The 113,498-nt window shown below is 45.2% G+C and overlaps 8 protein-coding genes, 1 long non-coding RNA gene and 1 pseudogene across 13 annotated transcripts; 6 read left to right on the top strand and 4 right to left on the bottom strand.

Annotated features, from left to right (window-relative positions):
• Positions 1-25,904: 25,904 nt before the first annotated feature.
• Positions 25,905-27,105, top strand: LOC120650906. Its single transcript, XR_005665853.1, has 2 exons — positions 25,905-26,606; positions 26,761-27,105. It is a non-coding gene; the product is annotated as an uncharacterized LOC120650906 (long non-coding RNA).
• A 279-nt stretch (positions 27,106-27,384) lies between these two features.
• On the top strand, positions 27,385-36,792 carry LOC120705785 (2-5A-dependent ribonuclease-like). The gene is made up of 12 exons (XM_039990332.1): positions 27,385-27,563; positions 29,173-29,442; positions 29,537-29,671; positions 31,169-31,247; positions 32,175-32,235; positions 32,308-32,397; positions 32,479-32,604; positions 32,905-33,063; positions 35,247-35,345; positions 36,028-36,183; positions 36,266-36,342; positions 36,432-36,792. Exons 2-12 carry the CDS (start codon positions 29,175-29,177, stop codon positions 36,472-36,474), a joined length of 1,293 nt encoding a protein of 430 aa, XP_039846266.1. The 5' UTR covers positions 27,385-27,563; positions 29,173-29,174; the 3' UTR covers positions 36,475-36,792.
• A 531-nt stretch (positions 36,793-37,323) lies between these two features.
• On the bottom strand, positions 37,324-40,182 carry LOC120705701. The gene is made up of 4 exons (XM_039990220.1): positions 39,856-40,182; positions 38,927-39,088; positions 38,660-38,793; positions 37,324-37,620 (listed from the first exon to the last, which is right to left on the bottom strand). Exons 1-3 carry the CDS (start codon positions 40,045-40,047, stop codon positions 38,707-38,709), a joined length of 441 nt encoding a protein of 146 aa, XP_039846154.1. The 5' UTR covers positions 40,048-40,182; the 3' UTR covers positions 37,324-37,620; positions 38,660-38,706.
• A 1,157-nt stretch (positions 40,183-41,339) lies between these two features.
• On the top strand, positions 41,340-48,403 carry LOC120705528 (protein ACCUMULATION AND REPLICATION OF CHLOROPLASTS 6, chloroplastic-like). 3 transcript variants are annotated; one of them, XM_039989956.1, is made up of 7 exons: positions 41,340-41,726; positions 42,450-42,680; positions 42,790-43,014; positions 45,091-45,351; positions 45,457-46,321; positions 46,682-46,815; positions 47,640-48,403. In XM_039989956.1, exons 1-7 carry the CDS (start codon positions 41,451-41,453, stop codon positions 47,931-47,933), a joined length of 2,286 nt encoding a protein of 761 aa, XP_039845890.1. In that variant the 5' UTR covers positions 41,340-41,450; the 3' UTR covers positions 47,934-48,403. The 3 variants fall into 3 exon arrangements, with proteins under 3 accessions (XP_039845890.1, XP_039846037.1, XP_039845970.1); XM_039990103.1 differs by having other exon boundaries at positions 41,379-41,726; positions 45,133-45,351; XM_039990036.1 differs by having other exon boundaries at positions 41,379-41,726; positions 45,094-45,351.
• Positions 48,404-48,887: 484 nt separating this feature from the next.
• Positions 48,888-52,031, top strand: LOC120705464 (eukaryotic translation initiation factor 3 subunit J-A-like). The gene is made up of 6 exons (XM_039989833.1): positions 48,888-49,188; positions 50,061-50,182; positions 50,803-50,951; positions 51,088-51,238; positions 51,329-51,488; positions 51,605-52,031. The coding sequence occupies exons 1-6, from the start codon at positions 49,176-49,178 to the stop codon at positions 51,703-51,705; spliced, it is 696 nt and encodes a 231-aa protein (XP_039845767.1). The 5' UTR covers positions 48,888-49,175; the 3' UTR covers positions 51,706-52,031.
• A 464-nt stretch (positions 52,032-52,495) lies between these two features.
• LOC120705250 (protein DETOXIFICATION 46, chloroplastic-like) lies at positions 52,496-61,784 on the top strand. 2 transcript variants are annotated; one of them, XM_039989723.1, is made up of 14 exons: positions 52,496-53,007; positions 53,334-53,428; positions 56,107-56,215; positions 56,651-56,706; positions 57,407-57,462; positions 58,031-58,169; positions 58,973-59,110; positions 59,192-59,260; positions 59,349-59,459; positions 59,845-59,973; positions 60,085-60,162; positions 60,722-60,793; positions 61,047-61,109; positions 61,214-61,784. In XM_039989723.1, the coding sequence occupies exons 1-14, from the start codon at positions 52,629-52,631 to the stop codon at positions 61,313-61,315; spliced, it is 1,596 nt and encodes a 531-aa protein (XP_039845657.1). In that variant the 5' UTR covers positions 52,496-52,628; the 3' UTR covers positions 61,316-61,784. The 2 variants fall into 2 exon arrangements, with proteins under 2 accessions (XP_039845657.1, XP_039845663.1); XM_039989729.1 differs by lacking the exon at positions 59,349-59,459 and having other exon boundaries at positions 52,516-53,007.
• Positions 61,785-62,004: 220 nt separating this feature from the next.
• LOC120705062 (UTP:RNA uridylyltransferase 1-like) lies at positions 62,005-65,054 on the bottom strand. 2 transcript variants are annotated; one of them, XM_039989619.1, is made up of 6 exons: positions 64,265-65,054; positions 63,781-64,143; positions 63,348-63,571; positions 63,214-63,277; positions 62,532-62,728; positions 62,005-62,410 (listed from the first exon to the last, which is right to left on the bottom strand). In XM_039989619.1, the coding sequence occupies exons 1-6, from the start codon at positions 65,015-65,017 to the stop codon at positions 62,173-62,175; spliced, it is 1,839 nt and encodes a 612-aa protein (XP_039845553.1). In that variant the 5' UTR covers positions 65,018-65,054; the 3' UTR covers positions 62,005-62,172. The 2 variants fall into 2 exon arrangements, with proteins under 2 accessions (XP_039845553.1, XP_039845596.1); XM_039989662.1 differs by having other exon boundaries at positions 63,781-64,140.
• Positions 65,055-71,457: 6,403 nt separating this feature from the next.
• On the top strand, positions 71,458-75,160 carry LOC120704958 (histone deacetylase complex subunit SAP18-like). Its single transcript, XM_039989538.1, has 6 exons — positions 71,458-71,687; positions 71,873-71,905; positions 73,599-73,709; positions 73,900-73,995; positions 74,708-74,779; positions 74,868-75,160. The coding sequence occupies exons 1-6, from the start codon at positions 71,574-71,576 to the stop codon at positions 74,898-74,900; spliced, it is 459 nt and encodes a 152-aa protein (XP_039845472.1). The 5' UTR covers positions 71,458-71,573; the 3' UTR covers positions 74,901-75,160.
• A 346-nt stretch (positions 75,161-75,506) lies between these two features.
• Positions 75,507-80,378, bottom strand: LOC120647714 (annotated as a pseudogene).
• A 21,569-nt stretch (positions 80,379-101,947) lies between these two features.
• LOC120704872 (pentatricopeptide repeat-containing protein At1g02060, chloroplastic-like) lies at positions 101,948-104,662 on the bottom strand. The gene is made up of 2 exons (XM_039989439.1): positions 102,528-104,662; positions 101,948-102,455 (listed from the first exon to the last, which is right to left on the bottom strand). Exon 1 carries the CDS (start codon positions 104,651-104,653, stop codon positions 102,788-102,790), a length of 1,866 nt encoding a protein of 621 aa, XP_039845373.1. The 5' UTR covers positions 104,654-104,662; the 3' UTR covers positions 101,948-102,455; positions 102,528-102,787.
• Positions 104,663-113,498: the final 8,836 nt, after the last annotated feature.

Genomic DNA, 113,498 nt, shown 5'->3' with positions numbered 1-113,498 from the left:
TGACAACTATTTAAAAAACCAAACAAGACCTAGCTCCACTGCTTGCCCTAACCACTCAACATTCCTGCTGCCGATGTCGTCTCATTTCTGACAACCACTCTGTTCGTTGTGCTGTGGCTGATGGCTGGTGCTGATTTGTTGTGAGAAAAAAGTATTGCTGGCTGGCTGGTGGCCGGTGCTGGTTTAATGTGAGAGAAAACCACTATTGACTGATTTGCAGCGAACAAAGTGAACGTGGGATAGAAAATCCGACCCACTGGGCACTGGGGAAAGAGGAGGTAGGCCATAGGCAAGTGGGAGCCAATTTCTATATATGAAAGCTGTGGCAGAACCGCCTAAATTATCCCGGCTCAAGTGCGTAAACCATCACCATAAAGGCAACATTAGCTTAAACGCACTTCAAACGGAACAATTTTTGGTCTGTCGGGTAACGTCCCGATACAACCACCGATTCTCGGATCGAACAAGCATACCTCGCACGAAGGCGAGTCCAGAGATATTACAACCACAAAATTTACAACGCAGGCAAGTTCAGTAGTGATTACAAAATAGTTCAAACCATTATTACAAAACCAACTTAAGTAAAACGGTTATACAAGCCATGATTATCAGTTCAGAGTCTAAACAGCGGAAGAAGAAACACAATCTCTACAACACGTCGCCAAAAGTATACCAAGCTAGCCCAAGCCGGGTATCACTCGTCATAGTCATTGCCGGCCGAAGACGTATCCCATTCTACGGACCAGCCAGGAGGCAAAGCGCAAGGATAGGTCAAGCTAGCGATCTGATCCTCAAAAGTCATACCTGAAAAAGGGTTTCAACAGCAAGGCTGAGTATTCTAATACTCAGCAAGACTTAACCGACAACGGGTATAAATAGCCCACCTTAGCTAGACTATGCAAGGCTTTGTAAGGCTCTGGTTTTTCTTTTGCTGAAAAGCAATAAAGAGTAGGTCCTTACTTTCAAGTTTTAGCTTCAAGATTCTAGTTGATTAACCGTTCTATGGAAGCATCTACTATCCAATCATGGTGGAACTTCTAAGCAAACATCAAGATTAATAAGAATATTGTTGCTCTTATTACTCTGTGTGGCAAAGAGATCAAGCAGTCTCATTTCATCGTGAGAGGCGGACGATTCTGAATCGAAATTCAACCTTGCAAGGGTAACCTAGCACACACGTCTGGAATACCGTCGGGTCATTCCCAAACAACCGTTAACCTTTCTTTCCGGCTTGTGGATAGTGCCACTCTCCCCGACTACAGGGCTCCAAGGCCGAACCTTGTCCCTAGAAGTCGTAGTGTTGCGCAACATATAATAAAACCTATCCCTACTGAGAGAGTGGGAGGTATATCCACTCCCCGGTCCAATCGGCTACTAGGCTTGCCGCGTACCATATTTACGGCATGTGACTAGTACTTTCAAAAACTTAACCAGCACTACCACACACCGCGACCTTAGCAAGTTCATCAACACAGACGGGGTCTCACATAGGACATGATATCGACACAACCCCGTCCGTCGTCCTTATATTGATAACAGAAAGTAAACAAGCAATTCCTATATAGCTCGCGAGTGACAGGCAATCACTCGACTTTTACCGTTCCTATAAGCTTAGCAGATAGTCGAACTCAAGTCTAGTGTTCAGTACATAGGTTCCTAGGATCATGCATCTAGGGTTTCAATTCAAATCCTAAGAACTGTAAATGCACAAGTAAGTAATAACAGTAAATGATAATAATTTGAAATATAGGTTATGTCCGGGGCTTGCCTTCTCGGTAGTTGCTAACTATTTCAGCTCTAGGCTCTTCCAAACTTTGGTTCGGGGCTTCAGTTAGTTCCGCAGTGTTCACTTGAGCTTCGAGATCACCTCCGTCAGACTCCGGAATCAACTCGTACGTCCCGTCTGACAAAGTAGTCGTATCTATATGTAATGCAAGAACAACATTATAAACAAACATGGGCAATCGTTTATAGAGTAGTTAAATAACAAATTTAACTACACAAGGCATCATGATCAAAAGCACAAAAGAAGTTAACTAACTTCATAAAAAGAGTGGTGGCGATTTCCTATACAAATAAGTCATGGTTTGTAAATAAATCAACAAATCAAAGTACAAACAGTAATAAAATCTACCAAAATTACTCTAAACAGAACATGAATAAAGTAATCTACCCTACAAAAATCATGCCAAGACATGTAATCATTTAATCACAATAAATCATTTACTCAGATAACATCTAGAACAAGCAAGAATTACACAGGTCAAACTAAAGAAGATCAGAAGCTCAAAATTTAACATGAGATCTAAACAGGGATGATCTAGCGGATGTGAATTTTTCATGATTTTATCTGCACGGAATTAATTCAGAAAAATTAAACTAAACAGACATCAGTTTAGTAAGATTTAATTTTTGCTCCTGTTCTAGACATGAACTAAAGCTCAAACTTCCTGGACAAGCTAACATACTCCAGAAGAACACTCATGAATATTTTCAGGATTTGTTAAGAACAGAAACTATTTACCATGAATAAAGTCTATTAAACAAAGATTAAATCAAATAAAAAGCTACAACAAAGAACTGATCATGAAATTTTTATAGCAAAGCTAGTGTAACATGAGTAAACTACCACCAAAATTTCAAAGCAAAACAAGCTTTCAAGCATCAGATAAGAAAAAGATTAAAGAACAAGTAGTTATACACCTAGTAACACAAAACAACATCTACAGCAAAAACTTGCAACTAAGGCCTAACATATTCTGGTTTTACTGCATAGAGCTCTTCAAGAGGATTCCAAAACATCAAGATTTGCTATTTTACGAATTTTCTACGAATTGATCTAGAATTTCAAAGTTCACTGAAAATATTACAAAGCAGCCCCTACTGGCACTATTCATCTGAGTCTATGCCTATGCAAATAACCCCCTGGGTTTCCTTTCCTTTCAACCCGAGGTCCCTGGGCCGGGTCAGAGAGGGGAGGCGGCGGTTGACCGGCCGTTTCCCGGCGAGGGGCTCACCGGCGGCGAGAGGGGAGGGGTGCGTGAGCTTCACGGGTGCAAGGCGCACCTCTGGGTGGCCTAGGGTTGCGCGGAGGGGCTCGGAATCGGCGGCTCGGCGGAGCAGGGCGGGTCGGCGGCGGAGGCAAGCGACGGCGAGGGTGCTCCGGTGAGGTTCAGGCGAGGGGAAGTGGCCTGGGAGCTGCGCGAGGTCGAGGCGGTGCTAAAGGTGGGGGATGTAGGGGTGGAGCGGGCCTGGGTTGGCGGCTCCGCGGTGGAGTGGAGCTCGCCGGCGTTCGGGGTGAGCGGCGGCGGCGTTCTGGGGCGTGGGGTTAGGGAACTGGCGAAACGAGGAGGGGAATAGAGCGCGGGGCTTCTGGTAGTGCTCAGGCGCGCGAAAGATCGAGAGCTGGGCCTCTGGTTTGGGCTCTCCGCGGCGGCGGCGAGGTGGCAGCCGGCGGGGAGGTTCTGGGCGCGGCGGGGCGGCGTGGCGAGGGGTGGAGGCGCCAGCGCGAGGCAACAGGCGGGGGAGGAGCTCGTCCGCGACGCGTGGGCGCCAGCGCACGGCGAATTGATGGCCGGGAAGGCCGGGAAATCGTCGGCGGGCGGCGCTGTCGGTGGCCGGCGGCGAGAAGCAGAGCAGGGTGGGGAGATGGTCATAAGGACGATTTTGCAATTTCCAAAAGTTCCAGGGACCTTTCTGTAAACAAGCAATAACTTTCGAACTAAAGCTCAAATGAAAAAGTGCCCAACATGAAAGTTGTTCAACTTTTCAAGATCTACAACTTTGATGTTGTGCAAAAATTTATTTGACCAAAGATTCAAGAGCTAAAATTAAAAATCATTGAAGGGATTTTGAAATCTAGGAAATTTGTCTTTTTCAACGTAAATTCACTACAAACATAGACTTACAAGCAAAATTGGTTGCCATGCAATAAATGCACTGAAATTTTGCACAAACACCCTCCACAAAAGCTATATTCAGAAAGAACTATATAAAGGACCTTGCATAAAATCATAATTACACATATACCCTTTCATAATTACAAAAAGATCCTTTTTAAGTAATTCAAGCACATGATGCATAGCAAACCTACACCATTACTGTGCAGGCACCAAAATAAAATACTGTGTAAACACCCGGGGTGTTACAGCCTTCCCCCCTAAAAGGAATCTCGTCCCGAGATTATAGAAAGAAAAGGGTGCAACGATTTGGTACCTGGATTGGTTCTAAGAAAGTCGGGAAAGTTTCTTTGGAGAAAATTTTCAGTTTCCCAAGTAGCTTCTTCTACAGTATGCTGATTCCACTGGATTTTGTACATTTTAACTTTCTCCCTTCTAGTACTTCTTTCTTTTGTGTCAAGAATCTTGATTGGATACTCCGTATAAGATAGATCGGATTCAATTTCGATATCTTGTGGTTCAAGGATTTCAGTAGGTACCCTGGTGCACTTCCGAAGTTGTGAGACATGGAAGACATCATGAACGGCGGCCAATTGAGATGAAAGACGGAGTCGGTAGGCAACGGGTCCACAAGTTTCGATAATTTCAAATGGTCCGATATATCGGGGTGCTAATTTCCCTTTTAAGCCAAAGCGTTGAACACCTTTAGTAGGAGATACTCGCAAATATACAAAGTCTCCTACCTCGAATTGTAAAGGATCTCTCCTTTTGTCTGCATAACTTTTCTGTCTTGATTGAGCTGCTTTAAGATTAACCTGGATAATTCTGACTTGCTCCTCTGCCTCCGAAACTAAATCTGGCCCAAAAATTTTGCGTTCCCCAGCTTGCGACCAATTCAAAGGAGTTCGACACCTTCGACCGTATAATGCTTCAAATGGGGCCATTTGCAAGCTGGACTGATAACTGTTATTGTATGAAAACTCTGCCAGTGCTAGGCACTTAACCCAATTCTTGCCATATTGAATAACACATGCTCTCAACATGTCTTCAAGGATTTGATTGATTCGTTCAGTTTGCCCATCTGTTTGTGGATGATAAGCTGAACTACGAATCAATTTTGTTCCAAGGGATTCCTGCATTTGCTCCCAGAAACGTGCTATAAACTGAGGCCCACGATCAGAAATAATCGTCTTTGGAATGCCATGTAAACGAACAATCTGATCGAGATAAATTTCTGCGTACTTCTTGGCAGAATAAGTGGTGTGTACTGGAATAAAATGAGCGGTCTTGGTGAGTCTATCAACGATTACCCAAACAGAATCATGCTTGTGAGGAGTAGTGGGTAAACCAACGATAAAATCCATACCGATATCCTCCCATTTCCAGGATAGAATAGATAAAGGTTGGAGAGTACCAGCTACTTTCAAATGACTAGCTTTAACTCTTTGACAGACATCACACTCAGAAACATATCTAGCGATCTCTCTTTTCATTCGAGTCCACCAGAAATTTTGTTTGAGATCATGGTACATCTTGGTACCACCGGGATGAATCGAAAACTTCGATAGATGTGCTTCATCAAGGATTTGCTTTCTAAGCTGATGATCCTTAGGTACCACCAGTCGGGATTCGAACCATAGAACTCCCCTATGATCCACTCTGAAACATTTATACTTTGCTTCTCCCTGTGATAACTTTTCCTTGATAACCTTGATACCCTCATCATGTAATTGTCCCATGATGATGCTATCATGAAGTGTAGGCTCAAGGGATATATGGTTCAAATTTCCTTGAGGTACCATTTCTAGGTTTAACTTCATCATTTCCTGGCATAGAGTTTCATTGAATGGTTCTACAGATAGACAATGGCATTGTGACTTGCGGCTGAGTGCATCCGCAACCACATTAGCCTTTCCTGGATGATAATGCACTTCTAGATCATAATCCTTTATCAACTCCAGCCAGCGTCTCTGTCTCATGTTGAGATCCGCTTGAGTGAAGATATATTTGAGACTCTTATGGTCAGTGTAAATATTACAGTGAGTTCCCATAAGATGATGTCTCCACATCTTAAGAGCGTGAATGACAGCTGCTAATTCCAGATCATGGGTTGGATAATTCTTCTCATGATCTCGGAGAGCTCTTGATGCATAAGAGATAACCCGGTTGTCCTGCATAAGCACACAACCAAGTCCCGTACCCGACGCATCACAATAGACATCAAAAGGTTTAGTACTGTCCGGTGTAGACAATACTGGAGCGGTAGTTAATCTTGCTTTGAGAGTTTGGAAAGCTTCTTCACACTTATCATTCCAAACAAACTTCACTCCCTTCTTCAATAACTCCGTCATAGGCTTGGCTATTCTGGAGAAATCAGTAATGAATCGACGATAATATCCAGCTAAACCAAGAAAACTGCGAATTTGATGAACTGAAATAGGAGATTCCCAATCCATCACTTCTTGTACTTTAGTTGGATCAACAGATATACCGTCACTGGAGATAGTGTGACCTAAGAATTTCACACTGTCCAACCAAAATTCACACTTGGAGAATTTGGCATAAAGATGATGATCTCGTAATCGTTGGAGAACGATACGCAAATGTTCAGCATGATCTTCTTCATTCTTGGAGTAGATTAAGATATCGTCAATGAAAACCACGACGAATTTATCCAGCTCCGGCATGAAGACTGAATTCATCAAGTACATAAAATATGCTGGGGCGTTGGTAAGACCAAAAGACATAACCAAATATTCATATAGTCCATATCTGGTAGAGAAAGCAGTCTTTGGAATATCACAAGGCTTGATCTTTATTTGATGGTAGCCAGAACGAAGATCAATCTTAGAGAAAACCTTAGCTCCAGCTAACTGATCAAACAGAATATCAATGCGGGGAAGAGGATACTTGTTTTTAATAGTGACCGCATTGAGTGGTCGATAATCAACACATAGCCTCAAACTATCGTCTTTCTTCTTCACAAACAGGGCTGGACATCCCCAGGGTGAAGAACTTGGACGTATAAAACCTTTGTCAAGAAGATCTTGGAGTTGGACTTTCAATTCTGCTAATTCATTTGGAGGCATTCGGTACGACCTCTTAGAAATAGGGGCGGTACCGGGTTGAAGTTCGATAACAAACTCGATGTCCCTATCAGGAGGCATTCCAGGTAAATCATTTGGAAACACATCCGCATACTCCCACACAATAGGGATATCTTCAAGTTTAATTTCTTTTGCGACATAGGCACAAGAGTTAATGTACTCTCGTTGGGGTAGATAGAGTATGGTGGCTCCTTGATGTGGTGAATCTATCTCGACAGCCCGGGAAGAGATATCTAATAGCACTTTATGTGTAGTCATCCAATTCACGCCTAGAATAACATCCATGCCTTCTAAATTCAGCAAGATCAAGTCTGTCTTTATCAATTTGCTACCCAGCTTAATTGGCACACATCTAGTGATTTGATTGGAAGCTATCTTCCCACCAGGGGTTGTTATCATAAACGATCCCTTAGTATGACAAAAATCCAATCCTAATCTTGCTCCAAATTTGGCACTTATAAAACTATGCGTTGCACCAGAATCAAATAATATGACTGCGGGTTTATTGTGGATAGAGAAAGTACCCGTCATTACTGGTGCTCCTGCTGGAAGGTCTGCAAGAGTAGTGAAATTAACTCGCCCTTGCCGGACTTGCACTATTTGCCTCTTGCCATTGCCCTTGTTGTTGTTGTTGTTGTTGTTGTTCTGATTAGAGTTTTGCCCTGGATTGTTTCTTCTGGGTTGTGGACAATTCTTGGCAAAATGAGAAGCACTGCCACAGTTGAAACATCGATTATTACTATTCCCACTATTGAACTGTGGGGCATTCGGCCTTGGGCTAAACTGCTGTTGTTGCTGTTGCTGAGGCACTGGAGGTCTGAATCCTCCCTGTTGCTGAGGCGGCCTAAAGACAAACCTACCCACTGGGGCATTTCTTTGTGGAGGCCTAGGTGGAGTATTTTGCACCAGGCGATACCTTGGTGGCTGGGCACTCGAGGGTCCCGTTGGTGCCTTCCGCTTTTTCTCAGCACGATGTGCAGCAATACAATCTTCCTGTGTAATGGCCATATTCACCAGCTCATTATAGGTATGGGGCTGAACCAAGTTTAAACGTTCCTTGAGCTTAGTATTGAGGCCACGACGGAAACGATCACGTTTCTTGGCATCAGTATCAGCATGATGGCCCGCATATTGGCACAGATGATTGAAGGTCTGTGCATATTGAAGAACAGTGCGGGTTCCCTGATCTAGAGCCAAGAATTCATTCAACTTTCTCTCCATCAGTCCATCCGGAATATGATGTGATCTGAATGCAGTTCTGAATTCCTCCCAAGATATGATATGTTCAGCAGGCTGCATTTCACAATAATTATCCCACCATAAACGTGCAGGACCGCGAAGCTGTTGGGCGGCAAAGGGGGCCTTGTTCGCATCAATACATGGTACCGCTAACAAAGCAAACTTGGAATTGATTGTACGAAGCCAAGCATCGGCATCCAATGGGTCATCAGCTTTGCTGAAAAGTGGAGGTTGGGTACCAAAGAATTCCTGGTAACCCGCTGGTTGTGCCTCCCTTCCTCCATACTGTTGGCGTGGCTGATTTTGTTGCCCATGGACTAGCTGGCGAAGCAGTTCTGTTTGCATGGCCATTAACTCGGCCAGATTTGACGGGGGTGGCGGTGGTTGCTGAGATCCACTGCCAGTTTCACAACCAAAGCCATCAGGCGTTCCGCGTGTATGACCAACCATCTGTAATCATGGAAGACATCCATTAGATACATATTTCTCGCTTCCAAAATCAATGGTACATGCAATGATCATACATTTGGATAAAACAACATCAGCAAAAATGTAACTAGATGCGGTGTAGCACAATGTGCACAACACATAAATGTGCAACCCACAAAAATTAAAACTGATCAGCTGCTAGATAGCTTCATGCTCCATCGTATAAAGACTCAATGCTGAGAGCAAAGGGTAAAGGAAATAATCTATCAATTCGCTCTTCCTTGCTATGTGCTATGTTGCTAAACAACAGAGATCATAGAAGGGGTTGGACTAAAATTTAGTCTCACAGATTCAACATGCTAACATTTGATGAACACATATGCCACAAAAATTTGCAACCTCTTGTATTCATCAAAGGGCGTGAAAAATGCACAAATAAAGAGATTTGCTAAGTAGAAGATTATTATTTCCAAACTGGTAGTCGCTACTTATATTACATCCAAAGCAGCCTTGTTCTTACAACCTAACATCGCTTAACCTTACCACATATAATACAACAAGTGGTACTCCTCCCTAAGGCTATTTTACAATAACATCTTCCCTATATACATATGCTACAACAAGAGAACACAACTATCTAGGACAAGTCTAAGACGCCTAGAAGTCGTCGAGGTTGCCCACAGAAGAGGCACTGCCGGAAGAAGAGTCGTCCGGCTGAGGGTTAGGCTCAGCAAGTGCGTGCTCTGAATCTAAGTCAGATACTCCCTCAATCTCCTCTGGGTCCTCCTCTGCTGCTGCAGGCTCAGCTGGGGCATCTAGTTGCTCCTGGAGCATACCAACATGTGCTAAAGCATCAGCCCAATCTGCTTGCAGCTCATTCACCTGTGCCTGAAGAAATCCGATAACTGTGTTGCGCTGCTCTATCTCAGCACCATACTCCATAGCCTGATGCTCAAACTGTGCAATAGCAGTGTCCCTCCCAGCAACGGCATCCTGAAGTCCCCCAATCTGAATATCCTTCAGACGAAGACCTCGCTGAAAACTCTGGGCCAAGTCTATCACCTGGTCCATGTGTCGCTGCTGAAGTATCTGGTAGTGAGACTGGGCATTCATATATCTGACTACTGCCTCGATAGTCTCATCCGCTACATCTCCAATCAAGTGCCCAAAGTGTGTGACCCTGAACAGCCACTCTGCATCGCCAGTACGGACTGCTGGAAACAAACCAATAGGATATGCTGCTACCTCCTCGGGGTGGTGCTCACAAAAAGTGGTGATAGCGTTGAGAGCTGCTTTCTCAAACGCATCCACAAGACGATACCCAATCACCTCGATCTCAATCGGTGGCCACTCCAAGGTGGGGTGCTGAGGAATGGTCATCTTAACTCTGTTCTTCTTAATTCCATCCTCCGGGAACTGGCGTCCCGTGTACTGGGGTGGATCTGGGTAGTGGAAGATACGAAGTGAATCCCAAAGAATCCTCGGAAAACCCTCCCAGTACAGACAATCGGTATGAGCATTTCCCTCCTCATCCCAAAAGATCTGGGAACAAGTCGCCATCTGAATCAAAAAGGATTCAAATGTGAGTAATACAATTATCTCAAGACTTCTCAAATAAAGCTTTAAGAAGACTGCGGTAAAACAAATGTGATTCTAATTCACAAGATGATATAATTCCAAACTCAAAGAATAATAAACCACAATCGGTACTGGTTCATCATTTGAGATTCTAATGAATGAAAAGATCCTTATAACAACAAGATGGGGCTTAGGAGGAAGGCATGACTCAAAACCATATTTTTCATCTAAAGAAACCTAAGCATTTACAAACATGCTACTAAAATCAGAGTTTCACTCACTCATGTTTTAAGCACACTAACACTTATCTTATAAGGATTCATACTAGAAATTCCTTAACAAGCGCCTGTAGCAACTTCAACTAATATGACCCAAACAAACATCAACCAAATATGCATGCACGTCCTGACCGACCTCACACGATAAACAATTGCCAACTATGGTTGGGCTTACGTGGTTAGCACGGTGGTATACATAAATACGGCTCTCCCTATATAGCTAGTCGATACATTCTAACCGTTCTTATCTTATCGAATCGTGGTTAGCGTACCTGCATAAGATTGACAGAACATATATATATATAACCAATGAACCTTTCATGCCAGCATTCATGAAAGCGTTCCCAAACATTACCGCTCACTATAGAAGCGGCAGCCATACAATTTCCGCCGTATGGCCAGCGTTAGCATACGCTACTCAGAGGCGTATTCACAAATTTCTTTACTCCCAATATAGTCGACCGAGGTCGGTATATTGGCAGCAGCTCAAGTAGGTCACTGCTTGAGCGCAGCGTTCGGTTCGCATCACCGACGGGAAGGTCAGACTCCCTCAGCTGACTGAGCACACTTTACTTCCAATATAGTCAACTAATCGTTGGTATATTGGGAGCACCTCAAGTAAGCCACTGCTTGAGGGCAGCGTTCGGCTCGCATCACCGACGGGAAGGTCAGACTCTCTCAGCTGACTGAGGATCCTTACCATCTTACCTCACGTAGGTGCGTCGTTACAATAATAAGAGTTGCTTGTGAGTATGGTTTGACAAAATGTAAAGTGCTGGAAGTCAGATAACATAAACCATACAGAAAATAACCACCTAGTAAATCCCATAAATTCCCTAGGACTTTACGTTCTAAACACAACTCTTAACGAATCCAACATAGTTTTCCGAAATTCTTTATGGTTCCAATTTTATATGGAAAACGATTTTTAAGGTTCCAACACCTCTGGTATATGCTTGTAGCTCTGATGCCAGCTGTGGCAGAACCGCCTAAATTATCCCGGCTCAAGTGCGTAAACCATCACCATAAAGGCAACATTAGCTTAAACGCACTTCAAACGGAACAATTTTTGGTCTGTCGGGTAACGTCCCGATACAACCACCGATTCTCGGATCGAACAAGCATACCTCGCACGAAGGCGAGTCCAGAGATATTACAACCACAAAATTTACAACGCAGGCAAGTTCAGTAGTGATTACAAAATAGTTCAAACCATTATTACAAAACCAACTTAAGTAAAACGGTTATACAAGCCATGATTATCAGTTCAGAGTCTAAACAGCGGAAGAAGAAACACGATCTCTACAACACGTCGCCAAAAGTATACCAAGCTAGCCCAAGCCGGGTATCACTCGTCATAGTCATTGCCGGCCGAAGACGTATCCCATTCTACGGACCAGCCAGGAGGCAAAGCGCAAGGATAGGTCAAGCTAGCGATCTGATCCTCAAAAGTCATACCTGAAAAAGGGTTTCAACAGCAAGGCTGAGTATTCTAATACTCAGCAAGACTTAACCGACAACGGGTATAAATAGCCCACCTTAGCTAGACTATGCAAGGCTTTGTAAGGCTCTGGTTTTTCTTTTGCTGAAAAGCAATAAAGAGTAGGTCCTTACTTTCAAGTTTTAGCTTCAAGATTCTAGTTGATTAACCGTTCTATGGAAGCATCTACTATCCAATCATGGTGGAACTTCTAAGCAAACATCAAGATTAATAAGAATATTGTTGCTCTTATTACTCTGTGTGGCAAAGAGATCAAGCAGTCTCATTTCATCGTGAGAGGCGGACGATTCTGAATCGAAATTCAACCTTGCAAGGGTAACCTAGCACACACGTCTGGAATACCGTCGGGTCATTCCCAAACAACCGTTAACCTTTCTTTCCGGCTTGTGGATAGTGCCACTCTCCCCGACTACAGGGCTCCAAGGCCGAACCTTGTCCCTAGAAGTCGTAGTGTTGCGCAACATATAATAAAACCTATCCCTACTGAGAGAGTGGGAGGTATATCCACTCCCCGGTCCAATCGGCTACTAGGCTTGCCGCGTACCATATTTACGGCATGTGACTAGTACTTTCAAAAACTTAACCAGCACTACCACACACCGCGACCTTAGCAAGTTCATCAACACAGACGGGGTCTCACATAGGACATGATATCGACACAACCCCGTCCGTCGTCCTTATATTGATAACAGAAAGTAAACAAGCAATTCCTATATAGCTCGCGAGTGACAGGCAATCACTCGACTTTTACCGTTCCTATAAGCTTAGCAGATAGTCGAACTCAAGTCTAGTGTTCAGTACATAGGTTCCTAGGATCATGCATCTAGGGTTTCAATTCAAATCCTAAGAACTGTAAATGCACAAGTAAGTAATAACAGTAAATGATAATAATTTGAAATATAGGTTATGTCCGGGGCTTGCCTTCTCGGTAGTTGCTAACTATTTCAGCTCTAGGCTCTTCCAAACTTTGGTTCGGGGCTTCAGTTAGTTCCGCAGTGTTCACTTGAGCTTCGAGATCACCTCCGTCAGACTCCGGAATCAACTCGTACGTCCCGTCTGACAAAGTAGTCGTATCTATATGTAATGCAAGAACAACATTATAAACAAACATGGGCAATCGTTTATAGAGTAGTTAAATAACAAATTTAACTACACAAGGCATCATGATCAAAAGCACAAAAGAAGTTAACTAACTTCATAAAAAGAGTGGTGGCGATTTCCTATACAAATAAGTCATGGTTTGTAAATAAATCAACAAATCAAAGTACAAACAGTAATAAAATCTACCAAAATTACTCTAAACAGAACATGAATAAAGTAATCTACCCTACAAAAATCATGCCAAGACATGTAATCATTTAATCACAATAAATCATTTACTCAGATAACATCTAGAACAAGCAAGAATTACACAGGTCAAACTAAAGAAGATCAGAAGCTCAAAATTTAACATGAGATCTAAACAGGGATGATCTAGCGGATGTGAATTTTTCATGATTTTATCTGCACGGAATTAATTCAGAAAAATTAAACTAAACAGACATCAGTTTAGCAAGATTTAATTTTTGCTCCTGTTCTAGACATGAACTAAAGCTCAAACTTCCTGGACAAGCTAACATACTCCAGAAGAACACTCATGAATATTTTCAGGATTTGTTAAGAACAGAAACTATTTACCATGAATAAAGTCTATTAAACAAAGATTAAATCAAATAAAAAGCTACAACAAAGAACTGATCATGAAATTTTTATAGCAAAGCTAGTGTAACATGAGTAAACTACCACCAAAATTTCAAAGCAAAACAAGCTTTCAAGCATCAGATAAGAAAAAGATTAAAGAACAAGTAGTTATACACCTAGTAACACAAAACAACATCTACAGCAAAAACTTGCAACTAAGGCCTAACATATTCTGGTTTTACTGCATAGAGCTCTTCAAGAGGATTCCAAAACATCAAGATTTGCTATTTTACGAATTTTCTACGAATTGATCTAGAATTTCAAAGTTCACTGAAAATATTACAAAGCAGCCCCTACTGGCACTATTCATCTGAGTCTATGCCTATGCAAATAACCCCCTGGGTTTCCTTTCCTTTCAACCCGAGGTCCCTGGGCCGGGTCAGAGAGGGGAGGCGGCGGTTGACCGGCCGTTTCCCGGCGAGGGGCTCACCGGCGGCGAGAGGGGAGGGGTGCGTGAGCTTCACGGGTGCAAGGCGCACCTCTGGGTGGCCTAGGGTTGCGCGGAGGGGCTCGGAATCGGCGGCTCGGCGGAGCAGGGCGGGTCGGCGGCGGAGGCAAGCGACGGCGAGGGTGCTCCGGTGAGGTTCAGGCGAGGGGAAGTGGCCTGGGAGCTGCGCGAGGTCGAGGCGGTGCTAAAGGTGGGGGATGTAGGGGTGGAGCGGGCCTGGGTTGGCGGCTCCGCGGTGGAGTGGAGCTCGCCGGCGTTCGGGGTGAGCGGCGGCGGCGTTCTGGGGCGTGGGGTTAGGGAACTGGCGAAACGAGGAGGGGAATAGAGCGCGGGGCTTCTGGTAGTGCTCAGGCGCGCGAAAGATCGAGAGCTGGGCCTCTGGTTTGGGCTCTCCGCGGCGGCGGCGAGGTGGCAGCCGGCGGGGAGGTTCTGGGCGCGGCGGGGCGGCGTGGCGAGGGGTGGAGGCGCCAGCGCGAGGCAACAGGCGGGGGAGGAGCTCGTCCGCGACGCGTGGGCGCCAGCGCACGGCGAATTGATGGCCGGGAAGGCCGGGAAATCGTCGGCGGGCGGCGCTGTCGGTGGCCGGCGGCGAGAAGCAGAGCAGGGTGGGGAGATGGTCATAAGGACGATTTTGCAATTTCCAAAAGTTCCAGGGACCTTTCTGTAAACAAGCAATAACTTTCGAACTAAAGCTCAAATGAAAAAGTTCCCAACATGAAAGTTGTTCAACTTTTCAAGATCTACAACTTTGATGTTGTGCAAAAATTTATTTGACCAAAGATTCAAGAGCTAAAATTAAAAATCATTGAAGGGATTTTGAAATCTAGGAAATTTGTCTTTTTCAACGTAAATTCACTACAAACATAGACTTACAAGCAAAATTGGTTGCCATGCAATAAATGCACTGAAATTTTGCACAAACACCCTCCACAAAAGCTATATTCAGAAAGAACTATATAAAGGACCTTGCATAAAATCATAATTACACATATACCCTTTCATAATTACAAAAAGATCCTTTTTAAGTAATTCAAGCACATGATGCATAGCAAACCTACACCATTACTGTGCAGGCACCAAAATAAAATACTGTGTAAACACCCGGGGTGTTACAAAAGCGCTCACGCGCTGCGGTTGCTCGGGCTATCCACGTCAGCCTCTTTTTTTTAACCATTAGATCTCGTTTGGATGGTCTAAATACTTCTCAGTTTGATTGCACCTATTTTTTTGGTTCACACACTGCAACACGTCTTCCTCGGGTCCGGACACTTTCCAAGAAATTTCGTTCACTTTCTCCTCCTCCTCCTCCTCCTCTCTCTCTCTCTCTCTAGAGCTTTCTCAACTGCTCCACACGCCTCCGCGTCGTCTCATTGTCCCCATGCGCCCACCCACCGGCCTCCTATGCACACCTCCGCGCCGTCTCCGCGGTGGCCGAGGCTTGTGTTGACACTCCTTAGAGCCCCAATTTACGTACCGCAAGCGCACGGATCGTAGTAGCTTTTCCCTTAGAGTACTCCCCCAAGGTTTATCAATACGTGGATCGAAAGCGAACCGACTAGAGTTTACCATCTAATCTATCGAACCTATCCTAAACATGAAGCGAAGATTGCATATAAACTGAACAATTGATAGATATGAATGAAGCATAAGTGTTCATCACACCCACAACCGTAGATGAGATAACACAACCAAAGAGCTAGGGCCTATCGTCTCTAGGTACAGTTCTAGTCAAAAAGGTGATCAAAACATAGATTGCATCTCAACTAAAGGTACACGAAATCATCTCTCAGAAAGGCGGCTCGCAAGCGGCCTACTTTCCCAAGGTCACCGGTGCGAGGTGCGTGTCGACGCCTAAGGTTTCCCAAAGCTTTACCCCAAACGCCCACCAAGTGCTCTTACTCGAAGCTCCTCCTCTTGGTGGCCGCGCAACGACTCCCATGGTACTCGCCATCGATCCTATTCCACATCATGTCGTCGCTAGAATTTTTTCCTCTGCCATGCTGTCACCACACCGGGGTAATCAACCAACTAGCTAAAACACGCTACCTCAACGTATCTGCAAGATATAGACTAATCACCACGAATAGATCTAATATTACTATGAATATATGGATGCATCACATATGAGAAAGAAAGCATGCATTGAAGTAGACCAAAGTCGAGGCAACTAGAATAAAGAGTAGATTGATATCACCATCGTGTGTGTACATACCCCGACGAATGTTGGGGATGACTCCCGAACTCCACCATGGCACAACCTCGCAGGGAGGCCATGGCGGCTAGGGGTGGCCTAAGCCATCTCCTAGGTACCTTCAAAGACTTGCGGCGGTCGTCGTCTCCCTCCGGCCTTGGCCCTAGGTTTTCGTCGAGTTCTGGGTGGATTGATCCCCTGAGTTGAATAAGGTGCGAGCTATTTATAAGCCGAGGAAGCCACCGATCGAAGGGGAGGCCGAACCGCCTCGGAAACAGGCTAGGCCGGCCGGCCTCATGGGCCTAGGCCGGCCGGCCTACCCTCTTTCGGGCCCGCCTCGGTCTCATCTTTCGCGTGTAGACTCCTCGCATCTTCTAGAGTTTATGTCCTTCACGATTGCACCCCTTTGGACGTCGTTATCTTGGAGATATCTTCGAGGAAAGGATAGGATAGGGAATCCTTCCTTAAATCTTTATTTGCTTTGCTTAATTCCGAAGTATCTTGATCTCATCTTTGTGGGCTTGGTCCTTTGGGCTCTCTTGGAGGATGGATGTGCATGAATGGGCTTCGAATCAACATGTGCTTTGGTCCTTCCTTTGGGCTTTGGCCTTCGTCTTTCTCCGTGTTAGCGCTCGATCACGGGCCTCATCGTTTCATGCTCCAAAATAGGCCAAAAACCTGCAAAAGCAAAAACGAAGTTCCTCCAAAATATATGTGCAAATGTGAAAATGACCAATAATTAGGCCGGGGTTAGGACGGTTAGTGATTTTGATATTAAATTCATGCCATTATCAAGGATAAATAAGGGATAAAATGGGTACTTAAGGAGCGCCAACATTCCCCCCATGCTTAAACCTTGCTCGTCCTCGAGTAAGTCCAGGAGCTTTGCTTATAAAGAAATCAGCGTTGCCCCTCAATGTCCTCTCTGCACTTAGTCATACATAACAAGACATATTGCTCTCTCAAGTATTTAGCATTTAAGTTCATGTTGTGACCGTCTACTTTTTCATTATGGAAGATAGACTAGCAATTAAAGAACAAGCCACAATAATAAATAAATGCAATGCTCTCAAACTTAAGCGAACTTCAAACATTTATCTTGTTTCATCGTGAAGAGTTTTCAAAAGAATGCATGTGAAACATAAGTGAGGTTCTCTTGCAAAAGATCATGGAAATACTCATCTCATCAAATCTCTCAAGCCTACATTAGATTGTCTTCAACCTATTCTACTCATATATAAAAGTGAAAGGCTTATGTGGAGTTTGGTAGTTAAAAACAATCCTAGCAAAACATTATATCTGAAATATTGTCAAACTAAGGGAGAGATCTATTGGAAAATAATGTTGGAGAAGGAGAAAGATGAAACACACACATTTAGATAGGTGGACATGTGCAAGTGGCAAATGGATGATCCCGAGACACAAATGAAGTTCTCGTTATCGGATTGCACATGGTTGGAAGATTTGAGTATGGAATAGTTCTTCAAAGTAACTTGGAAAATTAATGAAGCCAAAAAGAACTAAGGAGCATTTTATTCTTCTCTTTTTTTCTTTCATTTTTCTATTTTTCTCTTTTTCTTTCTTTTTGCTCCTTAGAACTTTTGATAACATAGAATACTTACCCAGCCACCCCCCTATGCTTGAACAAATGCTCGTCCTCGAGTATGAATAGTGGGAGAACCAATTAGCTAGGGTAAGTATCTTAAATTCACCTTCTTCTTCGTAGAATCTCTTGAATCTCCGGGGAGTCTTGTTTCCCAAAACTTTTCTTTATATGGTGGCCTTGATTCTTTTGATTCTGTCAAAATGATAATCCATACTCAAATTGGGTTGTGGTCAAGGAGGTAATCACAAAAAGATATTTTTGGTTTAGGGTGGATATCCAGCGAGGTTTGCAAAATTCCCGAAGTAGAAACTCACAATGCATGGATAAATAGGCTAGCAAAAAGAAGGTTATACAAAAAAACAGAATGACCAGCTTCTTAGTCTCATACCAAAGAAATCAATCTTAATCCAACTCATCAAAATATAAGTTTGCAATCTAAAGGTTTCATCAAGAAAGAATATGTATGTATATGCTTTGGTAGGTAGAACTTTGCAAGAGATTCACAAATGTAGATAGTATAGGAATTAAGTTTTCAAATTAAACAACACAAGGTGTAAGGTCATCGGTAGACTTAAATCAAAGAGCAACATAGAATATGTGGGTCTACAATTTAGTCATTTAACCTCCACAAATAAAAGAGCCGGTATTTTAATCATTTTAATTCCATTTAATTGAGAGCAAATGGTCAAGTCATATACAACATAGCGTAGGTAAAACAAAGCAGCAACTTTCATCACTTTTCTGTAAGCAAGAGCATATAAGAATATCATCGTGGTGAGCTCAAGGTGATGGTGGTTATCATTCATTGAAAACAAAAACAAATCTAGGTTGTACTCCTAGTAGCCATGTTATTATAGGGAGAGATAAACAAAGGTTGCATCTATGGTTGAAGGCATATATGTACAAGCATTTTGAAAAAGAGAGAGTTGAGGAAGAATTACCGTCCTTCTCGATGCTCGTAAAGAAGTGTAGCGCGGCCTCCCCCATACTTAAGCATTTTGCTAAGCATGGAAAAAGAATCATGAGCACTTTGTGGCAACCGTGATTATCTTACTCCATGAGATCTTTCTTCTTTGTCCACGAAATTCTCCCCCATGCTTAGCATGATGCTAGGCGTGGAAGGAGAAGATGGACCATCTTGCAATTCTTGAAGTCCTTCCCTCATGTGCATGAATATAATCTTCAATGTGTTTTCACCTTTATTGCCTCAATTTTATTCAACTTCTTCTTATACTACGTCATGGTCCCAATCATTGCTTCACATCGTCGTCGCCTCCTTCAATTCCTTGTTGTCCCATTGCTACCTCATCTTCACAAATTTTTTCTTTCAATTTCCAGAACAGAACATGTACTGAAACATTGCTCCATTGCGAAGTGCATGAATTTTCCTTTTCAAAGAGTCATCATTCGCCCAAAATTGATTCCGAACAAGAGAGTTATGTCCATTTCATCCCAGCGCTGCAATCTGTCCCGACGAATTTCAGAACGCGCAACGTCCAATGTTTTTGCCATATCTCCTTGTACGGGTCTTCAAATTCATTGATCTTGGATGCGTTGGAACGAGAATTTCATGGAGCTTCTGAATATCAACTTTTTCTTCCTTGTACATCTCTGTACATGTGCAAAATTTGATGAAAACAGCGGGTTTGCTCTCGAACTTTGGAGGTGTTGACGAATTTGATTTATTCTTTGATCACGAATTCATGGGAACGCTTTGTCATGCCTGCAAAACAATTCAAATGCACAATCTACCCCCAAGGTGACAGTTGGGAGTAGAAACAATTGCCAACAAACCAAAAACATCCCCTAAGATACTTAACTTGTGGCATAGTTAGTCTACTGAAAATTAAACCTAATGGGTGTATGTGAATGCAAGTGGGAGGTGTGTGTGTATGCAAATGAGAGGAAAATGGATTGCTATCTTGGTCAAAAGAGCTTAAAAATGGAGGTCCACAAACAAGTTTAAACACCACGTTTACACAAGATTGCAAAAGGTAAATACTATCATGATACGCATTACATGGATAGGAATGCATACATCAATAAGAATGAGACCAAGCTAGCAAAATGAGGGCATGAACAATGGAATGGATGCAAAGTGCAAATGCAAAGTTAGCAAAAATAAGTGTTAGCAAGGTTGAAAGGACCTTTCGATGTCGTTCCGCAACTAGCTTATTCAAAAACAATTGCTAAGAGTGACAAAAAGACTTCGCGACACTTCATAAGAAGTGAGACTTTTGTCAATGAAAAGGTTATTTATCGAAAAGGACCAAGCAACCGAGCTAACAAGGTTTTAGAAGTAGGTTTATGGGTTTCCTATATTTTTGGCTTAAAACAAAAATTTTGAAGAGAGAGTGTTGGGTATAGAAATTCTATCTAAGGTGGTTTTTTTAAAAAAACTAGAGAGAAACAAAAGTTAGATTTTTTTTGATAGAAAAACATAACCTATGGTTTTAGGATTGCTCTATGAGTGGTTTTCCTAAGGGTTTTAGGATCTCAAAAGTGAGGCTAGTCAATTTTTTTTTAAAATAAGAGTTTTTTTTAAATACAACATGCAATGCAATGCAAGGGTGAGACGAACAACATGGTATGCAATACAACACGAGGTGGGTGAACAAAATGATATGACATGATGAGGTGGTCTAAAACAAAATAAAAGTTAGCTTAAGTTAACTAGCCACAAGTTTGGAATCAAAGGGTGGTGCAATGCTTCATAAATCTCTCTAAAAAGGCACAAAGAAAAAAGACTCAAAACACTAATAGGCACACAAAAAGGTCTACAAGTTTCCCAAGATCAAATAATAAAGTGCTCCCACAATAACATTTAGAAAGAACAACATGAAATTGTGGTTTTTGTTAGAGCAATGGTACAATGTTACTTGATATTCCGATTAAAGAGTGCAATGTAGACAGTCATATTAAAAAGATCGGGCTGCCTCCCGCAAAGCACTTCATTTAAAGTCATAGAGCTTGACTTTCTCACATACCTTCTCATTGATGTGAAGCCATGGTCCTTCGTGCGAGAATTCGAATTGTCCATGCAGCTTGTATTGATGACGCCTTTAGTAATCCATCGTGGTTCGCTCTTAACATCTTCATGCGTTGAATGTTGTCACTCATGCCTTCCTTTGCCAATGTCCTTAAGGCCCTTATTTTGTCCCGAGCTTCTGAATTTGATCATGTATGCTTGATGAAACCACAGCCCAAGCTCCTCTTCATTGTTGTCATCCTTCTCTCCTTCACCTTGTTCTCGTCATGTTGCTCTTCGCCTCTCCTTCGTAGATTTTCCCCTGCGTCCAGAATAGAACATATACAAAAATATAGCTCTATTGAAAAGTTTATGAAATTATCTTTCCAACAAGTGGTCATTCGCTTTAAACGGAGTCAAACGAGAGAGTTATGACCATTTTACTTTAGCGCTGCGTGTTGTCCAGAAAATTTCAGAGTGCACGACCTTCGATGTTTTGGCCATAACTTCTTGTGGGAAACTTCGATTGACTTCATTCTTGATTCGTTGGAACCGAAACTTCATGGGGCTTTTTAATATCCAAAAATATACTGCAATTTTCTTCTAAGGTCGAGCAGAATATTGATGATAACAATGACTTCTTACGAATCGATTCGAAGATGTCGATGATCTTGATCTTGTGGTCTTCGGAGCGTCTTGTTGTGCATCCTTGGCTTCAAGGTCATCACCATTGATTCACCAGTGAGTAGCATGGCTCCAATGGTCTGTCTCCATGGTTCTTGCTTTGCCTAAGATGTCGGGATCGAAGGAGGCTCCCGTGCTTTGTGTCGATGATCAGAGTGGTCTCTTTCTTTGATTGTATTCGACTAGAAGCTTCTTGAGCATCCCATGGAGAAGATGGGTGGCATCATGGTTCCTCTAATCTTGTTGCCTCCAGCATTGGTCGACTTCAAATCATCAACTTTTGTACACAAGGTCCTCCAAACATCTTGCGACATCGTCATCACTTTCTCCATTGTTTGTTGCTGCCTCTTCTTAGTTGAATTCCTTGATCATCCTGTGCAGAACATGTACCAAAATTCTACTCCGTGGAAATCCTTATGAAATTATCTTTTCAACGAGTGGTCATTGATCCCAAACGGACTCCGGATGAAGAAGTTATGGTCGTTTTACTCCGGCACTGCGCTCTGTCCCGAGACATTTCAGAACGCGCAGCGTTGTAAGATTTTACCATAACTTTTCACACCGATCTCCAAAATTCACGATTTTTGATGCGTTGAAAAGAAGGCTTGATGAAGCTTTACAATATATAATTTCCTCTCATGGTACTTCTCTGATCATGGATGAAAATCTCATCACAACAGAAGTACTTTGGAGATGATGATGATCCGATCGCACGATTTTCTTTTTGGGCATGCTTCATCACCTATGGCTTGGACAAAGAAATCTCCAAGAGACATTAGCCAAAGTTGACACGGTGACATACCTTTTTCATCTTTACTTGTTTTGAGTGTGGGCTCGATAGCGGATGCTGGGCCACTGACAAAAGTTAGCACCTACCACTAAAGAGCGGGTCTTCACGTAGCCATCAACTTGCTTTAGTGAGATTGGACTTGTCAAAGTATGGACGTTGAGAACTTCTCAATCGCTTTGTGTCTAGGGTTTTACCTGCATTCATGGACACCAACAAGAAACACAGGATATATGCAATAATGAAATTAGGGTTAGTCCAAAAAGATAGATAGATCTCCCTAGGGTTCGAGTTGCCGATCCCCGGCAACGGCGCCAGAAAAGCTTGTTGACACTCCTTAGAACCCCAATTTATGTACCGCAAGCGCACGAATCGTGGTAGCTTTCCCTTAGAGTACTCCCCCAAAGTTTATCAATCAGTGGATCGGAAGCGAACCGACTAGAGTTTACCATCTAATCTATCGAATCTATCCTAAACATGAAGCGAAGATAGCATATAAACTGAACACTTGATAGATATGAATGAAGCATAAGTGTTCATCACACCCACAACCGTAGATGAGATAACACAACCAAGGATCTAGGGCCTATCGTCTCTAGGTGCAGTTCTAGTAAAAAAGGTGATCAAAACATAGATTGCATCTCAACTAAAGGTACACGAAATCATCTCTCAAAAAGGCGGCTCGCAAGCGGCCTACTTTCCCAAGGTCACCGGTGCGAGGTGTGTGTCGACGCCTAAGGTTTCCCAAAGCTTTACCCCAAATGCCCACCAAGTGCTCTTACTCGAAGCTCCTCCTCTTGGTGGCCGCGCAACGACTCCCATGGTACTCGCCATCGATCCTATTCCACATCATGTCGTCGCTAGAATTTTTCCCTCCGCCATGCTGTCACCACACCGGGGTAATCAACCAACTAGCTAAAATACGCTACCTCAACGTATCCGCAAGATATAGACTAATCACCACGAATAGATCTAATCTTAATATGAACATATGGGTGCATCACATATGAGAAAGAAAGCATACATTGAAGTAGACCAAAGTCGAGACAACTAGAATAAAGAGTAGATTGATATCACCATCGTGTGTGTACATACCCGGACGAATGTTGGGGATGACTCCCGAACTCCACCATAGCACAACCTCGCAGGGAGGCCATGGCGGCTAGGGGTGGCCTAAGCCATCTCCTAGGTACCTTCGAAGACTTGCGGCGGCCGTCGTCTCCCTCCGGCCTTGGCCCTAGGTTTTTGTCGAGTTCTGGGTGGATTGATCCCCCGAGTTGAATAAGGTGCGAGCTATTTATAAGCCTCGGAAGCCACCAGTCGAAGGGGAGGCCGAACCGCCTTGGAAACGGGCTAGGCCGGCCGGCCTCATGGGCCTAGGCCGGCCGACCTACCCTCTTTCGGGCCCGCCTCGGTCTCATCTTTCGCGTGTAGACTCCTCGCATCTTCTAGAGTTTATGTCCTTCACGATTGCACCCCTTTGGACGTTGTTATCTTGGAGATATTTTCGAGGAAAGGATATTATAGGGAATTCTTCCTTAAATCTTATTTGCTTTGCTTAATCCTGAAGTATCTTGATCTCATCTTTTTGGGCTTGGTCCTTTGGGCTCTCTTGGAGGATGGATGTGCATGAATGGGCTTCGAATCAACATGGGCTTTGGCCTTCGTCTTTCTCCGTGTTAGCGCTCGATCACGGGCCTCGTCATTTCATGCTCCAAAATAGGCCAAAAACCTGCAAAAGCAAAAACGAAGTTCCTCCAAAATATATGTGCAAATGTGAAAATGACCAATAATTAGGCCGGGGTTAGGACGGTTAGTGATTTTGATATTAAATTCATGCCATTATCAAGGATAAACAAGGGATAAAATGGGTACTTAAGGAGCGCCAACAGCTTGATCGCCCCTCGCCACCCCTTTCACCATCACGTTCTCGCACCTCAAGATCGTCTCCAACATCGCCGTGCGCATTAAGGTCCGCAGCAGCACTATCAGCTCAGGGGAGGCCTGCGCTGCCATTCGTCACAGCCAAGAAATAGCCTGCCACGCCCGCGGCCGGGCCTGCGCCATGCTTGCAGTCGCACCAACGGCGCCGCTGGGCGCAATTCTCCACGAAATTGTCGGTATGCTTCCTCGGCCGGCATCCAGCGCGCAATGAAACCATCCCACCAATGGCAGGTGCATCCCACGCTCGCCTTCATGAGCGCGCTTACTAGCACCCGTCTACGCCTCTGCGACACCTTCCATGTTGTTGCCGCCCCCTCCGCTCGTCACACCGCCACGTTCTCCGTATTTCCCGCCTCTGCCCTCTCCCTCTCGCCTACCCTTTTGCATGCGTGCATATTTTTTGGTCCAGGTTCGCCTCCTCGCGGTCGAAGCCCCGCCGGATCTTGAGTTCACCGCAGAGGTTAATGCGATGTCAGGGGCGCCCCCGTGCCCGCTACCGCATCGGCGCCCGGATGCGAGCCCGCGCTCGAGCTCTGGCGATGGCGCGGGATGAAGGTAGTCCTCCGTACTCGGGTCAAGGTCCGGCCACCGCTTCGGCAATGAGCATCGAGAGGCGGCTGTGGGGAGGCTGCGCCACGGCGAAGAAGGAGATGGACTCCCCCAGGAAGAAGGCGGGGGAGTGGAAAACTGTGCAGCTCGTCCAAGAGTGCGGCTCCCACGAGTCACCCGCCCGCGTCGCCTCCTGCGCCGCCGTGGCTGATGGTCCGCCCTGAGCAGCTGACCCGTGATCTAGAGTAGTATGAAGTCATCCAAATTAATGTCCTAGCTCCACGTTCACATGTTCTTGGATTCCTTTCCTTTTCTGCTTTCTTAGAGCATCTCCAAGAGTTCCCAATCTTTCTTCCCCATCCTTATTTTTTTAGAAAAAGAAAAAAATACTCTCCAATAGCTCCCCATCCTAATTCCTCATATTTTAACAATTGGCAAATTAGCATCTCTAGTGCGTAAAAATACGCACCCCTCCGACCTCCCGATCAGCCCTTCCCCGTCGCCCCGTCTTCTTCCCGCGCCGCCGGGGCACCCACCGCCGGCCAGATGCCCCTTAATGCGGAGGGAGCTGCTGTGGTTGCCGCACACAGCTGTCGCACTGGCCTGCTGCACCCTGCTGCAGCGTGCCCTTATTTTTTCACCACAGCACCCACCGCAGGCCATGGACGGCCTCATGCGGCTGTTGCTTTTTTTAATACATGATGCATCACCGGCGCAAGTTAGAGGTAAAACAGAGTCCCCTCGTCGTCATCTTTCTTTTCTCCCAAATTCTAAGACCTCTCGTGCCCTAAATCATCGGCAATCTGACATGCAAGGAGCTCCTGTTCGCCAGCCATGTCCGCTAGCCGTAGAAGTTTCTCGTGAAATTATCCTTGTGGGGCCACAACTCATTTTTTGGAGTAAAAATAAGGAACTATTGGAGATGGACTCTTTTTTATCTCTCCATACCTATTTGGGTAGTTGGTAAACAACAAGTTTTGAGGAGAAAATATTAGAAACTCTTGGAGATGCTCTTATTAGTTGCCTACGGTATCCAACTCATTAGGATTCCCTAACTGTGATTCACATTTATTTCTTCATTTTACAGATTCTACGTTCTGCAGTTCGATTCACTCTAGAGAGGGTTGTTCCTTACATGATCTTTCGTAAATCTCTACATTTGGTTCTCCTGCTTGCATACTCTGCACTTAGATGTGATTTCTGCACAATTTAGGGACACAATTTATTCCTTCCTCCCATCCTCTCACTCTAGATTAATTACCTCCACAATGGGTTGTTTAACCACACTAAAATCGATTCGCTCTGTAACGATCGTTTTTCATTTGCTTTTTTTGATTTTTCACATTTGGGTTACCTATTGAAATTAACACTCTGTATTTGATTCCCTATCTCCTTCCTGGTGTTTTTTCCCCATTCACCAATAAATGTGTAGACTAAAAATAAGAATAGATGGTTGAACGATCTGCGTAATACTCGGTGTTATCTAAATTTGTTCATCTTTGCATTTCCATTTTTGCTAGACACAACTTATGTCTATTCTCATTGGGCAGGTATAATTTCCCCTAACTAACCTATTACCTCTTCTTCTTTATTCTTTCTTTTACTTCTTTTTTTGAAGGAAGCAGAAAGGGCCAATTAATTTGGAGGTCACCCTGTAGGTATGTTAATTGCATTCCATACTTAGCAATACAATGATAGTTTAGCTATATGAGCAAATTCACCAGTCCTGACTCCTGTGCCATATAGTTTCCTCTATTTCTCTCAAGCTTCAGAGAATAGTAAGTAAGGTTCATTAATTGATTATATTTGCAGGCCTATGCAAAGACAAGCATGCATCGATTGCAAGCAGTGGAGAAACCAAGCAATATGTATGTACTTCTTGACAATCTTAATATTTATAAATTGTCTCTTAGAGGGAGCACCTGTGCTTTACTGAAAATTAGTTTTGAAAGTCTTTTGAAGTGAGATTCTCACCATAATGATTACATTGGCAACGGCCCACAGGCAACTCGCTTGTAATTTTTTTAATCCAAGATTCGGTCTGTTTGGCATAGCTCGAGCTATAAAGTCCATGCTAGAGCTGAAGTCTGTAAAATAGATTAAAATATTTTATATTTTATTTGAAATTATGAATAAAAGTATAATGACTTAGCAAAAGATCCTAGCTCTAAGAATTTCTGGAGCTGGGTATGAGGAGCTTCAAAATTTCTACAATTTTTCCGAAGTTTGAGCCACGCCAAACACGTCTGCATAAAAACAAAATTAAAAGATGTAAAAATATAAAAAATTCCCTTCTCTGCCTCGCTCGGCGCTTGCTGTGGCCTCGTGGGCTGGCCGCAAAGAGCCGCCTCAGCTACGCGGGTCAGCCCAGTGGGCTTGCGGAAAAGCCCGTCCCGCTTGCAAGCTACCGTCAGCGTGCCAGGCTGAACGGTTAACCAAAACAAAAGGGGAAGGGCCAAGGAGAGACGAGGCAGGGACGCGGGGTAGGATTTGGAAGCGCGCGCGACTCGCCGATCAGCCGCCGCCGCTCCTCCTGGTGCTCCTCCTCCTCCACCACCGCCGCTGCTCTCACCGATCCAGTACCAAGGACGCCGCGGCTTGCCGGAGGTCCGCAGGTAACCCCCTCTCCTCACCTTCCTCCATGACGTGCTATTGCTGGTGCTTGGTCGCGGAACGCGTGTCTCCGGTTTCCTTTATTATTGGGTTCTAATTGGGGTTTAGAAATTTCGTTGGATTCGATTGAGAGGTCAGTGTAGAACGCGCGTCTCCTGTGATTCTCTGGTTTGATGGGTTCTAACTAGGGTTTAGAGATTTCGTTGGGTTCGATTGAGAGGTCAGCGTAGAACGCGCCTCCTGTGATTCTCTGGTTTGGTGGGTTTTAGCTAGGGTTTAGAGATTTCGTTGGGTTCGATTGAGAGGTCAGCGTAGAACGCGCGTCTCCTGTGATTCTCTGGTTTGATGGTTCTTATTAGGGTTTTGAGAGATGGGTTCGATTGAGAGGTGAACTGGTAAAACGTGGTAAGCGTTCCGCTGGGCCAATCCGTTAGTGTTTGACGAGGTCATGTTTGTTCGAGATGATGTGCATACCAACAAGCCATTAGGTCTGTCATTTCTCAAACTGACGAATCTCAAGATTTAAGTCCCCTGACAAAGCTTGCAATGAAAAGTGATTCATGCAAAGTTGGATTATCACCCCCCCCCCCCCCCCCCCCCCCCCCACATAATTGTCAATGAATTGAGATACTGAAGTATGTCACTGGACATCATAAAATCGTTTGATGGCATTATAAGAACTTGTCTCAGTAAATCTGTCACAGAGCCTAGTGCAAAATTCAATCCATGATGGTAATTTTGGCTTTATACAATATTCCTGTACCCCTCAACCAAGTGTATGCCCTCCCTAACACATATTCTTTTAAAATTCTGACCTTGAGATGCTCTAAACTGCAAGTCAACGCAAAATATCTTTCATGTTGTCTTATCCAACCTAAGAGATTTCACCCTCAAATAAGGGCATATCAAGTTTTGGGCTACTCCTGTAATCATGGTACTAGTTATCAGAAGTTCTGAGATAATTGGGTGGGTCAGGAGGCTTGAAATAACTAGATGGGTGAAATGATTTATATATTGAGCGTGTTGGTGAAAAGGTTTAAGATGGGATGGGTGTGTAATTTGAAGCAGTTCTGTAGATAGGATAGGGATATTGATAAGGTGGAATTGCAGATTTGTTAGCAATGTGGCTGAAGTAGGATGGTTTTGAGGACGGGTATAGTGGTGGCAACTGATGAGAAGGGTTTAGTGAATTCAATGGGTTTGGTTGCGGAGGTGGGTTTTGGGTGTGATTTTCAGCATTAGGAGTTTTTCTTCAATCTTCAGTAGTATTGAAGAATCAGCATGCTCTTGATCTCATCTACCTCTCCCTTGAGCAAGTTTTTATTGCTGGACAGCTAGCACAGTAACATGAAGTAACAGTAAAAACAGAATTAACTGTACACAATAAAAGTGCTCCCAGTTCCTGCACTGTTTCATTAACTGAAATGATATGAAATGCATCTGAGCCATATAATCTTGGCTTGATCCTGACAACCAGTTAAAGAAGTTGGGCTCCAATTAGTTCAGTTGGTTTCTTCATATCTGTGATAAATGTTCCCTGTGAATGTGATTGACGCCATTTGATTCGGTTCAGTTCTGCTGTTTTTTTTTGTGATCTCCTATTTGTTACAGGTATGATGGAGGGCGATACAAAGCTCAGTTTGCAGGCTAAGAAATGGGTACAAGATGCTCTTCTGGACTCCTCAAAGAGATCGAAGAAGATTGTTAGGGCACAAGCATACTCATTGGCTAGGAAACCATCCAGCAGAGAGCAGTTTCAACATGCAAGGTGGGATGGGCGCCGTATCTTGAACTTCGCAGTGAGGGATGGTCATAGGTTTCTTTGCGATCTACTGCTTGAAGAGCTTAAAATAAATCCCAATCTTCAGGATTCATTTGATGGTATAATTATATTCCCCCTTTATTTTTTAATTCTGTTTTACTTTTATCTTTGAAATTCAGACTGTTTTGATGCTAACTATATGTCATTCTGTAGATACAACCCCGCTGCACCACGCTGCTGCCACAGGGCAGGTGGAAGTGATTGAGTTACTGCTGAACAAATACTTCTGTGATATAGAAGCTAAAGACTGTGGGCGTTCCACCCCATTGTGTCTTGCTACATTGGCTGGTAAGTTTTTTTTTTGTTTAGTTAGTTCACTTCATATTCTTGCATTTCTATTTTTTTCTGAATTCTCTTTTATTTTTTGGGATAGAATTTAATTTTGCAAGATGGGAGATACTAAAGGAATCACAATATTAAAATACCATCGAGTATATGTGCACGTCTCAACTAACAGCAACTGTGCACCTTATTTTCCCATACGTGCGGACCAGAATTTCATTACTGAATACAACTAAATTACAGCATGTCCTGTTATGTGAATGATCCAAACCTTAGTGTTTTCCCTCATGCTGAGATGATGTGCTCCATCAACGGTCCATCTTCATCAGTTCCAGCCAGCCTCAAAGTTTTATTGGATTTTCCTGTGGCTCCACCAGCTGGTTAGATATGTGTTTTCCTTTGTCAGAGTCAGAGCCAGCACCACGAGCCTGGAAATTTGAGCTCGACTGGTTCTAATTGTTACTACTACCATGTTAGGGAATCTTAGGTGAAGAATGATCCTCTCCTGATCTATCATGCCCCCCACTCATAATCCATTTGTTACTTGAAGTATTGATAATAGTGTAGTACCATCCTGAACCACCTTCGTTTGGAAATAAAAATCATATAATTGCAATTATGGAGCCCATCCAGCACAACAGGTAGTTTAGTTACATTCCTAGATCCTATCTTGACTCTCACAGAATCATATTTTGTTAAAATAAAATTGTCCTCATCTACTTCCGAAGCTAGGCCAACAAAGGAGCCTACATTGCTTGCGCTCCAGTCAGAGAGTTTCTCATATGGAATGCCTTTGGTTCTGAACCACGCTACATCCTTTAGCACTAGCAGCTGCATTCCATTTTCCCACCGTGAAAGCTGAAAGATACAGAAGGCACAGTTCTCTTTTTAAGCTCAGTGAAAATGGTAATATGCTCTGTGTCTGTGATCTTAGCATTAGGAAATCTCATTGGATAATCATTTTCATTGAGCTCTTTGGCATACCACTGCCATGTAGATTCTGCACCCGCTTTTGCTTTGAACAAGTTTAATTTGTCTTGTGGAAACATATCCTTGTGTGATGGTTATGAGAGCACAGTTGGCCATATCCTTAAATACTCTGATCATGGTAAACTTTCTTTTAAGTGAAATCCTAATGCAGGTGCTGCAAACCCACAATATACAATCATATGAGCATTTTCTCAGAAACATGAGACACATGTCCTTGTTACAGCTTGAACATATAGCAGGATTGAGGGCAGTTCTCAGGACTGCCCAGGTTTGCCACATCTGCTGCAGATATTTGCATGTGCATGTTGTGATGTGAATCATGCTCCATTTATGGATTCCTATCTGATGCTGGTTGCTTTGTCTATCGTTTGGAACTCTCTTCCACAGATTTCCTAATTTGTGTATTTCCGTTTCATGTTCCTGCATGAGTTACTTCTTTTTCGATATATCCGTACCCTCTTAACTTAGTACCCACCTATATACTTAATGTGCCATGTTTGTTCTCGATGTCAGGTCGCAATGCCGCCTTGCAAAAACTATTGGACTGTGGTGCGTCTACAGAAGCACAGTGCTTTCTTGGACAACCCATTCAGGGCCTGTTTGGCAGGGCTCCGGCTCCTTTGGTGGAGCGGCTTCTCTGGTGGAGCTGGAGCCGTTTTGGAAAACGTTTGGCAAAATAGCTTCACATGTTAGATTGATGTTGTAAAATATCTAAATTACCCTTCCCTATATTTTCTTTTTATCTTTTTCTTCTTCTTCTTTTTCCCTTCTCATTTTCTTTTTCTCACCCCCCTTTTCTTTTTCCACCTCATCTCCTCCTTATCCATCCACCTCTGCCTGGCCCCTTTCCTCCTCCCACGCCGGCCTCCCTCCTCACCGCGAGCTCCATCCTCCCCGCCGGCATCCCTCGTCCCCGTGAGCTCCCTCCTCCCCACGGGCCGTTCCTCCGGCGCCGCCTCTCTGCATCGCCGCCTCCACGTCGCGGGCCGCTCCCCAGCACGCGTCGCCGGCCGTGCCCCCGCCGGCCGCCTCGGCTCTGCCACCGTCGGAGCTCACCCGGCGCCGCGAGCTCCCTCACCCGGCGCCGCAAGCTCCCTCCTTCCCGCGGGCCGTGCCTCCGGCGCCGCCGCTCTGCATTGCTCCCCAACCAACGCCGCCAGCCCGTGTCCCCGCCGGCTGCCTCGGCGCCGCCGCTCTGCATCGCCGCTCTGCATTGCTCCCCAGCCAGCGCCGCCAGCCCGTGTCCCCGCCGGCCGCCTCGGTTCCGCCGCCGTCGCGAGCTCCCTCCGGTGGCCGCCGACCGCATGCCCACCCGGGGGCAGGGCAGGCAAAAGCCTGCTGGAGCCGCATGGAGCCAGGCGGAGCCATGATTTTCTATCTCCGCGAAGGCCAAAGTGCTCCAGTGATCGTGATTTGCGGGGCTCCGGAGCTGGAGCTGAGGGTGAAGCACCCGTTTGGCAGGGCTCCGGCCGGAGCTGGTGTTGGAGCCGCTTGTGGAGCCCTGCCAAACAGGGCCTCTTATTGCTACATGGGGTGGAAACATCACTGCAATACAGATGTTCCACAAGGCAAATCCTGATGTAAGTTCTTCAGGTTTTGTAATACTTTCTGTTCTTTTTTTATTGTTCCTAAACAATTTTTTGGGTGTACAGGTGGTAAATTCTGAGATTCATGAACTCTGCACGCCACTCGTTGTTGCATCTTTGAATGACTCAAATGATTGCTTTAAGTACCTTGCTGAGGTAATTCAGTTTTTTAAATTGTTTGATTATATTATTTGCAACAACCGATAATCTTTTCTTAAAAAATGTATAACCTTGTAGGTTGCAGATGTAAGTGCAAAACATTTGATGTACAAAGTCATCTGCCGCGTTAGTTCTGAGGAGAGCTCAATGGAAAGGGTTCGGATTCTTCTGGACTGTGGAGTCAACCCTAATTCTTATGATGCGGTCTCTCCCTCCCTCCCTCCCTTTTAGTCAAGCATACCTCTTCCTGTGCTAGAGGACTGAACCCTCCAATGCTAAATTAGTAGTTCTGGAGAGTAGTAATTAGTTTCTGTTGTACATTTTGTGGTTAATACATTCTGGTTCTGGTGGCATTTCGATGTATAAAAGGATGGTAAACATGCAGCATCTGGTTTGGACATGGCTTTGTGTCAAATTCCATACGTCCTTGTTTTTTCATTCATCTACCTGCTGAAACTGTATTTTCAGTTTCTTATGACACTTACCTTTCAATGTAATATATAGGTTACACTATTTGAAGGCCCGCCTATTCTCTGTGCTGCAAAAAGAGGGTGGAAAAACTTAGTTGGGATCTTGTTAAGTTTCACAGATGAAATTCCTGGAATTGAATGGACCGTTGATGGTGTAATGGAACATGTCAGCAGTGAACTGTTCCAACAAACAGTACGGTTATGTTTTTATGCAGTGTTTTGTTTTCCTGCTGGACTATGGGTGGGCAAAATACCCGAAACCCGAAAACCGAACCCGAAAAACCCGAACTCGAAAAACCCGAATCTTAATTCGGGTTCTAACCCACGGTACCCGAAATTATTACGGTTAATTCGGGTATTGGGCCACGGTACCCGAACTACCCGAAAAACAGCCCAACTCAAATATGTTTATTCATTGCAGGCTTGCAGCCCAGCCCACCAAATAACTTAACCCTAACAATAGGCAGCCCAGCCCACGCCACGCACCCCAACCTCCACTCGAGACTACCCCGCCGCCACCCAGCGCCCCATACCCAGCACCACCATCCGGCGTCCGCCACGCAAGCCGACCACACCACCGCCCAGCACCCCAAGCACCGCAGGCCGCCCCATCCCCAGTCCCCACGAGCTCCACACCTGTAGCCTCCAGGCTCCAGTCCTCCCCTCGCCGTGGTCCGTGGAGCTCGACGCCAACGCCCCGCCGCGCATCTCATCCTCGTCTCGAGGAGGTGGCCGAGGTGCCTACCGCGCCACCGCCCAAGGGCCCGCCGACTGCCACCGTGGCGCCGGCCGCTGCCGCGGCGCCCTCCGCCCAGGCGCTCCCCGGCCGCCGCCACGGCGCCCTCCGCCCAGGTTCCTGCCGCACCTCTTGCAGTCCCTGGCGGCGCATCACGACGGTACACCGAAGCCAGCACCCACAGGCTACCGCAAAGCGAGTGTGCGACGGCCGACGGCGGTGCCGACCTTACCCCCGCCTCCTCGTCGATCTACAGGCCACCAGCGGCTTCTTCTTTTTCGGGTATTTCGGGTATACCCGAACCCGAACCCGAATTTTCGGGTACCCGAATTGTCGGGTTCTTCTTTTTTCAAACAAATTTCGGGTAGCAATTTCGAAAACCCGAATTACCCGACCCGAAATTTTCGGGTTACCCGAATGCCCAGGCCTATGCTGGACTGTGAATATATGTTTGATTTGTTTTTTTAATTTGGTTCAGGATCAAGAAGAAGGAGAAGAAGAAGGACTTGCACATGGTCTTCATTGACCTTGAGAAGGCATATGACAAAGTACCGAGAAATGTCATGTGGTGGCCCTTGGAGAAGCATAAAGTCCCAACTAAGTACATTACCCTCATTAAGGATATGTACAAGGATGCGACGACGTTTGTCCGGACATGTGATGGCAACACCACTGACTTTTCTATTAACATAGGCCTACACCAGGGGTCAGCATTGAGCCCTTATTTATTTGCTTTAGTGATGAATGAGGTCACAAGGGATATACAAGGTGAGATCCCTTGGTGTATGCTCTTTGCTGATGATGTGGTGCTAGTTGACGAGAGTATGGCAGGGGTTAATAGGAAGCTAGAGTTGTGGAGACGCACGTTAGAGTCGAAAGGGTTCAGACTTAGTAGGACCAAGATCGAGTACATGATGTGCGATTTCAGCGCGACTAGGCATGAGGGGGGAGACGTTAGTCTAGATGGGCAAGTGGTGGTCCAGAAGGATACTTTTCGGTATTTAGAATCGGTGCTACAAAAGGATGACGACATTGATGAAGATGTTAGGCATAGAATTTCAGCTGGCTGGTTGAAATGGCGCCAAGCTTCTGACATCCTTTGTGACAAGAGGGTGCCACAAAAGCTAAAAGGCAAATTCTATAGGACAGCAATTCGTCCGGCGATGTTATACGATGCTGAATGTTGGCCTACAAAAAGGCGACATGTTCAGCAACTGAGTGTAGCAAAGATGCGGATGTTGCGGTGGTTTTGCGGGCACACAAGGAGGGATAGAGTCCGGAACGAAGTTATTCGGAATAGGGTCGGGGTGGCACCAATTGAGGAGAAACTTACCCAGCATCGGCTGAGATGGTTTGGACATGTCCAACGAAGGCCTCCTGAGGCGCCGGTGCGTAATGGGGTTCTTGAGCGGGTCGATAATGTAAAGAGGGGTAGAGGTAGACATAAACTGACGTGGGATGAGTCGGTTAAGAGAGACCTTAAGGATTGGAATATCTCTAAAAAGATAGCTTTGGATAGGAGCGCTTAGAGAATAGCTATCAATGTGCCTGAACCTTGAACTTATTTCTTTCGAGTTTCATCTCTAGCCTACCCAAACTTGCTTGGGAAAAAAGCTATATTGTTGTTGTTGTTGTTTCAGGATCAAGAACAGGGAACAAAGAGAGTTTGTGCTTTAAAGGACAGGATGCTTAGGGCGCTCAAAGATAAGAACTATCTTGCTGCAGATATTATCTGCAAGGTAAAGTGAATTTTCAGCTTTGGTGGTTTTATGTTGAGCAAATTTGCTAAATTCCATTGCAAATGTCTTGAAGTTACTGCATAACCTCGAAAAAGAATGGGCTTAGCAATATACCATCGTGAACATTATTTGAGTTGCAAACTAATGCTGTCATCCTTTCTGTTAAAACGAGACGGCAAATGGATTTTGGAGAGAAAGAAAATTAAAAAAAAATAATAACTGGGTTATCCTTGGCTATTTGCAATTTTCATAGTACACGTGTGCCCCTTTGCGAGTCATAGGTTGTCACTGCTCCTTCACCGCCAAATCCTTAGGCAGCCACCACCTGCTTCCAGCTCGCAACGCCAACGGCCGCTCCGTGCAAGCACGACTAGTCCACCAATGGTGTTCTTGTGCCTCAAAATTTGCTGTCACAACTGCAATACAACTTGTACTTTCGCGGCAAAGTAGTAAAGCCATCTAGTACATGATGTTCAGCCCCATTTCATGGGCAGTTTCATCTTCGCACTCTCAGATTTCACAGTCCAAGAGACAGAAACGGTGGTTTGCAAAATCAAAACCACCTTGCATTTTTCTACCCTGGATCTTTGCGATGATATTTTCCAACTCTGTAACATTTGCGGAGGTAATGAACTAATTTTCTCTTTTATGTTCTATTCCGATTCCTTTTCTCTTCCCGTAGGTCCTTTATGTTGACATGGATAGAGAGGAATGGGATCGCTATCATAGCCTCTGTTCATTTCTCATCTTTTATGGAATGAAGTCCATGTTTCCGACTCCGACCATTGATGCTGAGGCAATTTTTGCACTGTCTTGGATGCTGGGCGTGTCAAAAGAGGTGGGTCATTATTGTCTACTTCAATTCTGGAATATAACCATTCTTGCTATTTTCTGATGGAATCTACTTTGATTTCTCTCAGACTGAAAGAGTACTGCTAGGAGTCAAGGCCTGTGTGGCTTTAGAACCAGATAATGAAAGATATAAAGAGTTTCTGGTGTAAGTATAAGTATTTCTTAGAAAGGCTAAATTTTGGTTTGGTGGTTGCTGGGAACTGTTGATAACTCCCTGCCATTCTTTCTCTGCAGGCACGTAACGAAAATGATGGAAGATAACAATGGCAGGAAGTAGATGGAATGCGCTTACTGGTGACCTCCTGGGATAGTGGGTGTTAACGTTTGTGATGCCTGTAACATAACGTTTCACAGATGCTCCCCAATCTGCTTATACTACTTTTTGAGAACCTAGCACGGTTATTCTTTAGTTTAGTAGACTATACAAAACCAGTGACTGGGTGGCACGGTTGGTTGCCTTTTACTTTTTTGGCTTAACCTCGCAAGCTGTTCGAGATGAGCGGCAGTTTGCCCGGATATTTTTTCCATTGTACCGAGAAACCTGTGAAATGCGAATCCTGATATGCTGCTCTTATATGTGAGCCGGCTTTTTTAATCTGGCTGTCAATTAGCTGAAGGTAAAATATTTCCTTCCCTGCTAGTCCCTGGTGGAAATGCTCGCTTTATTGTGAACGCATGGTTAAGAAAGCACAGCCCGAGTTCCAGCATTGCAAGACATGCTCAAACGGCGAGAACGCGCCCGCTTTTCCACTTCACCGTTGGCCGCTAAACAGACACTTTTTTTTTAAGAAACCTAAACGGACACTTCTGAACCAGCATGATAGAAGAAGCTGCAGAAACGGGGAAGGACGGCAGAGCCGAACCGCCATAAGGCCTAGCAGAGTCGTCACGGAGCAAGTTCTATTACCTACTTGCAGTTGAGTTCGCGAAAGATAGTTTATCTTTGGCAAATGGCAAGTGGCAAAGTGCTGTTTGGCACCACGATGTTCAACATCCTTGCTTGAAGGCTCAGAGTAAACAGTTTGGCTTCACAACGTTGTTTGAATGGAAGGTTGCTGTTTCCAGAGTTAAAATGATCTTATATCTTTCATATCAGCGAATCTGCTCAGGTTTTGAAAGAATCTTGAGGATGCAAAAGACCATAGAAAATTACAAACCAAACCAAAAGTACCATAGGCACAAAGCATGACAACAATATTGTTGACATAAATCTTCAGGATGCAAACTAATTTAGGTCTGGTTTACATAAAGCCCAATACTATTTATGACAGGAATCCTCAGGATGAAAACACCACAAGTCTACTGGGGTTTACATAAAGCAACTGGTGCCTCATGCCATCTACTCAAATAAGAACCAGAGAAACAACAATGCAGTCACTGTTACAATCCCTGCTAATTTGTTGCTTCCATCACCAGACGCTGTCTGTAAAAGGAAAACTGTGTAAGAATCAATTTGAAAACACCGTTACTCTCTAAACTGCTGAATGTATTCAACTACTCTGAATTGAAGGAATAGACATTTCTTTGTGCAAGTTGATTCATGGTACAGAAAACATAAACCAAGAACAGCAACCACACCAACTTTCTTTTGTCTACAAACAGAGAAACCAACATTTGATATGTGCAGATAAGGGAAGTGAAGTGCAATCATGTTCCACAAATTTACTGATACATACCATGGAGTAAAAAATCAGAAAATCTAAACTCACTACAGTTGATGTGCTAAGCAAAAAACAGAAGGCCATCAATACAAAACACTCTGCACAAATCATACAGGGGGTGTCGAATGTGAAGATTTCCAGGAAAAAAAAAGAGCATTTTTTGGCCATATTTTATGTTTGCCATACAAATTCCATTTTGGTTTAAGGACATCTTATTCTAATCACATTTATTCAACCCATCTACTAAGTCTATTGTTATATGTTCCAGTAAAACATGTTCAATGCATAAGCATCACTTGTCTTTGCTCAAATGTTGCAGCATCCCACTTGCAACTATGGTAGGTAGCCAATTCCTCTTTTTATTTATGAAACGAAATAGTGATACGCATATTACGTTAGCTCTCATTCAGACAGAATCATCTCTATACCATTAACAGATATATAAAGAAAGACTACGAGAACCGGGCCTGATTTTCTTTTTAAAGAAAGAGTGTCAAACTTCTAACAAGAAAGCTGCACATATGGACTCAATACTATCGCAGCAATACACTTCCAGATGATGTTTCAATAAACTATGCAAGTCTAGCTAATCATATGTTTAAGATGAGGTGATGGCTTGCAACATTAATGATATTGAAAAGTGAATTTCAATTGAATCCATGCAACTATAGGAATTAGTAGGATGTTTACACCTACTATCGGCATGCCAAAACAGTAAATCACCAGCTACGAAAACACTAATAATCAAGAAGAAACACGTTCACCAGAACAATGAACATGAATTTACACAAAACTCATTACCGACTATATGACAGCCTCAGCTTCTCCCTGGCACCCAGAGCCCTCTGCTATCTTGGCTTCTTGGGCTCTCGTTCACCTTCATTGGGGACGTGATGCTGTCCATCAGTTGCCAGTTTCTTGTCATCAACCATCAACTGAATACCAATTGATGTTGCAAAGTTTAGTCAGCAGAACTAATTAAAAGCACTGAGCAAATCAAATGAGAAACTTGTGTCATCACTAGCTCTAGTATTTTTAACACATGGAATTTAATTAAACCACTATTACCTTCAGTATCTCCTGACCTCCCCCCTTCTCCTCCTCCTCAGCGTCATCCACCTCATCATCTTCATCGCCATCAACATTGTCCACCTCGTAATCATACTCCTCATCTTCATCCTCCTCGGCCACTCCCCAGGAGGAATCAGGCTTCCTGAATAATTCCAGATTCTGAATACATATTACAGGGGTGTCTGTTAGTATTTATTGCAGGAATAGTTTGGGAATAAATCTGTACAACAACTATAATAAGGGTAAAGCAAGTATCAAGGTTTGGTCCGACTGCATTTCAAATGACTGATAACAAGTCATTAACGACAGACATTTCAGTCAACCGCCACGACACCGGCATGCGGCCTCAAGCTGGCCCTCGTCTGGACATCCCCTCCAGTCGACCCCTCCCAGCACAGCAACCCTTTAAGAGCTTGTTCGGTTACTCCCGATTGGAATGGTATTTGAGGGGATTACTTGGTTGGATAAACCCGATAGCTCTCATGTATCGAGGTGAAAAATTGAAATAATTTCCGTACCTCCTAATACGTATGAATGGATTGGAAAGGATTATTAAGAATCCAAACGAAGCCTTAGGTAAGGGATTAACCAAACAAGGCCTAAGACCAGGGATCGGGTGAACCCCAAGTTATCACCACTACACCCTCGCCACACACGCGTAGACCGAGGGACCAGATCCGATAAACCAAAGTTTTTTAAAAAAACAAATAAACCAAAGCTTAAAATCCGAATTTTTTTTCCACCATGGGGTTTCCCCCCAATTTCATTACTTATCGCAACAAAATTACAGAGTATTCAGGTATAGCCACCCGTCTTCGAGTTTACAGAAAGTTAACAACGCAGAGGTAGTGCAAGATCTGCCACAGAGGGGCCAGCGCTTAAAATCCGAAATAATCTAGACAGGTAAGGGAAGCAATTGAACGAACCTTTTTCGTGATTTCAATCTGTTCCATGACCGGGTAATGACTAAGGGAAGACATGAAGGCAGCGGCGGCAGAGATGTCGTACTTGAGGAAGAAGCTAACAGCGTCATCAGAAAACGGCTCTAACTTTCTGCAGGACGGAAGGGTGGAACCCGTGGCACCGCCGTTGCTTTCACCTGGCCGACTGCTCGCCATGGTTCCCTCAGATCGATGGAAGCGGATGCGTCGCCGGCGGGGTTTTGTCTCAGATCGGCGGAAGGGGATGCGTCGGCGGCGGGGACCGGGAGGAGTTTTTTTTTTTTGAATTGACCGGGAGGAGTTGTGATTAGGGTTGGCAGTGGGGGCAGGCTTGCGCGTACTTGTTCTTGAATCAATGCGCGTGAGAGGGTTTGGGGCGGGCCGAAAGCCACGGCGGGCTGACGCGGCAGTTGGAGACCGGCCCAATAAGGAAAGCCCAATAAAAAAATCTGAATGCATATCAAATGAATCTTCCCAGTGCATTTCTGACCAAGAAGGAGATGATGCAAAGTCAACGATGTAACTATTTTTTTATTGAATATCTAGCCATTTTGCAATATGCTTTAATCCATAAAAACAATGTGACAAATATTAACATGAACATGAGCATCTCAACATAAACATAAGCATTCTCTACTGTACTACTGAACAGAACAACAAATAGCAACAAATAGCATAGTACTAATCGAATGCTTAAACAGAAAATATAACGTTTGTCGGCGAAGAGCGGAAGGAGCAGTCGCGCCTGAAGGGTGTTCCCCAAAAACTTGATCACCCGCCTACCCCGTGCAGGTGGTGCTCTTTCTTCATGTGTACACCTAAGCACAACCAATATTGAACATTTAGGTAGTATAACATTCTTAAGAAGTCATAAAAGCACAATCGGTTAGGAATGAATTCACCTGCTCTTGTAGTTTCTTGGCACGACGTCTTGTAAGTGGCCCTTGATTTGTATATTTGATGTTGAATGGTGAATTTTTAACATTTGAAATATCATGCTCGGTTGGGATGTCCTCATCGTTATTGGTCATTCAATTGTGGCGACACAAATAATTATAGCTTGCTAATATTTTGTCAGACCTTAGAGTCAGAATGCAGCAACACATTGGCCTTTCTCTTAGTGCATGCAGTTTGCAATTTTCAGTATTTTTTCAACATGTGTATGGAATACTAAAATAATTTGTATACATACGCTCTTTACATGCACCGTTTTCAGAAGATTCCAACAACAACTTGGCACTCTTTTCAGAACACGCTAACGAACTTAGCAAAACACGTCTTCTCACTCCGCCGTGAAACAGAGGGCGAGCAAATTACAGTGTGCAAACGTAATTACAATTGGCTAAAAACCTCCTAAAGTCCACCCAAAAGGGAAAAAAGAAGTGAAGAAAAAAAAGCCCCTGAGCAGTCACACTCACACATGACACGAACATGATACTAGCATTTCCTGCGTGCTAAACTGCTAATTAATCACCCAACCACTCAACAAGAAGAAAACGAACAGCTTTCCACAGGACAGGACAGGAGGGCAACCTCAAAAACCCTCGCTCACGAGCTCGCCGCCCCCGCCGGAGCCGGCAATGGAGGGCGTCCACAGCCTCCTGGCCCGGCCCAACTCCGCGCCGTTCGCCTTCTCCCTCCCGCCGGCCACGCACCGGCGCCCCAAGCCGCCGCCGCCCCACGTCGCCTGCCGCGCCGCCAGCCGCTGGGCGGACCGCCTCTTCTCCGACTTCCACCTCCTCCCCACCGCCGCCGCCGACCCACCGGCCGCGGCCTCCCCCTCCTCGTCCCCGTTCGTCCCGGTCTTCCCCGACACCGCCGACCGCGCCTTGACCCTCCCTGTCGATTTCTACAAGGTCAGTAATCCAGTTAGTTCCTTCGTGAGCATCTCGGGTGATTTGGGGCTATCATTATTAACCTTCTAGAAGGGCCTTCTAGAAGGGGATAATACTGCCCCGTAGAAATGCTGCGGTTGGGCACTCGGCTCGATCTCTCCAACCGAAGGATTGTTACTAGGTTATTAACTACCGCTTTTGTATGACCGGCTAAACAATTAGCAATTCCAATTCGACGAGTTTTTAATCCACCATATCTTGCAGCTTAATTTGAAACCTACTTGATTCTGTAAAGGTGACATTGTGTGGACTTGTATGGTACATTCCAATGCTTGCTACAAAAAAGAACCGCATACTTGGTTTTCGGAAAATTATCTGTTTGATCGGCCCTGATCAGATTTGGGGTTACCATTTTATGTGAAGACAGGGGATAAACTTGTTAGCGGGGATAGTACCGTGCTGTAGGAAAGCTTCAACTTAGCACTCGATGTTGTTACCGCATTTTCATGTTTATCACTAGGCTATTGACTACTTCAATATCATGAAAAATTGCTTTCTTAACTGTTTTCTGCTGTCTGGTTGACTACTTGCAATGTCAGCTCTTCGGGTTTCAAATCTGTCATATTCCTGCAACTTACATTGCACCCTACTTAACTCAGAAAAAGAATTGTGTTCCAACGCTATGAACAAAAATAACCTGCACATTGGATTTGGGTTATGATCTGTTGGAGTTGCTCTTCTCAGATTCTTGGAGCGGAGCCACATTTTCTTGGTGATGGCATTAGGAGGGCCTTTGAGTCACAGATAGCCAAGCCACCACAGTATGGCTACAGCACAGAAGCTCTTGTTGGGCGTCGGCAAATGCTGCAGCTTGCCCATGATACTCTCACAAACCAGAGCTCCCGTACTGAGTACGATCGTGCACTTTCTGAGGACCGTGACACGACACTCACCATGGATGTTGCCTGGGATAAGGTGGGGTTGTAGCTTAGCAGACAGACAAACAGTGCAGTCTGATGTTCTTGAATTCCAAATGGCACTGGATATGATGGTTCCTGCCTCTTTTGGTTGACTTGCTAAGCAGGTTCCAGGGGTGCTGTGTGTACTTCAGGAGGCGGGGGAGGCAGAGCTAGTTCTTGCAACAGGAGAGCAGTTGCTTCAGGACCGTCCACCTAAGCGGTTCAAGCAGGACGTGGTGCTAGCAATGGCACTGGCTTATGTGGACCTATCAAGGGACGCGATGGCTGCAAGCCCTCCAGATGTAATCCACTGCTGTGAGGTGCTAGAGAGGGCGCTCAAGCTTCTGCAGGTGAATTAATTTGTTTTAAGGTCGCATATCAAATCTATCTTAAGGTGACTCTACACACTTGTTTATTAATTTTAATGTGACATGTGTTCGCTAGCACTGTGTACACCATAGGTTGTAGATCAGAATTGTCGGTGTCCCGACCTGGGGGCCTGGATCCCAACTAGTAAATGCTGTGTGTTTCCTCGTCCCAGATGATGATGCAAGAGGCAATCACAGTAACGCACGGTTTATCCTGGTTCCGGCCGCGGGGCCGTACGTCCAGCAAAGTGGGTGTGCGAGGGCACTGTATTATCTTGCACCCGGAGTGCTCGTAGTAGGGGATACAAGAAAGGCGAGAGAGGGAGGGAAGCTCCCAAGTCTCTGCTAGGGGTGGAGTCGGTTGAGATGAATGCTCAGTAGTTTCTGAACGTCCTCTTGGAAAAGAAAAGCCAGAGAGAGAGAGAGTCTAACCAGCCAGCAGCCCAGTAGCCCAGAGAGGCTTAAAGGGAGTCTGCCCCCTCCTTTTATAGTCACAAGGAGGGGGCGTCACACACGAGTGTAGGGGCGCGGAAGTCGTCGTTTTCCCCTGAATCGCGGGTACAGTGGTCGAACACTGTAGAAAGTACACTGTGGGAAGGCGGCGCACGTCGCAGTCGTCCTGGATATTGTCCTTGGTCCTGTGAAGATCGCGCCGGTCCTGCAGTGTCCCCGCAGGCGGCATGGTGGTGGTGTGTAGTGATGGCGCGTGACGGCCCCGGGCCCCCTGGTGGGAGTGCGGGCGTGCACACTAGAAGGTCCGGGGGACGCGTGGAAATCCCGGACCCCTTCCCCAGTGGGAGGCGAGTCCGGATGGTCGGCGTCGGCAGAACAGCAATGTGAACAGTGCCGAGCCCATCTTGTTCCGCGTGCAGGTCCCAAGGCACTGCTACAGCATCCGGGATGACGGAATGGTGACCGGAGTCAGCGGATGGGACCCCGGTCACATCCACTGTGGGAGTGGCGGCCTGACGCCGCCCGTCCTTTGAGCCGTGGCGGAGTGGCTGGCTTTTAATGCCTTCGTACGGCGAGCAGTTGGGCGGCGAGGTTGTTTGTCCCTTGTGCCGAGGGGTGGCCTCGAGCGAGGCGAAGATGAGCTACCCGCTCGAGGGTAGATTCGCTACCCTCGAGCGAGGCGGAGATGCGGAGTGCAGTCGAGAGATCCCGACGGGGACCCTCGAGCGATGCGGAGATGAGTCACCCGCTCGAGGATAGATCCGCTACCCTCGAGTGAGGCGGAGATTGTCTAGCGGGCCCGAGAGGGACCCTCGAGCGAGGCGGAGATCGTTCCGCGGGTTCGAGGGGGATGTGAATGGGCCGCACGCTGGGCTTCTTTGAGTCCCTTCCTTTCTTCCGAATGGGAAGCAGGTCGCGGGCCTTAGTGGGCCCAGTTGCCTTAACAGGTGTTTGTGTTTTTAAAGCGATCTTAGTACCCCGATTATGGTGCCCCTAATCGTGGTACCCGACAAGAATGTTCAAGATTTATTTAATTTGCTTGCTATTGATACTTAATACTGATTACCAATTGTTTTCTGCAAGCCCTCCACATGTAGCATCAGATGCATCTATATTGTTGTAATTTCATCAATGTCAGTTTCAAAAGCTTGAAGTCAATCCAATTTGGTCTTAATCATTACTAGCTACATCATGACGTATCTGTTATCCTGTTATGCTGTAAATCCAAACTGGCATTAAGCTAGTAGCCAACACCGTCTAGAGATAATGACCACAACAACAACAACAACAACAACAACAACATAGCCTTTTTTCCCAAGCAAGTTGGGGTAGGCTAGAGATGAAACCCGAAAGACCGTCTAGAGATAACGACCGATTCAATCTTTTCATTTTCCCCTCATTCTCAAATTTACCATCCTGTTATTGGAAACTGCTATAACCTAAAAAGACTGCTGCTAGTTAATCATAAGCCTCAAGACATATTTGCCTTTTAGCTATCAAATTTTTAATTTGGTACTAGATCTGTGTATGAATATCAGCTTGTCGGTTCTTGCTTTGTTAAAGAGATATTGTAGAAGCAGTGCTAATAGAAACATTGTACTTTAGGAGGATGGTGCAAGCAATCTTGCACCCGATCTGCTTTCACAGATTGATGAAACTTTGGAGGAAATTACACCTTGTTGTGTACTGGAGCTACTTGCTCTTCCTATCGATGAAAAACATAAAAGTAAACGCCAAGAAGGTCTGCAAGGTGCAAGAAACATATTGTGGAGTGTTGGCAGAGGCGGTATTGCTACTGTTGGAGGAGGATTTTCTCGCGAGGCCTTCATGAATGAGGCCTTTTTGCGGATGACATCAGCTGAGCAGGTTTGTGTCTACCAAGTTTAATGAGCAGCAACATGTTGTAGTATGTATGTTGTACTTGAGCATAATTTTTAGAAGACTTTAATCATTTTATGTCATATATATCAGATGGATTTCTTCTCTAAAACACCAAATAGCATACCACCAGAATGGTTTGAAATCTATAGTGTGGCACTTGCACATATTGCTCAAGCAATTGCAAGTAAAAGGCCACAATTCATCATGATAGCAGATGATCTTTTCGAACAACTTCAGAAGTTCAATATAGCTTCTCAATATCCTTATGAAAATGAGATGGACCTCGTGTTGGAACGGGCACTCTGCTCGTTATTGGTGGGAGATATTAGCAATTGCAGAATGTGGCTTGGAATTGATAATGAGTCATGGCCATATAGAGACCCCAAAATTATTGAGTTTGTGGTGAATAACTCTAGCATCGATGAAGAGAATGATCTTCTTCCAGGGCTGTGCAAGCTTTTGGAGAGTTGGCTTGTCTCTGAGGTTTTCCCAAGGAGCAGAGATACTCGTGGGATGCAATTCAGACTTGGAGACTATTATGATGACCCAAAAGTTTTAAGCTACCTAGAAAGGATGGAAGGTGGTGGGGCTTCTCATTTGGCTGCAGCTGCAGCTATAGCAAAACTTGGTGCTCAAGCTACAGCTGTGCTTGGTACGGTAAAATCAAGTGCTCTTCAAGCATTCAGCAAGGTTTTCCCATTGATAGAACAGCTAGACAGATCAGACAAAGAAAATACTAGCGATGATCTTGAGAAATCTCTTGAAATGCTTGCTCCACAAAATGTTACTGGAGATGCCATCAATGATTCCAGAAATGCTGCTTTGAAGATTATCTCTGCTGGTGCATTGTTTGCACTATTTGCAGTAATAGGCCTGAAGTGCTTGCCTCGTAAGAAGTCACTTCCTGCTATTAGGAGTGAGCATGGGTCTGTGGCAGTTGTTGACTCCGTTGGTGGTGAGTAAACTTGTGATCAAATAACATTACTTTCTTCAAAATGCTCACAAGAAATTTGTCCCCCGCCATACTTTCTTTCCCTCTGTTTGTCCACTACTGCGCCCGAACCTAAGCAAAGGAAGTCCAAAAGACAGACCCGAATAAAACATTACTTTCTTCAAGTCATTGGATTTTTCATTGACGTTTCCAGCAAAGCTATGTAGCAAATATTCCACATAAATGTTTCTGGAACCATAATACTTCCTAGCCCTATATGTAATGTGCAAGTGTATACATAAAATGCTTAAAAGCCATATTATTATTCATCAATTGTGTAATGTTCTTCACGAAAACTAATCCTTCCATAATTGTTTGTTGAAGGCCCAGCAGCAGATGAAGAACCACTAGAAATTCCTAGAATGGACGCAAAGTTGGCTGAAGATATTGTTCGCAAGTGGCAGAGTATCAAGTCCAAGGCTTTGGGTCCAGAACACTCTGCTGCAGTATTGCAAGAGGTGAGGCTCAAAATTTTGACCTTTCAGGATTTTTCTCTGTCTAGTGTTTACTGATGGACTATGGATAAAAGCCCCCACCCCTCCCACTATAACACCTGGGTTTTATGGTCGGGTTGGCTAGGTGGGGCGCGCTAACATGGTACCAGAGCCGAGGTCCCGGGTTCGAACCCACCCGGCCACGCATTTCCGCTGCGCGATTTCCCCTGCGCCTCTCGTGTGCTGAGACCTGCTGCGGGCTACGCCGGGCACTAGAACCTGCTGCGGGCTACGCCGGGCTCGCACGCCGTAGGGGGAATGATGGACTATGGATAAAAGCCCCCACCCCTCCCACTATAACACCTGGGTTTTATGGTCGGGTTGGCTAGGTGGGCGCGCTAACACTTACTCCCATGCACAACTGTTTATGTTGCTAGAGACAGTTTGGGTGTAGTCCTATCGGGCATGCTGTTGCCTTTAAGATACTGTTGACAGCTTAAGATGACTGTAAAATGCACCAAGGAATTATGTACTTGTGCTGGTTCACTCTTTCGAAGATACTGAGTGCTTCTAGGATACTGTCCTGCCGTTAGAAAAATAGGTGACTAACAGAGAAGTAGTTTGCTGGCTTTTACTTTCGGTAAGGAGGCTATCAAAATTCTCATCACAGTATTAGAATTAGAATTTTAATTTCTCATAATGAGAACTGTCTGTAACCTAATCATTTGAGACAAGTGCAACAGCCTGAACATCAAATGCTCAAGCATGCCTTTTTTTACTTGTCCTTGCATTGCTTGATTGCCCTTGCCCAAATATCAAGGTGATACTGATGTTTCCAACTCCTACAGGTTCTTGACGGCAATATGCTGAAGGTATGGACTGATCGAGCTACAGAGATTGTGCGCCATGATTGGTTCTGGGTGTACACACTGTCTGACGTGACAATTGACAGTGTCACTGTCTCAGTGGACGGCCAGCGTGCAACAGTGGAGGCGACAATTGAGGAGGTGGGCCAGCTTACAGATGTAGCAGACCCTAAGAACAATGATTCATACGACACAAAGTACACTACGCGCTATGAAATGGCCTACAAGAAATCAGGAGGATGGAGGATAACCGAAGGAGCAGTCCTCAAGTCATAGAACGGTGTGCAGTAGCAGTAGCTGTAGCTTAATTCCCTTTCAATTGTGCACTGTAAATACAACAGTTTCTTCCCAGTCCTAGAGAGCTTGACTAGGTTGGTCAGTGATGAGTTCCGCCGGTGGGGAAAAAAATTATGGTGAAGGCATATGCTCTTCATTTAGTTTGTATTGATTGGTAGTTTTAGTTTGGCATAGATCCTTTGAAGCAATGGATGGCAGACTTTCAGATCAGGTTGTGTTAGGGAAAGTGTTTTTGGTTGGATCCTGTAAGGAAAAGGCAGTGCAAGATGAGATGAAATGAGATCCCAGTGGTAGGCACAAGTGTCACTGCTTACCACATCAGACAAAGGTCACTGCTTACCACATCGGGTCACATCAGATCATTTGCCTGTGGCTCCGATCCATAACATTGCTGGGTTGTATGCTCTTCATTTCCCATATTTGATCAAGGTTTAGGGTTTCCCAGATTAGTTCAAACATCAGACTACTTTTATTTCACAGATAGTATATTTGGATTGGAAATAGATAGTTGAAATTGAAACTGTCTTTGCCCAAATTGTATTCGGAGGAGTGTAAAAACGGAACGTGTACAAACGCCGAACGATTCGGCTCCGTTTCGATTCCGTAGTAAATAAAAAGTACTAGCAGAAAAAAGACTCGTTTCCGATTTGTCTTGGTTTTTTTTTTGGCCAAAGTATGTCGGGCCAATTGATTCCGGCAGTCTGGCGGCACTCTGGAGGTCGTGGGTTCGATCCCGAATTTTCGCCTCCGGTTAAAAAAACCCCCTCGCCTGCCTCATGTCCAAAGCACTGTGGAGCCCGGCCTAAACTCACAAGGCGACGGACCCCGTGCCGCAGGTCAAGTTTTACATAGTTTTTTGAAAAGAAAAACGTAGCACTATATATCTGCAGAGGATCATGACCGTCCAACGGGAGGAGGATCAGAAGAGAACACCACCACACCACCAGGACCAGGCTGCGACCCTGACAAAGCCTGAAGCGAGCAAGACAAACCAAAGCGCCAGCCAAGCCAGCGGAGCAGAGCGACTCCTTTCGGTTCCCCTCCTTCCACAGCCCTTGAGAAGCTTCTACCCCTCCCGCGCCGCCTCCGCCGCCGCCGCCACAGCAGCGCAAACCCTAACCGCCGTCCTCCGCGTCTCTCCGCCCACCGGCGCCCCCGTCGTCGTCTCCACCGCCGCCGCCGCCGCCGAAGCGATCGGATCTCGGGACCCGTCGAGCCACGATGGAGGACTGGGGTGAGCTCCTCTCCACCTCTCTCGGCTTCCGATCTACGGCTTAGTAGATTCCGTGCGTCGGAAATCTGCGCCGATGGTTTCTCGGCCGCGGAGGTCGCCGCCCGGCGCGACCAGTTCGTGTTCCCGATGCGCGCGCGCGTTTCGCGATGAGACCCCGGCCTCGCACTACCGGTTCCGAATCTCGCGAAGCCGCGGCCTCCTCTTGGCGAGAGTATTTTCGAGCGGAGGGCTATGGATGAATGCGCAGGAGATTGGTTCACGCGGTATTCGTCAAATTTAGGTGTTGCTAAGCAAAAGCACCTTAACCGGCCCCAAGTCTAATGGTTTTGGGGTTTAGTTTTTGGGCCTATGATTTTTAGGATTAATTTGTGAGCTGTTCCTATGCAGGTCTGTTAAATCTTTCAGCAAATGTGTGGCGTTTACCAATTAATTTTCTCCCTCTGTTTAGTTTTAATAACGTGGTAGTTAAAAAGGTTACTCCTATAAATTTTCTGATGAATGTGGCACTGCATGTGGAGTAATGGATGTTTGGGTTTCACCTAAACATGAGGACCAACTTCAAATTGTCTTCACTTGGTTTGGAACAGACAGCAATGCAATATAGTAGGTAGATTGAGGTCACCACCTGCTAACTGTAGTATTCGGCACCTTTCGCGTCCTCTTAATTTTTCGATGTCTTTGTTCTGGAAAATTCCAATCTTTCTGTTTGCTGTTAGAGAAAAGTGAGTGCACAGGAAGACTTCCCATTGGTGCCTTTGGGCAATCTATGTTAGTCCATTGAATTGTATTAGTTCTGATGTTAGTTTATTCTGGCTCTTTCCTGTTTATTGTTAGTGTCTTATGAATATATATAAATCTACTCCACATTTCAGATGCTGAAGATTTTCATCCAGCCGCACCTGTTGTTAAAGCAGAGCCACTTAAAAATCAGTGGGCTGATGAAGATGTTGAAGAAGAGGACGTAAAAGATTCATGGGAAGAAGAGGAGGAGGAGGTACTTCGAAAATCTATACCCATGTTTCTTAGAAGCATACTTGGTAGCATCACATACATTCCTTTGTTTTGGTTCTTTGATTTAGGAATTTGTACATAACATTATTTGTATATAGTTGTGACTTGTGACAGCTATAATCACAACTACCCAGTTCTGATTGTCTTGATCAATAATACTCTGATTGTTTATTTTTCATTGCCTAGCTTTTGGAAATAATTTGGTGGATACTTGATCTATATGCCTCAGTTCTATATGGTTTATATTTACATTATAGGGGTGATTTCTTCTTTATAATACAATTCTATTTGTACACCTGCTTGCTGATTCCATGAGTCGTTGAATAGCTCAAGCAAGTGCTCAGGAGCTTGGATTATTTAATGTAGTTTTCCTTTAATATATTGTTTCTCATTAAAATACACTTCATGGAAATGTAATTGGTGATTGTAAGCCATTGTGATTATTGCTGGCTTTGATATGCTAAGATACAAGAGCAGCATTTTCATGTTGACCCTGATATCTATCAGCTGTTTACTTGTTTTCTGGATGCCTACAACTTAATAAGCTAATATTGAACGGTCACTGATTCAACACTGGTGTTTTTGTTTTAATGACTATTGCAGAAACCTAAGCCACCACCTGTAGAAAAGCCCACGGCGAAACCTAGCAGTAAGGCTCCTGCGAAAAAGGGAAAACAGCAGGCATCTACTAGTGCTGAAGAACCAGATGAACCTCCTCTTAGTCCCACTTCAGAGAAAATTCGCCAGCAAAGGTATATGTTATTTCTACGAACTGTTAATTTGTTGGAAATTATATCGAAACTTTGTGCACATCAACTAGTGATTGCTTTTATCCAAACTGGCATGTATATAAAGTTTATTCATGGTTACAATGTTTACTTATTACAGGCTTGTGGAAGAAGCTGATTTCAAGTCAACCACGGAACTTTTTGCAAAGAAGGGTGGCGACCAAAAGTCACTAGATACATTTATCCCAAAGTCTGAGAGTGACTTTGCGGAATATGCAGAGCTTATTGCAAATAAACTACGCCCCTACGAGGTCTGTTTAACATTGGTAGTGCTATGTCTCTGGTATCTTGCCCTTTTTCTGCAGGATCTGACCTTGTTGATTTCATGTTTGTATTTTCAGAAAAGCTTTCACTACATGGGTCTACTTAAGAATGTCATGAGACTTTCCATGACACCGTTGAAAGGTGCGGATGCAAAAGATATATCTTCATCGGTCACAGCAATTGCTAATGAGAAGATCAAGGCTGAGAAGGAAGCTGCAGCAGGCAAAAAGAAACAAGGTAGCAATTCTTGGGCTCTAGGTGCTTCTCTATTTTGAAGGCAGATCTAGTATCCAGTACCTAGGTTGAAATACATTATCACTGATGCTGACACTGAACGAAATTCTTTCGTGCAGGAGCCAAAAAGAAGCAGCTCCACATCGAGAAAGGAGATGATGACTTCATCCCTGGCCGGGGTGGTGGCTATGATGATCCGGATGAGGACGACTTCATGTGATTCGGCTGGGGGCGAAAGTAGGTTTCTGTCATGTATACCTTGGCAAGCACAGAGATTGTTACTAGAGTTTGCGGCATAGTTGGCATTCCAGAGGCTCCTGGACTGGACACCTGAAACTATTTTGCATGGAACATGCTTATCTATTTGAGGTTGATTTTTGACTATATAGGATGAGGATACCATTTGTGGTCTGGATCCCACAAGTGCGTTTCCTTATTCTTCTTCTTTTGCTTTTCCGTATTTATTTTTTGCCAACTGTACTATATACCATGTATCTGGCTACTTTGGAGTCATGCAAGTAATCCTGGAGGGCACTTGTTTCTGGAGTTGTCTTTTGGAATGGCTTCAGATCAGCTGGCAGTACGACTGTAGCTTGCCCATTTGGCTGGCCGGACCGGTTTCGGATCGAGTATTTTTCATCGTGTCATACCAAAAAAAGGTGCAGGGGCTAAGAAGAGTGCCCAGAAAATGTTTGTTTTGCCTATGAAGCAGAAAATGAATGTATTTTGAATCAGAATTATCAGACTGCCAGAGTGGCTATGGCTGGCGAATATTGGAATTGTACATTTGGGGTTTGACGTTCTGATGCAAACGCAGAGTGTATTCCATAATTCCATTCCATGATGTTGGTAATACTGGTGATTGTTAACTCAAAAAAAAAAATACTGGTGATTTTGCCCGTACACGTACATGTCCTTGTCCTATACGTACACGCCGCCCTCTACAGAGAACATTGGCCAGCTACAGCAACGGCCGTTGGGTGCTCTCGTTCCCTTCCCCTCCACACGATCCGCCATTCCATTTCCTTTCGGATGCGGAGGCTTGGCACAACCGCACAAGAGGGAAGGGAGGAGTCAGGCAGCCGGAGGCCGGCGCTGAGGTGAACTAGTTCTAGTCCTCAGGCCTCGGCGGCGGCGGCGGCCATGGCCGCGCACCTTCGCCTCCTCTCCGCCGCCCACTCCATCCCCACCCCCGCACCCGCACCCGCCCGCGCGCCCACTTCCCTCCACCGCCTCCGCCAACGCCTCCCTGCTCCTCCTCCCGCGGCCCGCCTCCGCCTGCTCCGGCCGCCGCGGCTCGAGGAGAGCCCGCGCCTCTCCAGCGCCGCGCGCTGCCGCTGCGCCGGCTCGGCGGTCGCCGAGGACGGCGGCGAGCAGGCGGCGGCGGGGATATGGGAGCAGGTGCGGGACATCGTCGTGTTCGCGGGCCCCGCGCTGGGGCTCTGGATCTGCGGCCCGCTCATGAGCCTCATCGACACCATGGTCATCGGCCAGACCTCCGCCGTCCAGCTCGCCGCGCTAGGTCCTTCTCCTTTTTGCATTCCTATCCATCTCCATACGGCATTCTCATTACGGCGCACACCATATCGCAACATACTAGTAATACAGTTGGGATCTCTGTCTATCACTCTTGATCTCCCTGCCCAAATGCGACGTGGATTCTACACATTCCCGCTCCCCGTGGCGATCTAATCGCCAAATGCGGTGATTGCACGCTTGATAAACATGTTTTTTTTAGAGTGCTTGATAAACATGTTGTGATGTCCATAAAATTTGTAAAACAGGCCCATCTGATAGAAAGCCCAATGCACTGTTCTTATTCCTCTGCTTGCTTTCCATTCCTTTCAGGGCCTGGGACAGTGTTCTGTGACTACCTAAGCTACATATTCATGTTCCTTTCGGTTGCAACCTCTAACATGGTGGCCACCGCCTTTGCTAAAAAGGTGCATCCTCTGATTCCCTCCCAGATGCTCTGTGCGTCTATGTTAGAATGTTACATGAACTGATTGTGGTGTCATAGTCTATAAGGCAAAGATGATACCACCTTAGCTATGAGAAATGGTTCTGTAGTGTCATAGCCACATAAAGTTATTTCTATATGTTAAAGCCCCGAGGGGCGGCGCGCGGACAGGCAGGCCACGTAGGCCGGAAAAATCCGGCCGTCCGATCGCGAACCGATGGCTACGGACAAAAGAGAATCTTGCTATTTCAGAATACTAAATAAAATCTATTTACAAATTCTATATGTTAAAGCCCCGAGGGGCGGCGCGCGGACAGGCAGGCCACGTAGGCCGGAAAAATCCGGCCGTCCGATCGCGAACCGATGGCTACGGACAAAAGAGAATCTTGCTATTTCAGAATACTAAATAAAATTTATTTACAAAATCTTTTGTATGGATGGGTTGTAAATCACGAGACGAATCTAATAAGCATACTAAATTCATGATTAACTCATAATTAGTGAACGGTTACTGTAGTATCACTGTATGGCTACGGATGAAAGAGAATCTTTCTATTCCGAAGTACTAAATAAAAGCTATTTACAAAACCTTTTACACGGATGGGTTGTAAATCACGAGATGAATCTAATGAGCACACTTAATTCATGATTAACTCATAATTAGTGGACGGTTATTCCGAGGGGCGGCGCGCGGACAGGCAGGCCACGTAGGCCGGAAAAATCCGGCCGTCCGATCGCGATCCGATGGCTACGAACGAAAGAGAATCTTGCTATTTCAGAGTACTAAATAAAATCTATTTATAAAACCTTTTGTATGGATGGGTTGTAAATCACGAGACGAATCTAATAAGCATACTTAATTCATGATTAACTCATAATTAGTAAACGGTTAATGTAGTATCACTGTATGACTACGGATGAAAGAGAATCTTTCTATTTCGAAGTACTAAATAAAAGCTATTTATAAAACCTTTTACACGGATGGGTTGTAAATCACGAGATGAATCTAATGAGCACACTTAATTCATGATTAACTCATAATTAGTGGACGGTTATTGTAGAATCGCTGTCTGGCTACGGATGAAAGGGAATCTTGCTAAGCATACTTAATTCATGATTAACTCATAATTAGTGAATGGTTACTGTAGTATCACTGTATGGCTACGGATGAAAGGGAATCTTGCTATTTCGAAGTACTAAATAAAATCTATTTACAAAACCTTTTACACGGATGGGTTGTAAATCACGAGACGAATTTAATGAGCATACTTAATTCATGATTAACTCATAATTAGTGGACGGTTACTGTAGAATCATTGTCTGGCTACGGATGAAAGGGAATCTTGCTATTTCAGAGTACTAAATAAAATCTATTTACAAAATCTTTTGCACGGAGGGGTTGTAAATCACGAGATGAATCTAATGAGCATACTTAATTCATGATTAACTGAGAATTAGTGAACGGTTATTGTAGTATCACTGTTGCAAATCATAGATTAAGTAGGCTCATTAGATTCGTCCCGCGATTTACAATCTATCCATGTAAAAAGTTTTGTAAATAGATTTTATTTAGTACTCCATGCATGTGCTCAAATATTCGATGTGACTTTTTTGAGATAAAATTTTTGAATCCAATCACAGCCCTAATTTCTATATGTGAATGCCCCGATGGTCGGCGCAAGGGCAGACCGGCCACATCAGTAAAAAAGATTCCCACCATTCGATCCTAAATTGATAGTGCATGTGACTGGCCGTGCCATCGTTATCTTTGAGGCCTTGAGACACGAATGGTCCACGCGTCAGCACTCCATTCGGTCACTGCAAAATATCTGAATCTAGAACTCTCGATCGGTAATTTTGGTGGCCTCCGAATGGGTGTGTGCTCTACTGCAACAACGGCAAAGAAGCTAGGCCGAAGAGCCACGCGGCGAGTTTGGGCGGGCCACTGGGCACGCTCTCGACGGGTGCGGCGAGTTCATACCGTCACCGGCGGGTGACCCGGCCTCGCTCCGGTACGCCGCAGTGCCACATGTTGAGCGTGATAGCCGCGCATTGCATGGTGAGGAGATGCCCAAGGACTGCTCCCGGCCGCCTTCGACGGCGAGATTGAGACGTCAGATTTCAACTACTATTTTTTTACCTTTTTTTACTTTAAAAATAAATATCCTATTTCTATCTATGTATATTCATTTGTCTATACATCTACTACAAACTTTAATATAAATTTATATTGCCAAATGAAAACAAGTAAATAAATTACGCGCGCCAAGGCGCGCGCAAGGCACTCGTTCCAAACTATAGTAGTATGCTTGCCTTTTTGAAAAGACTAGAGGTGCCAAATTAAGGAAGCTGTGACAAAAAAAAGATAATCATTCCCTAGCATGCTTGACTTTTGATATAAGTTTGCTCCCTCTTCATGTGACTATACATTTGTTTGGTATTAAGAATATTGCACCAGGCCCTCCATAGGATACCATTTAGCAGTTTAGAGACTAATTTGAAACTGAGCTCTCGTGAATTTTGGCACTTGGCAGTTTGGCTTGTTGTTACTTTTGTACCTTGTGTGCTCAATGGTTATCAGTGTCAGATGTCAATCACCTTCTTGGATTTTACATTCTTACTGTATCGGTAACCTAATGTGGTTGCAGTTACTCTATGCAGGACGAAGAACTTGCACAACATCAAGTGTCTATGCTGTTGTTTATTGCTCTTACGTGTGGCATAGGAATGTTTTTGTTCACCAAGGTTTTTGGTACTCAAGCATTGACTGGTAATAAGACTCTAAAGAAAAACAGTATCTGGAGCTACAACTATCATCCAGCTTTTCATACTTCCTTTGAAGTGTTGAGCATTTTGTATTTTCTAATGCAAACCTTGATGATTACTTAAGTTTTCATAGTATTATCTCATTTACTGCTTTTTTCCTTTGTCCTAGACTCAACCAACTAAGCATGCAATGCTGTTTAAAGTATGGATTATGTACTTCCTTTATCTTGACTACCGTTCTGATTTTAGTCTTATTTTCAGATTAGGCTGTGTGGTTAGAAAAGATAGGACACACTTATATTTCTCCTGTCAGTTTGTTGTTCCACATATAATCCTTTGCTAATTGCTATTCTCATGATACATTAATTGAACTTTATATGTGGTACCTGACTATCCTCCATTAAACTATATAACCTGTTTTCTTTTTTCTGCTTTCCAGCTTTTGCTGGATCAGGGAATTATGAAATTATCTCTTCCGCCAATACATATGCACAGGTTTGTATAGTTCAACATCTCTCTCTGCTACATTACTCCCCAGTTTATTTTTTAGGAAATGCGTTTTTGGGATATATATAGCTAGCATGTTATGGTTTGAGTTTTCTCTTACTGAGCATAGCACTAAAATTACTAGCGGGTTCAAGAAAAAAGATATCAAAGCGGGTTCTAGAATGAAGTTATGGTCATTGTACCCTGATAGCTTTACTTTCAATATTCAACTAGTTGTGTTGAGTTATGTGTAAACATGGGTGTTAATGATCGATGATAAGACCCCCGATGAACATGTTTTCTGCGTATGAAGTCTACATGTGAGAAAGCTGTACTTTTGCATATTTTCATGTGGTGATCTGATATGACATGATCACATCACGTCCTCACCTGATGCAGATTAGGTGCATATATCATAATTAACTTTTGAAACAGTGTTATGCTTATTTAGCTCCAGATATTGCTTATCATAATCTAATCTGTATAACTATCTTTCGAATTGCCTAGTTTTGTCTCTATTATGTGTTTATTATCTTTGTCCCTAGACCATCTGGACATATCCCTTTCCTTACTTGGCTAGGTGGCTTGGATTCTTGTTTCACACCTACTTCTAAGCTTGTTGAATTCTTCAAATACCCTATATTATAGGATATAAAGTTAACCTCCCTTTTCTGTGTGAAATAACACGTACAAATATGTGTACTTTCAGATAAGAGGCTTTGCATGGCCTGCAGTTCTTGTGGGCTTAGTTGCTCAAAGTGCCAGGTACATGCTATGCCCATTCCTTTTCTCTTATTTTGTTGGATATAGGTTGGTAGTTCTCATTATACTTTTGTGCCTGCTAATTCTGTCCTGTCTTTCTTCTTTGTCAAACTGTTGTTGAAGTCTAACGTATTACTTTTGTTTATTCAGATTAAAAAAAGTAAAATTATCCACAAAAGAAACCTAATGCTAAAAGTTAATCGAAGTGATGAAGCAGAAGTTTGGAATGTGGTTTAAAAGCTATATCTCCACTCTAGATCCCCAACTGCTTTCTCGAATGCTACAATCGTAGCAGAGCAGTGAAAGTGTGCATAAATCTTAAAAGTTTTAGCGATAGTGGAACTCTGGTAGATATATCTTTGAATTTGGCAATTGTAGTATTAAGAATAGTCAGCACTTGTAATCACCTAGTCTTCATATTGACATGAATAAACATGCATGGGTTACACAGCTACACACTTACATGAAAAAAATGGTTCAGATATAAATGAATACTTATAAGCTATCCATATTGCAACTATCTTGATTGGATACATCTCATATTATATATGGTGTGTTTTGTATAACGTAGTCTGGGCATGAAGGATTCTTGGGGTCCTTTGAAGGCATTAGCAGCTGCTACTGCGGTAAATGGTGTTGGTGACATACTTCTTTGCTCTGTTTGTGGCTTTGGAATTGCTGGTGCAGCCTGGGCAACTATGGTTTCACAGGTACCGACACACTTTCCCAGTCACCATCTCACATCTCTGGTGGCACTTATTGACTTCCTCTCTCTATTTTATGGTGCCTTGGCTTTTCATTAAGAAGAAGCAACCTTCTCCTGGCCTAGAAAACCCCTGAACCCCGGCTATGCCGGCGAGGGGATTTTTTTTTAAAAAAACAGCCCTGTAAATTCACTCCTGCGATGATTCAAACCCGGGCCTGCTGGTTGCTACTCAGACGCTCTAACCACTAGGCTAGAGGCCCTTTCACCTATATTTTATGGAAGATGGACTTGTTACGTTGTCTTGCACATTAAGCTAGAAATCGAGAGATAATGAAGTCTCAGATTAGTTTAACTTGAAAAAGAATAGTTTGTACATATTATATGCTTATGGCAGGATACTCCTCTCTATTTAAGGTTAAGGGAGAGGAGATCATCTATAAGGGGCACGCATGAACTATATGGATAATTCCTTCTTGCTATGCTTAGGACTTGGCTAGGCTGGCCATCACCCGAAAAACATGTACCAACTTGAGCATGATTCCACAAAGTTGTTGGTGTCCGATTTATAGATTAATAGGCATACATTCTGATTTGTCCCCAAGTGAAATACCACAGTGGTAAAGTTTTTTTTTTCCCAGACCGCCTCTGAAACCTATAAGTATAACTTCATTTCTTACCAGCAAGTTATCTCTCTTCATGATTTGATCACTCTACCATCTTCCTCTGGCTACTAATGTTGATCTATAGCCAATTTGTTTCGATTGTTGGGTCTGTCTCTAGAGTGGCTATTTTTTGACACACTATCAGGTTGTTGCAGCTTTCATGATGATGCGGAATCTAAACAATAAGGGCTTTCGAGCTTTCTCATTTACGATTCCATCAGCGAGAGAGCTGCTGCAGATATTTGAAATTGCAGCTCCTGTTTTTGTTACAATGACATCCAAGGTATCATTTGGGGTCCAACAATCTGTATAGTGTATACTTTCTTCATATCATTGTAACAAATTATTTCAAAATTCTCTTCAGGTAGCATTTTATGCATTGCTCACATATTCAGCGACTTCTATGGGAGCAGTAACTCTTGCAGCACACCAGGTTTATACTTGGTGACTTACAAAATGATTACTCATATCTAATAAAAGGGAATTTGATAAATTTATCATTTGCTTCATATTTTTTGAAGGTTATGATTAATATCTTATGCATGTGTACTGTTTGGGGTGAGCCTCTGTCGCAAACTGCACAGTCATTCATGCCGGAGCTGATATATGGTGCTAATCGTAATTTGAATAAGGTACCTATTGATTGCAGTGTTAACATTTATGTAAATAACGACACTATGGCATTGGTGCCCTTACCTGTATTGATAGTAATGTGTTGTTTGATGAACATGTGTCCTTGAACACTAGTATTTATATGATTTCATATGGTTCATCTAAAGAAAACTAATTACACCTGATGAATCGATTGATAGAGTTAGCCTCTCTTCAGCAGTTTGTTTCTGAGCAGACACATCCTTTTGAGCTTTCATGGAAAGTGTATTCGCACAGACCTTCCTCCTCCTCCATTAGAGCAATAGCTAATGGTTGACACAGCATACTTCAAATTCATTTCTGTACTAAACTGTATGAATATTTTGTTCCTTATTATGAAAGATCCTAAAGCTAACTTTATTGTAGGCAAGGATGCTATTGAAGTCACTTATGATCATTGGAGGGATTACTGGAGCGGTTTTGGGGGCAGTAGGGACACTTGTTCCATGGCTTTTCCCTAGTCTCTTTACCAATGACAGAATGGTTGTCCAACAGGTATGAGACATCGCTTCAAAAAAATCTTAGATATTATTCATGCTTGGCCACTAGTGTCTAATGCTTGAATTTTCTTTGTAACTCATTACGCCTGCCTTATATTTCCGACAGATGCACAAAGTACTGGCTCCATATTTCAGTGTGTTGCTGGTGACTCCTTCAGTACACTCCCTTGAAGGAACATTATTGGTATGTTGATAATCTGATTTTTTTTTCATCTGTCTGGCCCACACAGATTCTCCATTAAAGTGCACTGGGTTAACCAGACTTGATTGTTTTGCTCCCAAATTAGCCTGGTTTGGCCAATGTTTTGATTGCACGGGCATTTGGCCAAGCATTTGAAAAGAAAAATGCATGAGGTACGACCAAGGAGCTATGAGTTTCTTCTAAAAATTTGGCAACCATCCAAAGAGTGACCAACTCCTGGGGCTACCTAAAGCTCATCGTATTGATTGGACACAAGCCAACACACACTATGCCAGATAAACTTGCATGCTTGAGTACGATTGCTTTTGCAATAAACATAGCAATAACATACCAGAGGAGAGGAGCCCTCGCACTGTTCCCATGCAAAAAAGGCATAGTAGTAGTGTAATAATTTGAACAATCTTTGACATTATGGCATGGTAGTGGTAATCTAATAGAATCAAGAGCTATTCATGCATAATGTTGGAAGGCCAGCATATTTTTGCCTACCATTTGCTGGACAATGTGCTGACATCTAATTTATATTTCCATCCTCTTTTAGGCCGGAAGGGATCTGCGATATTTGAGTCAATCAATGGGTGTATGCTTTTGCATTGGAACCCTTCTATTGATGGTATGCCTGTTTGTTCTCCTTTTTCCTGTCGTGAATCATTAATGGGAGACCACATGAATCTTTATGCTACTTCAATTAAAAAGAGGGGTCAGGAGTCTGAACAATCAATAATAAGAATATGATTTCCACAGTACTTTCTACACTCTGTTCACTTTTGGTTTCTGTCAGTTGATTAGGTTGAGCAAGGAAAAACTACGGAGTGTGAGATTAAAAGGCTCATGACGGTGATATTTTTTATTGTTTTATCTTGAAGGTTCTCCGCAACAAATTTGGTAGCTTGCCAGGATGCTGGTGGATACTCGTCTTGTTTCAATGGGTATGGTCATTTCTATATATTGGATATCTTTACATCTAACATCTAATGTCTTAACTAGCCCTTATCTGGTTTTCTTGAACAATGTGTCCAACTGTACATTGCAGAGTCGGTTTGCAAGTGGTTTACAACGGCTCATTTCTCCAATGGGCATGTTGTACAATGAAAATTTTAACCAGGTTGCCTATATCAAAACGAAGGCCACGTGAAGATCGTACATACCGTTTGATGAGGTGAGATCATGATGAAGATACAAAAGGAGATACACAAACCTGGAAAGATCATAGAGCTGCCATTCTTTGTGCCATAAGTTGGCCTGCTCTGTGTTGGGGAAGAAGTGCAGTAGTGGGCGGTATTATTTGAAAGCAAGGTTTAATACTTAGCCTAGGAGATTAGGGCCATGAAAAGGCCAGTTGGCAACCTAGGGTAGAACTCATCCTCTTGTTAGTATCTTTTTCCCTAGGAAAATAGGTATTATACGTGATAAGTTCCTGCCTTCCTGGTACTGTGTAGGGTAGCGATTGCACTGTCAAACACTTGACGCCATAAGTTTGGAGTTAAGTGAGCTTACGGGGGGCCCTATTTGTTGTTGTTAAGAATTACGAGATGTCTGATATCATGGAAATTGTTTCATAAATCCTGGGAAGTGAGATTGCAAGGATGCATCATTGACCATCAGTGTTGGCATCAATGGCAGGTTCTCCAAATCAGATATTTAAATTTGCCCCTTCAGTGTGCAGAGCACTCACGTGCGAGCGTGCCAGTTACAGGAACTTATTGCGGCCTGCAGCAATTCTTACCATCGTTTTTTTCTTAAAATTATCAGAAAGGAGATCTTACATCCTTTGGATATGTTTTGCTAAAGTTTTTAAGTCGTGGTCAAGTTTATCCCACTCAATTAGCACTCCCGTTTGGATAGAATAGTGCTAAACTTTGGCACTTTGAGGCATTAGCATTTGGATCCCAACACTACGTTTCAACCAGTTGGTACTTTGTTTATCAGATGTCTTAACAATTTATCATCAGGTCAGAATCACTTCAGGATATCGTCGAACTGTCCTCTCAGCTACTTGTCAGTTGTTTCATGCTGATCAATTTTATATTCATAGGGCTCGAAGAGAGCCACGTAGGGGTCATCGTTGTACTGCAGCACGGCAGCAGCTCGCTCGAACTCTTCCTTGAGGATCCTGATCGTCTGCCTGTCAACCACACGGCCTAGATCATGCCCAATCTCAAACGGGTCTTCGATGCACATCAGGTGGCGGTCATTTCCGACGCGAGTAGTCCAGTTCTTCTCCTGCTTGCTGTTCACAATAAATCATATAGAGTGAAGTGAACTTGTAAAATTCTTCCAGACTGACGTGAAATCTGATGAAAACGATGCTGAAAGTTTGTTGTTCAGAAAAGACCGTAGGCTCTTATTACCTGATTATGCTCCCTATGCGAACGGAGATGACGGCGTGCCTGTAATCGTGGTGGAATGCCCAGTAGTGGAAGAACGCCCAGAGCAATTCCGCGATGCTCTCCTTGTTTTCAGCACCGAAATCTTGGAGTTGATGGACTTCATCGAAATATGCACACTCGGCGTCATCAACAGTCATGGTATATGTTTGCTCCATGGCCTGAAAATTGTGGGAAGGGTGACAAACCAATGTGAAGCATGAAGCTCAAAAGGTATATTATTTTGGCATCAACTGAAAATTTCGTGCTCCTTCCAACCTATATGAGCGATTAGAGTTCTAACTGTACTCATAGTTCAGTGACATATAGGTGGAAAATAGCACATAACAACTTTCTTTTTTAGAAAAGTGAAAAAAGAAGAAGAAAAGTGACCAACCATAGTTGAATGATGAGCAAGCCATTCAAAAAGAAGCATACATATGAAGGGAGTGTGGAATGGTGAAAATCAAGGGCCAATCGAGCATAGCACTCCACCATAAAGAAAAAGAAAAAAAAGAGTTTAAAAATGAAAGGGGGTTGAAATGCAAATAATTGGTTTAGCATACCTACCAACATCATAAATCATGCTGGCAAAATTCAGGAGTGGTCTTATCCTAAAATATAACTCGGATTTGACAAGTAAATTTGATAAAGTTAGCTACAAAACCTGCAGACATGGTAGAATCTTGGGCTCTCGCAGCTGCAAAAAGTTGATGCACATAAGAACATACCTGCAGGTTCATGTAAATAAAGATTAGAACCTTAATTTGTATTAAAACTAAAAATATCATTTTTACTCACGCATAGCTAGAGAGGGTTCCACGGTATGTTTCATTGACACCCCTCAGTTTGGCCCAGTGTTTCACAAGAAAGGCCAACTGAAGCAATCTCTGGTCTATCTGGGCGTAATCCTTGAGAAGCTTTGTGTTAGCAACAGCAAAGAGATTGTTGATGCATATGTCACAAGAGAAGCCACTTCCTGGATCGGACATCTTTACAATCGGAACTCTGGCACTGGTAATTGCCTGCATAAACTTCATGTTAGAGACCAAGAGGAACAACATGAACAGACAATCATGCGAAGGCATGGAAGCTAAGTCTTCATTAGAGTTCAATGACACGTGCAATACAAATTGCACACAAGTACAGAATTGCACAACAGTGTGCATAGCAACGCAAGTAAGTTGGATGAGAATGCTGCATAATTCAATAGTAAAACACAACAAAGGCTTACCTCCACATTGTCGAAATTATCAGCTCTTAATACATCTGCTAACCTCACAAGAACCTCAACTGTGCTCGCGGTGCCAATCTCCATCTCAAGACAAACATCAACATCACTGTGTGATGTTCCAAACGAATTGGCGCTTGATCCGTAGAGATGCAGCTGGGCATTGGGCCACTCTTTGTTGACAGACTTCGCCAGAGAGTCCACAAGCTGCTGCTGCTTTGACTTGTGCTCTTCTGACGGCTTCAGGGATTCGTAGAGCGCGAGCAAGCCAGGCGTGAAGGTGTCGATGTCGGGGCGGCATTCCACCTGCGATCGGCGCATTCTGCCCCGCGAATGTGTTACTTGATTCGACTGACGTACGAGCTGCTGCAGAACAGATAAACGAGCGCAGGTAATTCAGCAAGCGAATGAACAAACCATGTGCGATCGATCGATGAACGGTTTGCATTTTCACTGCCACGACGGAGAGACTGCATATATTTCCTACCTCTCTTGGCCGCTCGCTGCCGCCGACGTCGGAACACTCTTGATTAGCAGCCATGTCCAGAGAATTCGTCGCGTCGTCTTCCCGATCGAGACCCCGGAGATGACCACCGTTGTCCTGCTCGCTCTCCGGTTCGAGTCGGTCCTCGGCTTCAGTGGCCGCCTCATCCCCACCGGAATACCCTTCGCTCACCGCCTCCCGATCATCGTCACCGGCATCCTCGCCCTTCTTCTCGACGGCGACCCACGCCTTCTTCTCCTTGCGAACCGCCGCCGCCGCCGCCGCCTTGGGCTTCTGAGAACCAGAGCGACCTCCTCCACCGCTGTGGGCGACGGCCGCTGGGCCCCTCCCCCTCGCGCCGTTCACCTGTCCAGCGAAGCGACCCGCATTGCGCGTCCTCGGCTCGCCGAGCGCCGGCGGGAACGGCCGCGGCCTCACCCCCGCGCCCCACGGCGCCGGCGGGCGATGAGGAGGAGGAGGAGGAGGAGGAGCAGGGGGCTTCCGCGGCGCCGGTGGCGGGAGCCAGTCGGGCCGCGTGGGCGGGACGATGTGGAGGCGCTCCTCGGGGCGCAGCAGCGCGGGGGCCGCGGGCCGCGGCGCGACGAGGCGGTGCGGCGGCACGAGGCGCGCGGGCGCCGCGGTGGGCGCGGCCGGGCGCGGCTTGGGCGCCGGGAGGAGGAAGCGGAGGAAGCCGTCGGCGACGGGGCGTGGCGACGGGGGCGCGGCGTCCTCGGCGGCCAGGGCGTCGCCGGCCATGGCGCGCGGCAGGCGAGGAAGGCGTGAGGAGAGGGGCGTGGGGGGTGAGTGGACTGGGCCTGCCTGGGGGAAGGACGGCCTTCTTTTGGCGGTTTTTTCTTTTTTATATTTTTTAAAAATAAAAATTTTAAAAATATATATTCGTTTTGAAATATTTCAAAAATACCCCCGGTCGCCCCCATAAGGCGACAGGCCTTAAGTGTAATTTTTTTTAAATTCGCAATGAGGTCCCTGGAAAAAAAAGCCCTGTCGCCCCCCCAACGAGCGACACGGCCCTGTCGCCCAGCCCACGGGCGACCGCCGCTGGGCCCAGCCCACGGGCGCGGCAGGGGGGCTTGTCGCCCCCCCCCCCCCGCGGGCGACAGGGGGGCCTGTCGCCCCCCCCCCCCCCCCCCCGGCGACCGGGGTATCCCCCTATAAAAGCTCCAGCCCTCCCATTCCCTCCTCATTTGAGCCCGAAAATTCCACCAAAAATCCAGAAAAAAAGAGATGAGTGAGAAGAAGGAAAGCGGCGAAGTCCTGTCGGATTTAACACTTGTGATCTGCAGGTTAGTACATTTAGTTTATATATTTTTCTATTTAAGTACTACGTATTTAAATATGAGTAATTTAAGTAGGAGTAAGTAATTTAATTTAATTAGTGCTATAGTAGAACCATTTAAGTAGGAGTTCAATGATACTTTAGTTTGTAGTTACGTAGTAGTAAATTAGTTTAGAAAATTAGTTCTACACATTTATTATTATAATTGCAGTACTATTAGAGACGTGTTTATAAATTAATTATGATTTAGAATAGAATTTGGCATATGCAGTATAGAATTTGAGTGTCATCACGTAGTTATGAATACTTATATGTTGTAGTTGAATTTCATACTTAGTTTTTACGGATTATTGAATAAGGTAGTGAAGTAAAGAGTATAACTCGATAAGTATTATGTGATATACAGATATGTCGAGCAAGATGCAGTTTCAAGTATTTTATGGTGATTACAATGTTATGTATGGGTCAAATGGAGTAGATCTTTCTGCCTTTAAGCGCACATCTAGCGGCATAGATAAACCTCTGGAAAGGAGTTTTGGTTCCATATGTAAGTGGCTGCAGCGTGGGTTCCATGTTGATCTGTTGACACATGTGATCACTGTCCAGTCTCTTGTTAATTGGGAGGTGGAAAGTGAATTATGGGAATTAATGATGATACACAGCACTGATGACTGGCAGAAGTACATGCAAGCAGCTCTAGAGCGTGGGTGGCCTCTGGCCATTCTTGTTCAAATTCAGGAGAAGACACAAAATGAAATCCAACATTGTGCAGATCAAGGAACTCCGAGTATTCAAAGAGAGACCAATTATGTTGAGCAAGATGAGTCAGAAGAGACAGAGAACCAAAACATGGGACCACAGGGCCTTGCTGATGAGGGAGAGAGGATACATAGCATTGTGGACGAGATGGAGGCAGAAGACCAAACCACAATAGAGATGGAAGAATATGAGAACTCATCTGATGACGAGCAGTACTCATTGCCAAAAGAGTGGAAAGAGCATGATTTTGGCAGTCATGTCGCAGAAGATGTACAAAATTAGGAGTGGGAGTACAGAGGGAACGAGGTAGTGCAAACTGCAACATATCCAAACATTGAAGTCGTAAAAGATGCTGTGAGACTATGGGCAATCTCATTGAAACCAGAATTCAGAGTCGTAAAGTCTGGCAGTAAAGAATATGAGGTGAAGTGTGTGAATGCTGGATGTCCATGGCGTGTACATGCATTCAAGGGAAAATGGAAGTCAAACTGGAAATGTTCCATTGTCACAGAGCACACTTGTTTGCTGTCAGAAGTTCTTCCCTCGCATCGCAATATATCATGCGACTTTGTTGCATATCAAATGTATGGGTTTATTATGGACAACCTAAATTATGAGCCGAAAATAATTGTTCGACACATTGAGCAGACTTACCAGTACACCATCAGTTATTTGAAGGCATGGCGGGCTAAACAAAAGGTGTTCGAGATGCGGTTCGGCACATACGAGGCATCATATGATAACCTACCTCGTATGTTATCCCAGGTTGCTGCTAGAAATCCTGGAAGCTTTTATGACACATACCTTGTACCAGCCGTGACTAGGGGACAAAGAATTATGCAACGAGCCTTCTTTTGCATAGGTGCTTGTGTTAGAGCATTTCAATTTTGTTTTCCGGTGATCTGCATTGATGGCACATTTTTGACTGGAAGGTATAAAGGTCAGATACTCACCGCAATCGGTGTAGATTGCAACAACCAAATTGTTCCCCTCGCATTTGCATTTGTTGAGAATGAGAACATAGACATTTGGTATTGGTTCCTTGAACGAGTGAAGATTCATGTTGTTGCTGCACGTCCAGATGTGTGCCTTATTAGTGATAGGCATGCAGGTATCCTGCAATCAATACTGAAATTGCAACGTGGAACTGCGACAACGCCTTCATTATGACCTGATGTCCAAAACAAGTGGTGCATTAGGCATATGGGTGCAAACTTCTATGAACACTTCAAGAACAAGGATCTTAAGAACCTGTTTAAGAGGTTGTGCACCCAAAATCAACAGAGAAAATTCAATGCATTGTGGCAGATGCTTGATCAGTTGACTGCAGAGCTAGTGAAGGTAAGGGCATCAAGAGCAGGCACGAGTCAGGCTGCAGAGGCTGGGGATTCAATTGAAAAGCCATTTTCACACTGGATTCGAGGTGCACCTAAGGAGAAATGGTCATTCCTTTATGATACCAACGAAATACGGTATGGTATTCAGACAACGAACCATGCAGAGTGTTTCAATATGGTTATGCGTTCTTGTCGTGCCTTTCCACTTGTGGGAATTGTTGAGTTCATCATGTATGGGTGGATGAAGTATTTCAGAGAGCGTTACACGGCTGCAAGCATATACATCAACAACCCCCAAATTCAGTTTTGCAAAAGAGTGACACAATATATGCAAGAGAAGATTGAAAAGGCCAAACTGCACCGCGTCATATCCACAGGTACAATGGAGCATAGATTTGAGGTTCTATGCAAGGATAGAAGTGGTCGTGGTATCCGTAGAGATAGGGTGGTACAGGAGAGTTTGATTACAGTTGATGGCAAAGCCTTCTGCTCCTGCATGAAGCCTAAGTTATTGCATATGCCATGCTCCCATCTCATTGCGGCATGTGCAGAGTCTGCGTTACAGCCAGGACTATTTGTTTCACCGTACTTTAGCAAGGAAGCAGCTGTATCCACATGGGGACATGAGGTATACGGGATTGGAATTGTGGGGCCTTTCACTCAGGATAATGAGAATAAGATGTTTATTCCTGATCCAGCCACTAAGAAAGGCAAAGGCCGCTGTCAGACACGTCGTATTCGGAATGGTATGGACGAGTCGGAAGCAAGCAAGGCACAAAAGCGTTGCAGCCAATGTGGAGCATTGAGTCACAACTACAAGAAGTGTCCTCAGAATGCACTTCATGATGCTGCTGACGTCGGTCCTTCCGGAAATCCCAGAGATGGAGCACCTCCTACATTCAGACGAGCATCGGCGAGAATTGCTCGTGGAAGGCATTCGGTGTCATGATCCACAATTGTATTTCATTATTTGTAATATGTAGTAATGAAATATGGCAGGTATGTAATGAAGTATTATTGTATTTATGTGTCCAGTTTGTATGAAATATATATTTACCTATGTGTTCTCATATATTTTTGAATGCAGGTATGGAGATGGACTCCTTGCTAGACCCAGTGATCGACTTCGGAACCCGTGTACAGTACGAAGACAGCCACGGGTCGTCTCAGGCCTCGTCATCGTTCCCGTGTCCGTCGACCGTGCACGGGCCGACGTCGCAGTTCTTCCCAAGTGCAGGTAACGTACATATCTCTTTAAAATTACATCAAGTGTTCCTACATATTTACTAATATCACATACAGGATACGATCCAGCTACTGCGTTCGGCCATACTGGAATGTTTAGAGGGACAGCACCAGTTGGCGGACCGTATCCAGGGATGGTACCGGGGCCACAGATACCGGCCTACACAGGTTAATTTATGTTTCATATTTCGGTTTCTACATGTCATGACAAAATATACGAGCGTACGCTAACATCCACATTTTTTGCGTAGGATTCTACCCCGATGCGGGCGCCGGACCTTCTTCTTCCTCCTTTCGACCAGATAAAGAGACCTTCACCTTAGACGACTTCGACAGCTTGTCTCCAGAAGAGCCTGCCGCACAAGGTGACCCCGATGTCTTGGGGTATTCACAGCTAGGAGGAGCACCACTTGGGATCTCTCAGCAGCAGACACCGCAGCCCCTTGCGCGTCCTAAGCGACAGGTGAGGTCTCCGGATGTTCTCACCTACTCCGAGGGCCATGTTCGTGCCCAGCAGAGGGCTAAGAGGGTCCGACGCCCTAGGGGTGGTTAGATATATCTGATATTTATTTGTAATGAGATAGTTGTGTACCTCTTATTTGTATCCGATGTTTATGATTGTACTAGTTTACTTGTCATTTGTTTCTATAGATACTATTGATGTGAACTTGTTATGTTTGGGGTTCCATAATGCTCGTTAAATAAGAGAAGTTCTTGCGATTTTTTCCGTGATTTAATTAAGGACAAGTTAGGTGCGGTAGGAGTTAGCGGCCGAGATCCCGCCGACGATGAGGACGACTACACATTCGAATAGCTCAAAATAAGAACTATAGTGTATCTAGCTGCGAGTACGAGATCACAAGTTGGCACTGCTCAGCACGGCGATCACGGAATTCCTAAATATCGCATTCTTTGCCCAGACATATGTGACCCAATAGCAGTGCACTTCCACCATTTCAAAAAGATGTGAAAACACGACAACCACTCCAGTTTTTTTTCATAATGACGGCTAGGGCTGGCTTTTTTTCTGAATTTTTAGGCTCAAATCACAAAGGGAATGGTGGCATACAAAGAGAATGGTGGCATACGGCGGGAGGGGCCCCTGTCGCCCCCCCAACGGGCGACAGGCCCCTGTCGCCCATTGGGGGGCGACAGGCCCCTGTCGCCCATTTTTCTCTAGGGACTTCGTTGCAAATTTGAAAAAAAAATTACACTTTGGGCCTGTCACCCTATGGGAGGGCGACCGGGGTATATTTTTGAAATTTTCCAAAACGAACATATATTTTTGAAATTCTAATTTTTTTAAATATAAAAAAGAAAAAACCGCCTTCTTTTGAAAAGGCGGCGGCGGCCCTACGCGAACGCAAGGCTTCCCTGGCGTTCGGCATTTGCAGTTGAAGAGTTGTGAATTCATCATTACCTTTCCATACAGATCCAAATTTCCTTTTCAAAAAAAAAAGAGTTGTTCATCAAAATTAATTAAACGCTCGAGTACTAGTAGCATTCAGTAGAGTGGCAGGCATCGATCAATGCCTGGTATCAATGCAAATCACAATCAGCGAATGCACGCGCTCTTTGAGATCGTGAGCGGGAGTGATGAGCGTAGATTCGATCACGTGCGAGTTTGTTGTGTACATGCATAGTATGGTATACGCCGTGTTAGAGCAAGTTTAATGATGTGCGAGAAGCGAACGGAATGTGACGTGGAAGAGAAAAACACGAAAAGTGAGAATGGGACGAGCGTCTCACGACACGCTCGCCTCGTGCCGGCGAAAACCAATCGGAACGCGCTAGCCCAATTGCTATTGGGTGAAATTACTCTTTTACATTAAATGCTAATGGACCCACCACCAGCGCGGGCGTCAAATCACCGCACTAGATGCCGGCAGCGGGCGTGCTCATTAGCTTTGCTCTTAAAAGGAGTGTACCTAAGTTACACTGGGCCGATGATTGCGTTACAAAAGAATCTCGACGGCTCTACGATTAGATGATGTTAGAAATGGACTATACTTTGCACGTGGTTGGTTGTTGAGTGACGATGGGTTAAAATCTATTTTGAGAGAGCTCCTACCGAAAAGTTAAAGTTGGTGAAGTCGAAAATCTTATTTCACATACTCCATCTAGTAGAGTCGTCGGCATAATGCTTCGATTTGCACAATCAGATGAAACCATACCCGGTAAAACTCCATCTGAATAGGACTTTGGGCATGATATAAATTGCAAGCAATATTCGCCTTCCTTCGTATGTGCACCATTAACGGTTGCAACAATTTGTAAACGAAATTCAAATGAAACACGCATAATTCCATGCACGCAAGGTTCAAACTAAATAGCCACGAAACTGAACATTCCGTTTTAGTTTGATCCGTACTTTATATTTATTGTACCATAATAATCGTTGCAAGGATGGTGTTAACGTAGCATAAGGGAACAAAACAACTAGGGAACGTTGAAGGATTTTAAGAAGAGGACCGAATTGCAATTGTGTAATTTTCATTGAGCTCAGGGATGAATCTGCGAGGTTTACGGGTTTATTTGCTTCGCTTCTGCCTTCTAGACACATCCTCGCCGTCGACTCCCATCCCCACCCATCTCAGACCTCACCTCTCCCCGCGACGAATCGGCGAGGCGGCAGCGGCGGCGAGCGCTAGAACCTTGCTGCTGAAGACGCGGGATGGCCGGCATGGGCGAGATGCCGATGAGGCCGGCGCGGCCGGGCCCGCCGATGCAGCACCGGGGCCCGCCGCCGATGGCGCGCCTCCGCCCCGAACCGATAGACCGCGAGAAGGTCAGTTCACCCCCTTGCTCTCCTGATCTCGCTCTTTCAACTCATGGCTTGGCCATCGTGTTTTGCTTCTAGAAGTAGGTGAATAACGATGTGCGATTCCACGGCATTAGGTTAGGTTTTGCATCAAGGGGTACATGAATTTGTCTGATTACTCACTGATAACATGCTGTTTTTTTTTGTTGCAGACCTGTCCTCTCTTGCTCAGGGTCTTCACAAGGGTATGCATGCTTGTCCTTTTGTTTTTTGCCCCCTCTAAATTTTTTGTTGCATGTGCTGATTAGTACTTTAGTGTGTTCAGACTTGAGAGGTTGTAGTGTTCTGGATCCACTTGTTCTTGTTTGTATATGACTTCAACTTATGAATGGATTTCATGGTATCAACGGCCCATAGCGGAATTGTCAGAAAGCTTTTCATTACTCATTGAACTGGTATTTAAAGAAAAAGGAATTTTACTGCCAGTTTACTTGCGCTGGGAATCCTTTTAGAAGCATGGGCTGCACTTTGTTGGCTAAGTAAAATTACAAAACATTATAACTGTTTGATGGTCAAACTAGTGAACACAATCAGCGAAATTTAGCTAAACACTAGGACGTGCATACTCAGTTGGCATAAAAGGGAACAAACATATAATGTGTCTGACATGTTCTAGAATGACTCGGGAAAAAGCAGATCTGCTTAACAAAAGGGAGCAAACTGTTTGTTATGTTGAGAGGTCCACACTTTCTTATTTAGTTATTTATAGAGCTGTTGAGCACAGTAACCTTTCCTACAACTTGTAAAATTTGCAATTTATACAACTTGGCTAATATGCTCAAGGAGTTGTGCTCTGTGAGCAAACTTTTTGTGGTATTCTATCACATATTTAGCTGCTCCGGGAGCTTACTGCCAGCCTTACTGGGTTAATTGGTGCTGTTTGATGGGAATATATTGCCTAAGATATAAATTCAGAGGTAGTCCACCTATCATCCTCAATATCTCTTGAAAAGTGCAGTAGCAATCTCAGACCTTAGGATGCAATTTTTATGCGAGTGGTCTGCATAAATTTATTCTGGATCCACATGTTTTTGTTTGCATATGACTTCAACTTTGAATGGATTTCATGGTATAGTCGGCCTGTAGTGGAATTGGTAGAAAGCTTTTCCATACTCACAGAACTCTGGTACTAAAAATGCAATTTACTGCCAGTTTACTTGTGCTGGGAATCCATTTAGAAGCATGTGTTGAACTTTTTTGTCTAACTATGGTGTAATGAATTATCAGTGAAGTTTGTTAAAACTTAAAAACACTAGGCTGTGCGTACACAGTGGCATAAAGGGGAACAAACATAATGTGGCAGACCTTTGGAGTGACTGGAAAACGCTGACCTGCTTAACTAAAGGGAATAAACTGCTTGTTATGTTGAAAGAGAAAAAAAACTCGGCTGGTGGGGAGAGTCTACCCCCACAGTATTTCAACTAAGAAGGAATCCAACCTTCTACTGGCTGAGAACACCCATGAACACAGGCTTCACCCTATAGGGCCGCACCGTAACATGCCCTGCAAGTTATATTTTCCATTTACATGTAGTAGCTATTTATTGGGCAAGGAATTTTTTTCCACGAGCTCATTTTTTTTGCGGTATACTTGGTTATCTGCCCTGAAAGCTTACTGCCTTACTTGGACAACTGGTGCTGTTCAATCAGAACAATATTGTCTATTTTAATTCTGAAGTTCGTCGCCTATAATGTTTCTTGAAATCACAGTGGCAATCTCTAACCCTACGATATAAATTTTTATGTGGGTAATCTGCACAAATGTATTGTGAATGGTAATATGTGTCGTGCATATCTTATCTTTGTACATGTCTTGTAGTAAAGTTCGATTAGGGAACACTGTGTATTCAGAAAATTGATCGTTGGTGACTATTTACAGGTTGCTGGCCATCACCAAAATGAAGAGTTTGCGGTGAGAGGGAAGGAGCCAAAAGATGAAGTTCAGATTTACACATGGAAGGATGCCACGCTCCGTGAGCTCACAGACCTTGTAAGTTATTCACATGTTTTAGTTGCTTGTGACATTTTAAGGAAAAATAAAATGTTGGAGGAAAATAGATTTTCATGTCTTATCAACATACCACTGGGTGTGACAATGACTAGTGGGGCCTGAGCCTGCATACCAAGTAGCTATATATTTCACTTCTCGCAATCTTATCATTATGATTGTCTTTTTTCAGGTAAAAGAGGTTGCTCTTCCAGCAAGGAAAAGAAATGCTAGGCTTTCTTTTGCTTTTGTGTACCCAGACAAGAATGGCCGTTTTGTTGTCAGACAGGTAAAGAGTTAACTCCAATTTCGACTACCTTTGCCTTAACAGCCTCTTCCATTCATGTACAAGTACCACATGATTCACTTTTACCAATTGGCAAATCTATCCTTCTAAGGATGTATCAATTATCAAATCAACCTTCTAAGGAATGGATTGATGAATTTCTAACTGTAGCTAAAATGTGAAGCCTCCTTGGTGAAGCTGATGCCACCACATTCCCTTTTTTATGATAGCAAAAGCCAGTTCTTTATTTTTGACCTAAGTTCTGTTGTGAAATGAGCTTGTGCCGTTAATGCTAAAATGAGAAGCCTCTTATGTGTCAATACTGATGCATGAGCTATCATTATGAGACTCTGTCCATTTAATCTTTCATTAATCTCATAATTATTCTTCTCCTAATTAATATCATGTTGAATTATTTACTACTTTTTCTGTCATACAATTATGTTCTTAGGTATTACATACGCAATGCACAACTCTAGGCTTTCCATGTATGTATCGAAGCTAATGTACTGTTCACATCAAGGTGGTCTTGAACTTGTTGCTAAAATGCTGTTTGTTACTTTGTTAGTTCATCCAAACTGCTAGCGACCTGCCTACTTGTGTTAGTTCATCCAAACTGCTAGTGACCTGCCTACTTGTGCAAAGTTCTCTATGCAACTCATGTTCCACTGCATTGCTAACCTTTCATAACTCTTGTCTTGTTGAATATTTGAAGGTGGGTTCGACCTTTGCATATGGTCATGGAAGAGGGGATGATGCCAAAACTCTGGCAGAGCTCGGGTTCCAGGTTTGTGCCAATGCTGTATTATGTGCCTTTCCTGATTATGCCTTTTGTCAATGCACAAATCGCTCATCTATGCTGCCTCGTTCTGCAGATTGGTGATTACTTGAGTGTTGCAATCATGTAGACGATAGCCCATGCTGAACGCGACGACTGCACCGGACTGGATGTAACTGTTGGGACGTCAAAAGGCCCGGGGGGCAAGTGATGAATCTGTGTTAGCACTAGGGAATTGGAACCAAAATTATCTGTAATACTGGAACAATCAAAGTTCACTAAACATTCTGAACGCTCAAGGTGTCTGGTGTGATTGCTTGTTAATATGGTACTTGTATCTGTGGTGCCTGGAGTTTTCAAATCTGAACATCGTGCGTTTTCCATTGTGAATTGCGTCAATGGCTTATGGCTCCATGCTGAGCAGGGCTGAGTGCTGACCGATACAGCTTTGAGGTAGGACGATTTGGATAAATCGATATGGTTACAAGCTCCAGTTAGGACGATATTAAGTACAAACAAAGGGTCTGGTCCAATGTATGCGTTCATTCTTCTCTCCAAATCTCTTCAGAAATTAGGTCATGCATGCTGCAAAAACCGCTGGCAAAAGAATTTGTCGCTCGGATTTCTGAAGCCTGATGCCAACCTTCCGCTTCCAAACAGGAGCACTGCCTTATCCTACGGACGAGATTTCTAACAAGGAGACAGATAAATCACGCATGGCCGTATGGCACATGGATTCTCATGAAGCAAAGCTTCAAAGCAGCAGCATCCTCGCGTAGTCCTCAAGAACAAGGAGCCTCTGCTCCTTGTCATACGAGTACATGACGCTCACCATCCTTGCGGCGTTCAAGCAAGCCTGCATGAAGCTGGAGGAGAAGATCCTCCTGGAGAAGCACTCCCTGTTGAGCTCCTCCCACTCCCTCTTGATCATCCTCCGCATGTGTTCTTCGGCGTCGGCTGGGGTGCAACTAGGGTTCTCCATCAAGTACAAGTCCCTGTAGGATCCATCCAATCCTTCCTGTGCTTCATCCTGCAAAGAAAATTTAAATGCTGAGGCCTTGCTGCTAAATTTTCAGGCAGTTTGGATTAGAAAATTTTTCATATGTGCATAGTGAAAGAAACATCTAGCAATTGAATGTTCTGCTCTGACCTCGGCACTGCCCATGTCATCCCAAAGTCTGAGGATCTTTCCCGGGCAAGAGATGGCCAGAGGGATGTGGTCAGTGAGCTTTGTAACATCACTGTATGCTGCGTGATCCTGCCCTAAGAGGAAGAGCACGTGTGCTAATGTAAGCGGCATTCCTGATGTGACAACGCCATTTCTTAGGTAGTCCTCTGCGGCAGGAACCAGACCGGCTGCCAGCCACTTTGACTCGACCATAAATCCATCAAACAGCTCTGCCCACTGCACGAAATGGTAGATCATTCTATTGTGTTCATGATTGCTCATTTGAGCATGCAAGTTTTCTTTGATTATTGTTGGCTATGCAGATCAAACTAAAGGAATGCAAGACAGTTAGTAACATACTGCTTTTCTGAGATGATTGACAGGGTTCATCCCATGCTCCATTTCGGCCATATCTGCGATGTGCGATCTCATTTGTAATGGCGTAAAGAGCCTTGTAGCATGACCTCATGCAGCTGGGAAGTGAATCAGCAGCCGCAGTATTCCATCTGCAAATTGCAATTTGTAAAATATGCAGGAAACAGTTAACAAAAATATTTCTAATGTGACAACAGCGATCGATATCAATGTCAAAATCTAGAACAAGTATATATTTGCATGGAAACTTCACAACTATTATTGTACCACTAGTGTATCATTATTTAGTGTAGGAGTTATGGACAGTTATTTTCCAGCTTACATTTTGACTGCCTTGGTGAAGAGGGAGAGCTCCTCTTGTGTGCCAACAAGGTCAAATAGGTCATCCACAATATAGATAAGAGAGATTATCTTTGCCAACTGAACCCGGTATCTGGAGAAGGAAGAGGGGGTCCCTATTTGTCTTCCGGAAGGTAGTAAAGTGATATATCTTTGGCCCAATAACAGCCCACCGTAGCAGGCCCAAAACAGCCCAACTAAATCTGGAGACAGCGTTTCGTTTTCCATTGACATGTACCGTTTGCTTGAACAAAACAGTACTGGATAGTGTAGGACAACAACCGTAGGATCTTATAAATGCTACAGAATCATACAAACTGCCGTAGCTAATAAAGCAAACTGTGAGCTTATCATCATGTGGGTATGGTGCCAGCTTTTTCCCCCTTGCTCTCGTTTGTATCTAAACCATGCTAATTTTGCTAACTTCAGTTATAGTCAACATTCCTTTTCAAAAAAATCATATTCAACATTTTGAAATAATAGATTCGACACTTTTTACAAGCAAATTCAACATTTTGAATAAATCATTTCAACAATTATAGGCTATGTTGAAATGGCATATTAAGAATGTTGAAAATCATATATCAAAAAAGTTGAAATTTATTAAAAAAATATAGGTATATTGGATCTCATTTTGTTAATAAAATTCTAAGAAGTATTGTGGTCTAAATGGAATTGAATTCCAGTGAAGAACTAGAGAGAACATCAAGCTTGAAGTTGAAAATCAAAATCAGAAGCTGGCAAGCAAAAAACCTGCTACAGTACATCTCAACTTATCTCATCCTACTTCTTTTCACATATATACTCCCACTCGCGGAGTGCACATGGCCTCGCAGCAAGGGCGTCCCCACCCAGGTTCCAGTGTCCAAAGCGCAAGACGAGGAAAGAGGGAAAGAAAATCCCACCGCTCGCCTCGTTAACGTGCATGAATCTCAAATCGGAAGATAACTAGACTTTTTACCTTCCGGAAGATATATAGGATCTATGGAAGGAAGATCCCTGGATGATTGTCATGGACCACATGTACCATTTCGGCACCTGGTCCCGGGCCACCGGTACTTCTTGAGCCAATGCTAGGCCCATCCACCATTTGGGTCACATTTTCCCCCCAAAAAATTAGAACCCATGCATGTCATATATATCAGTTAAGCTGCCATTCTCTTTGCAAGGATGACTTGTAATTATGTACCTTTTAACCTCTTCCATCTCTTTCTGATGCAGCAGTTTGTTAAGATGGAACTCTGCAGTTGCTAGCTCCTCTATTGCGGCAGTGCTTTTCCTGTTTGGCTGGCTCTGCAGGTAGCTAAGGTGGTGCCTGGCCTTGTACTGCATCAGGATCAGGTGGTAGGGATGATCCAGGGACTGCCTCACATACCTTGCCAGGTCTGGATTCAGGTACCTGATGGCACATGCAAGGTGCTTGCTTGAGAAGTCATTTGCCTTGTGGAGTGATGCCTCTTCTCCCATGTCCAAGTGTGACATGTCATGCAGGCTCAGGAGTGCCCAAATGTCCTTGGTGAGAAGGCTGAGCTCGCCGGCGGCATCGGTGAACCTCCGTAGAAGGTCATCTGCCACACATTGATTGATGCTTCGGTCATACCCAGGGTTTTCTTTATCTATACTATAAAAATCAAAAATAATTGAAAACTTTTCTCACCTGCGCCTCACGACGGAGGGGCGTGCCGGCTTGCCCAGCAGCTCAGCGCGCGCACACGGCGAAGTGCTCGATGGCTCAGGAGGCGCAATGGCCGGTGGAGCCGGAGCTGGAAGGAAGAGCTCTTGAAGCGGATGCCGATGGGGGAGGTCAGAGGTGCTCGAGGACCGAGACCGTGATGGGTAGAACAAATCAGCGGTGACAAAAAAATAAGTATTTGGCAGAAACGCTGTCCAATTCGTAGTTTTTATGGGTCTTCACCCCTCCCACCTCTCCACTTGACAGGTGGGTCCATTGTGAGAGGTAAGATGGGCCTGATATACGGGTACGCCCACCCGGGAGCGCCCCGCATCCCTACATCGCCGCCGAGTTCCGCCGCCTCCTGCTGCGATCTCCGATGACGACCCCGCTGTTGCCTCCACGAGCTGCTAGCCTGCGGGCGGATGTCAGATGCACGTGCACGGAGGTGGCCAGCGAGAGTGCCAATCCCGTGATCCCATCGACAAGACCTGCTTTGTTTTAGAGAAAAGGTTTTCCCGCTTTATTTCAAGGAAACAAAGCATCACAAGTTTAGCATCCAGATTCAGCATTTACATTGTTCCACAGCGCACTCGCTGGGTCGTCAAGGGGGATCAAAGTTCAACGCCGTAGCAAGATTAGCTAATACACCCTCACCAACTTCAGCAAAAGGCAGAACTACTCTAGCAGCTGCTTCAGAAGTCACCGGTAGCACAACGTTGGAGATTATACTTCCAAGTGATGGAGCCGAAGGAGACGTGCTCGCCTCCAGGGAGCTCGATCGAAGAGAGCCCATCAGGCTTGGCCCCAGGATAGCTAGCGGCTGTACCAGTTTGGCATGCAGGGATGCCAATACATGGTCCAGCAATTGATGCCAAGACCTGCTTTGTTTTCTGTAGATATCCACGCTGATTAAGTCAATTGATGCCGTAGATTTTTGCTAGAAATTCATCTAACTCTCGACTGGATTCTCATGATTTCTGTGACAGTGGTCATCATCAAATTGTATGTCTATATTCCAGGTTGGGGTAAGCATCGTTTTTTTTCATTTTGTCACACAATGTCCATGTTTCTGATTTTTTTCCTTTTTGCATAATGTGGCTGATTCGATCTATTATTTTTTCTATAATATAGAAATCGTATTGAATGTTTCTGCAAAAAATTGTTTTTTCTTATCGAATATTTCGCTTACCCGCCCGCGCATACCCCTCCAAGCTCGCTGACGTGTAGGCCAGTCTCACTAAAGTCAGACCGAGCCTTGTGGATGGCTCGCGAAGCTCCAGGCGCTGCGAACAGAGGAGTACCTTGCACTCAGTGTGGCATGCAAGAGGGATTCCCGCCGAACGAGCCCATATTCACGGGCGCATTCCTCTTGCAAGAACCTCCGCACAACGCCCATTCACCTTGCGAGAATATGATAGAAAATCCCTCTGAGCTAGCTTATGAAGAAGAGGCGGGAAGCCTGTGCCTAATCACGTCTACGTGCGTGTCGCATGTGCGTCTATGCTAGTAGGTCGAAATTCACCAAAATTTCCGAAATTTTCCTTCTATCCGTAGGGTTAAAATTAGATATTGGCCAAACTTTTCCTATTTTCCTTGTTTCTACGCAGACGGCCCAAATTCACTCGCGCGACGATCCCGCACTCATAATGTTTTATTTTTATTTTTATCTGTGAACAAGTGATGTTTAATAACGTAGAAATAGTTTCAAGTCAAATTCTATGAATTTTTTTGAAACAATTTGATTTTTTTGAATTTGGTCTGATATTTTGACCTATGATAAATTTTTATTTCTGATAATGAAAATCTTGGCCATACCTCTTTCTCTCTCTGTTCCTTACTTATGAGTTATGATTTACTAGAACATTTGCTCAAAAGTATTACTGACCTGATGAGACATCATGGCCGGCCTCTCTCATGAGCCTGAATGAGAGGGTTGCATCGAGGTCATCGCTGCGAACGAGATCCTTGGCCACGGCCATGGCGCTCTCGACCTCTTCCTGGAAGTAGTGGTCGATGCAGAGGCGCTTGAGGCTGTCGACGGCGGCCACCATCTCCCGGCCCCTCTTCCAACATGGACGCAGAGCCTCCTGTACATCCATGATACTCCTCTGGGATGTGTATGTTCAGGCCGAGCGTAATGTAAGTAAGCACACATACATTTTATAAGATGGAAACTCCTGCATTATTGGACGCAGCATGCTGTGTACATCGAGTATGAGCTACCTGGATGTCAAGATCGCTAGGGGGCCTGTTGGACGCCGTCGAAGGGCGGATTCTGCCGCCACGCCGGCCGATCCCGCCCGCCGCCGCCGGTGAAACTGAACGGAGAAGAAGCTGGACGGAGGTGGAGAAGACCACGTGTGCGGGTGCGGCAGCCATTATATATTATTGCTAATGCCACCGCTGGCACCGTAAGAACAAGATTAATGGTTGCGCCTACAGGCGAAATAAAATCCAGCGTATACACAGTATTTAATGTGCAGCGCAGCATGCAGAGCATGACCCAGCGTGGACCCAGCATGGACAGCGACGCCAACCAATAGAATTGAGAAAGAGGGCTATTCGCCCGCTCACTGCCGGTGTCTGCCGAGTTGCCCATTTCCCTCTCTCTCTCTCTTGCACTCTCTCCCCTCCACGTAATATTTTGCCTGACTCTCCACTCGTTATAATACTTGCCCTAAATGGATAGTCTCAAAAAGCTAGCTAGCTAGGCTATATAGCTAGTGAGTGCTGCAAGCTAGGATTGTCACGTCACGGGCTAAGGATTTGATCAGCCCCTTTATTTTCGTGCAATGATCTGATCGAGCACCATGCCTAGTCGTCACACTAGGACATTTTCATGCCATTCTAAATTTGCCACATGTTGTTAGCAGTTTTTTATGTATATATTCCAATTGGATTACGAAAGTAATTAGTGCTCGTAGTCTAAGAGAAAGAGATGGTGAATTAAGCCAACTCAAGAACCTTAATCTATAGCTTTCTATCTAGTTTGCATAAATCATAAATTTCTCTAGTATTCCAACCCACCAAACAACAGTTTTGCAACGTATAGCTAATTCTAATAAGATACTACATACTTGGGAAAGTAACCTAGGAAAATAAAGATACACAAATTGCAAGAATAAAATGCAGAAATGTAAAGGCATGAGTGATGGAAATGCAATCTTGGCATATCAATTTTTTCCCGTGGTATCGGTGGGCTAAAGCCACCCTAGTCCACGTCAGAGCTCCACCAAAGTTTGCTCTCGTTCACCAAGTCTCTTCCAGTCAAGAGCTTGGTCTCGCCACTAAGGGTCACTCAAGTAGATGAGGGTCATGCCACTAAGGCAATGCTCACCATCTCTTGCACCAGTTACCTTGACACCATCTTCACTTCATAGCTTCCCACAAGGAGGGGTCTCCTCGTCCCCGGCTCCACACCAAGCCGGAGGATCGATGACTTGCCGGTGAGCCACCAAGACTCTAAGGGTCCGGCACGCCAAGATTACAATTGCAGTTTAGTCTAGAACCAAACACAAGATAGCAACATTTTTTCTCTCTCTAGGCTAAATCTAGCACTAACACTCTCAAAGTTTGTGCTAAAGCCTATGGATATGATCACTTAGCAGTTAGCACTATGGTGGTTTGGATGTTTTCTTTAATGTGTTTGATCTCCTCTAGACTCCACCAACATCAAATAGATGAGGGAAGGAGGTATAATGTAGCAGCACCGTCCAAATTAAACCGGCTTAAATGCACTAACCATCATCTTAATACTTAATCAAGTTACTGTGCACTTAAAACGGTGTAACCTGACAGGCTGTCGGGTAAAATCCCGATTAAACTACTGTACTCCAGGATCACAATTGCACTTAGACCCGTACGAAGACGAGCACAGGTGTTACCAGCAACAGAAATCTTCAAATTAATTTACAACACAGGTTTTACATAAAAGGTTTAATACAAACGACAGAGTTCAAACGCACAGGGGAAATTTAAAACTGAGTTCGAAATACAATACGATAGCTACGACGACGATAAAAGGTGAGCTCCACATCCTGCCCACCGATGTGACGCCAACCTGCCCAATCTTCACGGGGAAGACGGGGCCCACTCGACGGTCCAACCTGGAGGGAGTGGCTGTCCAATCCAGGACGCACAGACCTCCTCGAAGTCCGCCGGGACACAACCTGCTCAGAAGGTTTACAACAACAACCCTGAGTATACTAATACTCAGCAAGGCTTACCCGACTCTGGGTATACTTAGCCCATTACCTAGACATGCAAAGCTTTTTGGCTCTGAAGTTCTTTTGCTGAAAAGCTGCTAGAAGTGAATCCTTACTTTCAATATTTTAGCTCCGTTTAGTATCTCAAGTATTAACTAAGTTTGCCTAATCCTCTAGAGCACACATGGTAGATTAGATTAATTCTTCAGAACAACAGGTAAAGCATTCCATTGCTACCTTTCCATACTTATTCCACTTCTTACTACGATGTGACGCAGTGACCAATGTTCTCTTAACCGAGAGAGACGGCGAATCGATCCGATTTAACCTTGCAAGGTGGACCTAACTCACACGACACATGTAAGCCCCGCCGGGCCATGCGCGTCAACTGTTCCCACATTACCACGGCATCTGAACTACGCCTGCTAAAACCCAGGTGATGGGCCCCTCGCGGTGAACTCCCGGAGAACCCGGAGGCGGCATCCTATCCAACACCCGCCAACTCCCACGCCCAGCGTAGCATGGCGGAATTCAAATTACCGCTGTAATGTGGTACACAGCTTACCGGTTTCGACTACCTCCTACTTCCGGTATGTGGTTAGTACTGTTCAAACTCGGTCATCAGGGCCAACAACGGTACGGTCCTCAATCGACACAGGCGGGAGTCCATTTTCTCACATAAACCAACTCATTCCCGCCCGGTCTCCAATTCTTTTTACTCAACAACGTATTTCCAAGCCAAAGCTAAGGGATCAAGATCCTAAACTCGCGAGTGACAGCAATCACTCGACTTCTACCGAAATCCTATTTAGCAAAGCATTTCTATCGACACCTGCATACTAGTATAGGCCCACGGTACCTAGGGAAACATGCATACTATGGTTCCATTCAACTCCTAGAACATAAATGCACAATACTTAAATAAACATTGAATAATTTTAAATTATGGTTATGCTCCGGGGCTTGCCTTGCAGGTCAGCGGGGTTAACTAGGTCTCCGGGGGCGTGCTCAACGGCGTCTTCCTGCTGCGCTCCTGGTCGTGGCTCCTGGACCGGCTCAACGATCAGCTCGTGGACAGCTTCGTTCGTAGCGTCTACACGAATAAAATATGACATGCAACAGTTAGGATATGGTGCAATGCATACGTGCTTACGATGCGAAAACCAAAGATCAACATTTAACCTGAAGTGCTTCCAACGAAAACAACTACTAAAACGACTTAGGTTAGCATGGGTTAACAGGAGTTTGCTTTGCATGCATAAAACAAGTAACTAGCCCTAGCAAAGCAATTAAACAACAATTAGATCCACACACTTGCATATAGAACAAGCACCTGAAACTTTTTCAGTGAACTACACATATCAAGAGTAAGCTACTGCAAAATTTTCATAATTTTTAGAGCCATGGAACTACCTACAATAATTAAACTAGGTTTAACGCAAACTGAATTTTTCATCAGAGAAAAAGTAACAAAATACAGGCACAAGTATTTTTCCTCAGAAGCTTGTGATTTTAGAAACCTAACAAAATTAGTTTGGCATTTTTCGCATTTTTCTGTGAATTTATACGGATTTTTAAAGTTTCAGCTAAAAAATGAGAAAATGGAAAACATTTAAAGGGTGCTGACAGCCGGGGTCCACCCGTCAGCGACCCGGCCCGCCCCCTTCCTCTGCTTCGCATCCGCACGCGCGGGGCGCGACCGAGCAGCCGCGGCGGCGCTCCCCGCCGGCGGCGCTGCGGGCCGAGCCGTGGCCCCGGGGCGGCCGGAGGTGCGGCGGCAGGCGGCGCGCACGGGCGGGGCCCAGGGCGCGGGCGCGGAACAGGGGCGCGGGCGCAGGGCGGCACGCGGCTTGGAGCGGCGGCGGTAGGGGTGGCGCGGTGGCGGCGCGGCCGGGCCGGCCAGGGCAAGGCCAGGCGGCGCGCGGGGAGGGGCGGATGAGGGCCAGGGGCCCCAGGCGGCCGTGCGGCTCGCGGCGGCGCCGCACGAGCGTGCGCAGGGGGCCCCCGCGGCGTGCGGCAGCGGTGGCACGCGGCGGCGGCTTGCGGCGGCGGCGTTCCGGCCGCCGCGGAGCTCGGCGGCCGCGGGAGCGGCCGGCACGAGCACCAGGGCGCCCGGGTGGCCCTAGGGCGCGCGTCAGCGGCGCACGGGGAGGCCCAGGGAGGTCCGGCGGCGTGTGCAGGCGGCGGCGGCGCATTCCGCGGCGGCGCAGCGGGAAATCGACGGCGACAGCCGCGGATTCGGGTGGGGAAAAGGCCGGTGAGCGAGGGGAGGTCGCGATTGAGCTCACCGTGGGTCAATTTTGGGCGGAGGAGACCTCGGAGAGGGAGCTCGACGAAGAGGGGCGGAGCTCGGCGGGAACGACGATGGCGAGCGGCGGTCTGAGCTCGGTGCTAAGTCGATTCGGCCGGGGTAGGGCACGGCCGCGCCCGTGGAGGGATGGACGAGCTTCGGGGCGAGGTGTAGTGGTTTGGAGCGCGACGAATCGAGTTGCGGCGGCGAGGACTTGCCGGTGCGACGAGCGGCGGCGGTTGCTCGGTGCTGCTCGCTCGAGCTTGGCTCGTCGTGCACTGAGGAGGAGAAAGGAGGATGGGGACGGCACCAGAAGCTTCGAGGTCGTCCGCGAGGTGAAGAGCGGCGCTCAGCGCGATGGCCGACGCGTGGAAGCTCGCCGCCGGCCACAGTCGCCGGTATGGCGTCGAACGTCACAGTGACGAGCACAGTGGAGACACTGTTCACTCGTTTAAATGATTTTAGCTCGCGTTTGACCAGTTGAAACTCAAATTTTCATATGGGAACATGAAATTTGGCCAAAATAGAAGTTGTAGAGGATTAAAAGATCTACAACTTTCGTTTTGGGCGGAAGTTGATTTGGAGCCCAGATCAAGGACAAAAACGAGATCGAACACGGCTAACTAGATGTTTACTAAGCGAACGCGATTAGCGTTAACGACGAATTTGAGTCCACGATTAGCGAGATAAATCGTGATTAGCAGGACGATTAACACAGGGGTGTTACAGCCTTCCCCCCTTAAAAGAATCTCGTCCCGAGATTCAGGCATGAAGGAATAAAGATAGATGAGAGGGTTCGAAGGCGAATTACCTGGATGAGCGTTTAAAAACTCCGGATACTTGGATTTCAGAAATTCCTCCTTCTCCCAAGTCGCTTCATCTTCGGAGTGATTACTCCATTGTACTTTGAAGAATCGGTTGGTTGTGCGACGAGTAACTCGATCCTTGCGATCAATAATCTTGATAGGATGCTCAGAATAAGTGAGATCAGATTCTAATTGAATTGAGTCACTTGCCACAGCTTCAGTCGGAATTCTAAGGCACATTCTGAGTTGCGATACATGGAAGATGTTATGAACTGCAGAAAGATTTGCTGGAAGGTCCAACCGATAAGCCACAGGACCGCATCGTTCCACAATTGGATATGGACCGATGTAGCGGGGAGCTAACTTTCCTTTTATTGCGAACCTTTGCACGCCTTTCCAAGGTGATACTTTTAAATATACATGGTCACCGACTTTAAAGATGAGTGGATCTCTTCTTTTATCCGCATAGCTCTTCTGTCGGGACTGTGCAATCTTTAAGTTGGCTTGGATAAGGCGGACTTGTTCTTCTGCCTCTTGAACCATGTCGGGCCCAAAGATTGTTCTTTCCCCGGTTTCAGACCAATTCAGAGGTGTACGGCATCGACGACCGTATAAGGCTTCAAAGGGAGCCATTTTGATGCTTTCTTGATAACTATTGTTATAAGAAAATTCAGCTAATGGCAAACATTGATCCCATTTCTGTGGATAGGTCAAGACACATGCACGAAGCATATCTTCCAGAATCTGATTAATTCTCTCTGTTTGGCCATCTGTTTGAGGGTGGTAAGCAGAACTGCGAATCACCCGAGTTCCTAAGCAAGTATGCAATTGTTCCCAAAAGCGAGCAGTGAATTGACTACCACGATCAGAGATGATAGTCTTGGGTATACCATGCAGGCTTAAGATACGCTCAACATATAACTCAGCATATCTTTTTGTGGAATAAGGAGTACTGACTGGAAGAAAATGTGCTGATTTGGTTAGCCTGTCGACCACAACCCAAATAGAGTCATAACCCTTTTGAGTTCGAGGTAAGCCGACGATGAAATCCATACTTATATCTTCCCATTTCCATTCTGGAATATTCAAGGGCTGGAGAGTCCCAGCTGGTCTGAGATGACTGGCTTTAACCCTCCGACAGATATCACACTCCGACACATACTTGGCTATTTCCCTTTTCATCCGAGTCCACCAAAATCGTTGCTTCAGGTCTTGGTACATCTTGTTGCTACCCGGATGAATTGATAGTCGTGAAGTATGGGCTTCATCAAGGATCTGTTTTCTAAGCTCAAAATTTTTAGGCACCACTAGTCGGTTCTTGAACCATAGTACATTCTCAGTATCCTGGTGGAAGCAATTCACTTTAGGGTCTCCTTCTGACAGTCTTCTCTGAATTTCCTTCACCCCTTTATCTTGCTTTTGTGCCGCTATGATGAGGTCACGAAGAGTAGGAGTAAGCTCTAGATGAGCCAATGTGCCATGTGGTACGATACTTAAATTCAGCTTTTCCATTTCAAAGCAAAGGGATTCGCTTAATGGTATAGCTGAGATGCAATGACAGTGAGCTTTGCGACTTAGCGCATCGGCAACTACATTCGCCTTGCCAGGATGATAATGCACTTCGAGTTCATAATCTTTAATCAACTCAAGCCATCTTCTTTGACGCATGTTCAAATCAGCTTGAGTGAAAAGATATTTGAGACTCTTGTGATCGGTATAGATGTTGCACAATGAACCTAAGAGATAGTGTCGCCAGATCTTCAGTGAATGGACCACAGCTGCTAATTCAAGATCATGAGTGGGATAGTTTTCTTCGTGACGCTTGAGCGATCGAGATGCATAAGCAATCACTCGGTTCTCCTGCATCAGAACACAGCCAAGTCCTGTGCCTGAGGCATCACAGTAGACATCGAATGGTTTTGTAGTATCAGGCTGGGCCAAGATTGGAGCAGAAGTGAGAAGTGTCTTCAATTTCTGGAAAGCTTCCTCACATTGAATACTCCAATAGAATTTAACACCCTTTTTCAGAAGTTCAGTCATTGGCTTCGCAATTCTGGAGAATTCTGGAATAAACCGACGATAATACCCAGCTAAACCCAAGAAACTGCGGATTTCAGGAACTGAAGTGGGGGCTTCCCAATCGAGTACATCCTGTACTTTACTGGGATCCACAGAGATACCTTCAGCAGATATGACATGACCGAGGAATGGCACTTCCTTCAGCCAGAAGTCACACTTGCTGAATTTGGCATAAAGCTGGTGCTCTCTCAGACGCTGAAGTACTATGTGAAGATGATGAGCATGTTCTTCCTCATTCTTGGAGTAGATCAAGATATCATCAATGAAGACCACGACGAACTTGTCTAACTCCGGCATAAATACAGAATTCATGAGGTACATGAAATAAGCGGGAGCATTAGTTAACCCGAAGGACATCACCAAATACTCGTATAAACCATAACGAGTAGAGAAAGCTGTTTTTGGTATATCCACCGGTCTGATTTTGATTTGATGATAACCAGATCGTAGGTCTATTTTTGAGAATACCTTAGCTCCGGCTAGTTGATCAAAAAGAATATCAATACGAGGAAGTGGATATTTGTTTTTGATGGTCACTGCATTCAGAGGTCGGTAATCCACACATAGCCTCAGCCCGTGATCTTTCTTCTTCACGAACAGAGCCGGGCAACCCCAAGGTGAGGTGCTCGGTCGGATATAGCCTTTATCCAGCAACTCTTGTAACTGGATTTTTAATTCAGCTAACTCACTGGGAGTCATTCTATATGGCCTTCGAGATATGGGCGCTGTGCCAGGTTGTAACTCAATGACAAACTCAATATCCCGATCGGGAGGCATGCCTGGCAAGTCCTCCGGAAACACATCGGGGTATTCACAAACCACTGGAATTACCTCTAGGATTTTCCCCTCAAGATGGTATATGACAGTGGCTGGAATTGCATGCTGGGAAAGATGAATTTCCATAGAACCATACATGGAAGAGTTGAACTGAAGAACACGAGAAGATGTATTGATGATAACGCCATGCTTCTTCATCCAATTCATTCCAAGTATGATATCTATCCCCTGGCTTGGAAGGACAATGGGAGTGAGTGGAAAATTTTTCCCACCCAAGGTAAGGGGAACATTTCGAACTACTTGGCCAGCATTTAATCGGGTGCCAGGTGTCTGAATAATGTATGGTCTCTCTAAGCATGTTACTTGTAAGTGAAGTCGTGTCACACATGCTTCACTGATAAAGTTATGAGATGCTCCAGAATCAAATAGCACAGTAACAGGGCAGTGATTAACGGAGAACGTACCCGCTATCACTTGGGTGCCCTCCGGAACTTCCTCCAGAGTAGTGTAGTTCACACGACCAGTCTTGGCAGGTACAACCTTCTTTTTCTGATCTTTCTGGCTGGAACCTTGACTCAGTGCTGGAGTCTTGTAGATATTCTGCCGAGGTGGCAGACGGCAGTCACGTGCAAAGTGCCCCAGGTTACCACAGTTGTAACAGGGGTAGTTGTTGGGGCGTGGAGCTGGTAGCATTAGCGGCATCTGCTGCTGTGTCGGAAAACGAGGTACCCACGGTTGCTGTTGCTGGGGTGGCCTAGCGACCCAACGGCCCTGCTGTGGAGGACGGTTTGAAGCCTGCTGATTCCCTGTCTGAACCAGCTTGTATCTCTGGGGTGCATTACTGGAGGATCCAGCAGGTGCCTTTCTCTTCTTGTCAGCTTTGTGTGCCAGCGTGGCATCTTCCTGCGTGATGGCCTTATTAACCAGATCAGTAAAGTTGTTGCAAGTAGTGAGAGCCAGTTTGTCCTGGAGCTTTGTGCTGAGTCCCCTTCTGAAGCAATCCTGCTTCTTCTCATCAGTATCCACATGAAAACCGCCGTACTGAGATAGCTGATTGAAGGTTTGAGCATATTGCAGCACGGTGTTAGTCCCTTGCTTCAGAGCTAGGAACTCTGCCATCTTTCTCCTCATCAAACTGGTAGGGATGTGATGAGCTTTAAACGCTGCCACAAACTCATCCCAAGTGAGACGTGTACCAGCGGGAAGTAGAGCCTTGTGATTGACCCACCATATTTTCGCAGGTCCCCGCAGCTGTTGCGCTGCAAAGGCGGCCTTGTCCATCTCTGTGCAATTGAGGATGCTGAACTTATCCTCAATGGTGCGAATCCAGGCATCAGCCTCAAGGGGATCATCGGCCTTATGGAACAGAGGTGGCTGGGTGGCCAGAAAACCGACATAGTCAGTTTCTGCTGGTGCTAGCGGGGGAGCATGTCGACCTCTGCCGGCATTGACTTGGGATTGCACCAGTTGCCTTATTAGCTCAGTCTGCTCATTGCGATCCGCGATAAGAGCTGCAACAGCTTGAGCCAAAGAGGGAGGTTGTTGGGGCAGTGCCTCGTGATTGTCATTGTCATGATTATCACCCATCTGCAAAAAGAATCATTCCCCTGGTTAGCCATTTCGCTAGCAAGACTAATCCATGCAAGTAAAGAATGTGCATATATAATATGAACACACGGCATGAATCATTTCTCTCGCGAGATGGTTCACCAAGGGAATTAAAATTTACTTGCTTTGGTTGAAAATGCATCAACACAACAAGTTTCGTCCAACGTAGCTCTAACGTATGCAAAACTGAACCTCGCTCAACAATGTTTCAGATTCGAAGACGATCCAAACACAACTCAAATCTGAAAATTCACACACTGACAGAAAAGATCATTACGGAAGTAAAATTTACATTAAGCAGCCACGCTGCTTCAGCTGGAACAAGGTTCAGTACAAACCAAGCCGTGCTACGGCAACAAACTAACATGGGAGAAGGGTTCACAAACGACCCTACAACACACCACTACGGGGTCTTACACGACCCGGCTACACACCACACTAGGAGGGTTATCCTACATGACTCGAACTACTGAGCCACAAAAGAATTCTCAACCCAAGGTTAGCCTAAAGCTCTATGTTGGTCATCCTACCCAACTATCCTACAGTAAGGCTACACTGCAAGGGGAGAATCAACACTATCCATCCACGTCCTCACGGAGTCCCAGGTCCCGACTCGACTCCAGACACTCCCTCGATCTCCTCAGGGTCCTCTTCCTCTTCTTCTTCTTCTGGCTCCTCCTCTGCTGCATCAGCCTCCATCTCTGCTGCTGCCTGCACCTGAGCCTGGGCATCCTCAATCCACTCCTGGGCCTGCTGAAGCTGCCCCTCAAGGTGCTGCACCATCTGATTCCTGTTCTCTAACTCCTCCTGCAACTCCTGAATCCTGATCTTCCTTGCTCTAGACTTGGCCTTCAGGGTCTTGATCTTGTCCTGGGTACCAATCATGTGCTGCTCATGAAGGTGAGCCTCTCGAGCCTTGCTCCTGCATATCGCATTCTCCTCACGAAGCTGCTCATACATGTTGCTCAAAGCTGAGGAGTAGCTGAACGAGAGTGCTGTCCTGACGCTATAGTCGGGCATCATGATGTTCAGGTTGCGGTTCATCCGATCTGTATAGGCCTGAGTGGTCTCATCCCTCAGAGGAAACACACTGTAAGGAGTATCTATCACCTCTGTGTAAGGATCACCGGGGTGTCCGACCCTAGAGGGGGAGGGGGTGAATAGGGTCGCTAATCGCTTTTCTATCCTAGGGCTCAATCTAATTGCATAAGATAAACCTAACACGTCCTACACATGCTAGTTATGACTAAGGTTTATCTATGCTACCCTCTACTTACCCCAAAAGACTTGCAACCTATAGTCAATCCTAATCAAACTAACTAGGAAAGTAAAGGTAAGCAAGAAAGAGTAAATGCGGAAACGTAATGCGGTAAGTAAAGCGGTAAGGGAGAGGATATGCAAACTCCCGTGAAGACACCAAGACACACGATTTAACGTGGTTCGGTTGGGACACCAAAGTCCCTCCCTACGTCCACGGCCACTTGCTCACAAAGAACAAGTGTGATACCGAGTCTCTTCGCTTGATCACCGTCTTGCCACGCCTCCAAGGCTCCCGACAAGCAAAGGCTAAGTGACACCAAGTCACAAAGACGAGGTCACCGCCACCGTCTATCTCGAAGCGTCACCACGGCACCGTCTTCACTATCTTGGAGCTTTAACACCAAGTAGGGGCCTCCTTCCCCGCACAAAGTGTCGTTGCCACTCCACACCAAGTCGGAGGGTCACACGACGAGTACAAGTGTTTGCTTGCCGCAGCAAGACTTCTCTCAAGGGAGCTCTCGCAAGAACTAATCCCTAATCAAGCACTAAGCACTCTAACAAGTGTGCTTAAGCCTATATGATGTACAATGAAGCTCTATGGTGGTTGGAGATGATCTTTAGCTCTAGTATACTTCCTTGAACTCCAGCACACTCAAATGGTGCGGCCTTGGGGGTATATATAGGCAGCACAAGCAAATATAGCCGTTGGGGAAAAGCTGCCAGAAATGTGCTTAACACCGGTTAATCCGATGCTCCCCAAATTGCCATCGTCGGTTTAACCGGTGATACTAAACTGCCCACTGAAAACTAGCCGTTACGTGTACGGGCAATCAACCGACGCAATCGACCGGTGTATGTAATGTTAGCGTCGGTTTAACCGGTGAGTGCAACTGTCCTCTGATCCTTGAAAAACAAACTCTCTGGACAACTGCACCGACGCCATTAACCGGTGCATCATCGGTTCATCCGATGTATGCATTTTTCTTGGTCTGCTTCTGCCATTGCACCGACGTATTCAAACTTCCTATCGTCGGTTCATCCGGTGCCAAACCCTAGCCCGCAGGCCATCTCTGTCATTGCACCGATGAGTACATTTTGCCTTACGTCGGTTTAACCGGTGATACTAAAACTCCCAGACGTGCTCAAGTCAATGCACCGACGTGTGTAATTTGCTTGGCGTCGGTTCAACCGGTGACTTGATTTCTTTTAGGTTTCAGGGCGCTGCCCTGAGACCCGCGAGGGGCGGCTCCCCCTCGACCCCCGTCCGCTAACCGGGTAGCGGAACCCCCGTAGGGGCGGCCCTTCGGGCCTAGCTTCGCCTCTCTTCTCTTTGTCATTACTTGAACCTAAACGCCTGAGTATATCATCTAAGCAAACACATTAGTTCAAGTGTTGCGTGTGTCATCAATCGCCAAAACATTATATTGAAATATGGCATGAGAGGCCATTTTCGCTACACTCTGCATTATGCTTCTCTGAGAACTCCTCAATAGCCCTCCTAGCTGCAATCTCCCAGGAGTCTGCCAGCTTCCTACCATAGACAGTGAGCTGCCACGAGTCCCAGTCCAAGCGAGCGGGGCAAGCAGGAATCTTCACAATCATCTGACAGCGCTCGGTGCCCAGCAAGCTAGACTCGTGTCCGGAGTACTGTGGGGGCTCAGTGTAGTCAAACGCCCTGAGCATCTGCCACAGCAGACGAGGAAAGTGGCCGGTGTGGAGGGCACTGGAGTGCGCCCAACCCTCAGCGTCCACGATCACGTGCGTGAAGCTAGCCATCTGTAAGAACACATAGCGCTGACGTAAGTGACAGTTTTCAAAAGAAACAGGTTTAAACTTGGCAACGCAACACAAATAAATTTTTAAGAACACAAAGTAAAAACATGGTGATCCAAATAAATTTTTGTGAAGCGCAACCGAAGGTAACAAAAATAAACAACAACTCAGGAATGCAAGATGCAAGATGCATGCCACGTTCTAGCGTATCTCACCCAAACAAGTACCAAAATATGGTATACGAGAGCAATCGGTGGCACAATTACGTTCTCTCCCTATATATAGACTAGTCGTTCCTACGATCAAGGATTTTATAACGCGCTTACGGAGTTAGTTTCCTGCAGAAGAACACAGAGACAGATATAAATATCCATTTCTGGACCCTTCGTGCCAGCACACACGAACGGCCCCCATGTGTCCTACGCCACACGGGTAACGCATATGCAGTTTCCCACATATTCACACATACATTACCATCCACTATAGAGATGGCACCCAGACGTTCGACGCTGAATGGGCAGCGCTGCATACGTCATAACAATGTATTCACTTCCCGTACACTCGCCTTACGGGACATCCAAGGGTAGACGTGTCCCAAGGGTCACGGTCATGACCAACCGCATGACAGGTTTACATCTCATAACATTGCCTTACGAAATGGCCGTGATCACAATCACACGGCATGAAATCCGCACTCCATATCAGGCGGCAGATAGCGACAGGCTTATTTGAATTGAGCCTTATCACCTCCTCGTATGCTCCACATACGGGACCCGCGCACGTATGAAACACGTGGGCTATTCTAAGGACTACCAGAATGCTTACCTTGCTTACCTCAACGTAGGTGCGTCATTACCGAAATAAGGTTTAACAAAAAGTAAAAGCTGGAAGTGCTGGAATAAAATAGATACTTAGTTGCCACCTAACTTATATAAAACATAATTAGGGCATACGAACTATCTATTCTATTCCTTAGCGCATCTAGCGTCAACTTTTCGAAAACCCGAAATCGTTGCAAGGTAGTCACCCCAGTGCAATTTAGAGCTCTGATGCCAGCTGTAGCAGCACCGTCCAAATTAAACCGGCTTAAATGCACTAACCATCATCTTAATACTTAATCAAGTTACTGTGCACTTAAAACGGTGTAACCTGACAGGCTGTCGGGTAAAATCCCGATTAAACTACTGTACTCCAGGATCACAATTGCACTTAGACCCGTACGAAGACGAGCACAGGTGTTACCAGCAACAGAAATCTTCAAATTAATTTACAACACAGGTTTTACATAAAAGGTTTAAATACAAACGACAGAGTTCAAAAGCACAACGGAAATTTAAAACTGAGTTCGAAATACAATACGATAGCTACGACGACGATAAAAGGTGAGCTCCACATCCTGCCCACCGATGTGACGCCAACCTGCCCAATCTTCACGGGGAAGACGGGGCCCACTCGACGGTCCAACCTGGAGGGAGTGGCTGTCCAATCCAGGACGCACAGACCTCCTCGAAGTCCGCCGGGACACAACCTGCTCAGAAGGTTTACAACAACAACCCTGAGTATACTAATACTCAGCAAGGCTTACCCGACTCTGGGTATACTTAGCCCATTACCTAGACATGCAAAGCTTTTTGGCTCTGAAGTTCTTTTGCTGAAAAGCTGCTAGAAGTGAATCCTTACTTTCAATATTTTAGCTCCGTTTAGTATCTCAAGTATTAACTAAGTTTGCCTAATCCTCTAGAGCACACATGGTAGATTAGATTAATTCTTCAGAACAACAGGTAAAGCATTCCATTGCTACCTTTCCATACTTATTCCACTTCTTACTACGATGTGACGCAGTGACCAAGGTTCTCTTAACCGAGAGAGACGGCGAATCGATCCGATTTAACCTTGCAAGGTGGACCTAACTCACACGACACATGTAAGCCCCGCCGGGCCATGCGCGTCAACTGTTCCCACATTACCACGGCATCTGAACTACGCCTGCTAAAACCCAGGTGATGGGCCCCTCGCGGTGAACTCCCGGAGAACCCGGAGGCGGCATCCTATCCAACACCCGCCAACTCCCACGCCCAGCGTAGCATGGCGGAATTCAAATTACCGCTGTAATGTGGTACACAGCTTACCGGTTTCGACTACCTCCTACTTCCGGTATGTGGTTAGTACTGTTCAAACTCGGTCATCAGGGCCAACAACGGTACGGTCCTCAATCGACACAGGCGGGAGTCCATTTTCTCACATAAACCAACTCATTCCCGCCCGGTCTCCAATTCTTTTTACTCAACAACGTATTTCCAAGCCAAAGCTAAGGGATCAAGATCCTAAACTCGCGAGTGACAGCAATCACTCGACTTCTACCGAAATCCTATTTAGCAAAGCATTTCTATCGACACCTGCATACTAGTATAGGCCCACGGTACCTAGGGAAACATGCATACTATGGTTCCATTCAACTCCTAGAACATAAATGCACAATACTTAAATAAACATTGAATAATTTTAAATTATGGTTATGCTCCGGGGCTTGCCTTGCAGGTCAGCGGGGTTAACTAGGTCTCCGGGGGCGTGCTCAACGGCGTCTTCCTGCTGCGCTCCTGGTCGTGGCTCCTGGACCGGCTCAACGATCAGCTCGTGGACAGCTTCGTTCGTAGCGTCTACACGAATAAAATATGACATGCAACAGTTAGGATATGGTGCAATGCATACGTGCTTACGATGCGAAAACCAAAGATCAACATTTAACCTGAAGTGCTTCCAACGAAAACAACTACTAAAACGACTTAGGTTAGCATGGGTTAACAGGAGTTTGCTTTGCATGCATAAAACAAGTAACTAGCCCTAGCAAAGCAATTAAACAACAATTAGATCCACACACTTGCATATAGAACAAGCACCTGAAACTTTTTCAGTGAACTACACATATCAAGAGTAAGCTACTGCAAAATTTTCATAATTTTTAGAGCCATGGAACTACCTACAATAATTAAACTAGGTTTAACGCAAACTGAATTTTTCATCAGAGAAAAAGTAACAAAATACAGGCACAAGTATTTTTCCTCAGAAGCTTGTGATTTTAGAAACCTAACAAAATTAGTTTGGCATTTTTCGCATTTTTCTGTGAATTTATACGGATTTTTAAAGTTTCAGCTAAAAAATGAGAAAATGGAAAACATTTAAAGGGTGCTGACAGCCGGGGTCCACCCGTCAGCGACCCGGCCCGCCCCCTTCCTCTGCTTCGCATCCGCACGCGCGGGGCGCGACCGAGCAGCCGCGGCGGCGCTCCCCGCCGGCGGCGCTGCGGGCCGAGCCGTGGCCCCGGGGCGGCCGGAGGTGCGGCGGCAGGCGGCGCGCACGGGCGGGGCCCAGGGCGCGGGCGCGGAACAGGGGCGCGGGCGCAGGGCGGCACGCGGCTTGGAGCGGCGGCGGTAGGGGTGGCGCGGTGGCGGCGCGGCCGGGCCGGCCAGGGCAAGGCCAGGCGGCGCGCGGGGAGGGGCGGATGAGGGCCAGGGGCCCCAGGCGGCCGTGCGGCTCGCGGCGGCGCCGCACGAGCGTGCGCAGGGGGCCCCCGCGGCGTGCGGCAGCGGTGGCACGCGGCGGCGGCTTGCGGCGGCGGCGTTCCGGCCGCCGCGGAGCTCGGCGGCCGCGGGAGCGGCCGGCACGAGCACCAGGGCGCCCGGGTGGCCCTAGGGCGCGCGTCAGCGGCGCACGGGGAGGCCCAGGGAGGTCCGGCGGCGTGTGCGGGCGGCGGCGGCGCATTCCGCGGCGGCGCAGCGGGAAATCGACGGCGACAGCCGCGGATTCGGGTGGGGAAAAGGCCGGTGAGCGAGGGGAGGTCGCGATTGAGCTCACCGTGGGTCAATTTTGGGCGGAGGAGACCTCGGAGAGGGAGCTCGACGAAGAGGGGCGGAGCTCGGCGGGAACGACGATGGCGAGCGGCGGTCTGAGCTCGGTGCTAAGTCGATTCGGCCGGGGTAGGGCACGGCCGCGCCCGTGGAGGGATGGACGAGCTTCGGGGCGAGGTGTAGTGGTTTGGAGCGCGACGAATCGAGTTGCGGCGGCGAGGACTTGCCGGTGCGACGAGCGGCGGCGGTTGCTCGGTGCTGCTCGCTCGAGCTTGGCTCGTCGTGCACTGAGGAGGAGAAAGGAGGATGGGGACGGCACCAGAAGCTTCGAGGTCGTCCGCGAGGTGAAGAGCGGCGCTCAGCGCGATGGCCGACGCGTGGAAGCTCGCCGCCGGCCACAGTCGCCGGTATGGCGTCGAACGTCACAGTGACGAGCACAGTGGAGACACTGTTCACTCGTTTAAATGATTTTAGCTCGCGTTTGACCAGTTGAAACTCAAATTTTCATATGGGAACATGAAATTTGGCCAAAATAGAAGTTGTAGAGGATTAAAAGATCTACAACTTTCGTTTTGGGCGGAAGTTGATTTGGAGCCCAGATCAAGGACAAAAACGAGATCGAACACGGCTAACTAGATGTTTACTAAGCGAACGCGATTAGCGTTAACGACGAATTTGAGTCCACGATTAGCGAGATAAATCGTGATTAGCAGGACGATTAACACAGGGGTGTTACATATAAATAGCTCAACAACTCCATAGAGTTTGTTGCTTCAACGCCACCTTTTGCTTGTGTAACGAACATGGCACTATTTATGCCATTTCGAGTGATTTTGGTGATCGTATGACAACGCAATCAAAGGGACTAATGGTTTTGTTAAGTGAACATTTCTAGATCCTAGGGATGAAGTAAAAAAGTCATACAAAGCAAAACACGAAGTAAGAACTCAAAGAAACGCTGAATTGGACGAGTTCTACTGAAATCAGTAGCACCAAAAGAACCGATGCCCATAGCATCGGTGCATCCGATGGTTGTTGGAAGATCCGACGCCCTGACTTTGGCACAAGCATGTGCGCCTCTGGAGATCAAGTGAAGAAAGAAGCGAAGCACCGGATGAACCGACGGTGTCAAGAGAGGCATCGGTGCATTCAACGTACTATGTTCCAGAGACGTTGTCAAGCGTGCAGCAGCCAAGCCTTCAGCACCAGTTGAACCGGTGGTGCGTCGGAGCAAAGCGTCGTTGCAATGACGTCAACAAGGGCAACGGTTATCTGCAGATCAAGTGTCACCGGAAGAACCGATGCCTAAGCATCGGTTCAACCGATGGTCCCTGAAGGTGCTGCGGCCGTGTCAGAGAAGCCAATGGCTAGTTCAGAGCGCAGAGTGACCGGAAGAACCGATGCACTATGCACCGGATGTTCCGATGCCTACGCAGAAAGCTGCTAACGGCTACAAACAGCTAGTTCGACTTGGAGGCCTATATATATGAGCTCCCCCGGCCATTTGAAGCTTGCTGGAGTCCCAAGACATCTCATACACATCCAAGAACACCTCCAAGCCATCCAAGAGCATAAAGATCAAATCCTTAGTCCTAAGCACAAGCTTTGTGAGTGTTAGTGCTAGGTTAGCTCTTGAGTGAGTGATCAAGCAAGGTTTAGATCCTTGTGCTGTGGTTCTATAGTGAACCAAAGTTGTATCTCGGTGCGCCGGCCTCCTTGGAGCTTTGGTGGGTCGCTGGCAAGTCAACGACCCTCCGGTTTGGTGTGGAGTGGCGTCGACGACATTGTGCGGGGGACGGAGACCCCTCATTCGTGGGCAATCTCCCTTAGTGAAGATCGGGATCAAGGTGACCGTAATTGTGTTCACGGAAGAGACTTGATTGCCGAGAAGCGATACTCTTAGTGAGTGCTTCAACAACGTGGACGTAGGGGCGTCTTTGTGGCAAACCGAACCACGGGATAAATCCTCGTGTCGAGAGTTCGCTTCCTCTCATCCCTCCCTTAGTTTCCGTATTTCATATTGCAACTTGTGTGCCTTAATTTCTTAGTGTAGTATTTTGTTAGGATTGGCTATATGTTGCAAAACTCTTTTGGGATGGGGGTTTCATACTAAGGTGAACCGTAGTTGCACATTTAGATAGCTTGAATTAGTTTAAGTTTTGTGCAAACTAGTTGGAGCCATATGTTAAGATTTTAATAGTGCTTAATTCACCCCCTCCCCCTCTTAGACTAGAGCACCCGATCGCTTTCAACTTGCACTAACGCCGTCATCCAAAGCACCGTTGTATCATCCGGTGCTGAAGAGTCACAAAACTTTCTAGCACTTGACATGCTCTCTGGATGATAAACTATGCTTGCACCGATGGCTCTTGGCAGCTGCAAGGGATCATCCGGTACAACGTAGATTCATCCGACGCTACTGTGCTTATTTGCCTTCTTCTCAGCATTGATCCGAACTGTTCATTTGTGAGAGTCGGATCATCCAGTACCCTTTTTCATGCAAAATATCTCTGGATTTTACTATATATTTGGTGTTTTTGGATGCGAATTGGACATTTGGTTATGAATTGGACTTTATCCATGGAATCTAGAAATCCTACAAATATGATCTCGTAAACTTGTTAGTTTCATTGATTATATTATCGCTTAACACCAAAATCACAATATTAATAATCTAATTGGGCCATTTTCCTTACAAATTACCTGTATATATTTAGGTTGTTGGGATGTCACGTTCCATGTCAGCACACACCATGTGCTTTAAGATTTTCACTGTCGGTTTCCTAGCTAACTCATGTGCAACTTTGAGCACGTGAATCGCACCTATACATTAATTTAATTTTCTTATCTTGTTAATTTCTTTCTTTTCCCACGTTAGTTCGTATACAGGAAGGGGACTGGCCTTGGTTCCTACGACAGTAACGCACATGTTAATGGAATCAAATCAGAGCGTATCTGCTGCCGTAATGTAGGCCACTCTCTTTGTTTGATTGTATTCTGCTGCCGTAATGGAGATACAACACGTACGGAGCCGCTCCGTATCTGTTTAATTGCGCTAGGTCCAGTCGTCCAGAGCGGTATCAGATTAGTGATAGCCAGTAGGGCCAAAACAAACAGTGATAAACGGAATCTGTTACGCTGTGTAATCAGATCATGTTACAATCACCCAAACCAAACACCACGTAACCTGCAGTTCACCGTCAATTGAGACATGGTAGGTGCCAAGAAGTTCAATTCCTAATTGGGTACGGTTTCTTTTCTAATATAAAATAAAATACCACACCCTCTTTTTTTTCTAACTGTACACGTCTAGAAACAACATTGCAAATATAGCAATGCATAGGATCGAAGAAACAACAAATTGCACGTTTATCAATATATCAGCCTTGTTTGATATATAGCACTGCACTATGCATAAATCGGGCATAGTTGGTCATTCACATCTTAATTTTTTACACTTTAAAGGTATTTTGCAGTTCTTTTAATTTTTACAAATGGCACAGGCATCCTGCTTCTCCAGTTAAGAGGCTTGCAAGTAGCTAGGTATCTGCCTTCAGCTCAGTCACTATGGAAATCAAACTCAAGATTGTCTTTAATTTTGGCACTAATTTGTAACTCTAGTTAAGTTCTAAGTACCCACACAAGATGACGGATTATTTCCAAGAATTGGCAGTTAAAAGGAGTACAACTCATGATATGGCATTGCCTTTTTTGCAAGGAGTTACTTTTTTCTTTTCCGACATTTTGGTTTTCACATCTCTTCTCCTATTGCACCGGAGAAGAAGCAGTAGCAGCAGCCCTGTTGAGACCAGCACTTTAAACAGGAATAGTGAGATGTAGATATGAAGCGAACATATATCTATCTAGTTGATTTGATTAAATGGCCTTAGTAGCACTTCCCAGGTTCTGAATTCGACTCCCTATGGGAGCAGATTTTAGCTTGGGGTTAAAAAATCCGCTCGCCTGCCACCACGCCAAAGCATAATGGAAGGTCCTGACCCACACTCACTTAAGTAACAGCGTCCCTATGTAAGGGTGGGCCGTAAGGTTGAAGGAAGAACGCATAATAAGTTTGAAGCTTAGTCTTTCATGTTTTCTTTCTTATTCCTTCTTTTCCTATCTTTTGTGTTTCTCGGTTGGAGGTTTGGAGTCTGAGTTTCTGGCTTTGTGGCCAGATATGTTCCTTTGTGGTTGTAGACATTCACCTGTGAACATTCAAGACTGATTTTTTCCCCTTAATCTAAAAAGAATGTAAGGGTGGGCTAGGGGTTCAGAAGTTTTCTCGGCATGCGTGAGAGATCTCTTATTCAAAGCTCGGCGGTTTCTTCCCCGCAATCAGTTTTTTTAAACACAGTACGAGGAAATAAAGGCTTTAGTTTGTCTTTACACTGACGATGAATTGAGGTCGCGTGATCTGAATATCTGATGACAGGGGTAAGTTCAAGAAAAAAAATCAGGGTATTTAACGCTCCTTTGATTTCATACGCAATCCTGCATCATCAAATTAAACAACCCTTGTTGTGAATGACCATCAATCCCTTGCTCGTCAGCTGATCAGGCAACCAACTTGATATCCAGTTTCAGCATCTTTTATCTCTCTTCCAGACTACACTGCACTGAAGCTGCGAATAGTTTGTAAGTTTTTTTTCCTTTTTGGAACAATGTGACTAAATTCTTAGCTCCTTTACCTAATTCTGGCAGTGTCGTGTCTCACCTGTTTATCAACAAAATCAGCTTCTTTCATCTTTCCAGCTTCCTCGAGTGCATGATGACGCAAGACTAGGCTGCGGGGAGCAGCAACAGCAGATGTGCTTCCATTCTCAACTAGCTCGTAGGTGTCCCCTGCTGCCAGGTCCGCTCCAAACCAGAAGTGTCTGCATCCAAGCTAAAACTTTTAGAGAAAGATAACATTTCTTCGATTCTTTGGTTTCATTGGTAATACTGAGCGTTAACTGACAACAGACCAATCAGAGAACATATCACTGATGTTGTCAGTTTGATAACAGAATTCAGTATGACATTTTGATAACAGCTAGTGGTGGCGCACAATCACAAGTTACAATCCCAATTCACATCAGTTACAGCCTGAATTTAACATTCAGTCACACGATTCCTGAACTCCACTCTAAATTCACATCAATTACAATCTCCAATTTGGCATGCCTTTTTGTGCCCATACTTGCTCCCCGCACAGAGGTTTTTTGCACAACTGAAATCGAGAACAGACAGCATTATGCCAAGGCTAGGCAACACAGGCAGCAGACCCGCGCAGACCATCCGTGAAGACTTGACGGGGCTGGCTTTGCGACCTCGATGATTCGGCAGAGGCGCCCTACCGCCCTCGCACTTGCCGTGGGATGCCGTAGGAACAGCAATGTGCGTTACACATCCCTCGGATGTTCCTTGTGTCCATCAGGCTCGAGTTCTAAATTCAGCATGGGTACTTGCGCAAAGCGTCCATGGTGATTTCATCAGTCGCAAAGACCTGCACATCATTTAAACAGGAATAGTGAGATGTAAACACAGTATGAGGAAATAAAGGCTTTGTTTGACTGACCATGAGATGTGGTTGCGCAATCGGAATATCTGATGATAGGGGTAACTACAAGAAAATCAAGCTATTTGATGATCCTTTGATTTCACATGCAATCCTGCACCATCAAAATAACCCTTGTTGATGACCATCAATTCCTTGCCAATCAGCTGATCAGGCAACCAACTTGATATCCAGTTTCAGCATCCTTTCTCTTCCGACCACACTGCACAGAAGCTCCGAAGAGTTTGCAAGGTTTTTGTTGGAACAATGTGAGTAAATTCTCAGCTCCTTTGCCTAATTCTGGCAGTGGCGCGTCTCATCTGTTTACCAACAAAATCAGCCTCTTTCATCTTTCCAGCTTCCTCGAGTGCATGATGAAGCAAGACTAAGCTGCGGGGAGCAGCAACAGCAGAAGTGCTTCCATTCTCAATTAGCTCATAGAAAAGCCGGAATGCCTCTGCAGCTCTACCGTCCATGCAGAGGCCATCCAGAACAAGACCGTGAACTGCAACACCCAATTCATGGTGCTTCTGCAAGCTAAACAAAGTAAACTCCGCTGCATCTACAAACTTCTTCTCCTCGCAAAGTGCTGCAATTACCTTTTCCATCTTGATATAGTAGCCATTATCATACAGACGCTTAGTAATCTTGTATGCACAGTCATTGAGATCACTTTTGAACAGTACATCGATCAGATTAGTAGAAAGATCAACGTTCTGCCGGATTTTCCTCTCTAGCATTATCTCAATCAAATCGGCAGCTTCTTTCGCACAGCCATCTTTCTTCAAAAGCCCCAAAAGAACCGAGTGGAATGTACTTGTGCTAGGCCGAAGGCCACTATTTAACATCCTGTGAAGAGCTTCCCAAGCAGATTTCATCCTTCCCTTCTGCATAAAGCCATCTATTACAGCAATATAACACTCACTGTCAGGGACAAGATCCCTCTTTAACATTGAGAGCACCAGCTCGTACCCTTCTGCAAAATTGCCCTCCTTACAATGTCCTAGTATCAACGTCTTGAATGCTTGGAAATCAACCTTGCTCCTCCTATCCAGCAACTGCCCAAACAGCACCCTGGCTTTTTTTGCTTTCCCATTCTCACAAAAGTACATAAAAACTGGGTTGTATGCTGCGACAAGTGGTACAGAACCACCTCTTTTTTTGAGCACCTCCTTCTCCAAGATCTCATCCACAAGCTCCTCGGCCCGACCAAACTCACCGCTCTCACACAATGCCCGGATCACCATGCTATAGCTTGCAGAGTCACGTCTCACATGAAGCTCTGTCATTTGATCAAACACCTTCATTGCATCCTCAATCCGCCCTACCCTGCAATGTGCAGCCATTAGCGTGTTGAACGTGCATGTGTCTGGCTTAAAGGAGTCCACCTCGAACACCTCCTTAACTAGCTCCATCCTTCCGGCCTCACAGAAGCCCTGTACCATCGTGTTGTAGGTGATCCTGTTTGGCGGCACGCCATTTGCGGCCATCATCTTGAAGAGTGACAATGCCTTGTCAGCAAGCCCCTTTGCACAGTACGCCCTGATCATGGTAGTGTAGGTGACAACATTAGGGAGGGCGCCACTTTTGCTCTCTTCTTCGCTCGCGCGCATTCCGTCGAACAGCTTGCGCGCGGTGGCCAGGTCGCCGGCTCGGCACAGAGCGGATAGCAGAGAATTGTACGTGATGGTGTCGGGGGCGAAGGCGTAGGTCTCCGGCAAGAAGCGGAAGAGCTTGAGGAGCGTGGGAGCCGACGGGCGCGGGGAGGCAGTGAAAAGCCCATGGAGAAGGGTGTTGAGGGTGGTGACGTCGGGGGAGGCGTCAGGGGAGCGGAGGAACACCGCGAGCAGGGCGGAGGCCGCGCGGCGGCGGCCCCGCCGGAGGAGCGCGGCGAGGAGGGAGTTGAAGGAATGCGGCGTGGGGGAGGGGATGGAGCGGAAGAGTGAGGCGGCGGCGCGGACGCGGCCGGCGGCGGCGAGCGCGCGGAGGAGGGCGTTGAGGGCGTGGTTGGGGAGGAGGGTGAGCGGCGAAGGGAGGGTGCGGAGGTAGGAGAGCGCCGGGCGAAGGTCGCGGGAGCGGAGGAGGTGGTGCAGCTTCCTCGCCGCCGCCACGGCCGGCGGCTCCGGCGGTGCTCCCGACGAGCCCATAGAGGTGGGGGAAAATGACGTCCAAATAAACGTGCTCGTTCTTGCACTTGTTTTTGAGTAAAATTTAGCTAATCTTGTTTTTGTCAGTAAATTTTAGAAACTGCGACAGCGTGAGCGTTGCACAAAACGAAACATATTTCTATGAAAAACATTTTTTTTGAATCGTCTATGAAAAACATAGGACCAGCTGCATCAAACATTTAAGGAATCAAGGTCTAGTAGTACATTCAAAAGGAAGCTCTAAAACATTGGTTGCGTTTAGTTCGCGAAAAAGTTTGAGTTTTAGTACTGTAGCATATTTCGTTGTTATTTGACAAATAATATCTGATTATGGACTAATTAGGTTTAAAAGATTCATCTCGTGCTAATCAGTTAGACTGTGTAATTAATTATTTTTTTAACTCTATTTAATATTCCATACATATGTCAAAAAATTCGATGTGACAGATATTGTAGGAAAATTTTTGGAAACTAAACAGGCCCATTGTTTTGGCCACAGACCACGTTGTCATTGTCACAGCAGCAGGCAAAGATGTGATCTCCCGTATGTGAAAACTATCCTGCCGTCCTGCATGTCCTCATCTCCAAGCGTCAGCGTTGTGATGAAAGCAAGCAATGCAATGCAGAGCAGCCTGTCAGATTTGATCTGCTGGGTCGTTCTGGTTCAGGCGATGCATGTCGCATCGCAGCCTGACAGATCCATCCGGCCGGGAATAAGGACCAGTTTAGTTCCCTTTACATGTAAATGCAAAAAAAAATTTGAAGGAATTTTGCCAATTTGAAGTACTAAATGAAGTCTATTTACAAAATTTTTTTGCACAGATAGGTTGTAAATCGCGAGACGAATCTAATGATGCTAATTAATCCATGATTAAGTAATAATTAGCGGATGGTTACTGTAGCATCATTGTTGTAAATCATGGATTTAGTATGTTCATTAGATTCGTCTCGTGATTTACAGCTCATCCATGCAAAATTTTTTATAAATAAACTTCATTTAGTACTTCAAATTAGTAAAATTCCTTCGCAAAAATTTGTGTTTTTGCATTTACAAGATGGGAACTGAACCGGGCCTAAATTCAGGAGAGCCCAGGACAAGGTTTCTTTCACCTGGTCAAGTCAATTTGGATCTGTGCGCTGGCTGCAGACATGAGGATGGATTCATTCAAACTGTGTTAAGACTGCTTGCTACTCGTTATCGATGCATACATTATTGAAGCCGCAACCAACTTCAGCACGTTTTTCATTAAAAGAAAGCCACAACTAACTTCTTGTTTCACACGTAACAGTGACATGTGTTTCCTATAATATCTGACACGTCTACGAGGATTCAGGAGCATGCATCTATCGTATAGCAAAAATAAAAAAATTCTTAGATAATGGAATTTTTTCGATCTCTACGGTTTAGGGTACACACTTCAATTATTACATTTTTCCAGCTTCAATCACTGGATTATCAGGAGTCAAAAAGCAAAATTAAATTTAAATTTTTTTATTATGCTTCCATTCATAGCTCGCAAACAGTTCTAAGACTACCATCTCCAAAAAAGTGCTGGGCTTCATAAACAGATCATTTGTCCTTTATTTCCAACCATGTAATATATGACACTGTATTCATTATATTGTTTCACCTAGGTAGTATGTAGAACGACATTAAACACAATCATAGCAGGTTACTTTTCAACAAGAGAATAATAGAGCATACTAGGAATTTTATGATAAATTAACAAGGTAAAATGATAATGTTTGCCCCTATTTATTACCAATATTTGGCACTAATCGATTCTTACATGTATATGCGCTTTCTAAATAGGGTAAGATGATTTTTTTTTGAAAAATTTTATTAAATGCTAGAGTGATTTGTTTTTTGGGATGATGGAGGGAGTACGCAAGCAGTTTCTTGGAGAGATGGGCAGGGGTAGAACTGTGCCTTGCCATCACTACTACAAAACAGGCCTTTGTTCCTGGCCATTTGTCCCGGCAGCCTTTGGGCCCGGGACAATAGGTGGCTTTTGTCCCGGGTCCAACGGCTAGCCGGGCCAGCGGGGGGACGGGGGCCTTTTGTCCCGGTTGGAGACACCAACCGGGACAAAATGGGAGCCTTTTGTCCCGGTTGGTGGTTCCAACCGGGACAAAAGGCCCGCGTAGCCTTTTGTCCCGGTTGGAACCACCAACCGGGACAAAAGTCCCCCCTTTTGTCCCGGTTCGTGCCTCCAACCGGGACAAAAGGCCTTGCGCCCCTTATCCCCTTCCCTCTCCCCCCGCCCGAGCCATTCAGCTCACTTGTTTTCTTGCTGTTCTTGGCTCGGGATAGAGGAGTTCTTGCTCATTTCTTCACCACATTTGTGAAGATCTTTGATTCCCCGTCCATCCATCTGCTCTAAAGGTTTGGGGCTTGTTTTTCTCTTCTTCCTTGGCTTGTATAGCTCATTTCATACTTTAGAAATAGAGAAAATGTGTAGCTAGCTCATTTCTTGGACATTTAGCTAGCTAGATTGCATATGTAGGTGTAATTTTCTTTTAGATTTAGATGAGTATATGGATAGTAGAAATTTTTAGAATGAGTGTAGATACTTCATGTGATGTACTTGTATATATGACCATATTGTGGATAGTTGATTTTTTTATTCGTGAATGAATTAATGAAATGAGTATATTATAGAATTTTTTGTATTATGAATGGATTATTTTGACACTCTAGTGATGTATTTAATCAGGCTCACATTGAAACCATCTAGAAGCTAAAAAAATCTTTATTTCGAAACAAGTATACGTCGTTAATCTCCATCCAACGGTGATGGCACTACCTTTCAGGGATACACGATGCGCTATAAGGACGTCGCAAATCGGTTGGTCGCATCACCAGCACTTCCGATTGATAAGAAGACAGCATTTGACGCAGTCAGCATGCCGTTGTTGTACTGAGAGCATATGAACGAGCATGCTGCCTGTGCCAAGTGCTGTGCCTATTAATCGTAAATGTTGGTGCTGCGACTAGCCGATTGGTGACATCTTTGTACCGCACCGTGTCCCCCCGAAAGGCAGTGTCATCACCGCAGGGTTGAGGTTACTGACATATACATTTTCAGAAATAAAGGTTTATTTTTCTTCTAGAGGGTTTCTGGATATTGAAAAGAGTGTACTCCTGGAACTGAAGGGTGTCAAAGTAATTAGAAGTTATAGAGATTTCTTTCAATTAATTAGAGATTTCTTGAGGATTAATGATACATTTCGTCTTTTTTTATATAATTTCATTGTTATTTGCAAGAGTTATTAATCTGATCATTGTAATTGTAATAGTAAATAATTTTTGCTTTGTAATGGTAAGAATTTATAATTTTGTGGAAAATAAAGGTATTTTTCAGTAAAATATGGCTTCAGCAGCTGGAGGGAGTGGCGCCGGTGGGGGTGATCGTTGTCCTTCTGGAGAGAAGGGCACAACTCGAGTAGGTCGTCGGTCCAAAAAACCTAGTGCTTTTCATAGGGCAGCGCTCCGTTATTTGGAAAAAGAATATAGAGAATGCATGGCAAGGGGCGAGGAACCTCCGTTTGATCTTGAGTATTTATTGCGGCGTTACGGTTCGTCACCACCAAACTCGGAGGTTTCAGCTCCGCCATCTTATTCTGCGCCAGCAAGAAATCCGTTAGAACATTCTGCGTTCCAACGCAAGGACGGTTGAAAACCTATGTGTTGTTGACCGAATTTTTAAATTTCATGTATAGTACTCCTTTGTTAAGTTCTGTAATGGATTAAGTACCCCTTTTAATTAATCAAGATGTATGATAGATATTGCATATCTTTTAATTATTCATGTTATGTTACATTTAGTTTAATTTAGGTTTGATATATTTTATTTATTCGATACGTGTAAAGAATTCAAATCGATTTATTTAAAATGCAGATGGACCGGCAATGGATGTACAATGCTGACCGACGTTCGAAAGAATTCATTGATGGCCTGCATTATTTTTTGTCTGTGGCTGAGGCAAACAAGCAGAATGGTTTTATGTGCTGCCCGTGTGTTCATTGCAACAATAACAAGGATTACTCATCTTCAAGAATCCTACACAGCCACATTTTCGCAAATGGTTTCATGAAAAAGTATGTTTGTTGGACGAAGCACGGAGAACAGGGGGTTACCATGGAAGACAATGAAGAAGAAGATTTTGACGACCACTTTCCCGGGAATGCTGGAATCGGTGCATTCGATGACGATATTCCCATGGAAGAGCCCGAAGTAGATGTAGCAGAAAATGATCCCAGCGACGATCTGGGGCAAGCATTGCACAATGTGCAGTCAGACTGTGAGAGTGAAACGGAGAGGTTGAAGTTCCAGAAGTTGTTAGAGGACCACCATAAGTTGTTGTACCCAGATTGTCAAAATGGATTTAAGAAACTTGGCACCACCTTGGAGTTGCTGCAATGGAAGGCGACAAATGGTGTATCCGACAAGGGATTTGGTGAATTACTCAAACTTGTTAAAAAAATGCTTCCTAAGGACAATGAATTGCCTGCCACAACGTATGAAGCCAAACAACTTGTTTGTCCTTTGGGACTGGAAGTGCAAAAGATACATGCATGCCCCAACGACTGCATCCTCTACCGAGGCGAGTACGAGAATTTGGATGCATGTCCCGTATGCAGTGCATTGCGTTACAAGATTAGAAAAGATGATCCTGGAGATGTCGAGGGGGAGCCTCCCCGGAAGAGAGTTCCTGCGAAGGTCATGTGGTATTTGCCTATAATACCACGTTTGAAGCGTCTGTTTAGAAATAAAGATAATGCTAAGTAACGCGTGCCGCCGCCCAGAGCCGCCGCCGCCGCCGTAACGCCCTTGCCACCATCCCCTGCTCGCCGTCGACAGTATTTAAGCTTCAACAGTATTTCAGTTGTTTTCTTTGCTTGTTGGCAAATAGATCTTGCTATTAATTCTGAGTTTGTCTCTGTTAGAAATGCGATAGAAGTGTGTTCAATCAGGGCACATTAAATTTCAGAGGCTTTTAGTTTGGATTTATATGCATATATCACTGTCATTATTTAGAAACGGATGTTCAATCAATGCCTTCTGATACAAAATTTGCCAGTGAATAGTAGATGCACATGTTTTGTCACAGTGATAAGTGAGAAACAGCCTCTTCTTTGTAGCTAATCGTTAGATCATAAAGCCCACACCGCGTACCCAAAGGTAGAGCTCGATCTCGTCCCCTCCAACACAGAAAAATTATGATCTGCATGAGAGAAAAATTATTGATAAGTAATTGACATGAATCTATGAATTTACTATAATAACAATATTCAGGGTCCAACTTAATTGACGTAAATTGCTGACTTCGATTTACTAGAAAGAAAACTCTTGGCAAGTAAGTAACATGGATCCATAAATTTTCTATAACATTTACTAATAAAAAAACTTTTAGTTTCGTGCTACTTAGACCTAAGTCCATAAAATCAACCACAACAAAAGAACCTGATGAAATCGGCACAATTCAAAGAAAGTAGCAAATTATATGGTTAATTTAGCATTGTACACAATCAATGAAGGATCAATGAAGGTCTAGAAAATAGATAGAATCATACTGGAGAAAGGCCGAATCCCACTGCATTTGACACCGATGTTTCATCTCCTAAAAGATCGTCCTACTACGAGAGTCCCCTCAACACCTTCTCCATTCCATTGAACCCCAGAACCTCTCGCTACGTTGGGAAGCTCCTGCCTCTGTATATATAGTTCCCCAATGTTCTTTAATTTTTAGTTCTCAGAGTGTGTCGAGTACTGTTTGCAGCACTGAGATCGACATCGTCGACCAATTATGGCTCATTTTCAGTAGCTAGGAAGCTACACTCATGTAACTTTGGGACATGCTCATAATTTGAAATCATAATTTAGAGTTCATGTTATTTAGAGTGAAATCATAATTTGTTGTTAAGAGTGAAATCATAATTTGTTGTGTAAATAAAGGTATATTTACAAATTTTTAAATGTATGAATGTATGTATGTATGTATGTGTAAAGTGAGTTTAAATTTCTTTTAAATATTTCATGTATATTTCTTGAATTACTTAGTGAAATATTTCTCGACCTCATCCATCGATCGGTACTTAGTGAAATTATCGATAGAATATTTCAAGTTCATTTCTTGAATTACTTAGAGAATATTACTCGACCTCGTCCATCGATCGGTACTTAGTCAAATGCTCGCAAATATGTGGATTATTTAGATAATTTTTTAAGGGTTTTATTTGTATTCATATTTTAGTTACGATGGACCCGCGACACACAGACGCGGAAGACGAACAGTTCTTGTTGAATATGATTGGCGAAGGTCAAGGAGATGTCGCTGAACAAGCTGATGATGGCAGCAATACCGACATATATTTGAATATGTCCGGTGATGGAATTGAGGCACCATCTATTCAGGATGACGCTGCTGCTGAACAAAGTGCTAATGTACATATCACAACTATAATTATTTGTAGTGACAATCATATTTTCATCTGAATCTATATGAATACTATGAATGTTTTTTTATAGCCGTCTGGATCATCGTCGCAGCAGAAAAAGACGAAGCGAGGCCCAACAAAAAAACTGGAAGGGCGGTTCATTATAACGGAAGTTGGTCCAGATGGCGAACCGATCGCTCCAGAAGCTGCCGCCAAAAAATTCATAAGACAATCCGGATGTATTGTCAGGGACCACATCCCGATCAGCTTCAAGCTCTGGAAAGCTTCCAATCCAAGCGAGGAACGGGATGCGGTACCCGAAAGAGAAAAAGAATGGTGCTGGCGGGAGCTTAAGAAAAACTTCACGGTTCCAGCTGAATCCGAAGAGATATGCAAGCACTGGACCCTGAGTAAAATGTCCGAACAGCTGCGATCATTCAAGAAAATTTTGACGAAGAAATATATCAAGACCGGGACCACACCCGTATTTACCGGCGAGCTCGAAAAGCTCAGGGGTCACTGGGATGCATTTGTAGAATACAAGTCTTCAGAGCTTGGGCTTCAGAAGGTGCAGAAGGCCAAAGACAACGCCTCGAAGAAAGTGTACCATCACACTCTAGGCCAAGGAGGCTACAAGCTTGCAGTACCCAAATGGGAGAAGATGGAGCAGGATCTGCTTGACAGAGGCATCCAACCTGCGACCATGAACTGGCCTGAAAGGTCAAGGACCTGGTTTTATGGTCACGGGGGAAGCTTGGACCCATTGACTGGTGACTGCGTCTATGGGCCAAACATCCAGCGAGCAGCCCAGAGACTACAGGAGGCCATACAAGCAGCGGCCGAGGGAACATTCAAGCCGGATAGAGAGAGGGACGAGCTGACTTACGCCCTTGGGAATCCAGAGCATCCGGGCCGCACAAGAGGCAAAGGCGTGGTTCCGTGGAAGTATGGGTTCAGGGATTACATTGAGTCATATAGAAGCCGGCAAAGAAGAAAGAATGATGAGCGGGAGCACTTGCGAAGGCTAGAGGAACGGCTCATGTCACACGATCAAAGACTGGAGGAAGAGGTTCAACGCCAAGTGGCTGTAGCAATGAGCCAGCAACAGCAAGCGCAAACGTTGCCTCCAGAGCCTAGTGTCGCAGTCGATCACCTGTCTCAGCGGAAAAGCAGCTGCGCTTCCACAGACGTCGCCGCCGCCGAGCCCACGGGGATCCAGGCCGCAGTTGAAGCGTCGGCCCCGCAGCGATTTCCAGTGGATGAGATCACCCACCGGACACCTTGTGACCTGCAGACTGCCGTTAAGAACTTAATGTTCACTGTTGCGTACGGTACCGCCATGCCAACCGAACCAGGCGACGTGTACCACGGGCAGCAAATTCCGCCTAGATACACAAGAGTTGGCGTGGAGCAGGTGTGCCAGGGTTGGGAGACGCTCGAGCTTGATATTCCTGGAGGCGATGGGGAGAGGACACTAGCAGAAGCCATTCATGGCTACATCCTATGGGATAAGCGCTACATTGTCCTAAAGTCGGATGATCAAACACCAAGACCGGCATTTCAGCATGCCTCTCCAAGACCGGCATCTCCGCAAAACTCCCCAAGGGCAGCACTGTCTCGGCAAGGTTCACCGGCACATTCTCCATCACCATCATCTCATGCGCCGATGAACACTCAAGCGTCACCGTCGCCTCCATGGTCACCCCCTCCGCCGCCGGCAAAGAAGCAGAAACGGCCGCCGGCAAAGAAGGTAGCTGCACCGGCTAAGGAGCCTCCAAAGAAGAAGGAAAAGAAGAAGAAAACCAAGGAGGCTCCTATTAAACCCTGGGACATGAGCCTTGAAGAATGCGATCGGATAACTCAAGAAAGAGTTAAAGAGCACTTCAAGCCGAAGCCGAAGCCGGAGCCCGAGAAAGTGATAAATCCGATAGATTTGAAATTTTTTAAGGGAATGTGCGAAGCAAATAAGAGAAAATTCATTCCGAGAGACCCCCCTTCAGACTACGAACGCACAATTATCAAAACTACTGAGAAAAAGAAGAGACAATCAAAGTCGTCGTCGTCCGACGTTCCACAGCTCGGAGCCCAAAAGAAACAATCAATAGAGCCTCTCGTAGTGGGACAGACGACGCAAGAACAAGACTTTGTTACATTTTTGAAAGAATCAAACCTGACGGCCGCTCAGATTGCAGGGGGAGAAGATATTCCAAAGGCCGATGTGGTCGTCAAATGGACGTTTGAGATCGGCAAAACTCTTGTACCCCCCGAAGTAGTGTCTGTGCTTCCAACGCAAATGTATAAGCTGCACCAGCACTACATGCGTGCGATGGCCGATTGCATCTTCATGCAGGGCGCAAAGATTAAAGATGACGATTTCTTACGGGGGGAGGCCATTCTATGGAT

This window comes from Panicum virgatum, chromosome 1K (genome assembly GCF_016808335.1).
Source record: "Panicum virgatum strain AP13 chromosome 1K, P.virgatum_v5, whole genome shotgun sequence".
Lineage (NCBI taxonomy): Eukaryota > Viridiplantae > Streptophyta > Magnoliopsida > Poales > Poaceae > Panicum > Panicum virgatum.
This window is presented reverse-complemented; position numbering and strand designations above follow the sequence as displayed.

What these genes read in the sequence shown, in the direction of transcription:
- LOC120704872 (XM_039989439.1), bottom strand. Translation starts at nt 104,653, where the DNA reads ATGGGCTCGTCGGGAGCACCGCCGGAGCCGCCGGCCGTGGCGGCGGCG.
- LOC120705785 (XM_039990332.1), top strand. Translation starts at nt 29,175, where the DNA reads ATGATGGAGGGCGATACAAAGCTCAGTTTGCAGGCTAAGAAATGGGTA. An exon ending in GTGAACTGTTCCAACAAACA is followed by an intron (nt 33,064 to 35,246) that starts GTACGGTTATGT and finishes TTGTTGTTTCAG; the next exon opens with GATCAAGAACAGGGAACAAA. An exon ending in CTGCAGATATTATCTGCAAG is followed by an intron (nt 35,346 to 36,027) that starts GTAAAGTGAATT and finishes CTCTTCCCGTAG; the next exon opens with GTCCTTTATGTTGACATGGA.
- LOC120705250 (XM_039989723.1), top strand. Translation starts at nt 52,629, where the DNA reads ATGGCCGCGCACCTTCGCCTCCTCTCCGCCGCCCACTCCATCCCCACC. An exon ending in TGGTACTCAAGCATTGACTG is followed by an intron (nt 56,216 to 56,650) that starts GTAATAAGACTC and finishes TCTGCTTTCCAG; the next exon opens with CTTTTGCTGGATCAGGGAAT. An exon ending in TTGTTACAATGACATCCAAG is followed by an intron (nt 59,111 to 59,191) that starts GTATCATTTGGG and finishes AATTCTCTTCAG; the next exon opens with GTAGCATTTTATGCATTGCT.
- LOC120705464 (XM_039989833.1), top strand. An exon ending in ATAAACTACGCCCCTACGAG is followed by an intron (nt 51,239 to 51,328) that starts GTCTGTTTAACA and finishes TTGTATTTTCAG; the next exon opens with AAAAGCTTTCACTACATGGG. An exon ending in AGCAGGCAAAAAGAAACAAG is followed by an intron (nt 51,489 to 51,604) that starts GTAGCAATTCTT and finishes TCTTTCGTGCAG; the next exon opens with GAGCCAAAAAGAAGCAGCTC.
- LOC120705528 (XM_039989956.1), top strand. Translation starts at nt 41,451, where the DNA reads ATGGAGGGCGTCCACAGCCTCCTGGCCCGGCCCAACTCCGCGCCGTTC. An exon ending in GGGCGCTCAAGCTTCTGCAG is followed by an intron (nt 43,015 to 45,090) that starts GTGAATTAATTT and finishes ATTGTACTTTAG; the next exon opens with GAGGATGGTGCAAGCAATCT. An exon ending in GGATGACATCAGCTGAGCAG is followed by an intron (nt 45,352 to 45,456) that starts GTTTGTGTCTAC and finishes CATATATATCAG; the next exon opens with ATGGATTTCTTCTCTAAAAC.
- LOC120705701 (XM_039990220.1), bottom strand. Translation starts at nt 40,047, where the DNA reads ATGGCGAGCAGTCGGCCAGGTGAAAGCAACGGCGGTGCCACGGGTTCC. An exon ending in AGATTGAAATCACGAAAAAG is followed by an intron (nt 39,089 to 39,855) that starts GTTCGTTCAATT and finishes ATATGTATTCAG; the next exon opens with AATCTGGAATTATTCAGGAA. An exon ending in GAGGTCAGGAGATACTGAAG is followed by an intron (nt 38,794 to 38,926) that starts GTAATAGTGGTT and finishes ATTGGTATTCAG; the next exon opens with TTGATGGTTGATGACAAGAA.
- LOC120704958 (XM_039989538.1), top strand. Translation starts at nt 71,574, where the DNA reads ATGGCCGGCATGGGCGAGATGCCGATGAGGCCGGCGCGGCCGGGCCCG. An exon ending in AACCGATAGACCGCGAGAAG is followed by an intron (nt 71,688 to 71,872) that starts GTCAGTTCACCC and finishes TTTTTGTTGCAG; the next exon opens with ACCTGTCCTCTCTTGCTCAG. An exon ending in TCCGTGAGCTCACAGACCTT is followed by an intron (nt 73,710 to 73,899) that starts GTAAGTTATTCA and finishes GTCTTTTTTCAG; the next exon opens with GTAAAAGAGGTTGCTCTTCC.
- LOC120705062 (XM_039989619.1), bottom strand. Translation starts at nt 65,017, where the DNA reads ATGGCCGGCGACGCCCTGGCCGCCGAGGACGCCGCGCCCCCGTCGCCA. An exon ending in AGATTCTACCATGTCTGCAG is followed by an intron (nt 62,729 to 63,213) that starts GTTTTGTAGCTA and finishes CACAATTTTCAG; the next exon opens with GCCATGGAGCAAACATATAC. An exon ending in CGCATAGGGAGCATAATCAG is followed by an intron (nt 62,411 to 62,531) that starts GTAATAAGAGCC and finishes TATTGTGAACAG; the next exon opens with CAAGCAGGAGAAGAACTGGA.